Raw genomic sequence first — 122,801 nt, 5'->3', positions numbered from 1 at the left:
TGTATCATTTGCCTAAACCACTTAACTTAGTGAAGAAATAAGAGAGAATTAGTTGAATGTCAAGAAGAGACTTCCTCCTCATGACACATGCACAGTCCAGGTTAACAGTGACCCCTCTCAACATTGTAACTGTAACCCTGCATACATCTCTACTTTTGCCACAGATTGTGAAACGGTTTAGCTGACACAGCAGGGAGAAGCTCTCCTAGAATTCTCTATGTTTGACCTGTTCCTATCTTGATTATGGCGTAGGAAACCCTGTTGCTGTCTAAGCACACTTGCCTCACATGAAGGAGAAGGGACATCGCATTGAAGTAGTTTGTACTAAGGGATGAAAATGCTTCTATTTAGTACACCAGGTACTACGCCTTCCTGAAATCTCACTGTAACATACCTATAACCTAAAATTCAGTGTTGAGCACAAGCTTGCATAGTGCATTCTCTGCTGTCACCAGGCTAGAGCACCAGTGATGCCCTCTCCAGCTGCCTTTCTATGCATGCTGTAGTTCTGTGGCCTTTGATCCATTGCACTGAAGTCTGAGGTTTATGGAGGCATTTTGTGGTGGAAGACCAGGGTATATGTTCCTGTGATCCCTGCTTGATCCCTTTCTTCTTCACTGAAGAAATCTTCAAGGATTTGTTAAGCTAGTGTTGCTCACTGTGTCAGGCTAAGGATGCTGCAATCTTTTCTTCAATTGTAGCAAAGTATATTTAGGAACAGAGCTGGCAATTTGTAGATCGTGGTATTCTTCCTTCTGCCACTGGGATATGGACTCACCCCAGAGCTGGAGTTTGCCAGTCAATGGGCTTCATAACCAGCAAGGGATCTCACACCCCTCATAACCAATTCATACTTTTAGATTCCGTAACATCTTGTGTTAATGAGTTCCACAACTTGGTTATACGTACTTCTAAAGGACAACCGAATCACCGGCCTCCATCCAGGTCTTGTAGTGTGAGGCTGAAATAACGATCGTTACCTGTGCACCTTTGCACATCATTCATACGCGGTTTCGCAGGCTGCATTAGGGACAAGCGAAGAGCCCGGTTAAGCGGTCTGGTCCCCGAGCCGCAGCTGCGCACCGCTGGGTCGGAGCCGATCCGCCCAGCGCCCGCACCCGGGCGAAGAGGGAGCGTGCTGGGAGCCGCCCGCGGGCGGTGGCGTTACGGGAGGCCGCGCAGAGCCTCAGCGGAGAAGTTCCAGAGAGCCGGTGGCCGTGGTGCGCTCGGCTGTGCAGGCTCAGTTCCTGCCCGCTCGGCTCCTGGACCACCGGCGGGCTCCAGGCCTGGCGGGCTGCAGTGGGGGCTCAGCAGGCCGGGCGCGATCGCGGCGCGGCTGCAACCCCACCGCCGGCGGGAAGGGCCCCGGCGACCGCAGGTCCCGGGGGTGCACCCCAGGCCGACGGAGCCGGCACTCGCGTCCCGAGCGCACCCGGACCGGCCCTGCAGGCCCGGCCGCATGGGAGGCGGGCTCCCGGCGGGGCCTTCCGGAGCGCGGGGCCGCGCAAGGCTCCGCCGCCCGCCCTCGGGCCTCCGGCCCCGCGGCCGCTGCTCGGGTCGGGCCGGCCCGGCTCCGCTCGGCCGGGCTCGGCGGCGCCCCGCGCCGGGTGTACGCCGAGGGAGGGCCGCGCGGGTCAGCGGCGCGCGGGGGGCGGGGATAACCCCGCGGTGTCCGTCACGTGGAGCAGATGAAAGGGAAGCGGCTTGGCAGGGCGGAGAGGAGCCGCGGCGAGGGGCGGCGGGTGCGGGGCAGGCGGCGGCCAGGAGCGGGGCGCGGCGAGGCGGCGGCGCTGCTGCTGGTGCTGCCATGGGGCGCTGAACCGCCCGGGACCCCGGCCCCGGAGCTGGAGCCGCTCGGGAGCGATGTGCGGCGGCGGGGCGCCGCTCCCCCCGGCCGCGCGATGAGGGGCTGCGGGGCCGGCGCGGGCTTGGCCGTGCCGCCGCCGCTGCTGCTCGGGCTGCTGCTGGCCGCGGCGCCGGGCGCGGCGCTGGGAAAGGAGACGGCGTTTGTGGAAGTGGTGCTTTTCGAGTCCAGCCCCAGCGGCGACTACACCACCTACACCACGGGGCTGCAGGGCCGCTTCTCCCGCGCGGGGGCCACGCTGAGCGCCGAGGGCGAGATCGTGCAGGTGAGTGAGCAGCGCGGCCGGGGGGCGCCGCCGGCCCCAAGATGGCTTCGCGGGCCCTTCACCTGGCGGCACAAAGCCCACGTCGGGCCCCGCGCCCCACGTGCGCAGCGCGGCCTGGGGGCGCCCCGGCAGCGGTGACAGATGCACGGCCGCGCACAAAGGCCACGGGGCGCCCGGCCCTCACCTTGTGGGGCCGGAGCGGAGCCCCGCGGGCCCTGCGCTCGCCGCCTTTGACAGCCGGGCGCGGATCTGAGCCGTGGGGCTGCGCTCCGCACGCGCCCTCGCACCTCCGCCGGGCGCGGTGCCTGCGCGGCGGGGCGGGGCCAGGGCCCGCTGCGTGGGGCAGCGCCGGTGCCGCGGGTCCTCATCTCACCGCGCAGCCGCCGCAGTCGTGCGGGGTGCGGTGCGTGCCCGGAGCTGTCCTGGGGGCTCTTGCACAACGCGGAGGTTCTCGTAGCGCTGCTCTTGGCTTTCCCACCAGAGAAAGCTGTTGTACGTATCGGAACGCGGCGGTCCCGTCCCGTGCTGTGCTCGGTGCTCCCGCAGCACTTACCTGGAGCCTGCACAAGCGCTTGTAACTGTTGCCTTTATTTCCCCCCTTTTTGGCTAAGTAAACAAAAATGACTTAAATGGTGTCTTAATAAGTTTAACTGTTAAACAGTGGCCAATCGCAGTCCTTATTTCTCATTAACAGTTGTGTAGTTTGTTTGCTTGTGCTCCATGTATGTACATACATAAACATATATATATATAGGTTTAAAATAAAAAGTGATCTGGTGGCAAATAGGCTCTTAAAACATCTGGGAAAGTTCTACAAGTACAAATATGTTACTACCCAGATAACTTTTATTCTGTTGTTCCTTTCGAGTAAAGTATACTGCTGTTGAGTGCTTGTTTTAGTTCAAGAGAGTTTTGGCTGGGGGATTTCTTACAAAAGTTCTCTTGCAGTTGTGAGCACAAGCTGCTGATAGGAGGGGCTGTATTTCCCTTTCAGAGAAAAGGGGGATGCACCAATTAATTTGTATTTCTGACGTTTTTTACCTGGTGGTGCCGGTAGGGCCTGACACACTGTATGACCTCCTGGTGTGTCATCAGACAGTATGTGTAAGACCTGCTGTGTGTTGAGGGGACAGCAAGAAACTGAAGTTTCTTTTCCTGCCAGGTGTTAGTGTCAGAACAGGGGCCACTTCCTGAGGCCACACTTTCCCTGAGGTTGTAAGTGAAAGTGTAGAAAAAAACTGCTGATTTTTTAAGGCTCAGATTTGCAAAACTTGGGCCAAATGTATGCAAGGGGCTGCTGTAGGCCTCATCAGGCACAACATTGACTTGTCTGCTTCCTCTTGATGTTTGAATAGGCAGCCCCCTAAATGGGAAAGGCTATCCTGGAAACCAAATGATGTGGCAAATCTTGTAGTCACTTATCACTCAAAGGCCATTTTGCTCATTTATCTCTGGATACAATAGATAACATACACCATGAACAGGCTGCTGGTTCCCCCCCAAGCCATGATGTCTGTTAAGTCCTTTTCAGAGGAGAGAATATGGCAGATACTGTTCCAGCGCAGTAAGACTGAATGCTGTCAGTCATGTTTTCACTGCTGAGATTTTAGATTTCTTGTCAGTGCCATACTTCCCATGTCTCCTGAAAGTGAGTTTTTCACAGTGTTGTCTCCCCTCCCTATTTCAGCCAGGCTGTATATTTGTAAAACTGTCTAAATTTGCTGTTCTGGATCATCATTTAAAGCTTGGGGTGAGATTTAGAAGAGCAACATGAAGCTAAGGCAGCTAAGAACCTGCTCAGCAGTAGTTTAGTGGTATGTCAGTCGGGGATGTAAGCTCTACTTGGCCACAACCACTCAGTGCACACAGCTCTGCCAAGAGTAAGGTGTATTTTTCTTTAAAATGGAATATGAAAATTCTAGACAATCAGACATATTAAATAATCATATGTTAAAGAATGGATCAAAGGAATTGTGGTTTTGGGACTACACAAAGACTTTTGTTTATGTTAATAGCATCAATTACTCATTGGGGGATTGAAAGTCTGAACAAAAGTCTTGAAAGTCTGAACAAAAAAAAAACCCAACCAAACAACAACCCAAACGCCTTAAGAAACAGTGGGCTTTCAGCACTTTTTTGATAGGTCTCACATTCACTCCTGAACTGGTTATCAGTCAGATTCCTATCCAGTAGTGGTATATAGTGGTATATAGTAGTTGCTATTATGTTGTTTCTCATGTTAGTGTGAACAAGTCTTATTAGGGTCAGGTGTCTACAACTCTTCAGAGATGAAATGTTCATACATCTTTCATGTGGCCACAGTCTGTATTCAGCAAGCTCATCCTTGGGTTGCTGTGTCAGCTGGTCCTTAAAACGTTTGAAGGTCTAACCATCCCGGTGGTGTCTGGCACACTGGAAGATTACATGTTTCTTGGAGCAATATCCTGGCCTTTAATATGTTTGATATTGGAAATTGAAAATGTTTGATTAGAGAGTGATTGTGGAAACAAGACTGTTGAAACTTATAAAATTGTATTTTGTTTTAAAACAAATTATGAGCAACAAACTCATTATGGTTGAAATGTCTTGTAGCAGTCAGACCAAAAGCTCAGATTAGTTCCCTGTCAAAGCAGGTGCTACATGGCCACACACTTGCAGTGATAGGACAGTAAGCATCACTGATACGACTAGCAGTGGCTTTTTTTGCTCAGAGTGGGATTATGTATCTTAATTCTACTTGCAATTGGCAAAATTCCTTTCCAGTTGCCTGTTCTTCTTGATGGCTAAGGTGTGGAGTGTGAAGTGCTGTGATTTGTATGAAGTTGTGGTGGTGGTGGAACTGCTCAGGTGAGTTGCTGGAATACAGGATCAAATACGACATTTGATTAAAATTGCATCAAAACTTCAAATGACACACATCCATCATTGCCAGTCCTCTCTTTTAGACTTTCTTTTTGTTACTCCTGCCTTAGATACATTGCAAAACAGAGCAGCATGGGAGGGTTACCAATATGTACAGTTTTAAAGAGAAGCAGCACAGAGGAAAGATTTGGGAATATTATGCCTGGGTTTTCTTGTGTGATAAAAGTTTGGGTTTTGGTTGGTTTGTTTCTGCTTGGAAGCCTCGGCAAGGTAATAGTGACCTTTCTGTAGCATTGAGCTGGAGTGATGTGTAGGTCACGTAAGAATCTCTGGTTGCATCCATTTTTTGTGCTCAAAAGGTAACAGCTTGGGGAGAGCAAGCATAACTCATTGCTTTAAGCTCCAGGAAGAAAACAGTGGGACATTTCCCAGCTTCTGGCACTGCAGTTCCTTCTAGCAGTGTTATGCTCATCTTTTCTCTTGAAGAAGATGGGGAAGCTTAGATCTGGAGTGCAAGACCACATGCATGTGTGTTCATTCCTTCTGTCTCCCTCCCACCCTGTATTTACTTGAATAGCTTTGAACCTTCCCTCTGTTTTCTCAAAACGTGAAAGCTGATAAAGACTAAACATCTGTCAAGTGCTGCGTTCTGAAGTGTTGGAAGTGTTTTAGCGGCATTGAAAGCAGTGACTTGAAATAACTGTCCAGACATATAGATGTCTGGCAACAATCAGAGGCTGAGTCAAAGCAATGTTTGTGTCCCTTCAGAATGGAAACCAAAAATGTGTATTTTTGTGGTTGGGTTTTTTTCGGTGAGTTGTAAACAGGCAGGTTAAGTTTCTTCATGCTTGAGTTGAATGCCTGAAGGCCATTCACATTAAGGAAGTGGAATTATTTGTGGCTTTGAGTCACTGTCTTGCTGAATGTTTTCTTTGCTAGTTATCCTCTTAGAACATGAAGCCACCTGTGATTGGGTTTGTGTTAGTTTCCATACCTTAACTGTAAAGCTGTGGATTATGGTGGTGATCCTGAGGACAGCAGGGGTAATGCATTCTTCTGGAAAAACTGACTTCCTAGTACCAGTTCTTAGGGCTTTAGGTTTGCTTTGTCATCCTGTTCTTGGAGTTGATCTGCCATTGGAACATGACACTTCCATTCTGATGGAAAACAAAGATCTAATGCCCTGTGGATGCTGATAACAGGATGAGGAGAAGCGCTTTTCAGCATTTGCTGTTTCTCTGTTTTGGTACAAAGATGGGAGACCTGGAACACAATTGTTGTGCCTGGTGTAAGAAGTGGGTCTAGGTTATAGGTTCTGTCCTCTCTGATCTTCAGTCTTGGATGTTGTGAACAGATGCTCACAACTGACAAATGGTGTCCGGCAAGTGAGAATAATCATCTCTGAAATGTCCATCTTCAGCTGTTGAATCTAAGCACTGTCCTGCTCGACCCTCTCATCTGGACTTGTATCAGCCAGACCTGTGTCGCCCATCATCATTCTGAAGCCTGCTGGAAGTTAAGGAGTTTGTGTTAAATAAGTGACAAGGCTGAATCCTGAATGGCAAAGACGTAATTGCTGCTGTCTTAGGGAGAAAAAAGAACCAACCAATCAACCAGCCCAATCTGATTTTTCACAGTGCTTATTTCCTGGGTTAATATATTTATTTTAAAGTTATTTATTTCTTATGCTAACAGCAAGTCATTGAGAGCTTCCTTCCGGCTATAACTGCATCATCTACTGTTATGTAGTCAGAGCAGTGGGTAATTTCTGTTCTTTCTGTTTTGCTGCATTGTGGATAAGAAACCTTAATCTAAGCTTCAGTGTTTCTTTTATATATATATATATATATGTTGGCTATCATTGTATTGGCTTGACTATCCAGGTGGTGGGAACAAGACTCTTCTAAAACTGTAGCCTTGATATATGCATGGAATAGGAAAATGTTTTACAAGTTCTATTTGTGCATTTTCCAAGTTCTCAGTTCTTTAAAGCATGTGCAGGTTTTGAACCTGAACTGGAGGTTTTGGTTAGTTTGGGATTTGGCAGAGCTCGTGACCCCTCTGTACAGGAGAGAGGTGAAAAACAGATGAAAACCGCAGGTTTCGTCCTGTGGGCAGCAGGCTCCTCCTGTGTCGTTGCTGCCGTGCACCCTGCCTGGTGTCAACTGCTCCACTGCTTGTTCTGCAGTACTTCTTGAGAGAAGGCTGAAGATTGCCCATGCTGGGGGCAGCCCTGGCGGTGTCGGGGCAGGGGCTGAGGTCCCCTGTGCCGTTGGGCCTGTTGGGTTTGTGGTACTTTGGAATGCAGGTGTTTTTCATGGCAGGGCAGCAGGTGACTGCAGGTGTGCTGGAGAAGGCCGAGATGATAAAGGAGGCATAATCCACACTTAAGAGACTGTTGAGCCAAAGACTTGCACAGTTACTGTACCTGGGCAACCTTTGCGGAGTACATAATGCACAGGCAGCTTGTTTGCAGCAGAGGTATTGTCCTGGGTTTGATCTCAGATTAATCCAGCTGTTTCCCAGTTTTCATCCATCCCTCTGTTACTTTATATTAATTCTCCAATATTGCGATATCCGATACTGCAATATCCAAGGTGTCTCTTAGGACAGTGGTGAAAGGACTTGGTAACTCCAGTGGTAGCTACCGTCTGTTGTGCGATGTCTACTTGTGGCTGCTTTGAGAGTCCTGCACTAGTGCCACCCTGTTAAGGTGCACTGCAGCACTGTGAGAGAATTTAAGGGAGGTATGTGTCAGATTGTGGTGAAGAAGGAACACCTGGCTGCATAAGCCTTCTGCAAGAGCATCTGTCTCCTTTGGATGGACAGTTTCGTGTTGTCTTTCCTATCTTCTGGGGAACAAAAGCACCTTACGAAACTAGTTACTGTAAACCTGAAATTGTCATGGAATTTTATGGGGTAATAAATTGTATTTACGCAGTTAAAGCTTTAGACTGTTACGATACATTATAACGTATTAATGGAAAGTTAAGGGTGTCTGTGCAAACTGTTTCTAAATGAGTCTGAGGCAATAATAAATGTTTCTGGGCATCACTGCAAGGGAGAGGGCTGTTCAAAAGATAAGGTACCAAATTCAGTGGTGAGTTACTGGTTTTGGAGGAAGCTCCGATGTCTGGTGTTAGCACACAGTTGCAGCAATACCAGAATCCTTGTCAGCACACAAGACTGAAACAGTCCTACAAAGAGAAGGTTGGAGGCACAATATAAAAAATGAGGTTACAGATGTCAAATTATGGAGGAGAAGGTACAATGGAAAGAGAAAAAAATGCTAATATGACCTATTTAGAGGAATAAGAATAAAGTAGGTTAAGAAAGTAAATAGAAGCAGAAAGCCTACAGCACTGGGTCTTGTACTCAGGACAGTCGGTGCACTTTCTGTTCATTTCTGAGTAAAGGCAGGGAATCAAGTGAGGAAAAGATAGTTTGTGGGAGTTCAGGTAACTTTTCTGTGTAGTCCATAAGTTTAATCAAATCTTCACACAGATGTTTAAGGTCTGTACTCTTGAAAACCTTGCAATTGCTGGCAGGATACTGACCACTTCCTTTTCCATGTAGTCCTATTGCTTCTCTGTGAGGTGGAAGTAGGGAAAAATCCCAGAGAGGAGTGGCCCTCAAAAATTGTTAAACATGGAGCCATTTGGAGAACTTTTTCATTTATATATGTTGAGACTGGATCTATGCAACTATAATGCTTTTATACAATTACAGCCTGCTTCATAGTGTTAGCAGCACTTGTGGCCAGCCATGACCCATGGACAGAACTGGCACTTGGCTTTCCCTGAGCACTCCAGTGGTGGCTGTGGTTATGGGACAAGGTAACTTCACTTTAATTGCTTTGCCTATAAGGCCTTCTGAAATGACTCCAGGTGTGGAGGCCATGATTTGGTGTGCCATAACTTGGTGAGAAAGAAACACAGGCAGCTTTGCTGCAGGCAGATCTTATAGGAAAGTCTTGAGTAGTTGTATAAAACCATTGATTAGCATACATAGTAATTTTCTTCCAGTTTATACCATCTTGTGGTGGAGCATGTATTTAAAAATGCTCCTTTTTTATTTATTTTTTTTTATTACAGTCTTCTAGTCCTTGTTTTGGAATTTCAAAGTGAGGCCCTTCTGTACCAGAATAGCTTTCACAAACATAGTTTTTCAAAGTGAATGCATTCAAGGGGCCAGCATCTTACTGGTTAAGGAAAGGTAAGATCTGGAGGCAGTGATCTGCTCTGTGTTCTACCCAGTTGTATATGGTATATGTGTTTGCATTAATACACTTAGTATAGTAGAAGTGCTCAATTTAGGAAGTGTTAAATACTAACTTGTACATACTATCTCATATTCTGGGCATCTGCGCTTCAGTATTCAAATGTGGTCAGACCAGGGATTGTGGTGCCTATATATGAAAACAGAATGAATGGAAGTTGAATGGTTGGCCTTATTTCTCATGTTTCCTGGCTTGAAGGGAGAGCCCTTCACATTAAAAGAGATTGGCAAAGGAGGAGAGATTGTTTTTAAACGAAACAGTGTTTTGAAATTGTTACAACAGCACCTGAAGGTTCATGTAAAAAAAAATGATTTTTTTTCTGCATTTTTGTCACCGCTTGACACTTGGGCCAGAGGTGAACAGGAGAGTGTGATCTTGCACGGCACGCACCCCATCGGTGGAGCTGTGCTTGTGTTAGCACCGAGTAGAAGTGCTGAGGAGAGCAGGGTTCTGGTGGCTCAGAGTGTCCTCTTCACAGTGACAAATTGCTTTCATTCGGATTTTAGATTTCCTTTTCCTGCTGCTTTAAAAGACTTCTGTTGTCGCACTTGGCTTTAAGATTAAAAACCAGTTTACAAAGATTGATCAGGTGCCTGTTACGTTCCAGACACAAGTATACCCTTAAATATGTAGCTTAGTATATGCAGACTCTCTAGGCTTCCTAGACCCCTGTTACTGTATGCATTAATGTAAGGATTTCAGTTGTTTTCTGAAGCTGCTGGCCAGCTTAAGTTTTCTGTTGGTTTTCTTAAGCTGTTTTATTATTTTCATCATTTTCAGCAGTAAAGCAAGCTGAAGAGTCAGTGAGGAGGGTGACTAGCCTGACAAAGAAAAAAGGGGTATATTTTAGAGTTGCAGTCCTGATCTGAGTACAAGTGCTCAACTAGCTGTACAGGCGTGCACGTTGCAAGTACATGCCTCCTACTGTGAATTTATTGCATGTGCTTGGTAAGCAACTTTCAAATGCTTCTGATTTTAGTGTTTGAAAAATTGCTTTTAATTCGGGAAAGGGCCTAGTTTGTGCCAAGATCTGTTTTCCTACTTTGATGCTTTTGATGTTTGCCTGCTGTAAGAAATAAACCAACAAAACCAACAATAAAAAGTGTAGTAAGTGTGGGTGGGAAAAGTCCTTCTCATTTTTTGACTCTCTTTATCCAGTCTGGGCCCCTCACCAGCAGAAGAAACTAACCAAGCTTTCCATTGAGTTCACCTTTTGGAACTGAAAGTTTCCAGCCTTAAACAATCCACTTTGATTAAGGCAAGTGGTTTTGGAGGGCTGACTTGGAATTGTAGAAGGTATTCTGTTGATTTTTATAGATGGTCAGTTCTGAAACTCTGGAGTTCATGAGGAGGAGCCTTTTTAAAAGAAGCTGTGGTGGGTTTTTTTTGTGTGTGGTTTTTTTTTTTGTGTGTGTGTTAATTTTATTTATTTATTTATTTATTATTATTTCCACCACATGCAGATTCTGCCCTTGAAGACCCATAGACTATTTATTGTTTCAGCTTGGCTAAATGGTGGCACTTGCAGTTAAGCCTTGATAGGTTTTACCTTCATAACAACAGCAGTAATACCCATATCTTGTAGATAAAACACCAATATTGTATATATACACATATGTAGCATGCTAGACAGCACACTAATGCTGTCTGTTATTGTTGCACTAAAGTTTTACTTGTCCTTGCCGGCTTTGGAGAAAAGGACAGATGTTAAGCTGTGCAGTGCAGCAGTTGCTGTTCTTGGACACACTGGGATTCCTTCTAATGCAGGCTCTAAAGGATATGTATGCTATAACAGGAAAAAGTATTGGTTCCCACTCCAGTGTGTTTTACAAGGCTCCAGCAAACTCTCTCAAACCTATTCTGTATTTATTTAGAAGCCCTCTAGAGCCGATACTGTCTTGCATACTGTGAGGATAAAGGGGAGATGAGCATGTATGGCCTGAGTGCCAAGCTGGCAGATGTCCTGAATGATGTGCAGCAAGACATGAACCTGTGAAACAGAGCCAGAAGATGCTACCGAGTTGTGTATTTAATAGGAGCCAAAGGCTGGAGACCTCTTTTTGCTTAAAGGCAAGGTATCCCCAATCTGCTAGCTGGCAGGGTTTTACCTGTTTAAAAGATGTTATCTTTTGCATCCCAAAATTCTGTCTGAGGAAAAGACATTGTGGACCAGGGAATGCAAAAGAACTCCCAAGGTGTGATCCTACTTGGGTTTTTGCTATTTTGCTTGAGGAAACTGTGCTGCCAGAGTTCCTCCTCCACACCCACTTCTGTAACTGTCAGTGATAAACTTTGTAGGCTTTGATACAGGGAATTTATGGAGATTTTCCTATAGTGAAATAACAGGGTTGCAGATTGGGATCAGTTTCTCAACCATGTGTATTTTGTTTACATTAAATTGGCATCAGGAGGTGATGGCAAATATCCTCAAGTAACAGAAATCAGACAAGTGATCTGGTCTCCTTTGTCTACCCCTGTTGTTATCTTCAGGCAACTATGGGAAGATGAAGAAGATTTGATGTCTCTCAGGACAGCGTCAGTATTAAACGTAGATCCGTGATGTGGAATAGCCAAAATGTGTGTACACATGTATGTGTGTGATGCATGCAGTATGATTAAAGTTACACTAAGATGAAACCAACAAAATATTTTCTGTTCCTGAAGATTCTGTAAGCATTTGTTTCAGGGGCTTGGATAGGAACATTCCTGGAGCCTGGAGATATCCCAGCTGTGGAAAGAGTATGGGAAGAAACTGTCCCTGTCAGTAAAAGGGCTGAAGTGTCCTGAAAGAGTTAAGCTGTAATTAGCTCACTCCTAAGGTATTTAATATCCTCATTAAACCCAACTGCTGCTTTGCGTTTTGTTTTTTTGTTCTTATGGCAAATAAAATTTCTTCAAGAGTTGAGCCTCTGCCTCTTGGATCAGAGGCTCACATGTTGAAGCTGGCAGCGCCAGAGGCTAGTTCCTATCTGTGTGACAGCATTTTTAATTTAACAGGACCAGCTTTGATGTTCTTGAATATTTATGGGCAGCTTCAGATCACTCCAGTATGTATTCTTTTTAACTGGAGCAGCAGTTCCTCCTCGTACAACAAAATTTCTTTCCCTCTATTTATTCTTGGGTCCGTTTTGGATTTGCAGTCATCAGTGCAGTTTTATGTTACTGAAATAGAATCATAGAATCACAGAATAGTTAGGGTTGGAAAGGACCTTAAGATCATCTAGTTCTGACCCCTGTGCCATGGGCAGGGACACATCACACTAAACCATGCCACCCAAGGCTGTGTCCAACCTGGCCTTGAACACTGCCAGGGATGGAGCATTCACAACTCCCCCAGGCAACCCATTCCAGTGCCTCACCACCCTCACAGGGAAGAACTTCTTCCTTATATCCAATCTAAACTTCCCCTGTTTCAGTTTGAACCCGTTACCCCTTGTCCTATCACTGCAGTCCCTAATGAAAAGTCCCTCCACAGCATCCCTATAGGCCCCCTTCAGATACTGGAAGGCTGCTCTGAGGTCTCCATGCAGCCTTCTCTTCTCCAGGCTGAACAGCCCCAACTTCCTCAGCCTGTCTTCATACAGGAGGTGCTCCAGCCCCTGATCATCCTTGTGGCCTCCTCTGGACTTGTTCCAGCAGTTCCATGTCCTCTCTATGTTGAGGACACCAGAAGTGCACACAATGCTCCAGGTGAACACTGTGGGAGGCACCACTTAATTTTCTTTCCAGTTTCTGCAGCTGGGGGTAGTCCAGTTACTGCATCTTAGCTCCTTGTTTGAGCCTTGCTGCAGACACTTGCACCGTAGAAGAGACGGATGCAGTAGAATAGGGTTGAACAACATGCCCATGTGGTGCCTCGCCCCCACCTGTGGGAGCTCAGTGTGCCTGCAGTGGGTCCAGACTGAGGTCTGCTCTGCTTGGAGCTGATGTGGGCCCCCCCTCAGGAGGACATAGACATGTCTCCCTGGTACCATAGTGAAAGAGCAGGTTATAGTCACGATTTGTGGTGTAAAGAGGAACTGAAAACTTGAGGTCAGGCTCTCGGTGGGAGCTGATCATAAATGACAGAAACAAGTTTCAGTTGGAATTTGCCATTTTATGAAAATGAATTATTCCCATTGGGTGGTTTGACCTGCACAAAGCCGACCAAATTTGGGCAGGAATCTTAAAAAGAGATACCTGATAAGGGGAAGAATATACCTGATGGGTCAGCAGTCAGCCAAGTTATTAACCTCCTCTCAGCTTGCTCTGCCTCAGCAGCTTTGCCAGCTACCTTATTGTTGATGTTCTGTTTCAGACAGACATTCTCATGGCCAACTGGGAGATCAAAGCTGTGGGTTTTTTCCCAGAACTTTTCCATGTGGATGCTGATAGTTCAGGCAGATTTCTGTGTCCTTCTCTGCTGTGCTTAGTTTTTGTTGCAAAGTTCTGTATGCTTCATGTTACTGATGATCTTCTGGTTGGAATTACTTTCTCGTGGGCTTGTTTGGGACTCTGTTATCAATGTAGCATATTTTTTGTGTATTAATTGGAATGGTTTCACTTTGTAAAAAAAAAAAATTTGTCTTTCAGTAATGGTAATTTATTTTAATGCATGGCCTAAAGTGGTCTGTAGGTTTGGACATGCCTGCTATAGGTGCATTTCTTTGTTGGTACAGCCTTTTCTAGTTCAGCAAGTGAAATCGTGTCATGCCTACATGGCTAAATAGTGCTGGAAGGCAACCGCAGGAGGAAAGTGCTTGATTGTGTGTTTGATGTAAATAGTTTGCTCAAGGAGTAAGGGTTTTCTTGCTATGGAAATTCAGCAGCATAATTTACTAACATAGCAGTAAGGGTTTCTAAATACGCCAGTCAACAGAACTTTACCAACATAAAAAGGCAGGGAAAGATCCTGATAATGCTTGTTCCAGAAGAAAAATATAATCTGCTAGTGGCATCTAAACACCACTTTTTCCCGGTTAATTTTAATGGAAGACCTGTTTAGAAAGTGAAGCAACTAAGGGGTGTCTTCAGGAGTTCATTCATATGCATTTGGCTAATGCTGATGGGAAGTTGTGTCTGCTGAAGTTCCATTTCAGTGCTTGCATCTAGGGACAGGTGGATGTTGCTTGTGACTTCATTCTTCTCTAGTTCCCTCCTCCAAGTTGTTGTTAACAAAGGTAGTTTTCCATCTCCCTACATGCCCTGCAATATCCTGTGACATGGGAAAATGTATGAAGTATGGGAATACTCAATCGGTCTGTCTCTGGGAAGGATTATCCAACAGTCACAGTTTAGTTTTTGTTTGGTTTTGGTAGAAAGCTGGTCCTAATGATCTAAGGCAGTGCTTTACTAAATTTGCCTCTGCCCTGGGTACTACTGCTAGTCCAAAAGAGTTACAGAAGCTGTGAGGACAAAACCACAAGCAGTGTGTGGTACACACGTGAGATTTTTAACCAGCTCCGCAACCTCTTCCAGGTTGGGGGGGTTCCCCCAAGGGTTTGGGTTTTTTTCAGGCTTTATCGTTCATGTAGAAGTCACATCTTACTTTGAGTTCAGATGCAGTAATTTCTAGAAACATTTGGGGATTTTTGCATAACATAGATAGTGTATCAGCAAAGGCGCTTACTAAGATTAGAGAACCAGCTCTAAAGTTGTCACTTAGGAGTGAGCAGGAAGTAGTACCAAGGCTGTGGCTCAAACAGGGATGTCATCACAATCCAAAGTTTAACTTTCAAATATCTTAGTCAACAGAAAGTGTGTTGTAATTTGAAAGCTGGTGTACCTCTTCAAGACTGAGAGTAGAGCTTCCTTTGAAATCAGGTCCTTGAGAAGTTTTGAGGTATTCCCCTTCCCGTTCCAAATTACCCAGTACTGCAATTTGAGTTAGAAGCATAGTAGATGGAGAGGGTCATTTTGCTGGGTTTAGTGTGGAAGTTAGTAACAGTTGGTAGCCAACAGTAAGATGAAGCTGCAAGCCAAGTTAAAAACAGAAACAATGCAAAACACCCCAAAACTTACTGGCGTGGGTTGTTTGGGTTGTTTTGGTTTTGTTTGTTTTTTTTTTTCCTTTATAAAGCAAGGATTTCAATTTCTGTAACTTCTTCCCTGTTGCTGGGTTAAGATCAGTTTTCAGGCCTGTTCACTGCTCTTGACATGTCCCTGCACTTAACAGCTGCTCTGCTTTGCAGGCTTTTCTGCCTGGATAACCTGTTGCATTACAACCACCTGAAAATGAAAGAGCATGAGTTACTGTGCACTGGGTTGTCATCCATGAGCTGGGCAGTTAGCATGTCATGTGCTCATCTCTTCCTTTTCCCCACTTGCAAAGTAAAGTATCATCTTGAAGCCATCTTTTTTTTTTTTTTAATGTTTTTCTCCTAGTCTTTACCTGAGCTCACATCTTGGGAAAGGGCTTTGGGAGTGTAAAACGTGGGCTTGTGGCAGTAACTGATTGCACTGGCACCTCTTCTGCAAATGAGGGAGCAACATCATTGTTAATGGCTCCTCATCCCTGTTCAGTTGCATGCTGGTCCCTCCTTGTGCTGAGCAATCTTGCCTGGAGTCATCAGACCCAAGGGGAAAGTCACTTAAAGGGCCCAAATACTCTTGAGGGCTTCTGGCAGGCAATATCCCTGTGAAGGGATGGGTTTGTGTGTGTAGAAAGTCTGTTTTTCCTTGTTCCTTTCCTGTCTTTTTGAAAGTGTTTTGAAATAGTATCAATTATTTAAGGGTTGGATGGGCTTGAACAAACTTATGCGCTAACAGGATGCTCTGCAGAGGAGTGTTACAATTCTGCCCATATTGTCTCAAGGTGCAGCTTTCATAGTCCAGAGTTATGCTGGGGAAGAATAATTTCTGTGCTGGTAGGAGAAACCTTGGTCCCATCAGCATCCATACTTAGTTATTGGAACAAATGAAAACTTGGTGTTCTTGCCCATTACTTGTTCTTACAGTTTCCAAATCTGTTTCTCTAGCAAATATGTTTTTCAGTGACATTTAGTGGCCTGAAGTCATTGATAAATACATGTGCAAGTGGTAGCTGGAGCCGTTGTGGTTGAGTCTGTTGCTGTATAGTCTTGCTCTCAGATTACTCGCATGGCTGTATCCTGAAGGGAACTGAAAAGCGTGCACTGTGCCTGATGGATGTTGTTCTGCCTTATGCTTAATGGAAGAATGGACTTCAGACAGTTGTTCTACTTTGGAAGGGGTTACTTCCATTTGATGAAGGCTGTGGAGTATCTCCTGTGATTAGGGAAAAGATAGCTTGGAAAGCAGAATGTTTACATCTGTAAAGGATGGGTTTTGTTTGTTTGTTTTCTCCTGTGTTTTAAACTGAAGAATCTTTAAACTGTTTTAAGCTATGGTTGTATTGGGCTTTTGACTGCCATGATAGAATTGTATGTCTTCTGAGCCAGTGTACTTGGTCAGCTCTGCTTAGACTATATTCTTTTAATATTTAGTGTGATTTTTTTATTGTCACCTAACATTTCCTTCCACCTTTTATCTGCTGTGTCATTGTGCACAGGTCCAAAGGCTGTCAGCACTTGCTGCCTCTGGATTTTCTAACTTGTTATCGCAGATGAGAGACTTAAAACTTTCTTTTTTTCTTTTAGTTTACAGATTTTGTAACATTTTTCTCAATGAGGGTGTGGGCTCCAGTGTGTCAGTCTTAAGCTTATCTACAATAGGCCTCCTTTTATTAATTATTTTTTATATATCATTTTTAAGTAATCCACAAGCTGCAGGTTTATGCCTTCTCTTGAGGATGCTCTGTGCCATCCCTGTGAGGGGGACAACACCGATACCAATCCCAGAGTCTGGCTAGGATTTTAGAAATACTTATGCTAGCACTGATGTTGTCGTCACCCTGTGAGACCCCAAAACTGGAATATCTTGGGATATTGTGGGTCAGAACTGGTGGTGTAGATCCTACTATTCTCAAACGCTCCTAAAGCAGCCTGTGCAAACACTCTCTCATTCTGCTCTTGTGTTAAGAGGAAGTAGCAGACAGTAGCATACATCTGATTCAGTCCTATTGCAGAGGGGTTTTGCAGATCAAACACAAGTTATTTTCAGTCCTTAACTTGCAGTTGGTGTTTTTGAGTTGAAATTGCAGTTGGTGAGGTTAGGAAAGGATTTGCTCTCTTAAGTGATGCAACATACTGTTACTGATAAGGATATTGGTAGTAAATAACCTCCTAGGTAAAGATCTTTGCTGCGCTTTTTGGAAGCTGAATTATATCTTTTAGCAGTTGTGCTGTTCAAGTGCTGCTGAATCTTGGAATCTTGTCTTTGTAAGTGTATTGTGGATAAAATGGGCACTGCAGTCTTCAAAACAGAATCTATGAGCTCATGCAGTCTGTTCTGGAGATTAATGCCAAACATTTTCTTAAGGCAGCAGAATCCTGACCTATGTTAGGACTAGTTCAGTTAGGAAAGGCTGAGAAAAGTAGTAGGAGTCCTGAATATCTGTTAAGGGCAGGCTGTGGGGCAGAGCACTTCAGTCTTTTTATAGCATTCTTGCCAGGAAGAAAAAAAAAACCAACAAAACCACCCAACAAAAGATGCTTAAGAAAACAGAAGTTAAACAAGCCTTAGAAGAATGCGGCCCTAAAGCAGTTGCTGGTGTATAATAAGTGAAAATGGAACAGCTGGAGGATACCCTTTGGCACTTTTTCGGCCTTCAGCCCCGTGGTAGTTACGGCTGCCCTGCTTTAAGGAATGGTTCATGAGCTGAAAGATAGAGGAATTTAGTCTTTGTATCAGTACAATAATGTGGCGTATCCATGCCCAGCTATAGTGCTCTGTTTCTCAGTGCAGAATAGCATTTCTTAAGTCTGAAAGAGAATCTGCAAGTGAATTCACAGATTTTTATTGTTTGCATTATACGGAATTAACACCACTACCAGTGCCTCCAGGAGAAGTTGGTTTATTACCTTTTCAAACTGAGATTGCTGCTAGAAGAATATATATATATGTATTTAAGCTCTTTAGAAATAAACTAGCATTTAAAATATCATTATTTTTCAAACAATTGCAGGCATTTTCACTGCTTCTCCTTCAACTGCTTAAGAATACAGAGTACCTTTGTAAGCATACAGTCATTTTGAAAGCAATTAAGAATGTGCTGCTTGGCTGGGACTTATGGGTACCTGTGTCTTTGTTTTGTTTTGTTGTTTTTGCTGCCCATTTGGAAACCTGTCAGTGAAATGTCTTTGCAGATGCTGAGGGTTGACTGCTAACAGTGAACAAGGTGAGTTGTTGGAAGGATGAACACTATGGATTAGAACAAAACATATGCTCTTCTTTGCCAGAGGTGAGCATATACTGCCTATCTGAGGTGCTAGAAAGGATAGCTTTTAAATAATACATGTTTTTAAAATATATTTATAATGTATCTTCTGATGTTGGCCTGTTCCTGCCTCTCATTATCTGGTGGGGAACTGCATCTCTGAGGTTAAGACTAGGATCATATATCTACTGCTGAGGCAGGTAGTGGGTGAATAAACTTATTCACAGAAGTGTTACCTTAGCTAAAGATGTGGGGTAAGTACAAGAACTGTACCCCGAGATACCTTCATTCAGCCACAGTTCCTGTTACATGCGTGAGGTAAATATCCTAACAGGGGTGGGCCTTAAGGTAGTAAGTGTTCTGTGAGCCATTCATTCATGAGAGCAGCTTGAAAGGGAACTGGGGAAAATGTGAAATACTAGGAAACTGAAGGATGATGAAGAACAAACGGAAGGACTCTAGGGTTTGATGGCTGGGTAGCATGTGAAGAAAGATTCATCGAGCTTTTCTAAAGCTCCTCTGGCTTTAACCTGGGGAACTAATCTTGGAGATTTTGCACATGTGGGGAGACTATCAAGAGATTACAGCAGTGATGCGTTTGCTTGGAGAGGACTGGAGCACAGCGAAAAGCTAGAGAAAAGGTTGAGGCAAGCTTTGCTGGTGTTTTCTGGTATTTGCTGGTATTCAGAGCTGGTATGCTTTGAAGTATTTGTCAGGGAGTGCAGTGCCATGATTGTTGGATGAAACAAAAGTTTCTGAAGAGATGCTAAAGGCTGAGAAGGCAAATGGTGCTCTCTCCTGTGGAGTCCTAGAGCTGCAGGTGCCATTAAGAGATGATGGTAGACTTTAGGAGAAGCGATAGACATGGAGTAGGAAAGATGCACATAAAAGCTTGCTGTCTGTACTTCTGGTAGTGGAAAGGCCTGTAGTGAAAGTTAGCAGGGTGGTCTTGAAACAGGTGAGATTCAAAAGGACGTGGCAGAGTGTGGAATGAAGCAGTGAGTAGGTATGCAACACAAAGTGGACAACAGGTGAGAGGTTTGGAAAGGAAGGAAAACTGATTAAAACTGAAAATTGTACTGGCTACCAAGAAAAGGGAGATGGGAACCTTGTAACAATGATTCTTCTATGGTGAAGAAGTGAGAGTGGTGTGGTCTGCTGCACTAGAACTGTGCTGTGGTTTGTTCTGTGCCGTGCTTGGTTCTCTGAACATGCTCAGATAAGAGATGAGACTGTTGCCGCTCTTGAAAAACTGTCTAACTTTGCATGCACTGTTCATGAAGCAGCTTCTCCACAGGGCAGCAAACACTCAAACCTATCTGATAGTTCTCAAACCTATCTTAGTTTTTCCCTTTTTTAAGCGGTTGTTAGAGTGCTTCTAAGTGAAAACCAGCAAGCTTGGTATGACAGCAATATGCAGAACTAAATCCTGTCATATGAGTGAAGAAAACAGCTTCCTACGTGTGTTGTTTAGATTGTGGGAGTACTCTAACCTTAGGCTTTTTGTGATTGTGGCATGGTATGAAAATAAAGCTTGTATTAATAAATCGAAACAAACCCATTCCAATTGATTTGTCTTGCCATCTGTGCTGTTGTGGAATGCTGTGGAAGATTGGTGTTTTCAAGCAATTCACTTCTAAAATGGACTATACAAAGGAGAGTCCAAGTTGGAGGTCTCTCTTGAACAGGTCCATGGTGAAGGTCTTTGCCTGAGTTTAAAGAAAACTCCATGGTTTCAGTATCTGTCATGCAATAATGGTTACAAATTAAGTAGGTGCTGTGGTATGTAGGTGAATGTTCTTAAGGAATAGTCCAGTCCCCAACTTTCCAGAGCGTGAGTAAGTACTGGGTGTCTGCTGGTTTTCTTCCCTTGGAGCAATAGCACTGAAACAGTGCATCAAATTTTTGTGGAAGATCTGAGATAAGGTTACTTTCTGATGCAAGATGACAGTTTTTACATGTGAGAGACTAAGCAGGCAGCATAGATGTCTTGCTTCTTCAGCATTGACAACCTTCCATATACATGTGGTTATTTTTATATAGGAGGCTCTGTTTACTTGAAAGAAACTAAGCTATAAATCACTTAAGTTCTTGGTACAAAGATGTCTTAGAGCAGGTAATAGTTCTAGAACAAGAAAGAGTAGCAAGGAGTCAGATACCATATAATCTTCATTTAATTTTGTGGCTCTGTAGAACAGTATTTGCAGGTGTTTCCCTTGAACAGTGGAGTAGAAGACAGGGAAAAAATGATGATAACCTCTAAATAATCTAATTTTAGAAGGAAAAAAGAGGCTTATAAAAGGTGGAAGCAAGGACAGGTGGCCTGGGAAGAATACCGGAATGTTCTCCGGGAAGCTATGGACCAGGTTAGGAAAGCTAAGGCCCAGTGAGAATTAAACTTGGCTAGGGATGTTAAAGATAACAGGAAGGGATTCTATAGGTACATTGCAAATAAAAGACAGACTAGGGGCAACATAGGCCCCTTCCGGAAGCTCTCGGGAGAACCGCCTACCCTGCGTTTTGAGAAGGCTGAGGTTCTGAATGACTTCTTTGCCTCTGTCTTCACTGGCAAAGGCTCTGACCACACCACCCAAGTCCTGAAAGGCAGACGGAGGGACTGTGAGAATGAAGACCCTAGGCCCACTGTAGGAGAGGATCTGGTTCAAGACCATCTTAAGAACCTGAATGTACACAAGTCCATGGGACCTGATGAAATCCATCCGCGGGTCCTGAAGGAGCTGGCGAATGAAGTTGCTGAGCCACTGGCCATCATACTTGAAAAATCATGGCAGTCAGGTGAAGTTCCCGATGACAGGAAAAAGGGAAATATAACCCCCATTTTCAAGAAGGGGAAAATGGATGACCCGGGGAATTACAGACCAGTCAGTCTCACCTCTGTGCCTGGCAAAATCTTGGAGCAGATTCTCCTGGCAGGCATGCTAAGGCACATGAAAATCAACAAGGTGCTTGGTGACAGCCAGCATGACTTCACTGAGGGGAAATCCTGCCTGACCAATTTGGTGGCCTTCTATGATGGGGCTACAGAAGTGATGGGCAGGGGTAGATCAGTTGATATCATCTACCTGGACATGTGCAAAGCGTTCCAACACTTTCACACATGACATCCTTGGCTCTAAATTGGAGAGACATCAATTTGATGGATGGACCAATTGGTGGATAAAGAACTGGCTGGCTGGCCACACACAAAGAGTTGTGGTCAATGGCTCAATGTCCAGCTGGAGACCAGTAAGGAGTGGTGTCCCTCAGGGATTGGTGTTGGGACCGGTCTTGTTCAACATCTTCGTCGCTGACATGGACAGTGGGATTGAGTGCGCCCTCAGCAAGTTTGCTGATGACACCAAGCTGTGTGGTTCGGTTGATACCCTGGAGGGAAGGAATGCCATCCAGAGGGACCTTGACATGCTTGTGAGGTGGGCTGATGCCAACCTCATGAGGTTTAACCATGCCAAGTGCAAGGTCCTACACCTGGGTGGGAGCAATCCCAGGCACAGCTACAGGTTGGGCAGAGAAGAGATTCAGAGCAGCCCTGTGGAGAAGGACTTGGGGGTGTTGGTCCATGAGAAAATGAACATGAGCCGGCTTCAGTGTGCGCTCACAGCCCAGAAAGCAACCGTATCCTGGCCTGCATCAAAAGGAGCATGACCAGCAGGTCGAAGGAGGTGATCCTGCCCCTCTACTCTGCTCTTGTGAGACCTCACCTGGAGCATTGTGTGCAGTTCTGGTGTCCTCAACATAAAAAGGACATGGAATTGTTGGAACAAGTCCAGAAGAGGCCACAAGGATGATCAGGGGCTGGAGCACCTCCTGTATGAAGACAGGCTGAGAAAGTTGGGGCTGTTCAGCCTGGAGAAGAGAAGGCTGCATGGAGACCTCATAGCAGCCTTCCAGTATCTGAAGGGGGTCTATAGGGATGCTGTGGAGGGACTCTTCATTGGGGACTGTAGTGACAGAACAAGGGGTAACGGGTTAAAACTGAAACAGGGGAAGTTTAGATTGGATATAAGGAAGAAATTCTTTACTGTGAGGGTGGTGAGGCACTGGAATGGGTTGCCCAGGGAAGTTGTGAATGTTCCATCCCTGGCAGTGTTCAAGGCCAGGTTGGACACAGCCTTGGGTGGCATGGTTTAGTGTGAGGTGTCCCTGCCCATGGCAGGGGGGTTGGAACTTAAGGTCCTTTCCAGGCCTAACTATTCTATGATTCTATAAATACTCCCGAGTCAATCTTTACGTAGTTGAATTTCTCTTCCTGTTGTCTTTTTCAGGGTAGAGAAGGAAGCTTTGGTTTGTTTTGAAATGTGATGCTTTAATCCTATGCAGTTGGTGGTATCTGATAAAAGTTAGTTGCCTTTGCTGCATCTAGGCAGAGATGTGCAGTGAAGGAGAATTAAGAGAATTTCTTGTATGTGATGCTCCTTGAGTGGCATTTTTAGTATAATTCTTTGGCATGAGCCAGGTCTAAAAGGAGGTTGAAGGGAAATGCCAAGGTGTTGTAGAATGTTAACATTCTCAGCCTAGTCCAGCGGGGCTTGTTAGACTAATCACTGATGCCTGGGTTGTGGTTATCCTTCATATGACTTTACAGGTGGGACTGTTTCTGTTATGTTTTGATATTTCATGATGAAGTTACTTCCACATGGGTTGCAGGCAGAGCATCTAGGGTTAGTATTTCTCATATCAAGAGACCTTACTTTTGTGATTAAAGCTATTTGGTAGTGGTCTGGAAATCAGTTCTGTGACTTTCATCAAGTCAAAATTAGGGATTTGACAGCAGAAACTAAAGTTCAAGTGAAGCGGATCAAAAAGCTGGCTGCTGGGGCATGCATGTCTCAAAGTTACAGCAGTACTTACTTTTTTGCTCTCGTATTGCACAAAGGTGGGGTCTCTCTAACCCTTACCCATCCTCAGTTAAGAGAGATGAGTGCCTTTCTGTGGGTCCCTGTGTATTCATGAAAGGCTGGTTATAAGGGTTTGTATGCAACTGGCTGCGACCTTTCTTGGTCTGAAACAAACTTGAGAACCAAGGGAAGCCAAGAAGTGATGGGCATTGGTCCACAGATGTGCTCCAAGTTAGGGGAAATAACTGTAGAGCACAGAAACTTAAAATTCAGAAGGAACCCCATAACAAGTGACATCTTATTGGTCCCATTTTCCAGTAAGAAGAGCAGTATTTAGTGTCTTCCTCTACCTTTTTGGTTGCCTCCAGCATAAAGGCATCCTGGCCATTTCATTATTTTCTGCAATTATTTGAGGTCTCGGCTGTGAGGGAGCCTGTCCTCCAGCTTGCTACTGCCAGCAGAATGAGTTAGAGATGGGGGTGGTTATTTACTGGAGTTTGCAGCAAAATGCTGAATTTGTGGGATCCCATGGGCCTGCTTGAGAGTGTATTTAGGTATTTATAGCTGACTCTGTGTTATTGAGAGAAATGGGGTCTTCCAGCCACTTAAGCACAATCCTGATTTGTTATGGGAAGTATCTGTGTGACTCAAATTTGTTTCAGAAGTTGTAGTTTCTCTGTGCTCTTCCTCCCTTCCAAAAAAAAAAAAAAGAAAAGGATGGGAAATGGGAAGGTGACTCTTGATAGGCCGCTGTTCAGTTGAGTCACTAACACAGCAACCTGAATTTTTAAGGTGCTGTTGGATTTCTGTTTTGTTGCACACATCCCCTGCTGAGGACATAGGCATTGGGTACGTAGGGGTTAAATCATCTCTCTTTGGAAGCAGCTGGGCAGTTTACACTCCTTGCTGGGCTGTACAAAAATACTTTCCCTTTGAAGTACTGGGAGGAGCGGCTCAGGGTAAAACCTGGAATGGGGCTGCAGCTAGCAGTGTGTAGTGGCCGTAGCACGGAACAGGCAGCTGCCTGCAACTGCAGCGTGAGGCAGAGAAGGTCGGGGTTTCTTTTGGCTGTGCCTTCACTGGCTTGGTGTGAAGGCTTTTTTTTTTTAAAAAAATCTTCAAACGCTGTTTGTCCCAGTTTAAGAATTTTCCAAGAACTAAGTTGTGAGAAATATGGATTGAAAGTGTCCTTTCCCCTAAAGGCCTGACAAATATAGGGGTCCTATTGGCTGCTTCCAGTTTGATCTGGTGGTGATGACATGCTGCTGCTGTCTGGGATGAGCTTCACCTCCACTAAGTGATGAGAAGGAGATCGTAGAATCATAGAATAGGCAGGGTTGGAAACGACCTTAAGATCATCCAGTTCCAACCCCTGCCATCAGACTCTTTAGAACAAGGCATGTTCTGCACGGGGCTTTCAGAAGTCCTTTTTTCCCAGTTTGCTAAAGCCTGCAGAATCTCAGGCCTGATGCCGTGCCTCAGATGTGTGGAATGCTCAGTTCGGCAGTAAACCGTCTGATGAGCGGGTGGCAGCTCTGGCACTTGCCCCCGGGTGCCCGAAACCAAATGGGAAGACACTGTGTTTGTAAGAAAAGCCACTGGGTTTACAGTGCTGTGCAGCAGGAAGGCTCCTTCTCCAGTGCATGCAGCATGCCACTTAAGTATGAATGATACTGCCTGACATGGCTTCTTTTCATTTGCTTGACAACCAAATCTTTTAATGGACTAAATGTGGTGTAAGCTGGGCTCCAGTGCACTTGCTGTTTCCTGCCAGAGCAGCAGTGGCACCAGCCTAGCTGCAGTTGTTCCCTGGTTTTCCAGAGCAATACTTTGCCTCTTGGTAATAATTTTTTCACAGTATTCATGTGTGGGTTTAGGGAAGGTCTGAATCTGAGATACTTTCGTTTCCACTATATGAAACTGAGGAAAAGAAATCTTTTAGCAATCGGTGCCACTGAAGGGACAATCAAAAGCTGTTTACACATTACCAGCTAATGAGGGGTAATACTGAAATGACTGGCTATATTTGTTGCACAGATGATGATGATGATAGTGCTGTATGTCAGATCTCCAAATTTAAAGCTAAATTTATCTTAACTGCCCTTAACGAGCATGTCCTTTCATCTTTAGGCATTTAAGGATCCGGCACTTAACTGTTGATAGTATCTCCGGCTGTATTTTGCTGCTGCTCTGCCACTGTTTCACTTTCTACCTTTGCCTTTTTTCTGAACACAAAAAGTGTCAAGAATTTAGTTGCTAAAATAAACAGATTTTTCTCTAGAGTTTCTGCTGTTGTATAACTTTAACATAGAGGGTTCTGTCCTTGAAATGCTTGGTTATTAATACCTGAAAACCGTGCTTTCCCATTTAACTGTATAAATGCCAGGGAAAATATTTAGTAACGTAGGCCTAAGAATCTCAGAGAAGATCATCTGCTTTCCTCGCTGTGATCTTGCACCAGCGTGAGTTTTCTAGAGAGTGAGAGTTAGTGCCATGGCAGAAGAGAAAGCAAAAAGCCCCAGAACAGGATTTGGGGCATGCAGTGTTTTGTGTTTACTATTTCAGGAAGCTGCTACCTGCGTTAAATCATTGGTTGCAAAGGGAAGTTGCCTGGCTATATAGGTGTTGGCTGTGCAGGTCTTTCTGCATGGTTTTGCAAGTGCAGGAGTTAAAGAAAACCTCCAGTCCATAATTCGTGATAATTGACATGCTTTGGTTTGATGTTCCCCATCTCCGTGTTACAGGAGACATAAGCTGATGTGCCTTCATATCGTTATTAAATACTCCCAACAAGAGAGAGCCTTGGAGGGACCAGCGCGCGTGTGGCTGGCATACAGACACTGTGCTTTGCATAGCTGAAAGACTGAAAAAGTTCTCGCACACAGCTGCTTTTGAACAGGAGGAAAAACGTCGTGTGTCCAGACGTCCTTCTGGCAGCCTACCGCAAGGGCTGAGTTTTCCGCCTGCCTCTGTGGGGTCAGTGGCCGCACATGCGTTTTGGTGTGTGAACAAAGAGCTCTTGGACAGGAATGGGTGCCGCTGCCTTTCCCAAGCTGTGCAGGCAGAGCAGATACTATCAGCGCCGGCCCTGGGGCATAAAATGGAAAGATCAAAGCACATGGCAGCAGCGCACAGAGGCTCTTCAAAGCCTGAGTAAGGCAGGATTGATAGAGAAAAGGAGAAGCTCTTGCTGATGTAATCACAGCCTGTGAGACAGGTTGGTTTTTTTTTCCTTTTAAAAACAGTTTAGAGAGGTGAAGTGCGTGCCACAGAGACAGAGCAGGGATACCTGAGTGTGTAGAATGTTTTCATAAGCATCATGGAGCTTAAACACTTTGAAGTAACTAACTGCAAATTTGCAGTTTTCCTTATCTTACTTTGCACAGCTTACACGTGTGTTATTCTCTCACTTGTGGTGTCCATGTGGGATAAAGTAGGAAAATGGCAAAGGAAGGACTGCTTGTTTTCAGGCTGCCTGCCTTATTAAAATGGAAACTACTTTGTTTTCTGTTAAAAATTTCTGGGATTTACATGAAAAAAAGTAGAGCACAGGCAAGGTGGAGGCAGAGGAGAGGTGATAAGCCTTATCTGTTGTCAAGAAGCACAGGCTTGTTCAGGCATAAATTGAATGGGAATATAATAGTTGTTTTCCCCCTTTTGTGTGTGGAAAGGAGGAAGGAGAGGTGTGACTTTCCTGGAACAGATGTGCAGGGATAGAAGGAGTTTCCAATCTTCTTCTTTACAAACCTCACTCTCTTTATATACTGCAGCTGTGGAAGAGTGTTTCTGAATCTCCATTTTGATTATAAAGGTGAGGGACACAAAACAGCTTTTCAAAGGGAACCCTGTGGAATTGTGCGCCTAGGGCATGGCAGTGCAGCTTTTTCTCCCAGAGGTGTACAGTGTACGGCAAATGACCTGAGCTAGTACAGTCTGATACCTAAAAACTCGGTGACTTTGGGCATGACACAAAGCCTGAGTATTACCAGAGAGGCAACATGTATTAGTTAATGTGTTGCCCTGATTTTGTATGCTTGGAGCTCAGGCAGAACAAGCACTTCTCCTTGGATGGTGAGCCTTGCCTGCATGCTGGTGGTATGGACTCGGGGTACATCTGTGGGACAGGGCCACAGGGAGGGAAAAGCTGCACCCAGTGGTCTCTGGGACACTGTTGACTTGGAAACTGAATAACGCCTTCACCATTCTGCTTTGTTTCACTTGCTGACTGCTTCAGAAGAAAGATCTAATGGGATTATCTCAGTCCCAAAATGTATTCAGGATGCCAGAAACCACAGTGGTTACTTCCATCTGGCAGAATCTCCAGCTTTCATTTCTCCATAGGCATAAGACCATTTGCAGTGCAGTTCAGATTAGTACCCAAAACTGTGGCACTCTAAAGCCTGAAAATCTGGCATGGGGGAAAGGTGTCTGACTGCATAGATTACTAACTTCCATGCTTTATTCCTGGGTCAAAGCTACGTTTAGAGTCTGCTAAATCAGTTTATTACCTTAATAAGCTTCTGCTCAAAAAAAAAAAAAGTGCATGCTCTTTATTGTGGAGCATGTGGGATGGTGCTGGCATTCCTATGCTGTCTTGTGGAAATTTCTCCATTTTGCTGATTGGCATCAAAACTTCTCTCCACCCCCCTGAATCTCTCTTCTGCCATGCTCCTTCCACAGATGTGTCTGATTTGATACTTGACACTGGTAGAAAGAGCTTCAATACACTTGAAATACTCCAGTTTTTGGTTTCTAGTTACCAAACCTTCAGGCACCAGGAAATCTGCACATCTTGCAGAGCTCTGAGATGGGCTCTGACACGTACTTTTGTTAGTGCTGGAGGCAATTTCCCTTCATGATACAAGAGGCTAAAGAAAAATTCTAGGGTGGGAATCCTAGCAGTTACCATGACTTCCTGGGAATTTATGCATCTGCTTTAAAATTACTCCTTTTTAGTAATCCCACCCAAATACATGGGGGACAAGGCTACTGCAGTCTGTGGCAGTAGATAGCAGTTAATAAAGCAGAGGTTTCTCTACCCACAGGATATGGTGGATTGGAGGGTTCTGCCATCAGTTTAGTATCCTCATGCTTTTGCTTCTAGTGAGCAACAGAATGATAAAAGAGGTTTTAACTGATGTCCTGTATGCTCTACTGACCTTGTGTGGTCACTTTGTCTATAGTATCCACGGCCTTTTGATTCATGCAACCAAGTGAATTTAGTCCAACTGCCATCCCAAGTTAACAAAAAGAAATTCCTCTGCTGCAGTGACACCAGCAGCCACCAATAGCAGCTAGTTGTGAAGGGATGCAAGATTACAACAAGCACATGGTGGGAATTCTGCACTACATGCTTCAGGCTCTACCAGCTTGTGATGGCTTGGGACTTCCTATTAGCATCAACTAACATGTGAGAGCCCTTGATAGCTTTTTCTTCCATGTTTGTTTGTTTGTTTGTTTCCAGTCAGTTACTTTGGCTGTAGCTTTCTTCTTGGAATTTGAGAGAGCACAAGGAAGATCTGTTTTGGTTTTGAGGGCCTTGGGAGGGTTGCTGCATAATGTGACATTGCACTTACCCTGATACTTGGAGAGCGAAGGAACTGAGCTGGTGTGTGTAGTTCATGCAGGAGATCTAGAGCACCAGTCTGTTGGCATGTCTGGTGGGTACATAGTTGAATTGCTCACTAATGGGAATGGAGAGAAGACGACTAAATCCCCAGTTTGTCCCATTCTCTTACTGTTCAGCAGAAGTTCTCTAGAGGTTTTTTTTGAGCTGCAGGGGAAGAAACGTTGCCAGGAAGTAATTGTTCTTTCTGTCTCTTTCTAATTCTGTGCAGCAGCTGCCTTGTCTTTAGCTGCTATTAATGTTCAGAGCTCTTTGAACAAAAGAGTATTAGGCTGATGTAACTTCTTCCTCTGTCAGACATTCTCTCTGAAGCCATCTTTTGTCTCGATGGCCCTATTGTAACCATTCATATACTGATGAATGAACAGGAAGCTGATGATGATAGTGAGCAGATGAGTTTGATCTTGAACAGGTTTTACTCAGTCTCCAGCTTGAGGGAGTTTATAGGAACTGAGCTGTACCACTGTCAATTGCAATGTCTGATTTGTTTGTTCATTCAAATTTCCTTTTGTTTAAGGAAACTGGAAAAGATTATTCATATAGACAAAAAATGTGCTTTTTTTTTTTTAATTGAACAATAGTATCGCAGATACAAATCCAGGAATTCTGCCTGGCACCTCATCATGCAAAGGAACTTTGCTTGAATGGTTGCATCTTCATGTGAGTTCTGTAATATTTAATTAAAGGTCATGGTCTCTCATTTGTTGTCCTGTTTGACAAACCAGATTCAAATGCATCCTGAAGATGATGGGGAAGATAAATTCTGGTGCTTCAGGTGACAGTGATTGGTGGGGAGAAAGAGAAGGAGAACTTCTCCCCAGCTCTTCCTCCACACACATCTTCTAAAGCATGTTACTTTAGGCTGGTGACAAAATGTATCCTTAAAGCATAACATGAAGAACATTAGATGTGGAGGTCTTAGCCTTTTTCTCCTGAACTGGGGAAGGATAACAAGAGGAGCTTATCAGCTGAAGTACCCACAGACATGTGTCCACAGTGCACAGTATTAATTTCCAGCTTAGCAAACTAGTTCATGAAGTTAGTTACTGAAAGATGATCTGATCTTTCATGAAAAACTCTTGTTAAGCTGGGTGAGTGTATTAAACAGGGAGTTGAATGCTAGTATTGGTCTGATGTCCCTCCAAGAAGAATGGTGGTGTAAGAGACTGACTCCTTAGTCAAGAAAACTATTCACTTGAGGCTGCTGAGCCTGAAATTACTGGGTGTCATCCAAAAAGGGATTAGGCAAAATCACAGTATGTAGAGGCATCGTTTACTATGAGATACAATGTTCTGGGTGAAGTTTAAGCTCTGGAAGTCTTTCAATCACTAGCCTTAATTAAGTGGTTATATCAAAAGAAGGATCGTTCTGTATCTGTTCTGCTTTCCCTTTTCTCCAAACTTCTGCAGTCGGCCACTGCTGGAGATAGGGCACTGCTGGTTGGGTTTTCGGTCACACCCTGTATGGCTGATTTTATGACTTGCCCAACATTGCATAGGAACTCTGTGGCAGAGGAAGCAGTCAGTCTCTTGAGAAGCACTCCGCTGCTTTAACCACAATCGTACATTTTCTTTTCTCATAGTATCTTACCTCATTCACTGGTCCAGTTTTTCTAACATGAGGGAAATGTCCTGCAGACAGCACTCATTCACCCCAACTGCTGTATTCCTGGGGTACAGTTTACACCATTAATTTCCCAAACCATGAGGCATACCTTAGTGGCGAGATGTGCCAACAGCAGATGCTCAGGACTAAACCCAGGCAGATGAGCTCTGCTGCACTTTTTAGGATGGGCTGTATGCCAGTGCTACCAGAGTTGAGTTAAAAACAAAAAATGAGGAAAAAAGGGTGGGGTGAAAAAACAGAGGTGAAGGGGTAGTGTGGAAGAGATGAGGCAATAGCTCAGTGGCCATAGGAAGGGGAAGTCCAGAAAGAGATGGGGAAAGAAGGAGGGAAAACTCGTGTCCTGAAACACAGCACAAGGATCTAAAAATCAGGCTGAATGGGGTTACCTTAAATCTCAGGCTTGAATTATGAAACAGTTGCTACTTCAGCCTTAGATTCCTGTACAGTTAGATAAAAATGAGTGTGTAGACCAGCAGTGTCAGAAAATTATTTGTACAAAAAGCTTAGGTAAATTTTAAACTTCAGAAACTTCTGGTACCTTGTTTTTTCCTCCCATATATGGAGTGCTGTAGTGTGGTAAGCATGAGCATTAATACAGTATCAGAGAAGAAGCAGAGGAAAGCTGTTTTGGCTTACAGTTCTGTAAAACAGTTCAGTTCTGCAGTTCTGTATTCAAAGTGAAGTTCTATTTTGCTCCTAGGTCAGGGAATTAACCTCTTCATAATGAAAGAGGAGTGCATCAAGTCTCCAGAATTTCAGAAGCTTTCATTAGTATTAGTTTGACTTTGAAGAACATAAAATGAATCCTGCAGGCACCAAGTCCTTCTAAAATGCCTTTGAAACATTGGGAAGAATGAAGGAATGGGATTTCTTGGGTGCAGAATAGTCTCCTGGCTCAAGATACCAAAGCACAGACCATGAGCAGTGAGGGAAGCTGTGTGTGCATCAGCCTCGGATGCTGATGTGGTGTTTTGAAAAGGGTGCTGGATTGCATTGTGGAGGGAGGTTTGCATCTAAGTTGGCAATTTGCTGTGCAAAATAAAACTGAGGCTGAAAGAGGGGAAAAAGAATTGCATGGTATGTGGAATGGGAATATTTGCAGTGCCTATTTCAGCAATGTGCTACGTTAGAATTAAGAATAGCTTTTTATTTTGAAGTCATTCTCCCTACTACAGAACATTCTTCAGTGGTGACTCAGTGTATAGCAAATCTCGCTTAAAATGGTTGCCAGTTGCCACTTGGAACAATAGGACTGAAACCACAGGCTGCCATCAGGTGGCTGTTCTTCAGAAGGGCATTTTTTTTCCCCAGTGAATTTGAGTTATTTCTTCCCATCTGATAGCATAGAATGTCTCAATATTCACTGAATTCTTGTAACAGAAGACTTCTGACAGCAGTGCAGTTACTCCTTACTTTATCTGAAATGGAGAACCCAATGCACCAGATTTTTTTTTTTAATTATTATTTTTTTGTGGAAAAATAACCTCATTAAAGCTTAATCTGTTTTCAGGAACATCTCTTTGCAGCTGATTTTTATATGCCATAATACTGGCCAGGACTTTTTTTTTAAGTACTCAATTCCTCCATGGGCAGGGGCATCTTATCCCTATACTATGAATGGGGAAGTTTAGCAGAGGGAGAAAGGAATGATTTCCATACAGTCATAAAGGGAAATAAATGACTTTTCTGGAACAGGAATCCAGCCGCCTCCATCCTCTGCCAGGGTGAGATCCATGAAGCTGGCTGCTCTGTTCTCCCCACCATGGTGTAATGCAGCACTACAGCACAAGGAGTCTGCCTGTTTGTTCGTGGGTGCACCCAGGCTCAGGAGCCACCATGTGAAGAGACTGAGGCTGGCTGTAAGGCAGGGTGGCCGGTGTCTCCCTACGAGCTGTGTTGCTCACGCCAGAGACTTGGAAGTGGAGTGAGTGCCCTTAAGAGAATCTTGGACCTGTGGGGTAGGGAAGGGGTGAGAGGGTTGCACAAGGGGAATGCATCCAGAGACAAGCTGAAGTACGATAAGAAAGTCGCCTCGCTATCCAGTAAAGGAGATCACATTCCTCTGCATACTGCCTATTCTAGAGCCTCGTCTCGCGGAGTTGCAGCAGAGGCTTTAGCTTCTCTTGTATTTCCATTGTAAATAAGTTGATGAGGTTGTGTTGGTATCTGTTATGACATTGGACATGACAAAGTGTATGTAAAATTAGGCATGATGTTTGGGCTTTGCCCAGTGGATGCAAATGCAAAGCGGGGTAGAGCATGAAGGAGGCTGTGCAGGTAACTTCATGAGAACTTGATGTTGAAGGAAGAGGGGACAGTCTGGAAAGAAACAGGAGGCTGTACCTGTTTGGAGACCTGTGCTTTCAGAATCAGTTGGCTTCTCCCCTTCTAAAATTTCCTGAATGCCTTAAAATGTTTTCACATGGGCAGAAGTCATAAATTGGAAGCAGATCCACTGAAGTATAGGAGGCTGCCAAACTGAAAAAGAGGTCAAGGGGGAGGTCTTGGAGAGCAAAGTTAAGGAAAACTTGGAGCACAGAGTGGGGAAACTGGGATATAGGCAGATATATGGCAGCTGGAGTTTGAAACAGAACTTCTGTAGACTTTACCTGTTTGTGTATTGCTTCAGGATGGCTTATAAAATGCAAACACAAATCTGACTAAAAGGTTAACTTTGAAAAATTAGATTAAAATTAGAAAAATGAAATGGAACTCGATCTTCAGATTGTAAAAAAAAAAATAAAAAAATCCCAGGTATTTTGTTGGGTGTGTGCTGGTTGCTGTGATGTGAGCTCAGGTTCGTGTAGAGCAGGACAGCGTTTTGTACTCTCTGCAAGAGTATGACAGTTATCCTCAAGTCGCCTATTTATAAATCTAGAAAAAGGTTAAGCTTCAGAGAAATGCATGCCAAGGTCAGTAAAGGGAGGTGTCCAAACCAGTGTAACTCTGTAGCAGCATAATGAAGGAAAATGTATAGTTAGGAGCTGTAATGCCCATAGCTGATGTCAATATTTTTCTTCCTGCTGTGATAAAAGAGATGTGTAAAGGGATTTGAGGCAGACTGGGTCTGAACAAGGGGGTAGGGAATGATTTGTGTCAGAGGAGTGAGGAAAGACTGGACAGAGCATGCAGTGAAGGTACTTTCATATTAAGACAGAGGAGTAAATAAGATTCCTTAGAAATAATGGAACGTAGGGGGAGCAACTGAGAGAGAGAAGGCTAGGGGCTGGAAAGTCTGGGTGGTGAGAGGAGCCGTGGCACGAATCTGACTTCTGTTTTGATTGTGGGACAAATCTCCCAGGCTCCAAGTGTGAAAATGTATTTGTGTTTTCTGTGGGAATTAATGAAACTACAGCTGGTTGCGTGTTCTCTGCTGTGCCTCTTCCATGTCTGTCCTGAATGTAGTCACTGAGCCAAAGCTTTACTTTGGAACTGAGCAGAAAGTTGGTGCTGCCTACTGCTGCAGTGGTGCTACAGGATTTATCTTGAGGAGTTTAAGCAGTAGTGAAGTATCTGAAGTGCAAAAATGGGTGGAGAGAAGGACTGAAATACCAGACCCCTCCTCTGGCGCTTTCCCTGCTGCACAGTGCAGAGCGTGTCGCGCTGCCGGCTGGAGCGGCTCCAGCTCTCTCCTCCATCCCTGAATTTCCCTGCAGCCTCAGGGGAAGCTGCACCTCTGTGGCTCTCTCACAGCTGCTGGACTTTGATGGAGACATGCCTGCACTCTTTCCACTGGCCTCCCTTGGCAACCAGCCCTTTGAAGATGACCTCTTGCTGTTTGCCTGTTGTCTCCCTTGTGTTGGATTATAGATGAGAGGCTGGCATGAGGGGAGGGGGATGGGATGGAGTGTTGTGCGTTTTAAGCCTCATTTCTTTCTGCATTCTTGACTTTTTTTTTTTTCCTTCTCTCTGTGGCTTTTACCGCTCTCTGCGGATAAAATGTCTTGCACCTGGAAAATGGGTTCTAGCAGAAATGCACTGTTTCTGCTTGGCATTTGTATATAGAACAAAGGAAGTTTGATTAGTTTCATGGTGAGGCATTGTGTTCTTCCTGTAATAATCTGTTTGCATTAGTTCCCTTCCCCCATCCCTCTTTTTAAGGACAATATTGTTCTTAGTTGTAGGGCAGTTTTTCTCTGTGGGCGTGTTCTGTGTTCCTCTTCCCTCCCTCTAGCCCCAGTGAACGAACCCTTTCGGAGACAGCACAAAAATGTATCACCTTGATAGTGAAGGCTGTGGTGTGAAATTGAGAGGGATGCATTGGAGCCTTGTGGCTGGGTTGCATTTTGCACAGGCACTACTTTTGGAAATCTAACCAACCAGGCTCTGCCAAACACTGACAAAGTCCTTCAGGAGAGTCTTATAGTGAAACAGCAGCTGTAGGGTAAGCAGTAGGGGATCAAACAAAGTGTAGGAAGAGATGCCCAATTTTAACTACAGTGAAAGGTGAGCAGGTGAGGTGATGTAGTACAGAGCATCGTGATGAACAGTGTTTACACGCTCTTACAAACTTTACCATCTCATTTCTCACTTCTGTTTTTCTCAGTGATGAAATTACTTTAACCTACCTGAGTCAGCACTCAAATCTGCCTGAGGTTACTTCAGGCTTTATTAAGGTCTGGGTGTGGAGAGCAGAACAGTCATTGACATTGCTGCTGAATTTTGATGACTGAAGTGGGGAGTCGCACATGTTACAGGGTATTTTACAGAAAACATGAAGAAAATAACCTGGATGTGCTTATGTATGCAGCTGGAATGCCTCAGTGCAGCATAGGCTCATAGAATAGTTAAGAGTTGGAAAGGACCTTAAGATCACCTCATTTCAACTCCCTGTCATGGCAGGGACACCTCACACTAGACCATTTTGGCCAAGGCTCTGTTCAGCCTGGCCTTGAACACTGCCAAGGATGGGGCAGTCACAGCTTCTCTGGGCACCCTGTGCCAGTGCCTCAGCACCCTCACAGGGAAGAGCTTCTTTGTATTTAACCTGAACTGCCCCTGTTTCAGATTGAACTTGTCCCCCTTGTCCTGTCACTACAGTCCCTGATGAAGAGTCCCTCCACAGCATCCTTGTAGCTTCCTTCAGCACTGGAAGCTGCTCTGAGGTCCCATGCAGCTTCTCTTCTCCAGGCTGAACAGCCCCAATGTTCTCAGCCTGTCTTCATAAAGGAGGTGCTCCAGCCCCTGATTATCCTCGTGGCCTCCTCTGGACTTGCTCCAGGAGCATACCTCCTGAAATTAGATGAACAGGATGGTGGAGGTATCTGTGATCTCTGTATGTAACTATTTCATCCTTATTTGGAATATTGCTTTTTATTTGGATCTCCTAGTATTATCGTATTTTGGGAAAACAACCAGCAAACCCAGCCCCTTGCTCCTTTCACCCCAGCTAAAAACCGTAAACAAAGACATAAGCTAGTAAAAGTAATAGGTTATTCACTTGGAAATAGGAGACTTCATGGGAGAAGGAATGAGTTTGTGTTCCCTCTGCTATTTCTCAAAAGGAAATTAAGCATTGATGTGTCCTTTCAGTACCAGACTTCTTCATCTAATTTATTTATTCTTGCACAACCTGAGCAAAAGTAGGCCATGCAGATTATAACTCTTATTTTAGGCTCTACTAATGTGGGTGGTGTAGTCTAACCCATTTTGGCATTGCTATATACCTATGTTTTCTTCTGAAATAAAAGTATGATATTTACTGGACTTAATTTTGTAGCTTCCTTCAGCCCATGCAAGAACACGTCCCTGTCCCTCTTTCCATGGAAAAGCTGCATCTGGTGCATCAGGACTGATAATCACCTTTGTCTTTCTGTCAGAAAGGCACGCTTGGACCATGAGTAACAGACCCATGGTCTTGGTCTGTGAAGCACGTAGTAAGGGAGATTGTGATGCTTGCAAAGCCTTCCAAGTGTTTTGACTGGAACATAGGTTGCTGTGCAGGATCTTGCTTCTCAGCAGGCAGTTAGAATGTGCAGATGAGTAAATAACAGAGTTTAACTGACTTTTTTTCGAGTGAAGCAAGATGAAACTAACTGGCAGGCTTGCTGTAGAAAAGCCAGGACAAGCATGTCTAGCTTCAGCCTCTCTTGTCACATGGACAGGCTGGAAAAGGAGAGAGAAGGAAAAGAAGGATTGTGGAGACTGAAATGTGTATTGAGGTGCTTTGTGACATAAGCAGCCCTCTACATCCTCTTGTAGAGGAAGATGATGGCTATGTTGTGTCTTTGTAGACAGTACCATGATCAAAATGGAATTTCTGTAACAACTTTTCAGGTAGTGCATTTTCAGATATACATGGAGTATTTCTTGGAGCAGTCTCCTCACTGCTAAAAGCAGCTCTCCTTGTAGGACAACGCTTAGGTTGCTGCTGTAAATAAACTATTAACAACTAGTGAAACAGAACACCCTGTTGTTGCAGTTACCTTTCTAGTCTCCAGGTGAGCTGAAAACCTCTTCCAGATCAACCATCGCTTCTAAAGAAGTTTTTGGCATCTTAAATCAAATCATCATGTATATATTCCACAAGTCATTCCACAAGTTCTTTACATTTATGGCAATTAACCTGTCTTATTTCACATGTCTGGAGATGTAATTCTTGGTGCCGACTTCAGTATTTACCTCTATCAGCACATATCACAAGAAACAGAAGTCAGGGGAGAAAGGGTTGCCGGTTAATGCAAGACTTTACCATCAAACAGTGGAGATCGCAACTAGATAACAAAGTACAAAATATTTTTCTTGTAGGTTTTACCCCCTCCCCTACAAACTCCCTATTTCATCTTTCCATATCCCTACAGCTTGTCCAGGTCCCCCTGGATGGCATCCCTTCACTCACACCACTCAGCTTTGTGTCATCCAGAAACTGGCTGAAGATGCACTCAATCTCAGTGTCTGTGTCTCCGACAAAGATGTTATGTACCACTGCTCCCAGTACAGACCCCAGAGGGACACTACTTGTCGCTGGTCTCCACGCAGACATTGAGCTGTTGACCTGCAACTCTTTTGAGTGTGACCATCCAGCTAATTTCTTATCCACTGAGTGGTCCATCCATCAAATCCATGTGTCTCCATTTTAGAGACAAGGATGTTGTGGAGGACAATGTCAAATGCTTTGCATGGGTCCAGGTAGAGCAGTCACATGCAGTAGTTCTGCAAGTCATGTTGTATGCGTGTAGTTTTGATGCATTGGATCTATTGAGGTTTCTCAGTTTCTTTAAAACCTAAAGGATGCTTCAGAAATAATTTGTGTTATTTTCAACTCATCTTAGTCAGCATCTTCCTGTCTACCCTTCTCAATTCATCCAGCACAATTCTCCACAACTGAATGCAAGCAAACCAGCTATTTTTGTTAGCAGCTTGCTGCAAAATACACAAAATATCTTCTTTTGCGAGGAATCCTAGAGGACTCTGGAGAAGCAAGTCACCTCTTAAACTCCATGTAACATCAAGAACTTCCCAGAAAGCCAGGGTCCAGGTGAGATTATGTCAGAAAAATGAACTATACTGAGTATGGAAATCAGTCACAAGTCAGTTTATACATATAAGGTACAGTTACTACTGATCTGAAGACTTACAGTACTGTGACATTTTGGGTCAGCATGAAGTCTGTCAGTCTGCTTGCTAAACTTTCTTTCTAAAATACAATCTGGAAATGAGTAGCTCAGATTTTTCACAGAGCTATGTGCTTTTGTGAAATACAGCGCTACCTTTGCTGGTGCGTGCATGTGTGTTGTCTTCTAATTCCCTCCTACGCTCTTGGAATTTTCATCCCAACTAAATTCACTCCTTTCCTAAGCGTGCATCATATATGCCTTTGGCAAGGGAATTAAAATGGGAATTTCTTTTGGGGTTCCTTATAGGAACAATTTCAATCACCTGTAGGTTGGTTGTTTTTTTTTTTTTGCTGTTGAATAATTCCAGTCATTCTTTCAGGGCCCCAGACACTCCCTGGGGTTGAACAAAATAGACTCCATTATGTTGTACAATGTTTGTCAGGGTCTCTTCATACTTTCCACTCCACTTTCTGCTAGAAAACTTACTTGCAAAGTATATGTAACTCCATGTGACACCTTTAACTTGAGGAGATTGTGAGGCACTGACCTAATACCTGCAGTTTTAAGTCCCCACTTAAGTGCTATGGGACAAATGTAGTTGTTCATGAGACATAAGGTAATCCTATTTTTCCCAGCCAGTTATGAGTATGTCTAAAGTTCTGGTCATTAGTGCATTTTAGGGACCTGTCTTGTTCTGTATAGGGGCAGGACTCTTGTTTTGCTGTATAGCTACTGGCAGCTGCCTTCTGCCAAAGTGATCTCTGAAGGTATCATTTCACTCCTGCTTTTCCCTGCAGTTTCCCCTGTCCTTAGTGGCATCATGCCTGTATCTTTTGCCAGCCTCTTTCCACCCTTTTTAGAGGGGAAAAAACACAACTATAAATGTGACTGTTCCCCTTTGCCTTGTCAATACTGTGGTAGGAGAATTTGGTGTAATCAAAAGCACTTAAATTCTTGAGAGCAGAAAGCCCTCAAGTTATCTTGGGTATGCACATCTTTTAGAGACCCTTTGAAGGAAGGAGAGGTGAGTTCTCTGTTTGAATGGGCTGTGAGCTTCCTTTGCAAAGTGTTTGAATAATTAGTGTCCTGTTGCTTTGTTGCAGTAGGTTGCTCAGCTGCACTGTGTGGGCAGTACACTCGATCTCTGCCTGTGCAGTAAATCTGATGCAGATGTGCTGAATTTACAGCTTTGTATGTGTCTGTCACTGCACGAGGTGTGGGTTATCTGTAACACCTGCTTTGGGGCAGTCCTAGCAGGAGGATCTCTGGGAGCATGCTGCTGCTGCCAGGTACGTGTTTCAGGTTTTTTTCCTCTCCTGAAGGATTTGAAGCTGGGCTGTGGTACAGGTGAATTTCTCACAAGCATTTCACATACTCTCCGAGTCACAGGTTGGATATCCCTGAGTCAGGAGTAAAGGAATGATGCTGCTTCTTACTTTGCATGATGATGAGTGTGCTGATCAACTAGATCAGTGCCAAGGTCTGCTTTCCTAGTTAACAAAATCTACTCTGCTCTTAAAGTTTGCCACTCCTTTACACAGGACCTGATGGGCTGTGTGTAGTACCGGCCTGTCTGCATTGTAGAATTTTACTAGCCTTTTCTGCATGGTGGATGTGTTCAACTGCATATCTCTGTTTTTGCATTTAATTGCAGCAGAGAGTGGATTTCTCATCATCCCTTTTGGCATACTTCCTGGAGTAAAGTGGACTGTGAGAGGATTTCAGGAATGCTTGATGCTCTTGCTATAGAGAAAGTTCAGTGAAAGCCACTTGTGGGTTCAATGTTAACCGCTAGGTCAAACCACACGTCACAACTGATAGCCAAGAAAAGCACACTGCTGAAATGCTCAGGTTCTATAATGTTACATTTTGTGGTGATTTGGTTTTTGGCAGGATGCTCTCCTTCAAAACGAAACAAGTCTGAAAGCGAAAAGAAACTGTTTTAATGTGCTTGTGTTGGAGGCCAAATGTTCCTCTGCACAGCAAAGCTGCATGGTCTAGAGGAACCACAGGAAGGTGGGGAAATGCTTCCCTCTTTCACCCTTTTTTTAAAAGGCTGGCATGTTCCAGCTGCAGCCAGCATAAACCCCTCATGTTTTATGAGGCTGCTGAGAAAATGGCAACTATTTTATTTATTTGTTTATTAAAAAGTTTCCTCTTCTTGAAAGATTCTTGAAAGGTCACTCATCTGTCACGGCACATTCTACTGATGCCTTTTTCAAAAAGGACTGATAGAACCTACTGCCTGAGCTGCTTCTTTCTGGTGGGCTCTTAGTAATGCTGGGTTGGAATATTGCAGTCAAGAGCCTTAAAGCACCTTTTTTGGCAACAGGTTGCTTTGCAAATACAGAACAGTAAACAAGAAATGGAAAAGTTAAGTTCATCATTTCAATGTATTTGTAAGTAGTAGGAACAAATAAAGCTTTGTGGTGATGTAGTTGCATTATATTGAAGACCAAAATCACAGCAGTGGCAGCAGTCATTGGGAAATCTGTCAGCTGAGATAACTGACATCTGTCCTGGAGAATGAGTGCAAAGTAGTTTTTAATAGGTAAGAAGACAAAATTTTAGAGGAAATGCGAAAAATGAGTGTTGCTAACACTGACTCAACTGGTTTGCAGCCTCCTGGGTCACATATTGAATATTTATAAGCTCTATTGGAGTACTTTATACAGTTAGTCCAGTTGCTTTTGTCACTAGAGGGTGTTAGCCAGGTATCTTGCCTTTCCTCTAAAAAGACTTACTTTGTGTCCTGATGGAAACCTCTCTAGGTTACTACTTTTTTTCTTCTCTACCCAGTGCCACTTTTTTGCCCTGTGCTCAGTTCTTTGTCCTAATTGAATTCATACTTCAGTATTTTGGAAAGAGATGCTTTGGTACCCTGGCCTTTGTTTCATGAACTGGGAACTATATGTAATGATTCTCTACACATTAATCCTCTGCCACAGAAAGTATGAAAATCCTTTTGGCAGCGTTACCAACCAAAGTTCCAGGTCGATGCAGTGGGTTACTTAGGGCCCTGTGACATGTATTTAAGTCTTTACCTGGCTTTGTTGAGGTATATTTATTCATGGAATGCTGGATCACCAATAAGAATCAGTCACTGATTCTGTAGATGCACATTGTATGTGGGTAGGTAGGGCTGCCTTTTGTGCTGCGCTAAGTGGAACAATGAGAGTAAGCAGGAGGTGGAGGCATCTCGAGGCTTACAGAATCTGAGATGCTTTGTTTTCAAAGACAGAAATAGGGTCAACCTCAGATACAGGGGCAAAGCCCCAGCAGGGTGAAAGGTGTCTGTGGCATGTTTCTTCTCTTGTTGCTTGTCAGGAGAAAAACACCTGTTAGAGTTACAGGGGATTAAGCACAGAGGATGTCATGGGCAGCTCGAGTGGAGGAAGCCTAGAATTTAACCAAGAAAAGAATGGGAAGAGTAAATAGGTAATGTTAGTGGAGAGGTTCTTGTTTAATTTATTTGTTACTGCTCTCGCTGCTGTGACCAGAGCACACCTTCGAATCACTGCATGTGTCCTGCCGTGTTTCCACACTGCTGGCTCGCAGGAGGCCTCTTGGGAGGGAGCAGAGGTTGCACCGCTGAAACTCGTGGCTGCTTAGCGAAGGTACGCGTGCAGCATGGACCATCTTTCAGCTGCTTCTGCCCAAAGGGTGGGGAGAAAGAATGATGTTTTGTGGCTTGTGGGATTTGAAGAACTGAATTTTCAATATAGAATTCAAGCAGAAGAAAGTTGGGAAGGTAATGCTGGGTCTCAAAGGAATGTTTTTGAAGTTCTTCAGACTGGTCAGGTTGTGTTATCCAGACCTGGCTTGTATTTACCAGAACTCACGTTTTGACAGGAAAGGGAAAGAGTTAAGATCTTTTAGGGTCATGTTTTGTTTTCGGTAGAACTGAAATTGGGGAATCTGTTCATAGTGTTGACATGCTGTGTCTCTCTGCAAACTTCTGGAACTATGTATGACACAGAAATGCCGGCCTCGTTTTACCCAAGCTAGCATGGGCATCAAAGCAACATAATGGGATTGCTCTGTGTGCAGTCATTAACTGTCCTGCTTCCATACCCAAGCCAATAAATACTTGGTGGCATTATATACCATGTGGATTTAATGCTTGAAGGTTGAAGCTCACTTGTGATTTTCACATGGTGTGAATGTACCCTTTTTGGTTTTGTTTTGAGTTTAAGCCCTTTGGGATCCTTAATTGTAGTGTGAACTGAAAACAAAACAACAAAAAACCCTAAACGTCCAAAACCGAACAACCCTATGAATGGATCAACCCCCAGTGACCAGTGAAGCTGGCTTTCCTGTTAGCTAGCCATTGGAGTCTCAACATGAAGTATGAATGAAATGCTGTTGGCTGGGATGGGAAGCCAGAGAGAAATTTATTCAGAGAGGAAATTCCTGGGTGGAAATTTGCATGCTCAGAGTGATGCACCACGAACATGATTCTGATGGTGCTGGTCAGAAATGTTACTATAAGGCTTGGTGTGTTCAGGGGGAAGGAACTCCATGAAGACCCCAGAGGAAGAGGTGCTGGCGAGTGGGCACAGAGGTCATGTTTCCAAGTTCTGGTCATGATAAGATTAGTAAATTGGTAGATTTCACAATCTGTCATTGACTTAATAATGCCATTTTATTAAAAGAGCTGACACTGGGTACTTAAATATGAGCTGCCCTGATGTGTTGGTGGTTGCACAGAGCTGATGACTGATGTGTCTGATTTACCCCTTAGGTGAGTATTTATCTTGGTCCTGTAGATCTTCAGATCTACTGGAACAAATAGCCCAGGAACAGTTAGCCTTTGCAGTGCATGTGGTTTTAATTGAACAGTGCAATGTTTTTGTCAGTTGTCCCTTCCTGAAACAGGGAGATTTTGAGGGAGCACTAGTGGGATAATGCAATTCATTTCTATAATTACTCTGGTGAGATTCCAAAGTGATGCAACAAAATCCTCAGGAGTTTGTAGCCTGCAGATGTACCTAATAAGTTCTCTACATTTGCCAGCACAAAGCCTGCAGCACCCTATTAGCTTTGCATACTGCTTACACTGGGTTTTGTTTTGGGGTTTGAGGTTTCTCGTGTGCAAGATCATTTTGCCATTGTGTGGTGGTTTAATAAATTTCAGTCTTCTCTCTGCTTTAGTGTTCTGTGCACTGGTAGGAAACGTAAGATGGCATTCTGTGCCTGGCTCTTTGGCCTACAAAAGGGATCCACTTGCTGTGGTCACACTTGTCCTTGGACAGCAATGATAGTAGCCAGCATGGCCGTGTTGGAGGAGAAATCTTCTGAGACAGTTGTTTGGTTTTGTCTTCTAGCCAGAGAACAGCTTTCATCTAGTAACTAGCTCCTAGTACAACCTTGCTATAGTTTCTGAGTAAAAGTGTGTGTTCTAAGTGGGTTCAATTCATGGGTTTAGACAAGTATTTGAATACAGCTGTGAACAGCATGAGTCCTGTACTGAGGAAATGAGTTCCTACTTAATTTTTTCCCCTTTATTAACAAACGTGGCAGGGATGGTGGTTATTTTTTTTTTTTTTTTTTTTTTTTTTTTTTAAGGTTCTTGGACCAGGATGGAGTTCAGAAGCTTCCTCGGAAATGCAGCTCTTTAGACTAGGTTCAGGAAGCGGGGGCTGTTGGCATTTGGAAAAGGAGTTTCAAAAAGCTGTATAGTCATCAGTAACTCTGAGCAGAAGTTGCCTCTTACCAGAATAATAACCAGTGTTTCTCAGATCTCATACAGTTCTTCATTCTTATCTGCTCTCCAGCCCAGTTTCATATTCTGCATTTCCATTTGAAGTCTCATGCAGCTTTTCAAAGAGTTCATTTAGTTTCACAAATTGTTTTTTGTTTAAAGTTTGTATTCCAGAGTTGTCTCAAAATGTCAGACTTAGTGCCTGGTACTGACTGCATGATACATAAACCTCAGGTACTAGTAGTTAATATTGTCGTGTGTATTTTGTCTCAAAGGGAGCTGAAAGCACATGATGCTCTCTGAATCCTTCTTAGTGCATGTCATTTCTCAGTCTTACTTCTTGGCTAATCTGGTATAGTGAGATGAGAAGGTTTTCCTATTAACATTTTCCTCTCAAGAACATATACCTCTGCTGAAAGGGAGAATGTACTGGATATGCTCTCTGTACCTACGTTCTCCTGATTGGTAGATAGGAGATCTGCGAGGCTATGCTACAGGACTGATCATCTTTTATGATCTTTGAAGCTGCGTATCACTGTTTTCATACAATAGGAGACAGAGTCCTGCAGTTCTGTTGTGAGGAACCATGGAGACAATGAATTTGGTTAGCAGTTTGCCAGAGGGAGACAAGTGCCTTTTTAGGGGTCACATTATTCCATTTGGGTTGAAGCTAGAGTCAAAATGATCTGGTAATTTCAGCCTTGGCAGCTTCTGCTGAAGGCAGGAATCAATGATGTGTCAGTCTCTCTTGCAGCAAAACTCGGCTGTTGGTGTATGATGTGAACCTGGAATAAGACTCACAGAAATTGGACTGAAGTTTTCAGGCACGATGTGCCCCCAGTGAAGCCATGTTGGCTGTCGCCAGCCACCTCTGTTTCCATTCACGTTTTCCATTTGTCTCAGCAGAGTGTTGCAGAGGATCTGCTCCATGATCTTGCTGGGCATGGATTTTGGACTTACTGGCCTGTAGTTCCCTGGATCTTCCCTTTTTTTTCCTTTTTTAAAACAGGGGTTCTGTTTTCCCCATGTTATGTTTCTCCATCTTCTGCTCTTACTAGTTCTTATGTTTGTTTCTTCTGGTCGTGACTTATCACAGGAAAGAGATTTTTCTTTTTTCTGGACAGCTACTCCTACTGTGGGAGTCTAACCATATAGAGGTTTGTTTGCTGATAACTACTTTAGAGCGCTAAATCTTGTGCCTTGCACTCGCCTCTCCAAATGCATCAAGTTAATATTCATATCAGGATTGAAAATGGTTTGGGGTTTTTTGTTTGTTTGTTGGGGCTTTGTGTGGTTTTTGTTGTTTTACTGAAGTCTCAAATCACAAGGAATTGCTAGCTGTGGCACCCCAAAGGTCTAGCAAAGCTTTTTGTTTAAGTGATTTGCTAGTTCTTGATGGAAGTGTCAAGGTTATTTGAGTTTTGAGGGCTCTGCTGCTTCCAGACCTGTGATTTTTTTTTTTATTTTTTTTATTTTTTTTTTTTTCTACTAAGCTGTGCATAGGTCCTATTCCAGGCCAGGTTTTTGAAGAAGACAGGAGTGTTCAGAAATTCAGCTTTGGTTTTACTAAATGCCTGGTGCTTGGTGCCACACAGAGTACCCTATGTGCCCTGTGTATGAAGGTGAGATGCTTGAGTTAGGGTATGCCCATGCTTGACTGTTGCAAATTCCTGACTGTCTTGAAAACCCTTTTCAGAGGCCTTTAATGTTCTACACTGCAAATGTTTAACTACCTTTGGAGTTGTGTGCAATGTGCAGCTTGTTTGCCTCTAAACAGGAAGGCTGTCTTCTCAGGTGCTTGGGGCATTGCTGTTGGAGACAGGGTGTTGGGCAGTATTGTGAGAAAATCACCAGTTTCTTTTTAAAGGTAAGGAAACGCAGGCTTTGTAAAAGGAAGAGGTGTTTTCAGCTCTCTGCTTATCTTGGTTTCCAGGGATGGTAACTGCAGAATCTGCTTGCTAACTATGATCTAAAGGGCTGTTCACACTTGGGAACTGTTGGGGAATAACAGTATTCTGGAGCAAAGTGGCTGTGGAAAGAATCTTCTGTGCCTCTTGGTCTTCTTCCAAGATGTTTTCTGGAGTAAGGTGGGCAGAGAAGGTATTTTTTTTGTATGGTTGGGAAAAGACCGAGATTTTTATCTCGTGACAGAGCAGAGATCCTCAGCTGCTCACATGGTGGTTTGTAACATTGCAATGCCTTATGTGGGCAGGCAGGGAAAGAAAAACCAAACCAACAGACGAGTGGAAGTTTTCTTGTCATCATTAGGACTTTTTGAGGTGCTAGAGTTATAAAGTGAAATGTTCCTCCTTTGTTGGTTTACTGTTTGTCTGCTCTGCAACACAAACTCACTTAAAACTGGTGTAGCTCTTTCTGAAGTTAGTTTGACCCTCCCAGCAGTGTATTCAGATTTTGTAACCTTGGACAAAAGCACCCGAGTCGTGGTTTCAGCTTTGCCCTTTCAGGTGTGTGGAAAGCACCCCAGCACATTTCAAGGATTTTGAAGTAGAAACTTCTTAGATATTGGTTATGGTTTTGTCCTGGGTTCAGCAGTAGCAGTCATTTTTCTCCTTCTTGGTAGTTGGTGCAGTGCTATGTTTTGACTTTCGGCCTGGGAACAGAGCTGATAACAAGGATATTTTGGTTTGGCCAAGGACTTTGTGAGCCTCATGCTCTGCCAGGGAGGAGGGAAAGCCAGGAGGAAGCAGAGACAGGACACCTGACCCAAACTGACCAAAGAGGTATTCCATACCACAGCACGTCATGGCCAGGAGGTAACTGGGAGTGAGCCGGAAGGGCTGGGACTGCAAGGTTGGCAGAGGTATCGGTCGGGGCTTGGTTGGGCTGGGGGAGCGAGTTATCGGTCAGCCGGTGCTGAGATGTTGTATTCTCTTCCCTTGTTATTTCCTTTATTATTATTATTGGTGGTGGTAGCAGCAGTGATTTGTGTTATACCTTAGTTACTAAACTGTTCTTATCTCAACCCGGCGGAGTTGCGTTCTATTCGATTCTCCTCTCCGTCCCTCTGAGAGTAGGGGGAGGGCAAGAAGGGGGTGAAGTGAGTGAATGAGTTGTATGGCTGGGTTTAAACCACGACAGGTTTCAAAGCTCTGTTGATACAATGTGCATCAAGGGAATTATATCAAGGTGATGGTTCTCTGTTTCTTTAGATATTTAATACAGATTAAAGGTTTGTGTTTACTTATAAAGGATCCTATGGACTCCTTTTGGGGTTAATTATGTTGAAAATATGCCCTGGCAATTTTGGAGAGAACACTTTCTGCCTGCCTCTCTTCCTTGTTTTTATGTCTGTGCTGAATAGTTTAGCCATCAGATGCTGAGCTTCAGGAGTGGTTCATCTTCAGTGCTCATCCAAGCTTTTAAATGGAGGAAGTTGAGCTGCTCATCTCTGTGAGACTGTTGACAGCTGAGTACTGTGTCATAGTAACTAGTAACAAATAAAAGGAGAAATTATGAATTAAGAGTTGGGCAGAGGATTCTGCCCTGTCTGGTATTGCAGTGGCTTCCTCCCCAGCAAAATAAAAATACAGGAGAATTGGTGATGAATCTTGAAAAATAGTAAGTGATTGAGAGCTTTAAATGGTTTTTCATAAGCAAGATGAGAGTGAGCTCATACAACACTCCAAGTTTTTTTTTTTTTATTCATAGCATGCTTCAGAAATGTACTGAACTCCATATATCAGCCTTATGTTTCAGTTTTCCCAGTGTACCTTAATAAAAAAATTTGTATGTTATAAACTAAGGTATTCAAAAGAAATCTATGATATTTTGAATTCTGCTGATGGTCTAAAGGTTTCTTTCTGATTCTATTTCAGATGCATCCACTTGGACTGTGTAATAGCAATGATGAGGAAGACCTATATGAATATGGCTGGGTAGGAGTGGTGAAACTGGAACAGCCAGAGTTGGAGCCTAAGCCATGCCTCACTGTCTTGGGAAAGGTAAGAGGGTAGCTTGGGGTAAATACTGCATGTGACTGTTTCTTGGAAGGCAGAGTTCCTTCCTGAGAAGTATTGCTAAGAAATGAAATAGAGAAAACTCTATTTACTCCACAAAATATCCCCACTTTGCCTGTTTTCACACTAGATGCTTTGGAGAAAGATAATGTCATTACTGAGCTGACAGAGATGGTGATGGGGAGCTGAGTGCTAGCAGCCCCTTTCTGAGCTCTCCTGGAACCTAGCACAGAATTCTGGAAAAAAGGCTGTTTAACAGAAGCAGTGTTGGAATAGACACAGGGTGAGCTGCAAGTGTGATTCTAACTCACAGAAATGTTCTTATCAAAAGCAGTCAAATGAAAGCATCTTACTGGTTTGCATTAGGTACAATTTTATCAGAAGATTATTTTTTTTTTGTGCGGGGGGGAAGAGGAGTCTTCAACCCTAGAAAAGAGATTGATTTGCTTTAATTGAAGGATCGGTATCTCTAATAACAAGTGAATCTTACCGTATTGATAAAAAAAAAAATTCAGCTTGCTGGAATCAACCTGTGGAATACAGCCTCTGGAATCTAAATTCCTTGCCAAATGTTTCCCTATGTTTTATGGAGTGAAGTCAGTAAGATATCATCACTGCTGCCAGATACGTTAAAAAGGAAAGCAGAAAGCTGTTGTTTTTTGTTCTCAGGTTAGATTTTTTTGACTTGGGTCTTAGGGAATGCCATTTAAGGCAGGAATCTGTTCAGTCCAATCTGTTGGGCTCTTGAAAGTAGGAAATAGGTGTGCAAAATGGGTGAAGAAAGTGGAAACCATAATTATCCTGCACAAACAATGTTATAAATATTTTCTGACATAGTGACATTGCTTGCCTGACCCACAGCTATATATCCAGATCCTGCCATGTCCTCTATACTCCCTGTGTCCCTGAAGCCACAATGGTCTCTAGAATGAGTGCACCTCAGTATCTGCAGATCATAGGTAGCTTCCTGAGGCTTTTTCTGCTGAACAGCAGTCCCTGGCTTTCCTTCAGGAGCAGTGTAGCATCTACTTTGATGCCTAACGAGGGCGACTCCTGCATTCTGCATAGGGTGTTTCCAGAGTTTGGGCAGAACGTTGCCTGTGTGTCAGTTTATGTGCAATAATTTTAACAGGTGAAAAAAACACTGGCCAAGGCTCTAGGCAATATTTGCTTCACAGTAACTGTAATGCAGCTCCTTGTTCTGTATTTTCATGGTGCCATTTCTTCTGAAATGTATCTTCATGGTACCTTCTCTTCCTGAAATGTTTGTTCCCTATTTCATGCTTGCTGCTGTAGTTTGTCCTTTCCACCTCTTCTCTGCAACCCTTCTGCTCAGTCCTCAGTGTGCTCAAGTTATGTCCTGGTTTAGAAGGACTTCTCAGAATTCTTGAAATACAGTTGGGTGCAGATAGCAGCAGGAGCATCAGCCATGAGCTTCTTGCAGGTCTGTCAGTTAAGTCAGCTTGGTTATCTTGCCAGTGGGAATAAATTGCATTGTGATTATCTTGGTCTCTGAGAAGTTTAGCCTCCGTGCATTTTGGTACAAATGGCTACATGAGTATTCAGTTTGGACTGAAGACTGTTTTGCCTGGGTAGGTATTAAGCCTGCTGCATGCGTGCATGTGTCATCTTCTGGTTGTTTTTAGGGTTTGGCAGCTGTTTGACTTAAAACAGGAAAAGGAGGAGAGGGAGAGGAGGGCAAGGGAAGTGGGGAGAGAGGGAAGAAGCAAAAACTAATGAAAAAGGAAAAAGGAAAGGAAAGGAGAGGGGAAAGGAAAAGAGAAAGGAAAGGGAAAATAAAATGAGGGAGGGGTGGCCTTGAGCAGGGGAGTGAAATGGGTCTTCTTCCCTTTAGAAAAAAGGAGGAAGAAATCAAGTACAAGCCTACTGCGTTCCTCACCTAGTTTGAATTATCCTGCCCCCAAGGTGGCCTGTCCTGCGCTGTTTGATTTTCCAGACTAACAGTGTGTTTGCTTTTCCATAGAGTTGTGGTAGGCTCCTGCTTTACCAAAATCCTGTCAAGTTGGCCTGCCCAGCATCTCTTGTGGAGATGTCTTGTGGATGTCACAGGGTGTAGGGCTGTGAAACATGTCAGAAATGTACTGGCCTCTTGCATATATGAAGTGTTGCATTTCAGCTTTGCTGGTGTTGCTGAAATCCGAGTGTTACGCAAGTGAGATAAATGGGAAAGCAACCCTTGTTATGCACACATCTGCAGGAGTTACTTGGGTGGGTGACAGTAAGACTTCACTTAATGTGAATATCCTTGCCTCCTTAAAAGATGTAGTAGGGTGCGTAAAATTGAGTATATAGGACATTTGAACTTCTAGATCACAGGAATTCTGCTTTGTCTAGTGAAGTCAGACTGTGTGATCAATTATATTTCCTGCTGGAAGCAGAAATATCTCCCCTTTTCAGTTCCCACTTAGTTTCTAACGGTGGAATTGCATTTTAGATCTTAATTCCATTAGAAGCCATTCTGTGAAACGAAAGCCCAATCTTGTGTGTTGGAAAGCAATGTGGTTAGATCAATTTGACCTATCGATTTGACAGTAGGAATAAAGCTGGCGTCTGGGAGGTGAGAGAAGTTAAGCGCTTGCTTTCTTTTAAAACTGTCGTGGGCAGAATTGAAACTCTGCCTTAACAATTTAAGGTATAATAAAGACTCTGCAGGGCAGTTGCCTGTATGCACTTCCCTTCCCAGCATATGGCACATGCGGGCAATTCTCTTTCATTTTGACACTTTTCACTGATTTGGATGACAGTTTGGTTGCTGTCATCTTTGCTATGATTTAAGAGGATATATATGGAGAGTTATCCTGGTTAAGCTGACAGTTACCTTGTCCATCTTTCTGATGCACGTAAGGAATGGATAACCATGTCAACTTAAGCCCATCATAAAGGAATACATTTAAAAGCTCAAACTAACTCAAGCCATAAAAGAATTTGCAAGTTCTATTTTAAGGGAACCAATTTAAACTTGTTTCACTAAAACTGGTGAACATTTGTGTTTAGTAATATTGTAGTAGAAGCAGAAAGGTTATTGCTTGTGTGGGGGAATGCCTGTGTATTTGAAGGAATAAATTTTGAGGTTTAGTTTAAGAGGAAAAGAAAGAAAACAGATGATATCGTGGAAAGCTTGGAATATTGTGAAGTAGATTGTAAAGGCCACTTAAAGCTGTAGAACTAAATTCCATGTCACACAAATCTGGTACAAAGATGTATGGGTTTATTCTTATTGTTGGTTTTGGCTGTTGTGGTCTTTTTTTGATTTGGGGTGTTTTGGTTTGGGTTTTTTGTTGGTGGTTTTTTGTTTTGTGTTGGGGTTTTTTGTTTTTTTTTTTTGTTTTTAGTTACCCCCTGGTCTGTATTAAAAACCTCCCTCCACTTGTCTGACCCTGGGCTAAATGGGGTTGGTAGCTGTACAGAATTTAATGTGCCCATTTCCATACTGATTTTTTTTAAGTGCTCGTCCTTCTTAGTCAGTGTTACATGGTGCAAGGGAAATGAAAGAGTTTAAAAAAAATGTATCTGCTGTTGGAGTGCCTGTGGAAACTGGCCCCTGATTGGGAAGGGGGTGTGTGTGGCAGCAGTGATTTAACATTGCCTTTGATCACAGTGCAACCCTGTTTGAGGCAATGCTGCATGCAGGCAAAGCAAAGGCATGGGCTTTACTGATCTCATGAGCTCCTGAATAGGGCTAGAGGGGAATGACAGAGGAAGAAGAAAGCTTTGGAAATGAAAAGGAAACCCTGTGAACCCGACCAGCATTATTAGCTGGATTTGCCTACCAGGGAGCCGCTCAGTTTCTGCCAGGCTAATTCTGCTCCAGCTTCTCTCCCCCCACCCCCGAATCCCCCTCCCCCTCTCCTTCTTTCAGGCTGTTTTGTTCCTGCGGCATGGCGGTAGTGACTTGGTTCTCAGGCTGGGAACCCACTGAGCTGTTGCCATGGTCGCTGAGAAGTTCTTCGTGCCATGTGCTTCAAAGGGAACCTTTCCCCTCCTGGAATTCCCGCCTCCTCCGTACAGCACAATGAGGCTTCTTCTCCTTTTCCTGCCCGTGCATGTGCTCCAGCAGCTGCTTTGCTCCGGAGGAAGGGAAAAGCAGGGCTGCCTACAAACCTGCTGCGTGCCTGCATCCACGCTGTCGTGATGGCAGTACCTGCATATGTCCTGCTTGTTCCAGTATGCAGCCCCGTGTTATTCCCCTGCCCCAGTCATTTTGGAATCAAATGGCATCCATCAAGACAGTGAAATACAACCCAGCAATGCCATTGGGTTTCGTTTTGGTTTTTTATTGCAGTACGGGATAGATAGTGAGAAAATTGTGAAGATTAGCTGAAAAGTAGCACTTCTTCCCTTTCTGCAGGCTTGAAAGTCCACACGGAAGGATTTTGTTCTTCTTTCTCTTCAAGGGATTGCTGGAGGGACTCTTCTTCTGTATTAATAGGATGTGTGTATTTAAGGATAAGCATCTGAGTAGAGCCTAACAAAGAGAGGATGTCCCTACTACTACAGCTTCCTGTTTTCTTCAGATCAAAGGAATCTTGGAAATTCCTAACACTTCCTCCAGTATCCATTCACTTCTCTCTTTTAAAAGTTTATTGAAAAAAAACCCCAAACAAATACTAACTAGAAGAAACTCTCATTTTGCCACATCATCATTATTATTATACTAAGGTGGGGGCCAGAATCGTCATAATTTGAGTCTGCGTTAAACAGTCTAACTGTGATTCATAACCTTTTGTCTAACAACTTAGTTAAAATATAAAGATTCTTATAAGGTAGTCAAAAGAGAAATCATAGGGCTGTGTTGGTAGTTGCTGAATAAAGGGTGAGCTGTTCAAAGACTCGAGGAACAAGAGGGCCTATGGGGAGTCAGTTTTAATCCTTTTCAGATTACTGAAAGTCATAAAAAAAGAAAGGCAAATTAAGCAAAATCAGTTTACACCTTTATATTAATAGCCTAAATTGTGCACGCCATTATATGTACAATTTAAAACTGCACTGACTATATGAATATCACATTAATAGTTTTGTATACAGTTTGGATAATTTCCTGTAGAAATTGATTCAGTTCAGTTGTAGAAATGTATTTGAAATTTCAGCAAATGCTCTTCCATGTGAAACTTACTCAGAAATTAGGACTGAGCAATGCAGTAGGTAAAGATCTCAAACAAGAGACATGTCGGAAACTATTGATGGATATTTCCAAAACTTTGCTTGTTCAGATACTTTCAACTGGTGGTGACAGCTGCAGTAGCCCACCCTGTGGTGGGTCCTGTGCCACATGTGGTCGGAGGTACTGTCACATACCCGTTGAAGTAGCTGACATTCCATGTGTATCTGTTCCACTGTCTGGGGACCTTTGCTGCCTGTTGATTGCTGGCCCATGCTTCTTCCTTGTAAACAGCAACTGAAAAACATTTTGAACTCATTTTGAGGCAGTAATCTCAAAATTTATGGCAAAATCTAATTGGTCTGGCTGACAAGTAATAGTATGGGTGACTGAAGGGGGTGGGTGGGTTGGTTTGTTTCACCGTGTGGCTGCATGCAGGATTGTGTTGGCAGTGTGGCGTCCATCAGAGGCAGGAACGAGAGGAGGAGGGTGAAGGGACTGCTCTTCTGGTGGCAGAGCTGGCCTAAATACATGTCAAATTGCAGATGAAGAAATGGTCAGCAGCAGAAAATTAATATTGGATGTTTTGAACTCCCAGGCATTGTTTTAAGAAGGAAGTTGTTAAAGTTGTCATGAAGCAGAAGATCATTTTCTTGAATGAGACTAGACACCTTTGGCTGTGGACTAGTTGATAGACCTACACTGTACATGCCAAAACTGTTCAAAACACAAGCTATGTTGTTTGTCAATCCCATTACTTTGTAACAAAAGAAGGAGTATATGTTTTGGGGGGGGGGGGGATAGCATCCTGGCTGGTGTTAAAGACTCTGACCTTCTGAATCACGTTCTTTAAGAGTCTCTATTAACTTTGCATTTAAATTTTTTGTTTCCATGGTCTGTTGTCTTAGCACTGCCTAGAATTAGTGAATTGTGAAAAGCAGTAGCATACAGAATTGTAATCCCTGCCATGCATGTGGCTTTCTTACTGTATTTGTTCTAAATAATATATTGAGAAACAGAGAGAGGGAGTTACCATTTCCTGAAGCACCAAAAAACATGTTATAATATTATAGTAATTGTTTCTTGTTGGTCCCCACTTCACTGTAATTTATAATATCTAGGACACGTGAAATGTTAGCTTCCATTTTAAACAAGGGTAAAGCATGCTTAGAAATGGTATTTGAAGTTGTACTTGTGCAAATATTCTTGGTGTCATTTATCTTTTGACGTTCTCATTTCTTACTTCCCCGGTGCTAGCAGTGTGATCAGACCTCTACAGCATATAGACATAATGATTTCTGGAATTCTAACAAAATTGCATAGATAATGCCAGAAGGTGGGATAGTATATGGGTTTTCAGGAAGAAGCTGAATTTTGATAATGACAGAAATAGTCCTGATAATCTTCCTGATAGGGATAAGCATGTATTTTTGAACAGCAATAACAAAATGACATAAAGCAAAATACTTTTGCCAAAAATTTACTATATTTCTGCTTCCCATCTCGTTGCCTCTTCTTCCATCTCCCACAGACTGTACTCTAACACAGGTAAGAGAACTGACAAGCAAGCCACTCAAATTCTGGAGACAGAGGAAGGGTTTGCTTTGTTTATAGGTCATATGGTGAAAGATGTAAAAGGAAAGAAAAGAGCTGGGTTAAAGCCAAAGAGGGGAATGCTTGAAGGAGTGGATGAACAAGGCCTGAATCAGGTTATGTAGTTCAGAAGGAGTACGTCTGTCAGGTTTTAATTCATGGGTGGCTGTGGGCCCTTTCCACTGGCAGCTAGTGCTAGCAATCTGTTATTGTATTATTTTACTAACTTTCTTTTTGTGTTCACTGCTCCATTCTGAAAAGCAACAGCCATTCATGAAGAAAGGCTGTCTCTTACGTTTCTCCCTATGGACACTCCTTAGATTTGCTGTTGTTGGATTGGTTACTTTAAATAAATGTCCACTGTTAGAGTTGAGTCTTTAGCAGTACCCACCACCATCTTCACTCCTTTTCAACCGTGGAACACAGCTGCTTCTCCCTTAAGCTAAGGAAACAGCTGCTGTTGCACAACATGTGTTCCTGGAGTCTTTGCTCAGTCAGAACTCCCAGTGAAACTAATAGAAGAGAAAAGACAATTTTTTAAGATATGCCCCACATACAAATAATAAATAACTTACGTAGTAGTAGTAGTAGTAGTAGTAGTAGTAATATCATGTCTCTTAAGTGCATGGACCCTCATGATTTTGTATGCCTTGTGAGCCTCTTAAGCATTGCAAGAGTTTTTTTTATTTTACCTGCAGCATCTACCTACTTCTCTAACAGGGAAAGGCATACTGGCAGGCATGTTGGAAGAACTACAGCAGTGGAGTTTGAAGGACAAAAATGAATGGGGGGGTAAGTGCAGCTTATGTAGGAGTGCAGAAATGAGCAGAAGAGAAGGTTGGCAAGCAGAATCAGGTAAGTGGATCAGAAAGTGAAGAAAATTAAAAGCAGATATGGAGGCAGGAAACAGAATTATTTAGGACTTCATAGATGAGTGACACACCTAATTTTGGGGTGCTGAGAGACAGAAGGCTTTGAAAAGAAATCAGAGAACTGGAGAATGTAACCAGAGCTGCATCAGAGGGACTCCAGTATTCAGTGTAAAAGATGGGTAGATGCAGTCGGCAGTGGTAGAAAATAGGAGATCATAAGAAATTGCAGACATAAAGTGAGAATGTAACACAAATTGTGCTTCATAATCTACTCCTTTGAGATAATTGCCAGAAGCTCTGTTTTTCTGCTCTAAACATTTTCATCTTCATGATGGCCAGGTGGATATTATCTAGAGGTGCCTGTTTGGATGACATGATGTCCTGGGTTCAGCTTCAGTTCAGCTATAGCTGAATCCAGGATGCATGATGATTTAATGTTTGTACTAAGTTCAAGGAATCAACTCCAATTGATCTCAAATGATCATACTGTAGACTCAAAATGAGTATAAAGTGGGGGTTTTGGTCAGTGTAGCACTTGGAGCACTAACCAAGTAACTTGCAATTCTGTCAGGTTATTTCTTGAAGATTGGAGCTGGATGTATTTGTGGTATAAATTCTCTAGTCAGATCAGATATATATTATCAACATTTACATAGTTGTTGCCATAGAATTGCTCAGCATGGATATGGAACCCTCACCAAAACTATTAGAAATATCAAAAGCATGTTACGTATTCTAGTGCATTAACATCTCAGTTGTTGGCCCATTGGTGTTTTGTTCAATCGGTAAGCCAAGAGAATGCATGACAGGCATATTTAATTTTTCAAAATGCTTGAAGAGCTTTGTCAGCTTTGGACAGGGAAAAAAAGGTGAAACTTAGCCTCAAGGATGCAAATAGTGAGCTCTGGGGGGACAAGGAGGGGCATTTGCGAAGAGCACAGAATGCATGGACTCCAGTCTGTGAACAGTGTTGAAACTCCCAGAGGGTCCCTTCAGCTGACTGTAAAGGACTAATGAGCCAGCCTGGCTGTTTATGGGCTGTGGTTAACCTCTTGCAAGTTAGGGTTTCCTGTCGCCAGCAATGAGCTGTGACCGCCAGCACCACAGTGTTAATGATGAGGTAGGGGCTGATGAATGGCTGGACTCCAGACAGCAGCCTTCACTGGCAAAGAATCAAGTGGCTAGAGGGGGAAAAACATTGATGTCTACAAGAGAAATAATGCAAACTCCAGAACCTATAATTCCCATGTTTAAAAAAAGAAAGGGAGAAAGAAACTGGGGACAAATTCAAACCAAACAAAGCTTTTATCTTTGCATTCTGAATAGAAGATTGTTCTTCAGCAAAACTGGCTGCAAAAGCCAGGCCAGTTAAAACAATATGCAGGCTGCTTGCCTCCAAGTAACCAGAAATTGTTGGCTCAGAGTAGCCTGCTCTGAGGAGCCAACCTGCTGGGAGACGTTATCCAAGCAACGGCCTGAATGTAATTCCTCCTGCTGTGGAATGGCTCTTTGGCAAATGAAGACCCTAATTAGAGATGGAAGGGTTTCTATTTTGTTTTTCTTTAATCCTTACCCTGAGGCCTCTGCAATACAGCCATGTCTCTGCTTGTGTGGGGAGAAGTTTCCAGTTTCCCTTTGCAACAAAGAGCCTCCACCTTTTTTATTCCTTCCCTCCTCCCCCCTTTTTTTTTAATCAACAAACAAGGGCCTACCACAGGCTGGGACCTTGAAACTAATATAAGTCAAAGCCAAGGATCACTGTTTGAAAGAAAGTCCATGTCATCCTATGCTAGGCAGTCCATGGCAAGTTGCTAGATAAACTGGGATACTGGCCCACTATGCATCTTTTTACTACTGAACATACTACCCAAGATGATCTTTCTAGGGGAAGGAGAGGGAGAAGGAGGTTCTCACTGAATCGATAGTAGTCTACTGGATCTCGACAGAATTGTACACACCTTTGTCCAGATTCAACACTTTTGGACGTTCAGACTCAAAATCTGAATATTTCACCTTCCCTCAAGAGAGACTGAAGTCCTTGACTAAAGGTTACATGGATCTTCTGTAGCTGGACTCAGATGGTCATCCCTGGCAGAGAGGGCAGAACCTCCAGGGGAATGCATTACAGCTAATTTAAACTCTAATTAATGTGGAGAAGTGAAAATATATTTGCTGCTTGACAACTCACCTTAGTATATATATGATGTCTGTCTGAACATACTCTCAGAGACTCTTAATAACCCTGCAAAGACCACCACATTTTCTGTCACTACTGGGACTTGGATCTACATCATCACCTCAGATGATGATTGTGTTATCTCTAAAATGTGCTTGTTTACAGTAGATACCGACCGATGGATGAAGGCCAGCTACTTGAGGATGAGGCTAAGCAAGACAGATCATACTAAGCAGAAGACGCTGAATCAGTTTCTTATATTTGAAAATAGTTATAAACCCAAAGTTGGCTCAGATCACTAATTTCACTTTTTGTTACACTTGCTTTCAGTTCTTCTCAGCACTTTTGGTGGGCTGTGGTGATACTCATATCTTGTCTTGTCTTCCAGATAGAGGATAGCTGTGTGATATTAATGGGCACAAAGGTCTTTTTGAATAAATTTTGGTTAATTTAGCTGACTCGGTATATCTTGCTTGAATAGGCTACTGTAAATGCCTCAGACCTGTTCTATACTCTTTAAAAAAATTTCACAAGGCTGAATCTGTTTGAAATTTTTCCTCTTTCCTAAAGTATCTAAATATTTACCTAAAGCTATGGGTTGGGAAAACTGTTGTGTTGTTGAAAAGAACTTTTTTGCAATAAGGTGAAGCTTGTTTCCCAAGAGGATTGAACTTCCCCATTGAATTGACTGAGATTAGAAGGAATTCCTGCAGGATTTAAAATTTCTGAAAGTTTTGCCATCTTCCTCTCTAAATGCAAGATTCTTAAATCATAAGAATTATTACAATTCTTTGTTTTCCCTATTGATGTATATACCTACCAATGCATAATTTTAAGGCAGTATTCTATAAAGTACACGGTTGGTTTATGTGTCTGGATCAAGAACTTTGGTACGCTGTATTTCCACAGCGTGGGTGCTAAAGGGATAGCTTCTTACAGTACTCTAGGTTAATAGTTCCTTAAAGTTAGAATTCCTCTAACCCCTTCCCATGTCTCCATCTTTTAAAGACTTCTCTCTGCACCACAGCAGGCTTGTTGTTTTGATGTGGTCTAGACCCAGAGCTGATCACAATGTTTCTCCCTAGCCCCAGAAAAGAGTTTTGTTGTGTTTTTGTTTTTTTTTGTTTTTTTTACTTTTCTCATTTTAACCCTTTGAGAGCCTCTCAGGACCACACTGGTATGTATTGTTGATGTGATCGTATACTGCGTGAGGTGATGCTTTTCTTAACCTAGAAGCATGTATTTTTATGTTTGAATTTTTAGAGAAGTACATGGGGTTTAAGTATGATTATATTTTTAAATTTACAAATACCGCTTTGCATTTTCTGTTCCTACACTTTTTAATTGCTAAAGCAACTGTCATATATAGGCTACATGTATAAGAGATATCCCAAAGTGCTAGAGAAGTTGAGTGTTCCAGTCAGGAAGGGGTTTTATGATGCTGTGATACTCGGGGATTTCATGATCTTGTGATATTCTGTCTTTGCTTTTAGACAGAAATCTGACTGTTCCTTTTCTGTTGTCTCGAGAGGTTTCAAATGCCATTCTGCTTATGCTTGGTTTCATTTAGCTTCTGGAGTTACTGGGGAATTGTACATTAACAGGGCTGAGGCATCAGATGGTTAATTTGTAACTTCTGGTGTTTGTAAAGTAGATGATGTCCTTTTCTCCTTCCCCTCTGCCCTGCAGAACTGGCCTTTGGCCCAGCCTTCTAGCTCCAGTGATGGTTCAAGGGGCAAGGCGTTCTTGGTGACCAACTGAGCCTGAGAGCAGTGTAGGAGAGACAGAGGAAGCCTGTATTGTTCAGATCTTGTTGTCTGTATTCTCTGTAGCTCAGGGGAAAAGAGGTTTTGCAGTTTGACAACTGTAATGAAATGGTGTGTTTGACATAATGCTTAGAGTTTGCAAGATTCTCAATGATAAAGCAGAGTGCTGCAGACTGATTCACTGGACTGTCTTTGCGTGTGGCTGATACGCCATGCTCTTTCAAGTGCAGCTGTCAGTGTGTACTTGAAACGGGTAATTCTATTAATGAGATAACATTATATTATATTTTATTTTTCCTAACAATAGCTGCTGTTGATCTTGGTATGGATAAAACAGGTGCATATCGGTTGATTTATGGGCACTAAAAATTACTGGAACAGATTTTGCTGCTTTTAAGTCTACATCAAACGCTAAAGATACAAGTTCTCCTGAGCAGTGTTGTAGACGGAAATCTCAGTTGCTCTTTCTGAATTGCTCTATTCATCGCTTATTCTGGTGAAATACTGCAGATGGAAACTAAATCCCTTCAGCTGTATTCTCTAGCAGTCAAGGTTATTGAAATCCTTGGCCTGCCTTTCCAGAGCAATAAAGCAAGAAACTGGACCTTTTCATTGAAAATTGTGTTTCTTGGAGTCACAGAGTATGCAAGTTGCTTGCTACTGAGTGTTGCTTACATGTTACCGGTATGCTGTGTGGGAAGCTGACAGCTTATTTCAGAGGACCAAACAGAGCTATTAAAGAATTTGCTATTAAAAAGAATTAGCTATTAAAAGCTAATAGCTAATTAATTAGCTATTATATTAAAAAGAATTAGCTATTAAAAAGATGCTGCTTAGCTGCACCTGTATAATCTCACTCTTTTGGCAGATCTGTGGTCACTAACTCCACAATGTGGAGAATTCTGACATGGAATACTGCATCTGGTGGGCTGGGTCAAACAGAGAATATGGCTCAAGATTTTTAGTTCATAGAGAATTGATGGGGAAAACCTCAAAACCTGATGGAATGCAGGTTTGGTGAGGCTGGCTCAGTTCACAGCCAGGAGATGCGTATAAATAAGGATGTATTGTTCTACAATCTCTGCAGAAGAGTTAAAGCAACCCAGTTACCATATTTTCTGCCCCAAAACCCATGAGATTTATTGAAGGAGGAGAAAAAAAAAAAAGAGAAGGAAAGGGAGGATGAAAAAGCCATGGTTATATATGTTGGAGCTGTGATTTCCTCAGTTCTGATTGAAAGCAATGTTTTGCTTATGGGACCTGTAGGACTGTTTTCTGCATGCTTATATCCTTTCTTTTCTGCTTCTCCTGTTTTTATTTGGAGGACCAGATTATAGTACCTGCTGGCACCTGATGGAATAGAGTTGGGATAGTTTGCTAAAAGCACTATACTGGCATCTGTACTGGTTACCACCTACACCATTGCCCAGTCTCCCCCTCCCTGTCTTCTATCATTTTTTAACCCAGGGAATAAATTAACTTCCTCATGTACCACATACCATAGTTATAATTAATATTTGTTATTTACAGTGCACTAAGTTCCAAGAAGAGAATTCCTAGAGTTGGATGAATGATCCAACTAATCCAGGAGGCTAATCCAGGAAGACAGACACATACTTCTTAATGTAAAAGCATTTGTGAGAGCATAGTGTTAGAACACCAGGATGTATCTGTGGGTTTACACAGGCAGCCAATACTTTTAAACTATTTTTTCTCCGTTTAGTCTTTCAGTTTTATGTAGGATATTAATTAATAAAAATATATAAACAGTAATCTGGTTCTACCAATAGCCATTTTCAACAGAAGCTGTTGAGTTACTATCTGTAGTGTATTACTATGTTGATGTAAATGGCAGAGTTAAAAGTGATTAATGAATTTTGATTTCCCCGCCTATGGTTCCAAGCCTCTGTACCTCTTTCATCTGTAATTGATTCACTCTCTGCAACCCATTAGAGTAGTGCCATGTCCTCATATGTAGGTACAGCTGTATATTGGGAGAGAATTCTAACTCTGGCAAAGAAGTAAATATAATGAATAAAGGCTATGATTTTTCTCTGAAGCTGAGACCTTGTGAAGCAGCTTTTCTTATGTTGATTTCTTTGCTATTGGTAATCACTGACGTATTAACTGGAATGAGGCCCTACTAGAAAGGAGAGGAGATGCTTGCACTGTTTCTATCTGCAAACATGTAAGGTCCTTCTAAATGTCAGCGCGTGGCTGACCTTATTGTTCTGACTGTTGCTGTCCTACCTATCCAGATGATTGAGAGGAAGCAGTTCACCTGCTCAGTAAGTGTCTAGTCCCTTGGGTTATCTCATCAAGGAAATTGTTGCTTCCTTATTGTATTAGTCTCGCTCACAGGAAGGGAGTGCAGAGCTCTTCAAATCTTTCTGGTGTTCTTTGAGGTAATAACTGAATAAACATCTCCTTTGTCCTGGAGATGTGAGGATACATATTCCTCACACTTGCCATGTGTTACCTCTCATCCTTTCTGCATTACAGCGTCTAGTAAATTCTTCCACATTTTCATTTGAGATAGTAATTAATGTGCATCTTACTGGTAATGGTTATCAACAGTGAGTTCAACCAAGTAGGTGTCCAAAATACACTTCTACCTCTTCATCAGTCTTCTCCATGAGCTGTGATGACCTCTGTGCTAGAGGTCTACAGTGCAGAAACATGGATGTAGCAAATATGTATTTGAAAAAAAAAATCCTTTAAAAATGTGTAATTAACATGCTGTATCCTTCTGTATACATTTTTATTTGAGTACAAAGTAGACCAGATGTATTGTTTAGGAGAGGACTTCTGGTAAAGTCCTAGGCTGATGAAGTTTAAGGAATTGAGGAAGGACAAGTTCAAAGGTGGGGGTTGTAACCTTGATAATTTTAGTTACTTTAGAGATGCCTACATCCAACATTCAACTGAAGAAGATAGTCCAGTGTCTACCAGGTTTTTGAACAGAGTCTAGCGAATGGCTGAGCTTTTTTTAATGCTCATTTACAGAGGGAAACTTAGAGTGTCACAGAAAAGATTCCTAAAGTGGACAAAGCTCTTAACAATAATTATAGTCAAGGTGCATATTCTCTATAATTTATAGATAAGTACAAGTACTGTTTAATATCTTTTTCAACAATCTGGACGAGGGGATTGAGTGCCCCCTCAGTGAGTTTGCAAGTGACACCAAGCTGGGTGGGAGTGTTGATTTGCTTGACAGCAAGAAGGCTTTACAGTGGGATCTGGATAGGCTGGATCCATAGGCCTGAGGCCAGTTGTGAGATGTTCAACAAGGCTCAGTGCTGTGTCCTGCACTTGGGTCACAGCCACCTCACGCAATGCTCCAGGCTTGGGGAAGAGTGGCTGAAAAACTGACTGGTAGAAAAGGATCTGGGGCTGTTGGTCTACAGATGGCTGAATATGAGCAGCTTGTGCCCAGGTGGCCAAGGGCAATGGCATCCTGGTCTGTATCAGTAATAGTGTGGCAGCAGGACCATGGCAGTGATTGCTCCCCCGTGCTGGGCACTGGTGAGGCTGCACCTCGAATCCTGTGTTCAGCTCTGGGCTCTTCACTACAAGAGAGACATTGAGGTCCTGGAGCGGGGCCAGAGAAGGGCAATGGAGCTGGTGCAGGGCCTGGAGCACAAGTGTGATGGGGAAGGGCTGAGGGACCTGGGGGGGGTTCAGTCTGGAGAAGAGAAGACTCGGGGGGACCTGATCGCTCCCTACAAGTGCCTGACAGGAGGACGGAGCCAGGAGGTGCTGGGCTCTGCTCCCAAGGAACAAGGGATGGGACAAGAGGACACAGCCTCAAGCTGCACCAGGGCAGGTTTAGGTGGATATCAGGAACAGTTTCTTCCCCAGAGGGTGCTCAGGCATTGGAACAGGCTGCCCAGGGCAGGGCTGGAGTCACCGTCCCTGGAGGTATTTAAAAAGATGTGTAGATGTGGTGCTTGGGGATATGGTTTAGTGGTGGGCTTGGTGGTGCTGGGGCAATGGTTGGAGTTGATGAATCTTAAATGGCTTTTTCAACCTAAATGACTATAAATAAGATGCCAGGTACTTGTCCCTATCCTATAAAGACCTACTTACATCTAAGCTGTATTTCACGGTTTGGTATGTTTGCACTTAGGCCAACTTGAATTGCCCATAACAAGCTTGCTGAAGATTGTTGCCATTTCCAGCCTTGCTTCTAGGACTAAGGCATGATTAATTCTCTCTACATCAGTGTTTTTTGCACATTTGAGCTGGCATTAGCTGCTGATCTACACAGAACATGTATTAACTTCCCTGGAGCTCCAGCTGGGGTGTTGGAGCACTTTACAGAAGTGAAGGTTATGGTGGTGGCTCTTGCCTACAGCAGCCCTGTAGCGTGAGCAGGTCAAGCGCATGGCTCTGCCGTGCAAGGGGCTTTCAGATGTAGCACAGAGGAAAGTGGGGAGGTTCTCGTCACTATGAACGAGTGATCATTTGTATGAGTAAAGTGCAGTTGTCAGTTTTTGTTTGGTTTTATTCCTCCGGGGAAGGAAGAATGCCGCGCTGTAGTGATAGTCATTTATTTTAAACCACAGGAGACAATCTCACGCAGGGCTACAGCCTGGGCGCTCCACTGTTGGCAGCTGCACAGAACTGCCTGGAGGAAACGCCTGTTTGCTGCAGCGGGTAGGGGCAGTCCTTACACGCCGAGTAGCCCTAGATGAGAAAGTCACGTGCCGGGTGTGCACCGCCGTTATTTGAAGTGGGGTTTACATCGCGGTGTCAGCTCGAGCTCCTGCGGGCCGAGGGGCGGCGGGACCGGTCCCGGAGCGCAAGTCTGGGGGGGCGGGAGCGGGCCGCGGCTGCTGCCTTGGGCTGACGGGGGAAGGTGTCGGCGCTCGGGCCCGGCCTGCCGGCTCCCGCTCGCGCCTCGGCACGGGGCAGTGGTTCCCAAGCCATCGGGGGCCGTGCCGCGGCTGCCCTCTGCTCTCCCGCCAACAAGCCCTGAAGGCCGGCTGGCAGCAGGGCCCGAGCGGCTCCGCGGGCGGTACCGGCCGCAGCCGGGCGAACCCGCGCCGCGATCACGGCCCCGCAGCGCCCCGCGGCAGGACGTCACTTCCGGGACGGTGTCTGGCTGCGGAGGGGCGTTCCTTCGCCGCGGGCCGCTGAACGGTTCGGGAACGCGTTCGTGCACGGGCGCCTCCGGTGCGGGGCGAGCGCCCCGTGTCTGGGAGGCGGCCTGAGTGCGGCCTGGACGAGCGGCCGCCACGGGCCTGCAGTGCCGAACGTGCTGTAGATGCCTGCTGACTTTTCCTGCCGAGGCGCTGTTAGTGACAGCCCGGGTGTGCTGAGTTAGGAGGAGGCGAGTACGAGCTGGGCTCAGAAGGACCCTGCTCAGGGTTTGGTTTCCCTCATGCACTGCCTGATGGGCATGGTTGATTTAAAATTAAAACAAAACACAAGAACAGAGCAAAAAAGAGTGGCCTGTAGGTGTTCAAAGTTAACGTCTCCGTGCTGAGCCGCGATCTTGGAAAACGGTGATGTTCCGTAATTTACCACTTTTTTATGTTTCTCTTGTATCTCAATTTAAGTTCATCTCTATGAGGAGTCAGTGTCCGCTTGTTTAGTGCTGTGATGGTGATAGCTGTCATCACTTGGAGAAACAGTTACTTGCATTCTGCATCCAACAAACGCAGTGACAGCTTTAAAAGTCACTGAGAGCCTGTGGAGTCACGGAGCAGCATTTGAACAGAATGTACGGAGACACAGTGGCAGAAACTGGTAAAAATACCAGTTTAGCCTCGGTAGTTAAGATGCTGTTTTCTATATCCCAGTTGTTTTTTTTTTAATATATCGTAATTTATTCTCTGTGCTCTTGGTAACTCCAGGTTTGGGCTGCATGTTTGATGAAAAGCCATGGACTTAAAATAGGTCTGATCTTCTCTGGGTAAGAAGTGTTGTGTGCAGCAGTTCTGACCTCTAATGGTCAGGAAGAGCACTTTTTGCAAGGACTGTGGTATGCTGGAGTTTGTCGTTACTGAGAATTAAGTGGAAAAAGGGTGAACAACTTGGTCCACCTTTATTTTCTCCACTGAGTTTGTCTCTCCACCACAAGTCACAGGGAATATTGTTTTCAATGGCAGTTCCAAAGTAACATGGAGAAAAAGAATAACATTTTTTAAAAGGTCTTGTCTTTAAAGTCTTTGGAGCATTTAAATCATATTTGAATTCCTTTAAAAGCTTGTTTAAGGAGTTTGAGAAGAAAGGGGCAGAGAGACTGCAGAAGCTATAGTGAAGTTTAACTGCATTCCGTGCTGTTTCAGGAACTACTGTGTTTGTAATTATTTTGTCATTTGTTTTAACTGCACAGAAACACAGTTTGCTATCTGGAGGTGAGAAGGAGTCATTTTGGGGGTAAGAAGTCATCTTTTGTAGTGGGACTGAGGATGCTGTCTTTCTAATTTCAGGCAAAACGAGCAGTACAGCGAGGAGCCACAGCAGTCATCTTTGATGTTTCTGAAAACCCAGATGCCATTGATCAGGTATGAAGAAGAAAGCCTGGTTTTATTACAGCCTCTGCTGGGTTCTTTTAGGGTTGCTGAAGCACGACTTGAGAGCGCACAGGTTTCGGAGCAAAGCTGCCTAAAAATGTGCAGCTGCTGACCCTGGGTAGCTTTGGGGCTGTGGTTTTCCTGCTCATCTTCTGGCAGGCAAGAAGCAATGGAGGTATTGAGAATGTGTTAGAAAGAGAAAAATTTGGGGAGTTACGTTTTTTTTTTCTAGCCTCTGCTAGAGTCTAGAATCCAGGTCTGAGATTGAGGTTTTAAGATAGGATGGAGGCAGCTTTTTGTTTTGTGGACCATTATCTAGTCAAGGAGGTTTTCTTTGCCCAGCTGTGTGTACAAAATGCAGGGTGTTTGGCCCTACCCAGCCAGTGATTGATGCTATTGTTGAGCAGCTGCTATTTTTGAGGTTGCAAAATGATTTTCAAACCTGGTTCCAAACATGTTTCTTAAAAAATATAAACATTTCTTTCCTGTTCACAGCTGATGATTTCTGGCCTATGTATTTTGTGGACAGGCAGGGTTTTTTTTTTCTTTTTTTTCGGGGAGTCTCAGTACTATTTCCATCTCTTCATTTGAAGTGGATGAGGCCATACTCTGTGAAATGCTTTGACAAGATTCTCCCAGCCAATTCTGAGTTTTGAATAGAGAGAAGAAATATAACAAGCAGAAAAATAGTCTCCATTTGGTTTGGTTTGGTTTTGTCTTAGAACTGTTGTTTGTGCTACAGCAGAGACAAGTGAGAAGTGAGGCTGAATATATAAGTGTTGCTTGAACTTTTTTGGGGAAGAGAGAGGCAATGTATATTTTAAAAGGGCTGGCTTTAATTCTGAAATGAGCATCCTGGACAAGGGGATGCAGAGCCTGTGTGCAGTGGATGCTTTGAGAACTGTGCTCTGCATGTGCGTCAAGGCTACAGCCTTGATCTTCCAAACATTATCAGGGATAATTTTTCTGTGTATAAAAGGAGAAAAATTATCTGCACAAAGTTGTTATCTGTCTTTTTCAATTTTTCCTCTGTATTACAGCTTCCAGCTACTTCCAGCCACCCTGCTCTGACCTTGCAAAGCTGAGTTACTGCCTCTTGCTTTCTTCCCTCTACCAGCAACTGTTGTCCTTCCCTGATTCTTCATAATAAACTGGGTGCAACTGTCCCCAGTAGCTGGAAAACTAGTAGATGATTGAGTATTTTGGGTGTACCAATAGAATGGAAGGAGTTTACTGGCTTAGTGCAGTAGCTGACAAAGTAGGCTCCATTTGAGGACAGCAGTAGCCTGTGCAAATACAAACAGGAGAAGAGTGACTAGACCAGCTTTCATACTCCACACATAAGAGTTACTTGATTGGCTCTGTTCTCGTGCTGTTCTGGACACTTGTTTCATGCATTTTGACTCTCAGCCAAAGTCTTCGGAACCCTTGGCATCAGGGGTACTAATTAATTTTTCTTCAAAATAAATACCATCTTGGCCCTCACAGTGGAATTGTGGAGAACAATGGCAGATGGATAACAATAGAGGAAAACCCAACATTAGTTAATATGGAGTCTCTTTGGTTCAGATGAAGGTATCCTAAGACACTGAGGGGAACTGTTAAGGAAGCTTTCCCAGGTATGGTTGTTACCAAGCAATAGAACTGAGGGAGAGTGCTTTGAAAGGGAGGAGTGCAGTATTATGAAAAGCAGTCCCACCTGCCTGTCAGTGAACAGCAATAGGAAGGAGGCCTGACTAGGAGAATTGTCCTTGGACAATTTGTTAGTAGAATTGCTATGAAATGGAAGGTCTTTAAGTACAGATTCTGTGGGCTTTATTCTCATTGATCTCAGTGTCTTCTGCTGTAGATTAAGAATGAAGCTTTTATTTTTAGAAATGCTCTGTGAAGTCTGATTTGTTTCTTAGTTTTGCATAGTTTGAAGAAGAGCAACAGCATACAGAGCATCATGTTTGGCAAGAGTCTGGCAGCAGCAAAAGCTACTGAGGAATCAGGTGAATTGTTTCTTAGACAAGAAAGCTTGAGAGAGTATGTGTGTTTGGGAACATATAGACAGTGGTTGGATTTTACCATAGGCCAGTAAGCTTTCTAGACACATAGGATCCATGAGTTAGATTCAAGTTACTTGTTAGTTTTTAGTTCTTCGTAAGACATCTGTCTTAAAAATAGTTTGATCAGTGTTCTCAGAAGCCCAGTCACATACTAGGAAGAATCTGTTTTAAAGTCTCAAAGAAGTCTGTCACCAACATCTGTACAGATTAAGTAGAGTACTTTGTAAACAGCATGATGTAAACAGTCAGTTGGTAATTTCTACATATTTTAGCCAGAAATAGCAGGTAGATATGGTATCTCTGCCATGCGCTGCTCTTCTTCAATTTACTCACACTCCTGTCATTTCTTCTTTCCTTTGTATCATTTCCATTCACTTGTCAGTACCTTGCTTGTTTCTTATCAGCCCGCCACTATACTAGGATTTTTCTTGTGGGTCAGAATAAGCTATATGAATTTATCATGTTGGTGATGCTCTGTAACTGAACAGTTCTCTTGTTGTGTTATTTTCCTCTCTGATGTATCGTTCAGCAGATAGGGTGGGTTTTTTTATTTGTTGGCCAGAGAATTATGCAGTCTCCACATGTGAAGGTTTTCAATGTCTGATTAATTAAAGCCCTGAGCAGCCTGGTCTCCTGTCATAGTTTACCCAGCCTTGACCAGGAGTTTGGGGACTCTTGAGGTACCTTCCATCTGCATTGTTTTCTGATTCTTTGATTTGGCCTTTCAAAAAACTTAGCTGTACATGGAAGGACGTTCAAGGCTGAATTAAGCTCTCTACTCATGCTTTGGTCTTTGAGGCTCCTATTCTGTAATAAATGGCTCTACTGGTTGCTAGAGCCCAAAATACTGTTTGAATGAGTTTGCTGAGTTAAGTAGCAGAAATTATTGATCTTAAGAAATTGGCTAGGCACAAAGAGCCTGGAAGGCGAGACTCTGATATGAGATAGTTCAGAAAGCCAAAGAAGTTTGTACATGAATAATGTAACTGCAAAGTTGAAGTGACAAAGATTTAGAAAATGTAGCAAGGCCAATTTCTTCTTCTTTTTTTTTTTTATTTTTTTATTTTGAATGTGCACATTTTTTGTTCTTGATTCTGAGGTTTAACTTACTGAAATATTAATACATGTGCCAGTATACAGTGCAGTTAAGTTAAAGCTGCTGTTCAGAAATAATGTTTGCTTATCCTTAATCTGAGTTTTGGTCAGTAAAAATAAAGCAGCTTAAGTCAAAAGTTTCATTCAGGCTTATGTCTGTGGAATACTTAAGTGAAGGTCTATGCTAGAGAAGAACAGCTGGTGCTTGAACCAATTCCACATTCATATTCCTTTAGTTTTCTCTCCATTGTCCAAAGAAAGGTTGTTTTCCTGAAATGAGCCTCTTGAGTAGATGATTTTTTTTGTTGTAGCTGAACCAGGGCTCAGAGGACCCTCTGAAGAGACCAGTGGTGTATGTGAAGGGAGCTGATGCTGTCAAGCTGATGAACATCGTTAACAAGCAGAAAGTGGCACGAGCAAGGATTCAGCATCGCCCCCCACGGGTGAGACTTTCAGAAACTTTATCTAGGTGTTACCCTGCTGTTACTTCATGCAGTGCTTGTTAACAGCACTGAGTGCAATGACGTTTTGATGCTCCTCATGAGCATCATACGTAGGAAATTCTGTTGACGTGAATAAGTTGAGCAGCTGCACTATGGACAAGCAGCTACACTTCATGTAAGTATAGAATCTACAATATGGCTTCTGCTGTCTTTCATGAGGATTCTTCTGAATATATAAATAGCCAAAAATTTTATATAATAGAAGTTTTCCTTTTTCCTATTTAACTCAATTGTTGCACACTCCTGGTAGCTCAGACTTGTAAGGTAGCGTACCCTGTGTTAGTAATTCTGTGTGGTATTTTTAAACATAGATTAATTTATACCTGATACTTGCAATTGTAATACAAAATGGTTTTTCTGGACTTTCTTTCAGACATGTGGTTTACAGAAGAACAAAAAAGCTAGAGGTCATCCGTGTCCCAGTTGTCCCTTTGCTTTTGCAGTATTTTTATGGCATTCTTCTGTTAAGAAATGTATTTATGAAGTGGGCCATTCAATGAAAATTCTAATGTTTATTTTTCCCTCACTTAAGTACAGAAGCAAACCAGTAAATTGTGAAGACTTGTGAGGGTGTGATTCACTCAGTTAAAACTGGGCTTTGTGGGATTGGTTCAGAGACACTGTAAAGCTGCTGTCTAGTGACTGGCATACTGTGCAGTGACTTGAGACCCAGGTTTTGACTCCTAGAACCCCAGTTAATGAACAGAACAGTGTGTACTTTTGCCATTGTGACTGTGTACATTGGACAACGACCACTGGGAAAGTAGAGAAGGGAACAACAGGTAGGAAATTGAGCGAAAGAAAGGAAAAATATTATTTTTGTTTTATTTTTTAAGCAACCAACCGAGTACTTTGACATGGGAATTTTCCTGGCCTTCTTTGTGGTTGTGTCTCTTGTTTGCCTTATTCTTCTTGTCAAGATCAAACTAAAACAGCGACGTAGTCAGGTAAGAGCAGTAATGGGTTACTCACTGAATGCTGAAAGTTAGCTTTTCTTACCTTGTCCTAGAACTTGCTCGCTTCTTTTGGAAGTGCTGGCCACTTACTTGAAATAACTGTCTTTGTGAAAGGGCTTTTGTGCATGGATGTAGGCCTTTGGAAGAATTAAGAAATGCCTTTAAAGGAGATCTGCATTGACCTGTGATGTTCATTCAGTTAAATCCTGAAATGACAAGTACAGAAGCAGTCCATTTAATCATTGAGAAGGAATAAGATTTTTGGTTGTTCAGAGGTTGATTTAGTAGCCCTGGTGTACTTCTAGTTGAAGTCCAAGCTCTTGTTGCTATATTGTGGAGAGGATTTCAGAATTTAAAATAAATTGCAGCTCTTTTTAATAGAATAACATGTATTGATTCTTAATGGGAGAGGTTTGCAAGGTGAAAAGTTTAGTTAGGAGAAATTCTGGGTGAAATACTTTGAGGTTTGTCCTGTCAAACATGAAAAGGAAAGCAAATGGAAGCTAACAAACTCTGAGGTTTGTACTGGTAAAACTATCCAGTATATACATGTAGAAGGAGTGCAAAGTAGTGTAGATGCTTAGGACTCTCGCTTTGGACATACTGAGTGGGAATCAAAAAGATGTTGTGGGCCAACAGCAGTGTTAAAAAGCAGTGTTAAAAAGGGGGATGATAAATACTCCAGTAAAAGGAAAACAGCCCACTGCCTTCCTAAACTTCTATTGATTAAATTTAGGGGGAGGGGAAATTTAATTTAGTAACATTTCAATTTAATCCCTCTCTCGTGTACTGCTTCATCTAGTATGGTGGTTCCCAGCATAATGGGTATTACCATCAATATTGACAGTTAAAAAGGTTCCTGGCTAGAACTCATATGTTGCCTTAAGTAGTTGCTGCTTATTAGTGAAGCAGTTGCAGTGTATCCCAGATGTCAGCTCTTTCACCCTGTTTCAATTCAGAGTAACGTACCATTCTCACTACTGCATGTGGCATACTTTTTTTCTTCTTTTTTTTAAGAGGCTTCTGATATAAATTCTAATTAGCCTTCCCTCTGCTTAATTTATGAAATTAAACATTAGTCTGGACTGTGTATGATTTGGTAAGAAACATTAATATGATATGGTGGTGTTTCTGTGCTACTACACTATAGTCCCTTATGCAGCACCATTGCCTATTTGTTGGGATTTTTTGGGGTGTTTGTTTTATTGTTTTGGTGTATTTTTTTTCCTTTTTTCGTATTTCTTCCTTTCTTCTGTTGTAGAATTCCATGAACAGGCTTGCAGTGCAAGCACTGGAAAAAATGGAAACCCGGAAGTTTAAGTCCAAAAGTAAGGGACATCGGGAAGGTAGCTGTGGAGCACTGGACACACTCAGCAGCAGCTCCACCTCTGACTGTGCAATCTGCTTGGAGAAGTACATTGATGGGGAGGTAAAGGATAAGTGGTTTCTTCAACATGGGCTGAAACGAATCTGGTTTAATTTAGCACTGTGGTACGCAGCTGGCTGTTGGGTACATTCTGTGCTCTGGCTGTACCACTTGCCAGACTGATTACATTGAGTAGCCAGCTCAGCCTGCATTCTTGTAGCTCTCAAAGGAATCTCAAGGGCTTTTCTCCGTACTACAAGGCAAGAGGTGAGGGATTTAATTTGCAAGTTGCTGCCTCCATTAAGTTGCTTTTCTGGGTCCAGATTACCTCAGCATTTAGTTCTCTTCAGTACTTTTAACAAATGGTGTGCTAAGGTCATGGTGTGTGCCAGCTCCATTGGCATAAGGGATACATTTCATGTTTTGCTGCTTAAGCTCTGATGTAGCACCTTGTCTTTAAAATGTCAGGTATATAGCACTGCTGGGAAAAGAGAGGCGAGAGAAGGAAGAGACAGCAGAAGGCTCAGGAACCATCTTTTGACTCCTCAGTTTCCATCACTGCATTGATGTCAGTGCTTGCCTTCTGTGACACAGTTTTACCCAGAGGAAGCAATGAAAGGATGAAATAAGAAAGAGGCTCCATAGAATAGAAGCAGTCTATAATCACTGCTTTAAACTTCCATATAAACAATTGATGACACTTTATTTTGAAATGATTCATAAAAGATTAATCATTTATAAGGCAATAGAAAATACCAGCTGGAGTACTGGAGTGTTACAAGCTGCAGACAGATAATAAAGTTAGGTGATGGGAAATTATTCAGAGTAGCAAGGATGAAGGCAGACAAGAAGTTCAGAAGCACTGTACAAAACTGACTGGATAAGAAATTCATGCATGAACTTTAGAAGGAAGTGATATGCATAGGGAAGAGCTTCACATGTATTAATGATGGATTGTGAGGTGAGCATTACTGTTCAGGAACAAGATCTTGCAGCTGGTTTAGATAGCTTTCTGAAAGCAATCAGTGCATCGTGGAAGTCAAAAAGGCAAACTGGACATTAGAAATGAGACAGGGCAATCTAGAGAACTGAACAGGAAACCTAATTACACCACCATGTAAGTTCAGTCATCCTCTTATACTGAGTGGTGTGTGCACTTCTGATCTCATTTCACAAAAGATATACTGGAAATGAAGGTGCTTCAGAAACAGGCAGTCAAGAAGTGATCCAAGATTTGGAATGGTTTCTGTGCCAAAAAAAAAAAAAAAAGGCTTGAGTGGACTAGGACTGTTTAGTTCTACATTGACTGTGGGCAGAGGGAATACAAATTGTGAATGGAGGGCATGAACAGGAATCAGACATTCATTTTTTTCCCCAGTGCAATTAAATGAAACTGCTGGGATGCAAAGTGAATCAAAATGTGCTGTTTCTCTGTCAGTGGGTAGTAGCCCTGTGGAACTTCTTGCCAAAGCATGTTACAAATTCAAAACCACAGCTCATGGGGACATTTAAGATGCACTTGAAAGAAAGATCTGTTTCGGGTTTCTGAACTGTTACACATCCAGCAGGCTCAGGGAAATCCTGTGAACAGATAATAGCTGGAGGATGAGAGTGCTGCGCAGGGAAAGAGTATCAGATACGCTGTGTTGTTTCTGCTTTTCCCTGAGTGTTTTCCGTTGTTAATAGTTGTAGGTAAGATGCATTATTAAATGGACTCTATTGATAATTGGTTTTGAAGTTCATTTAATATTTTAAGGAAAACTTTAATGATGGGCTCCTTCAAAGTGTTAGGTCATAGGGACACACAGCAAAAAGTTCCTAAAGAAATGTGGTTTATCTGCATGGAATTCTAATGAAGAATAGACTGTTCTTTTAGTGAGAGCTGATCACTAGCTGCTGTGCTTTTGGCTGTGTTGAACAGATAGCGTTTTTTTCCTTATCACTCAAAGATGAGGAAATTATCAGTTTAGTAACTGAAAAAAAGTAGGAGTAAGTTGTGAAAAATTCACTCATTAGGAAGGAATACTTTTTCATTTTCCTTCGTCTTTTCCTGTAGGAACTGCGTGTTATTCCCTGCACTCACCGATTTCACAAGAAATGTGTGGATCCTTGGCTACTGCAGCATCACACCTGCCCTCACTGCCGCCATAACATCATAGGTAAGTGCTGCAGTAAAGATGCTCTCATCCACTCTGGGCTTAACAGTCTACATGATGAAACAGAAATTGTGCCTGAGCTCATAGTCTTTATTGTTGAACAACCCTAGAAATACAGTTAAGGTTAAATTCTTTCAAAATTACTGTGTGTCCTGGAGTAACAGGTCACATTTCTGGGGCTATGGGTTTGATGCCTTGCAGAGGGCAGTGTTGGTCAGCTGCTGAATGCAAAGAGAAACGGATAGATTAGATGGCTATGTTTTCTCTTTGTAATTATAAAGACAAGACAACATACTGTTTTTTTATTTCCCAGTGGTGGTGTAGCTTGGAAGGTAGTTTCCCTTACTTGCTCTCCCTTCCATTTCCTCTGTCTTGAAAAAGTTTTCTATTAATACACATTTATGTAAAATAAAGAGTAAAGCGAAAACTTGAGGAGTAGCTGCCAGCCTGGCTCTTAACCTGCAAGATCAGGAATATTGTGTAAGCAGAAGCTTTTGCATATGGAAACAGTATCTGTAATCACTTAACTTCTTTTCCATTTTATGAAAATCCAATTGAGTGTTTCAAAGGCTTCCAGGCAGATGCTCTTGACTGAGTTTATTTTGTTATTTTTCCTTCTGTGTAAAAAGTTGTTACTTTTTTTTTTTTTAAACTCTGTTGTGTAGTATAATGGAACAAAATATCCTTCTTTCTTGCACAAAGTGTATTCCTTTTTATTCCCTCCTACTTCTCCACTCTGATTTCTCTCATTCAGAACAGAAGAAGGGAAATGCAGGTCCAGTCTGTTTGGAATCCATCAACCCAGCACGCAGCCGGCAGCAGAGGGTGATTCTGCCTGTCCATTACCCAGGCCGAGTGCACAGAGCAAACCAGGTAACAGCATATCCTACTCGGACAAGCATGGACCCTCATGGAAACCCCATCACGGTGCTTACAGTTGAGCGACATGGTGATCAGAGCCTCTACCAAGCCCCGTCCCCAGCCTATATCCGAAGTTACCAGCCTATTCATTTGGACCATGGACCAAACATGCATCACTGTAGCCTGGAACATAGGGCTTACTCTCCAGCACACAACTTCCGAAGATCCAAGTTTGGGCGCAACTTTTCCAAAGCAGCATGCGTTTCCCAATATGAGACCATGTATCAGCACTACTACTTCCAAGGCCTTAGTTACCCTGAGCAAGATGGACAGCTTCCAGCTGGCATTTCCTCAAAGGGTCCTTCCCGTGCCTTTCAGCCTGGTAGCAGCATGCTTTTCCCTCCTGTGGTACATGTAGTGCCCTCATCCCGCTTGGAGAGTGGCAGTACCTCCAGCTTTAGCTGCTATCATGGGCATCGTTCAGTCTGCAGTGGATATCTGGCTGATTGCCCTGGGAGTGACAGCAGCAGCAGCAGTTCTGGTCACTGTCACTGCTCCTCTAGTGATTCCATGGTTGACTGCACAGAGGTCAGCAACCAGGGGGTTTATGGGAGCTGCTCCACCTTCCGCAGCTCTTTGAGCAGTGACTATGACCCATACGTTTACCGCAGTAAGAGCCCTTGCCGAGTAGGTGAGGTTGGTGGTGCAAACAGGGGTGCAATTGTTCTCTTGGAGGGCCCCCACCAGGATGAGCTCCCAGCTCATGGTCACAGTCTGGTGGGTGCTGACTGCCGGCCTGTGCCAGCTTCTTCCTCAGGGGACCAACTGTCTAATTGCAGCATGGATACGAACTATAGCAGTAATTCCTCGCTCGAGCACAGGGATGCAAATGGCACTACCTCAGAGAGAGGACATGAGGCCACTCCTGGTACTGCCTTGGATGTTAAAAGGAACTGGAAGAATCCAGAGATAGCAGGGCCACTTATGGAGCAAGCATGTGCATACTGCTTTGAATTCCAGCACTCTGCCCTGGAGCCTAGCAATGGGACAGCTGACTGTAATGCACTCTTCCTTAGCTCTCAACTGTGGGGGACGTGTGGCCCAGGAATAGAACCACAGTCAGGGAACATCCCGGGCTTGTACAGTATTAACTCAGACCACTTGCGTAGGACAGATGGAGTAAAATATGAGGGGTTGCCCTGCTGCTTCTATGAAGAGAAGCAGGTAGCCTATAGTAGCAACAGTGGCAGCGGAGGTGGTGGCTGCTATACAGAAGACTATGCAGTGAATGTGCAGTACACGCTTCCTGATGACACCTTGCCAAGCTGCTGTAAGAGTGTCTGTGATCTGGGTCAACGCATTCCCATAATTCCTGAAGACAGAGACTGTGAGCTGATCCTTCCTGCAGAGTGCCAAGGGACCCACACAGGAGGCTGTAGTTCCTGGGATGGAACACCTGAGCTAGATACTTACCTGCACTGCCAAGGTATAGGAGAGGTACAGGACGAGAGGGAGGTCTGCTATGAGACAACATCATTTCTGCAGCAGAACTACTCTCGGGAGGAAGAAGCTGGAATGCTCTTTCCCAGTCCCACTTTGAACTCCCAGAAGCTGATGATGACCACAAAGGCCACAGGTAACACATGTGCTTTTTTTGATTGCTTGCAACCTTTCTGTCCTAGTATATGGAGTGCTGCCAGCTTCCTGGGTACCTGCATCCATAAAAGTTACTGCCATCCTTTGCATGATAGTAGGTTATTGAGTAGTTCTTCAGCCAAAAGTGGGTTCTCTTGTTACCTGTATCCATTTGGTCATAGCTAGAGAAATAGAACATGACAGTCTACTATCTAACCCTGTAAGAGTGTTCATACACATCCTTTGTGGGGAGGAGAAAACATGACTGCTAGTACAAGTCCCTCATTAGAGCCCCCACAGCCAGGGACTCACTTCCATATGGTGAGCTGCATAAGCGGGCAAACCCACAGTGCTGGGAGGTGACAGTCAGGCTGTCCCTGTCTTAAAAAAAAATGAAAAGACTGAAAACCTTGTAATTGCTGTAGAATATGTGGGAAAGTCTCTGCTGTGGACATACACAAGGGGGAAAAAAGAAGTTCCTGCAGAATGTAGAGGGTATTCCTTACCTGCCTTGCCAGGGCTGTTTTGAAGGGTATTCATAGGAATCTTCCAGGTTGGAAGGGACCTCAGGCCGTCATCTCCTCCAGCCTCCTTGCACAAGGTAGGGCCAGCTCTGAGATCAGACCAAGTTATTCAGTTTGTGAGGCTAGACCAAGTTTATCGCGTCAGGCCATGAGAACCTCCAGGGATGCAGAATACACTCCCTCTTTGGGCCCTTGTTCCCATGCTTGACTGCCAGCATGGTGAAATGATTTTCCTTGTATCCAGTCTGAACATCTCGTGTTTCAACTTAAGCTCATTACTTCTTGTCCAAAACGCATCACTGTGAAGAGCCTGGCTCCACTGTTGTGACAACCTCCGTGCCGGCATTGCAAAGCTGCTAGGGAGTGCCCGGAGCCTCCTCTTCTGCAGGCCGAACAAACCCCAGTACCTCAGCCTCTTCCCACAGGGCAAGTGCTCCGGCCCTCTGAGCATGTTGGCTCTCTGCTGAATTTGCGTCAGACAATCAGTGCCTTGTTGTGGGACCCCCAAAACTGGATGCAGTATTCTAGATGCAGTGTTCCTGAGTTTTCTTTATCCTTCAGGTGCTGGATCTCATCCCTTGGAGAGAAGCCAAATCGGTGACTAGACCTGTCCAGATGATCCCAGATGGAGAAGTGGAGCTTATCAGAGACTTCAAATTCTCATGAAGCTGATTTTTTTTAAGCTTTGACAAACAGACAAAAGTGGTAATGTGGAGAAGTCCCCCCCCACTTCCTCTTCCTCTGTGTCCACATTGGCTTGGTTGTCTCCTTTGTCCCTCTTGCCTGAAGCTTTCAGGCCTCCATTTGTGAGCAAAGCCCATGAGGGACATGGTATGGAGCATTTCTGAGCTCTAGTGCCATTTCTATATTAATAACAAAGTGTTATTTATATTTTCTTTTTAGAAGTGACCGTGTCAGCTCTTGCTGAGAGGTAACACGGTGTGTTGAATAAGCCAGGCTATATGTAGATGCTGTTACCTCCTACATAAAGGAGTCCAGCCTTTGATAAGCTCAGGGCTACATCTGCCTTAGAAACCAGATAGCACCTTGAAATATAGTAGTCCAGAAGGATACAGCTTCTGTATGGATGCTCAGATACTGACTAATCCTAGTGGCAAATCTTAGTAGCCAGCAAGTTACATGAGCAATTTTAAGGAAGCTGAAGCATTGGACTGTCTCCTTTCTCCTCTTCCCTTCTCCCCTTTTCATGCTGCTCTGATGATTTAACTAGGAAGGGTCTCCTGCCATTATGATTAATTTTAACAGAGTGGGGGTAGGGAAACAGATAGCTCTGAATGTTTTCCTCCTCACTTCCTGCTAAACGATGGACCTCATTTATCTTCTGACTGGTGAAGAATGATGGGGACCCCTCCCTCATACAGATTCTACAAGGGAGTGTTTAGAAAGGGTAATACCTTTGTAGGTAATGAACCTTGCCTTCCATAGGAAGTTCTCCAGGCACCTGTAGCTCATGTTACGGCTGTGAGGAATGGTGGCATATGCAGGAAAACAAGAGCTTGCAGCTTGGCTGCCTCATTTTGGAAACAGGTCAGGTGTCTTGTTTTCTTAAAAGACTGCAAGCATGCCTAAGGGAAGGAGTGCTTGTTACCTTTTGTGTGTGTGTAAAACTGAGGGACTTGGTTTAATCAATGTTTTCTTTGCTGTGGTTGATGTAGCTTCCATAGATTGATCTGTTTTAAAGGTTTCTTGGGCCCAGCTAGTTGTGCTTAATTTTTTTGTTTTGTGTACAGAGTGCTCTCTGTACTGCATTAGCCTGGGCACATACTTTCGTTCTTGTTCTTGTACTAGTGGGGATGTTTGTTATCATGAGATAATACATATCGTCACTTCTGATAGCAGTCGTTTCCTGTGGAAACAGCAGCTTCTGACTAAGAGGCTATCATAGCATGGTTTAAGTTGCCTGTCATGCTGCATGTGCCTGAGGACACAGTGTCATCCTGTCTGGTGTATTCACAGCAGGAATTCTCCTAAAGGGAAACTAATTATTTAATGCCCACAGTGCTAGTCTTCTGCAAAGATCTGTCTAAAGTTCAGTTTGCTTTGGATATACTTAAAAGACGTGAAAAAAAAGATGTACCCTTCATGTTACATCTTTTTGCCAAAGTAATGTCCTTGACAGCACTGGGCTAATCGTAAGAACCAGCAAAGTTAACTTGTTTGCTTTGTAGTCCCAAATGAAATCTTTCAAAAGAAGTAAACATCTAAGAAACAACAAATAGATTAATCTGTTTACTTACTTTCTGTACTGAATAAGTTAGGAAAAAAATAATTCTATTTAAAGGCATTCACATTAAGTCTTTTTAAATGAACAAACACCAAAATCTAGCTGTTCAGAAAACTAATAGAAGGCAATAGCTGGGTATAAGGCTAAGAGAAAAATTCCAGTAAACACAGTTTCTGTGTATAAAGCTTATGGAAAAATGATTCATTCTCTGAATGACTGAAGTGGTATGTGTTGGGAGAATAAACTTGAAAGGTTTGAAGGTTTTGTTTGGTTGTTTTTCAAGTCTTACTTTTCTCCTTCCTCCACTCAAAAGGAATGCATTGTAGAAGCTATGGTGTATTACCTTGGTTATTCTGCTTCCTGTTTTGTGAGGCACAGCCAAAGGCCACCGAAGATGCACCGTACTGTGTAACTACACAGCGTGTTGTGTTAAAATGTGGTTATAAAAAGAAATTTGAATATTCGGGCTCATGGTGGTTTTGGATGTACTGGTCTCATTCACTTGCTGTAGAAATCTGCCAGTACAATGGTCTTGGCAGGCATTAGCGCAGAGGTACCCTATGCCTGGATACTGTGGTTAGTTTTATAGTCAACATTTAGTTAATTCCCTGCTACCTGTATGTCTGTACAGATGGTTTTGTAACAAAATGCCTTTCTACTACTTACGTGAACAGTTTTCATTGTGTTTGGCTCATGAGGCACTATTTAAAATGTTTTTAATTAAAGTTATAGCACTTAAAATTTTTGTATAAAATTTGCTGTAAAGATTTGTAATATGGTCAAAGGGCTCTTTCTCCTTCATTACCATTTTAAAAATGTTTTAAAAGCTAGGAAACATCTTGTATATATTCTGTGTATGTATAGCAGCACATTTCATTTATGGAAATATGTTCTCAGAATATTTATTTACTAATATATTTATCTTAAGCCATGTCTTATGTTGAGAGTGTGTGACAATATTGTAATAATCATTGAAAAATCACTAACATGAGGCCCTGTAAATACATGATAATTGCACACAAAGATTTTACAGTACTTGCTGACCAAAAATGATACAAGAAACATTGTAGTTACGTGAGTTTTGTAAGAAAGTGTACAAATGTCTGTATAAAAAGAAAAAAAAAAAAGGCAAAACTACACAAAAATACAGTTTTATTGCATATACATGTGGAAGTTGTACTTCTTGTTTTGAGGGAAAGGACATGGATAGCTGTGCTCTCCAAAGTAAAGTCCTACGTATACTGATACGAACTCTAATATAAACAGCTTTTTAAGTAATAGGTAAGTGAATCTGTATTTCCATGCACACAGATCCTAACATGATCACAATAAAAGATTCAGAAGTGGCTTTTTTCTGGAGGCAACCCGTAATGATCTGTCTCAGCACCATTCAGTTTTGGCAAATGCCACAGTTGAGTATCAACCAGAAGTGAGCGTTTTTGTTGCTAGGTATTGGTGCAGTGTCAGTCTAGTCCTTGACAGTTTCATCTGCCTTCCTAACACTGTCCCCAGGTAGTCTCACAAACACAGTGTTTGTGTTACATGAGGGCTGCCTGTTGCTTCAGCCCAGAGGGCTGATGTTGCTATTGAAGAGGGGGGAAGTTAGAGATACTCATTACAGGGAAACATCGATTATAGGAAGGAAGGCAAAGACAGCGTAGGGCACAGAAGGACAAGTTAGGAAAGCCGTGCACCAGAGTATGCTGTGGAAGAGCTCGTGTTCTTGACTAACAGGACAGCACTTGGGCCATTATACAGCGAGCTCCTTGGGAGCAAGCCCCGGAAGCCTCCAGGCACATGAGTGACATCTGCTGGAAAGCATCCTCCTTTGTGTTTGGAACTTGCCTGCTGCTTGTAGCAGGGATACTTAGTTCTGGTTTCAGGTAAAAATAATCCAACAGAATAATACTGTTTCCAGTCCTGAGCCAGCATTGTGGAGGTGGGTACAACTGGGTAAATCACGGCTTGAAGAATCAAACTAAATCCAAGTCCTTACCCTGGTCCTGCCGAAATGAAAATCAGTGCTGTGCTACTCTCGTTATGCCGACAGAGGGCATAATTTGACCAAATATGTTTGCGCAGACAGCAAAAAAGAGGGGCTTGGATGTGTGTGGCTACCAACCTGCATGTGTGTGTACATGTACGTATTTATGTAATGTGTGTATTTATGTAATGGGTGTTCATATGTTATTGTATAAACAGTTTTCCTCCATACAATTATTTCCCATGCAGTGATACACAAGAGAAAATCTTGTTTTCTCTTCCAGTTTCTCAAGATTTTTACCTGGTAATTCCTTTGACGTTCCCCTTCTTTCATCCATGTTCAAGTGCACTCAGAATTCAGCCAAGAAATGAGCCTTACTTCTCTCCAATCCTCTCCTTCATTTGTGAGAACTCCCATGTTTGGGATGACAGCCTGTTGAACTGAAGAGTATCATGTTGCATGGGACACTTTCTAGCATGAGCATCAATTATTCTCATCTTGGATAATATGGGAATGGGAAAGCCTGGTGGTCTGTATGAGAAGACAGGCACAATAATGGAAGAGCAACAGGCAGGAGGGAGTTAAGCAGCACCAGCAAGTGCTTCCTAATCAAAATACATGCCCTTTTTTTGCTTAATGAACAGAATGTTGGCAATTGCCAATAATTACAGATACGCATTTTATTTGCAAATTAGTTCATTAAACAGTTGTTCTTAAAAATCACATAAAACCTGCTATATGTGTTTGGCTGATAGGCTTGTGTTGACAGGTGACATCTGGGCCTCGTTCCTCTTCCTTCCCTGCACCCTTCCCAGTTTGCCATTGCTGACTAGTGTTTTGTTTTGTCAGTTCTTGTTCTGAAGAAAATCTTGAGGCTATAGTGCTTTTAACAACAGGATTTACCTCTATTGTACTGTCCCACACAATCATTGGTAAGCCCATACTTGGTCTCTTTGAGAAAGACAGCTATGGGCTGTTGGCTGAACTTGAATGTGGTGCTTAGTTTTGTTTGTGTGTGTTTGTGGTATCCTGTCTCTTATTTGTTGTGGTTTTTTTTTAAATGACTAAATGTAAACATACTTCTATCAAAAAATCAGTATTTTCATATTTGGCAGGGGGGTTCTTTTGAGTTCAATATTTAAGGAACAAATTCATGTACCATCTCCATATGGTAAAACATGAAGCAGCAGGAGCAAGCTATTGTTAATGAGATTGTACATTATGGTAACACTTGGTGGTTTTGTAACACTATCTCATTTTTGCTGTAGCAATATTGGGTCCATCTGTCCAATGCTGTGACAGCTGTCGGGTAACACTGTTACTTGAGTTCTATAAGAGAAGTGTCCTTAAAAGGATGACAGCTGCCTTCATACTGTGTGGAGCCTGTCCTAAGTGTTTGGCCAAGGAGAAAACAGCAAACCTGAAACCAGGTATTTCACCTTAACAGCAGAGGTGCCATGCTCCTGTGACTTGGAACAGATCACACAAAAGTGTCTCTTTCAAAACAAAGAATATATCTCCCTCATGGGGAATGAAACTGTTGCTTAGGAAACAACAGAGAAGGCAGCAGTCCCCAGAATAAGCAGCAGTGTAAGACGAGTCTCATAATCTGAATGGCAAGAAAGGAGTGCAGAATAACCTTCCCTGTAACAGTGGCGTTTCTACCAGAAAATGAGAGCTTGAGCCCTGACATGAGAAGCTGGAGACAGTTTTGATATCTGATGCTGGTGTTCAGATGTTTACATAAAATATAGCTGAAGATTTCTTCAACGAAGTGTAGCATTATTTTGGTCAGAAGGAGGAATTCATAAAAGAAAAATGTATCTTGCAAGAAACTCAAAAGACCATTACATGCTGCTGCAATCTGTAGAGAAAACACTGGAAGAATTAATATTCTAATAGTTTGGAAACATGTAAATTGAAAACTTCAATTTGACGCTACCTCAGAAATTGCTTCTCAGAACGGTGCTGTTATTTTCTGTATGGAACCATTTTCAGCAATCCCTTCCACCCTCTGCAGCAGACAATGCTGCTGTAATGTGCTGGTGAACTGCAGCAGTTTCTGCCTGTATTCGCTGCCGGCTGTGCTTCAGCAGCACAAGCTGAACCCTCCTGCAGAAATTCACTGGTTTTGTGTTTTGTTTTTTTTTTTAATTATATCATGACTGCTTACAGCCGTTTGCTGGACACAGGATGAGCATGTATAAATACAGAGTTCAGCAGTAAGCTGCTGCAAGTTGTATTCATTCTGTTTTCCTGTCAGTCTCATCTGGTTCATGTGACAACCTTTGGACTTACAGTAAATTGTCTTGAGACTGAAATTCAGAATGTCAAATTGTATCCCAAAGCACAGGTCCTCAGTGAAGTGGATAAAGTACCAGTTGTGTGAAATGTGTGTGTTGGAATGTGACAAATAAAATGGTATGGTCAGAAGACAAGTTATATTTTTCACTCTCACAATCTCCCACTAGCAGATTGATAAGGTTATTCATAAACATCTAGAATAATATTCAGTTGAAACTATCACTGGACTATATTTCATTGCAAGATTGTGAAATATCATTGGCATTAAGAACTAGTTGGACAAGTTTTTGTCAGGAGTTGTTTTTGTAGTTCACCCTTCCTTTAGGCAAAGTGGTGCACTAGAAAATTCTGCCAGCAGTCTTCCCGCTGCCTGAGAAGGCTTATTAAGCAGAAGATGAAACTGGAAAAGCTAGTCACACTCATGCTGTGGCAGCCAATTGTCTGCTGATGTGTTTGGCCTGTAGTGATATAGGCTGCAGATTCAGGACTGTTTCCAGAGCTATCAGTAAAAATATCCCATTTATACTACTGCCAAGGGAGCTTAGAATACAGTGACTATAATTCTGTGGTATCACTGGGTTGTCTGCATGAACAATCTGATAAACCTCCTCAACATTGCACTGGCTGTAGAAAGTCTGGCAGAAACAGGCCCTAAAAAAGACTCTGGTATTGCTCAATTGGAAAAGCAGATGACATGTTTGATGTTCAAATGGTCCTGAGAGTATACGCATGTGAATTTGCAGAACAATTACAAGTTAGAAATGAGATTCAAAGAAGGAAAGTGTGTTTTAAAGCAATTGTTTCATCAGCATCTATTCTGCCACAAAACTGTCTGGGTTACCCTCTTCTCAGTGTTCTTGTATCATATATACCAGTGAATTATGTTTGATGTTTTTTCTATGGTTACAGTGTATAGAAAATTTATTTTCCCACAGTGTAAACTAACATTTTCTCTTCCTATGTTAGCAAGATACAAGCATAACATGCTGTATTAAATAATGCATTTCCTATACATATATAAATATATATTACTATGATATCACACGTTTTTAAATAACATAGTCTCTATTTCCCCCCAACATAACAGTATTAAGACAAAAGTACACACAGAAATCAGCTAGTCAACAAAGTAGTTTCAAATGTAGATTTTAAATGGGGGACACCACTTGTCCAGCTGTCCCCTTCCACCTGAGGGCCACAGACACTGCAGACTATTGTAACTGAGATGCTGCATGAAGCAAGAAGGCAGGCCCACAAACTGCTGCGATGGCAGTGCTATCAAGAGTACTTACTGCTCTGCTTCTGGGGTAGACAACTGTCTTTTTCCTATGGCTTACTGTCCACTTAGCTGTGCTAGTTCACCTCGGTGCAACCACTCAGTAAAGCAGCTCAAGAGAACTCATCTCTGTTAAAAGGAACTTGGGGAAGAAAAAGCAATAGTAATTTTTAACCTGATCGGTTTACTGCACCACCACGCAGCCAGCTGAGTGAAGAAGGAATGCCTGTGTATGAAGAGGCAGCTCCTCATGATGGTTTTGTTGTCAAACCAGTTGCTTTTGAAATTGTGGCCAATGTCATGTTTGCAGCCTGTCTGGCCTGTGGAGGGAATTGCTAGGCAGGAGGTCAGAAGGCCATTCTGATACAATTCCACATCATTTCAGTTTGTGGAAGGTAACACGATGAACACAAACCACCCAAGGTGCCCATGCCCTCCAGCTGTCAGCACTCAGCTGCTAGTTCCACAGGACCATTCCTGAGTGCTGAATCCTGTGGGATTATAACAGCTGTGCATATCAGACTTTTCTTCTTTCCCTCCCCAAAGCCTTCTAGCAAACATCAAAAAGTGCTGTTAATGGCTGCCACAAACATTGGCCATTTACCACCATCCACTGAAGTGTTTGCACAAGGAGCACAAGCCACCATACCAAATCTTCTAAAAATCCACAGCAGAGACCCTACCTGCTCCTCGTGATCTCATGCCTGCAGAGGAAGAAGTGCTTTTTAAGGGACCCTGTATTAAAAGTATCTAGACTCAGACAATCTGAAAGATTGAGGGGGTGGGGGAGACATAACAATTTCCTCTATACTGTTATTAGTGTGTTTACCTGCACACTGTCCAATACCTTAAGCTTAGCCACGTTTGTTGTTGCCATGGCTAGTTAATCTACTGTAACTGCTGGTTTTATGGGTCTTTTGTACAGAAACTGGGTAAACATTCCCTAAGACAGGCCCATGAAATGCGATTTTATTATTTAAAAAATAGTTGAGGACTAAGGGACCAAAGCAAAATCTCAGTTTCTAAATTCTCTGATTTTGCCTTAGCAGCATTTGTCCTTTTTGTTGTTGTTTGTGATGGGCTTTCTCTAATTTTACAGGGAAATTACATTATTTACTGAAGACCAGTCTAAACAGTTCTGTATTTTTTTCATTCTGCAGTAGGCAGAAATCAGTCATGGGACACTGATTTTTTTTTTTCCCCCAGTTTATTAGCATTAGCTGCTTTAAGAATATCCATTTGACTGTTTGACTATTTAACTGCTCAAGAACATTTAATAGGGCAAGCAAAGAGCTTGATCACAGTGTACTCATAACTTCTCTCTTAGGGATCTAGCTTTACAGCATAACTCTTCTCCCAGTTTTCCATTACTGAACCATGTTAAGCATGCTTAGGAAGCAAACCAATTTGTTTTGCTAGGAATCTGTGAGGTGGACACCTTCCCTACACAGTATGATGCAAAACTTGACAGTTAAAAGAGCAATTCAGAATTTTCTGTTTGCTCTGAAAGAGGTAATGTTTTTTGGCCCAATCTGATGACACGAAAGAGGTAACAAGTGTATTTTACAACTTGTCTTGTCTTGATTTTAGGCAATACGGTAATTGTATTTTCCTACATTCTTTCCAGCAGCTCATGCAATAAAGTACTAGATGTTCCCATGATATTCCATGTTTTTTATATAAACAATTCCATAAATGCTGTCTCAGTAAGGTCTTGTTTTTATTAAGCATTTGTTGTGGTATTGTTCAGCTGTCTCTGGCACTCATCTGTGGTACGTAAATGGAGCTGGAATGAATTAAATTCAGGTAAAAGACTAGATCTACAATGGCAAGTAAGGCACAGTATTTCATTGTCTAGTCTTACGTGCCTGTTTTTTCAAAGAAATCTCTAGACCTCATGAAGAGTAGGCGTTTACATGTTAAAAACAGAAGGGCAGATACTACAAAGAATTTAAACTTGGTTACAAGTTTATTAGTTCTCTTTTGCAGATGCATTTAATAGTGTTTCTGTGACTGCAGGTCTGATATACACTGACTGTTGGTGTATATTTAAACTGATATCTATTCCATTTGTCCATTTGTATTTTAATGGCTCTCACTGAATTTCCTCTAACTTAGTTCACAGAGCTGTTCATTCAGTTTTCCAGGCAATTTATCTGATTTCTGCATTGTCAGCTTTTCCCAAATATCTTGCTGGTCTGACTGGCTGAGGCTGAAAGGTTGAAGATCACCACTGTTGATCCCCAGTGCTGGGATGAGAAGTTTGAGCATTGTGGGCAGACAGATATTCTACCATAGAGGAAAAAGAGTTAATGCTGTCTGTTGCAATCAATGAGAAATTTCACAGATCAGATCCCCACTGATGTATTAGTTCTTTGACAGTTAAGAGTATTAATCTTAAAAATGCAGCTCAGTTTTAATTTTGCAGGCACAGAGACACTTTTTCTTCTCACAAGTAAGTATCAAGGCAACTTGTATGTGTGTTCAGATGCGCAGCCTGGCATAGGTGAGTTGTTGATAGCAGGCTACAACTTTGTACATAGTTTAGGCTGCCAAGATCAGTATCTTTAACTTCAGAGTAAGAATTTGTCTTAGTCAGCCTCACTGTTTAAAAATTCAGTGGATTTACAATTTCTTTGGACAATCCTTTAAGAAGTCCCAGGCTTACATCCAGGACTTCAGTCTGGAGTATGATAGTGTTTTAAAAGATCACTGTGAATATGAACAAAATCATCATAATCATCAGTGAATGATGGGTCAAACATAGTCATTTAAAAGCCTCCATTGCTTGTGCAGATCCTGAGATCCTGACGTGGTAAGCATTTCTCCATCAAAACTCACATTTGCAGCTGAAATTCCATAGTGTGTTTGTCTCCTGAATTTGATTTTATTTGTACATCTCTGCTTCTAGAAACAGAAACCATAGAAACAGCAGAGCACTGGGCAACCAGGCTGATCTCAAAGTCTTCGACTCCCATTTTACTGTATAGAACCAGTTAGACACATTGATATCCAGGCTAGTGAATTCTGGTTGCTGTGGAAGCTCAACAGGTCATCAGTACCTATCTCAGTCTTCAGCCTTGAGATAAAAGGGACTAAAGTAACCTGACATGATACAGTTACACAGCAAAGCAGGACACAAGAAGTCCTCAACCTGCAGGTACTCCTTCAGTTACTTTTTGCAGGAGTACAGGGCGTTTCACAGGTTTTTACATAGATCTTAAGTGCACTGTTCTCAAGGCAGTAATTAACAGCACCACAGATTCAATGAACACCAGATAGTTCAAAACTGCTGCTGCAATTAATTGCTCCTGTTGCCTGTAGTGTACCCAAGAGAGCAGAAGACAGGCAAAGTCACTCAAAAGCCTTTGGAAAATGCACTTTTTGGAAAACAAGTATGAGATTCAGAGGAAAGAAAAAAAATTATTCCCAGGTCACCTGGATTTTAAGAAGGTTGATTCTTGTAACATAAGACACTTCAGTTTCCCACCAGTGGGTTGCAATCATCTTGTTGACTTCGAAGCTTTTTCTTGAAGATGGATATTGATGTGGATGGCTGGTAAAATATACTCCAGATCTCTCCAGCAGAGGTAACCTCATTGGAATCTTCTGTTCCAGTTGCAGATGGTATCTGATGGGATCTAAAAAATGTGTTAATTCACTGTGAGTGTTAAGGTGCTTGGGGTGCTGCTGGTTTTAGTCAGTTTCCACTAAATCTGTGACACCTTTTCTTTCTACCTGTGGCACAGTTGCATAGGGTTCTGGGGTTGTTTGTTGGTTGTTTCTTGACCAAATGAAAAGTTAGGCATTTTGTTGCTAGAATAGCTGCTACCCTAACAAAAGCAACAATATTAAGAAGCCTGTACGTATTCTATCACTAACTGCCATTAATATACATATATTTCCATGTATATTTAAGCCTGTTTGTGGTACGTAAATACAATATTCAACATTTATGATTCATTAATAACTCACCCATCATTTTATTCAATGAGTGTCCATCTAGAGGACACAAAAATTAGTTGGTGTAAGTGTAGAGAAATACAGTAATAATATTATGTTGTTTTTATTAATAGACAAAAAAAAAAACAAAAAACAAACCAACAAACTGGTTAAGTGTCACACCATAATAGAGATTTTGATTTCTGTGATTCTTTTTTGAACCATTTTCGATATTTCAGTAAAAGACAATATTAACTAGCCCTTATCTAACTCTTTTCCCCAGTTTCCTGTGCTGTGATGGGGTTTTAATTTTTTCCCCACAAAGTATTATCATAATTTGAACTCTTCCCCCCCCAATGCCAGATGACTGATTACATTTTCCTCCTTGCTCTATAACATCACTATGAGAAGCCTTTTTATTCCTTAAAATACAAATTTTGTGAAAACAAGACCAAAGTAAATATTCCAGCAGCAAATGCTATCCTAACAGACTGGAAAGTTCCAAAAATGTGCTTATTTAGTAGCTTTTATGAGGATACAAATATGTAATATATAACTTAGATTTGAATATGGCCAATCTGACAATATCATAAGGCAGAGAAATGAAGTGCTTCAGGTTTGGTACAGAGCTGAGATGTCAGTTCTCAAGGCCAGTTTTGCTCCAGACTCACCTCATGGTAATGTGGAGGAATATCTTTGCTATTATGGCTGTAATACTTAGGATGAGCAGTGCTGTGAGACTATATATTGTCCACTCTGTAAAAGAGGAGAGGGAGAGGAGAAGTTCTCAGTTCATTAATTTATTTACAGTTTTTAATGTAAGAATACTGCACAAAAGAAACCCAAAAGAAACCCATAGCTTTCTAATGCGTTACTCAAAACTGTAATTTCGATGTGTTTTATACCTGTAAGTATTTTCTGTAAAGGCTGGCAGAAACTGTGTAACTCTCAGTCAAAACTGTTTTTTCCCCATGCATGACTGATCCCTAAAATTTAAAGCTGGGAAAATCAAAGCATATACCAGTAAAATTATTTACTAGTCTCTAGGAAAGGAATCAAAACTCAGAGGAAAAATTAAAAGCAGACTAAAGAACATACTAGGATATATGCTACCAGTAGTGACTCTGTGTTTGCAAGGAGATGGCCTAGTTTTATAACAGCTATCAGAGAGTCCACAGTGTGATCATGGCCCAGCTTCAACAATATATAAACATAGATATACTCAGGGTAGTTGAAAGACAGGAGAGGCCAAAAGTGATATTCAGCAAGAATGCATTTCCACTCATTTCCACAGTTGTTTACCAGTCAATTTCCTGAATGGTGCCTTGAAAGTGAGCTCTAGACACGTAAGAGTTCTCAGTAGCATTTTCCCTACACCCATTAACTTGTTTCATCCTTGTAGAGCCCTCTTTGTATTACTGCTGTAGTTTTTGTGAATTGGTGTGACTGGGACACATTCTGCATTGAGGCTCTTCCAGACTACAAAAGCTTACTCTTTTTTCAGTGCCTTTTGCCACCTCTATGGTATGCACTGGTCACTGAAGCTGATTCTAGTAAGGAGATTGCTTTGATTCACATATTATTATGTGCTTTCATTCTCAAGGAGTCAGCATCTTCACAGTATTTCTAACTGATTTAGGCCAAGAAGTGAGTTTTGGAAAGTCATGAGAGCAGCACAGTTAGTGGTAATTAGACTAAATGAAAATTTATCTATTGGTAAAAGGCATAGTGGATCACATAATATGGTACAGGAGGCAAAGAAAATAGTGACTCTAGATTGTGCCTTGGCAACATGTTTTTCCTGCTTCCACATTTTCTTGTAATATTACCAGGCATGGAGCTACTGGGATGAGTTGGGCTGGTTGTGATGACATAAAGTATCTTTGATGACCGGGCTGCACTGATGCTGAGATTTGCTTGTTCATTTATCTTCTCTGAAAAGGTCTGATTCACTAGAATCTTGTTTTGATGCATGTTGTCCTTCACAGCTGGAAACACAAGAGTATGATTATTATAATTTCTTAAAAGGTATAGTTGGATTTTATTTTGTGCTTGTAAGCACCTCTCTGGTTTAATTATAGATCTCCAATAATCAAATTATGCTTGATGCCAGAAAAAGCCTGTACTTCAACAAGTTGGGGTTCTCCAAATTTTTCTGGAAGCTGCTGTTCATCATAACAGTAGGTACAACTGAAGGACTAAAATGTTTTCTTCTGAGTGTAACAGACTGTTGTGAAGAGCCAAGATTAACAAAGATGCAGGCAGACTACTGTCTTTTGTTTCAGCCTTGTCATTTTCCAATCTGATTTGACAGGTATGTATAAGATTTAATTTTTAAAAATTATATTTTGCTATTTTATGACATATCTGGCTGGAGTCTTCTGAACAGTGAAATGTTAGTGAAGCTTTTACCCACTGAGCAGTGGCAATAAGATAGAAGAAACACCCGTAGATGTGGGAGTTAAAAATATTTGCTCTTTTTTTGCCAATTCAGAAATCTTTTATGTTAATTAAATGCTTTAACAGCTCACTGAAAGGTAGAAACAGCAAAGTTGGTCTCTTACCTCTGTATCTGATAGCAAATCCCTGGGCTTGATTAATTTCATCTGAGAAAAAGTACAAAATGACAAAATCCAAAGAGATGTTAAATGTCTGGGGAGGCCGGTTCTTGCCATTAAAACGAGCTAGAACATGATACGTATAGCCATCCAGCAGTTCCACCATATCTGTAGCATCTTTGATTTCAAAAAGGGCAAAGCTGAAGTGGATTTGGGATGCTCCTGGAACTTGTATGGTCCAGTAGCAGACTTTGCCTGTGCCGTATGTGTCAGGAAAATCTGGGGAATAGATCACAGCTGTAGCAGAAGTGTAATTCCCTCCACAGGCACCAATAAGGGCTGTGAAAAGAAAAGGAGGAAGAGTGGTGTTAACTGGTTTATAGCAAGTTCTGTTTGGTTTAATAAAAAAGCCCAAGTTATTATAGATTGAGATTTTATTTGAGGCACCTCACTTGATCATGTATCTACCCTCTGGTAAGATCAGTTCTGAAGGAGTCTTTCTGTGACATACTGTTTGTGGTAGCTGAGTTAGTACCATTTGTAGGGAAGTAAGAGACAACCTCTACAGCATGAATTAGTTGCCTGAGCAGGCATAATTTCTTGGAAGAACGATTTCACATTATTAATGGATGTGAATTTTATGCCGAAATGGAAAGCAGCTTTCTTTTATACTGAATTTAGGTGTTTTGATGTTTTGTGTGCAACTGTTCTCACTGCATTTAAACCCTTTTCCCTAATTTGCTGAACATTTGAGGCCTCTCCTTTGGGAAAAACTGTGTCTGTTTCAATACTTACTGTCAAAAAGAATGACTCTGCCATCCCCACCGCAAGGCTGAGTATGGTCTCCAAAGCAAACACTGTTGCATTCCGTACTGGCTGCCTCCCCGTATCTCCAGTAGTCAGGATTATTTCCACAGAAACAAGCATAACCTGACTCCATGCCTGCAAACTTTGACAACAAAGAAGCATAAGGAAGGAAAGGATAATATTTAAAGGAGAGACAGCAGGAGGCTGTATGAGCAAGAAAGCTGGCGGCAGAGTATGTGTGTTTTGGAGAAGTATGATTAGTCAAAGGTCCCACCACAAACTGGTTTTGTTTGAGCTGTCAGGATGCTACTTGAGAAAGATCAAGCGGAGGGCAATTAGGGCACCCTATCACTCATAACTGCAGGAAGCAAGCATATTTTGTCCTGGTATCCTGGCATTATTCACTGGTCATTTGCCCAAACTGCTCTGGATGCAGAGAGAGGGCTAGGTCCCTGGAACAGAGGGAGACCTTAGACCTCCTAAAGGTTAAAAAAAAAAAAGTGGGGAGGGGGGCAGGGAAATATGATGAAGAGCTCTTGGCATATTGCTATCTTCTGTCTTTGAAAATATCTTGTAAATGTATTTCAAAGAAATCACCTTGAATTGTTGACTTCGACAGGAACTGATGCATGTTTGAATAGTAAGTTTATTGGAGGTCTCGCTGGTGCCAGTCAAAGGTGGTGGCTCTCCATGGTCCTTGTAACACCCTAGATTCCCTGGCACTGGCAAGGATAACAGACAACAGTCATTTTAAAGGTGTGCCTGGCAACACCCAAGACACAGACCACTTTATGCACTACCTGGCTCCTAGGCAGCTCTCTATATGTCCTTGTCTTCATTTTGCAGTATGGGAAATGTTACTCTATTCTAGATCCTTGTTATATTTTCCAAACATGTCCAGGGATAAATGACAGGTAGTGAAATAGCATCATATCTTCTTAGCAATACACCTGCAATACTCTGTAGTTGGTTTCTGTAAGCCACAGTAATACAGACAAGGTAAATACCTGTTTCATTTCTCTTGATAGAGACAATTACAAAAAAAAAACCGGCATTATTACATGGGTTCAGAGGTTTGGAGGTTTTAAAATACTACCACTCATATCCTAACAATGTAAAATCAATACTGTGATTTCAGTCTGATCTTCAAAACAATGACATTCTGGAAGTTTTCTAAACAGGATACTTGAGAGAAGAAACCTAAGCTCTTTTAGGATGGAGTTTATCAAGTTTTATGGGAGGGTCTATATACTTATGTAGGAGAATTTCTTAATATTTAAAATTCAAATTCTGGTATGAATTTAAAATATGTTTTTTGGTGTGTAAAAAGAGATTGAAAATGAGCAATATTACTTTTTTAAGAAACATGTAGTTATACTGTACGAATCAACACTTCAAGGCTTGCTGGTCAGTATGGCAGATCAGAAAGTTTTCACCCTTCAATGCATAATTTGTCCTCTGGTTTGGTTTTGTTTTGTTCTTGCAGTTTTCATCAAAGCACTGGAATTTAGACATGACTACTAGAGAGAGGATATAGGGTACAATATAGTGCTGTGCTAATGGCATAAAATTATCCCTTGCCTACTTGTCGTATCTGCTTACATACTTGGAATTAATCTGTTACCAGCTCATTGGTCAGATAGTTTTTATTTCTGTGCCAGATTGACAAGGATTATTTTTTGTTCACGTCCACTACTATGTATAACATGTGATGCGGTAAGAGACTGTGTAAGAGTTTGACTTTCTCAGTCATTTGTTATTCCAGTACCCAGTAAACTCTGAACTCTCACTACTGTCCCACAGCACTGATTCAGGTTTTTGACTTACCAACAGGGTTTTGGGTTGGTTTGGGGATTTTGGTTTGGTTTGGTTTGGTTTTTTGGGGGGTGAGGGGTAGGGGGAAGCAGCGTCCGATGCCTGTTAGCATGTGGTTCAGTTGCTTTGGGGCTCCTTTTGAGCTAGTCATCTCTTGTACAGGTGGTCCTTTTCTCTATCAGATAACCCATGTGTTAGTAAACTGCTTCTGTATTATTATACTATCACATAAATACCATAGGAATGCAATGATGCTTTTTGTACTGAGAAGTCTTTATAGTAGTCCTGAAAGTATCTCTTCACTGGATTCTGGAAGGCCCATTTCTGGGATTTCTGATTCATGTCCATGTGCAGCAGCTGCTGAAATAATGTTTTGAGTTCAGAATTTCTGTTTGTCTGATCTTAACAAAGATGGGTTTGTCCTTATTCTTTTGGAATATGATACGCTAAGCTCGTAAACTGATGACAGTTTACTGTTAAAATTGGAGTCATTCTGACATCTGGAACAGTTAACAGGTCTGAGTTCCTGCTCCCATACTTAGGCTATGTTGCCTATGGCGGCTTCCTCATTTTGAGGAAGAGGGTTAGCATATCTCTTAGTGACCAGCAAATATACTGGTGTGTATATGGTTATACTCTTAAGGAGCATGAGTATAGTGTTATAAAGAAGAATTAATGAAGTTGGGAAGAAAATTCATATTGTATATTTTCATAATGTAAATTGAATTTATATATTTTTTGAAGAATTAGATGTTGTTGCTTGAAATATTGTTCATAAAATAATTTTCTGAGAATGACACAATTTAAATTATAAATGCTTGCACAGAATTATGGCTTTGGTATGCCCTGCACCAACATGCATATGAGTACTGCGACTTCAAGTTACAGCCTGATTTAACATACCTTTGGAAATCCCCATTTGCAGCCCCACCCCAGCTGAGTGCAGCTGGGCAGATAACTCTGAGCGCTCAGTTTTTCTGTACAGTGCATGATTTCACGATCCTGAGAAAGCTTCATTCTCCTTGGAGACTTGGGATTTCTTAAAATTCTACTTTTTTTTTTTTTTTTTTTTAAGGTAACTTTATTGGTGAGACCCTTCAGCCTTTTCTCCAGAGGATTAGTACTTCAGTATGTTCCATGCTAAGCAACCAGACTGAGCAATTTAAAAGCTGCTTATATTGTGTAACTAAATCAAGCCTACTATCTGGGTACAGCTTAATTAGTCTCCCTGGTGTCCCAACAGCATTTTAACTTTCTCTTCTCTAGCAAACAAAATTAGTGTCCTGTGATTTGGAATAAACAAGAGAAGCATCAATCTAACCCAACAGTGAATAGTAAGTTCCATGTCACTGCCCAGCTCTTCAGATAACTTTGACATCAAATCAACAAATGACGTGAGCTGAAGGATATATGCTCATCTAAAAGAACTTCATAGTCCCACACCAAATATATAAATAAACAGTCCCCTGAACTGGGGCAACACATGTAAAAGTTTACTCTGTACATGCATATATGATTTTGATATGCCATCTCTTCCTATGGCTACTGACGGCTGGTCCTAAACCTGAGGCACCACTCAGAGGCTCTGGGCACTCCCTAGCAGCTTTGCAATGCCGGCACGGAGGTTGTCACAACAGTGGAGCCAGGCTCTTCACAGTGATGCGTTTTGGACAAGAAGTAATGAGCTTAAGTTGAAACATGAGATGTTCAGACTGGATACAAGGAAAATCATTTCACCATGCTGGCAGTCAAGCATGGGAACAAGGGCCCAAAGAGGGAGTGTATTCTGCATCCCTGGAGGTTCTCATGGCCTGACGCGATAAACTTGGTCTAGCCTCACAAACTGAATAACTTGGTCTGATCTCAGAGCTGGCCCTACCTTGTGCAAGGAGGCTGGAGGAGATGACGGCCTGAGGTCCCTTCCAACCTGGGGTATCCTACAACCCTATGTATATATGTGTGTGTAGGTATATATGTATATATACATATGCATGTACATATATACATATGTATTTATACATATATATGTATATATACATATATATGTAAGTATACATACGTAAAGCAATGAAGAATCAAAAGTGCTTCTAGATAGGTAATGACTGTTTAGTTACTCTGAGCTTTAAAAATTTTCAACATAATCTTTTGCCTTAATTTGTTCTAGCTACTAAGGAAACTTTGCAAAACTGAAATAGTCAATATTCTGCAATTACTGTTCATGCTGATCAGTGATGTCTCACCATTACACTGTCTTCACCCATTTGTTCTCTTGTGCTTAAAATGTCACCTCTTTTATGAAAGCACGCTATTTGTCTTTTAAGCAGCATATGGCATAATGAGGTCTTGGCAAACACCAGAGCTTCTGCATATTACACATTAAGGCACACATATTAAATCATGGAATTCATCCTTTTGAGCTCCAAACCGTATTCCAGCTAAGCTCGTCCATGTGTCTTTCAAAAACCTCGTAGCTTTTTGCAATGGTTGGTCTGGTCTGCACCAGGATACTGTCTCAAATTGTGCAAGCTACTCCCTTCATTCTTGTGTTAAAATCTGGACAAGTCAATCTTGGAGTGATCGATACAGCTCTGTATAACTTATCTGGCTCTGCTATTTAATACTTTATCAATATTTCAGTCAACTTTACTAGATGACATATATGCACACAGGAAATCTGTTTATGGCAAGAGACTCACGTGGGCCACAAACATGGAGATGCAATTAAGTAAGACTGCAAGCCTTTTACGTTTTGGTAGCCTAAGTTACTTCCTTTGAATTTCAACCTAACCTCATTAACAGAGATAAAAAAAAAAAAAGAAGTCAGGAATAGCTGCAACATTGCCAACAAACCATCTAAAGCATTTGGTTCTGAATTCTCCATGTGAGATGCACATGTTCTCTCAGGACTCAGTGCTGCCTTTTTGCCTTTTGTTTATGTCCATTCCAGGCTGCTTAGCAGACAAGCCATTAAGAGAAGGAGAGGAAGAAAAGGGAAGACTAAGCTCCTACTGAGGTAACTACCACTGTCTTCTGTAATTATGCCCATCCATCCTCATCTAACATTACTAAATTCTCTATAGCATGTTTACACATGCAGAATGCCAGAACACATTTCTGAATTAAGTGTTACATATAAGTATTAGTGCATGAGACACACGATATAATCATGTGAAATCATCATCATAATGAAAAATTCTTAACTGTAGATCCTTAATTATTGTAACAGTGAATCACTGCATGCAAATCTCTCTAGGCAATCAAGATGTTTCATGTTGTTGGCATTGTAGTGGTGTATGTGGTTATAGTTTATAAGTAAATTATGCTCCAGATACTTTTCTTTTCTAGTAGTAAATATAATTATGGAAAATAAGCTTATGTAAGACAATTTTTGCTTCTAAAAAATAGCATTTCTTTACACAATTGCTTTCTGTTCACAGAACTCAGTTTTGTATTATGCACTTCACAAGTTGGTTTTGATGGTCCTATGATTCAGCATCATGCTTACTGAAAACAGAAAATCTGGTAAAGAATAAAAGGTTTGTTTTGTTTTTTGGGGGGTTATTACTTTTTTTTTCCTTACACAGCTTCATACACCATGAGGTTTGTATTAAGACTTGGATGGGCTTGCAATGTACAGTTTGTTCTAAATTGCTGCAATTCCTTTTTCTAGTATCCAGTTTCAGTGCAATGCTTGAAGCAGCTGCTACTGGCCAAAGGGACATTTTTTAAATGTAAGTCTGGATTATCTGTGCAAGTAACTGTCCAACTTTAAATCCTCTGCTCCCCACCACAGAGAAAATGAGTGAGGCTGCTTTTAAAAGGATCCTTTGTGTAGAACAAATGGAGGGGAGAGAATTTGCCTTTCAGCTTTTTTACTGGTGCCATATCCAGAGAATTTGTTAACATCTGTGGTCTTTACAGAAAATGCAAATTCTTCCATTTTAGACCAAGATAAATCTCCCAATTAGGAGGGTCACGTTTCCTAAATAGGACCTGGTATATCAGAAAAATAAGAGTAAGATGTCCTCTGAACAATGAGAATTGGGGTGTTAAATGATTTTGTGTTATTTAAATTAGACTCCCTAATCTGTATTTAAGTCTGGGTAAGTCACCTGACTTAAGGTCACACATATGTATTTGTTTGCCTTGCTTGGAGAAGTGATTCACTCACATTCATAAAAAAAACCAAACTGTGAACAAAGTAAAAAAAATCTTTTTAGATCCATTTTTCTTTGTTTGGTTTTGTTTACTTCAAGTAAGAAATATACTTCTTCCAATTGAAAGTATCCCTACCTAAGGACAACTGATGATGATTAACAGCATACATGTTATCCATTAGAGAGTACTCACACAGAAGTTAGGAAAGCAACTAAAGGCATAAACTATTAGACTTAAAATGTGTATTTATGGTTGCTTGTTAACATGCAAATCTGGAATATATTTTTAATATTTAGGCATATTTTAAAGAATGTGATTCTTAAGAGTTTATCCTGGAGCATTCAGGAAATTTTGGAACATATTGTCACGAATCATAGGATCACAAAATGGCTTAGGTTGGAGAGACCCTAAAGCTCATGCAGTTCCAACCCCCTGCCACAGGCAAGGACACCTTCCACTAGAGCAGCTTGCTCCAAGCCCCTGTGTCCAACCTGGCCTTGAACACTGCCAGGCATGGGGCAGCCACAGCTTCTCTGGGCACCCTGTGCCAGCGCCTCAGCACCCCCACCCTGTGCCAGTGCCTCAGCACCCCCACAGGGAAGAGCTTCTGCCTAAGAGCTCATCTCAATCTCCCCTCTGGCAGGTTAAAGACATTCCCCCTTGTGCTGTCCTTACAGGCCCTTCTCCAAAGCCCTTCTCTAGGTTTCCTGTAGCCCCTTTAGGCACTGGAACCTGCTCAAAGGTCTCCCCAGACCCTTCTCTTCTCCAGGCTGAACAAGCCCAGCTCTCTCAGCCTGTCTCCATGAGAGAAGTTCACCAGCTCTCAGAGCAACATGACAAAACCTCCGCATTTTGGACAAGTAAATAATGTAATACATTAAAAATATTAAATACCAGGAGGAAGCTTCAGGTGAATAGCTTGTGAATGACCTGTTAAAATACCCAAGTCCAGTTTGTGGTTTCACATCAATGCTAAGTATATGCACTAGCAAGCAACAGAATTCTAGACCAGAGCTCCCATACACCAAACAAATAGCCATCTTTTCACTATGTCCTCTCACACTCTATTTATTTCTTCCAAGCAATTCTGTGTATGATGTGTTATACACATTAAACTAATGCCATCATTTTACAAGCTAACTGCAAATGATGGACACACGTAACTTGTAAAAAAATTAATTCATAATTTCCTATTAATTTCTGTCCTCTCGATTTCAATAAATGAATGACATATTTTTATGGATTAAAATACTAGCAGTACTTCAAGTTTTGAGTAATTTTCTGTCTGGTATTATTTGAAAATAATATAATCCAGTAATTCTGATATGAGATCAAAAGGATAGCAATGGAGGAACACTTCAGTAAGTTTACGTTTGTCCAGAGACCCATTTAAAATATTGCTTAGTCTGCAAATGAAAATAAGCTGACTGGCCTTATCCTAGTTTCTGTTCGAAAATCAGTACCCACTGTGGTGTAACTGCCAATATCCCTTAAACAGAGATGCAGGCCTAAAAAAATTTCATGGTGCTCTTACTTCGGCAGGATGGAATTTCACAGTATTTCCAATATATTCCATCCTCATGTTCTGCAATGTAGCACCATGGGCTCACATCTCCATCAGGGTTCCTGAAAGAGAAGAATAGTGTGTGAGTGAAAAGTCATCAAGTATTTTCAAAAAACCCACATAAAAATCAATTTTATTAAGCTTTGGTGTCATTATTATTCTTGTTCTAACAATTAATATTTAACTCGTTGGACTGACTTACCAAGAAAAATGCAAAAGTGGTCAGATCACTGTTTATTATAGTACACAACAAGCTAGTAGCGTCTAAAACTTAACTTATTTTTTCTTTAAGTATAAAAGGTGCAGAGCTATTTCTGGCCAGTACTGAGGAAGATCATGTGTCGAGGTTCTTTAGACTCCTAAACCTGATTTCTGCCTTGGTACAAAACAGTCCAGACTCCAACTTTCTGTATGTATGATAATAAAAATATTTATCCAATCAAGTCTTCTCGGAAAGCCTCAGGTCTTGTCTTTTCAGTAAAGCTGAGTAAATTCGTTCCAGTGATCTGATATATTGATGGATAATTCCTTATGCATCCATGATTATTCTGTGCTTATTTGATTATTTTGTGTAGCGTCATTTACAAGTGCATACCTAATTAGTCATTAGGTTATTTAAAGTTTCTTTGTATGTACAATTTGAAAAACTATTTGTATTAAAAAGATCCATTTAAGAAATTAACTTGTTATTTTGGACAGTCAGGTTGAAATAAGACCTCTTCTTGATAACTAGGGCCAACTACAATCTTTTTATCATGTACTTTGGCATGAATTCTATGAAGAGACCCCCCCTACACTGAAGTGTCAGTTCAGCTGCATCTTGTAATTTGGGCACATTAACAAGTCTTTGTGGGAGATCCAATTTTTGAACTGCTGGGAACAGTTTTTTGTCAAATAACAGAATGCTGAAGACAACTGGTAAGTTAACTTCAATTTAGCTGATTAAAATGCTGGTGTTAGGCTTTCAACAGACTAGTGGACGAGGAAGACTAGTGTGTTTGGAATTTAGGTGTAATGGCAGAGCTTCCAGTGGCTAAAGAAAGAAAACTAGTATCAAGGAAAGCTTGTACTCGGAAATAACACAATTTTCTTTGGTTTCACACTTACAGGAAATTTTGCATTTACACTTGCCTGACGGAAATCAGATGTCTGTAACTGAATCATGGTAATGGCACTCCACTTATAAATGCCTTAAAATGCAAGGAAATTGCAGAGAAATGTGATAAACATCTTTAGAAATCTTTGCCTTGAACCTCAAAAGTGCACACAAACAGAAAACAATCAAGTATCTTTCAAAATCTCCAAAAACTTCAGTCCACATAATTCTGTTATGGCTAAAATTAAGTTTAGCGGAACATTATGAGGAATTTCTGTCATAACAGGGTGTCTTGCAGTAAACAAAGTATTCCAAGTAGGCACCACCCATGCAGAGATAACCTGCTTCTGATTAGTGCTTTAAGTGTAAAATTACATTATTCAAATGTTGTCCTTAAAATTGAGCCTCAGAGGATCATAGTATGCCCTAAAAAAGCCTTGTGAGAAGGGAAGATCACCTTGTCCGTTGTCACAAAGCAAATGAGTGGCGAGAAACAGCTAAAACAGCAGTATCTTCACCCATGAAGCCCTGACAAGATTTGCATGCTAAAGATATGCTCTGACACTCTTAAAACAGTGACTTTGCAAGCTTTTTTTTTTCTTTTCCAACAGAATGTGAAGTCAAAAAGCATTTATTCATTAGGATCATCATTTCATACACCTGTGAGAATACTCTTGGGCCAAGTGATACAACAAAGAAGGAAATGGCTAACCTTCCAGTCAAACTTCACCTCAAAGGGGATAATCTAACACCCAGTAGATTGAGGCTAAAAAGCTGTATCTGGTAATTAAATTTCTCAGGCTTACATACCAATTTATAGGCTTCTTGCTCCTCATTTGCTGAGTAAAGTGAAACTCTAGTAAGGATAACTTGAATACCTGCATAAACATCTAGGATATTGCCATACAGCAACAATCAAAATTACCTTCTTGATTGTGCTGTTTGTATCAGTTAATTCAGTGGCCACTCGCCTTTCTATAGCTCCATATTATTATGTGCACTGAGAGACACATCTCTCTGCATGTCATGAAAATTATTATGCACTTTGTGGTGTTGGGCTGAGTGAAGCTGTGAAGTTGGTGTAAAATGTTTTTGAGGGGAACAGTCTTTTCAGTGCTCACATGCCAATCAGCTACTAGACTGCCTGATGGGTTTTCTCAAGAGAATGGCCAACTTCTATAGTGTTTCTTTAGTAGGTGGTGTAGTTTTTGCTCCTCCAAGATGCTGAACTGATTCAAAAAAATGCATCAATTCTGAAGTTGGCAATAATGCTTTCTCCTTCTATGGCTGAAAACAGAGTCCACTGGTGTAACACATTGAACAATGTTATTTTGAAGCACTGATGTAGCCACTGGAAAAGATCCCAAGTCTTTTTCTTCCCTGCCCTTCACCAATGTTCCCCAATCAGAAATACCCTGCTGAGGCACCAAATACTCTGGAAACACAACTGACTCCTTTCATCAGTGTGCTCATCCCTGTGCTGCATGTCACAAGACCCCTTCTTTGTGCTTTCTTAGTTATTCTCCATTAACTGTCTGGTTCTGTCTCTGTTATATTTTGTCTGTCTGTGATTAAATATGGTAAAGTTTGAAGGCGTCAACTGTATAGGCTCTACCCTGGAAAGCCTATAGCCTGCCAAGTAGAAGTATCTTCCAGAAGAATTGAGGTGTGGTTTGAACCTTCTCACGGAGGAAACATTGCTATGGCTCAGGTAACTCAGTTCTTAACTGCATGGGTTGAACATCTCTGTTCTCATTACACAGTGCGAGACACCACTCAATTTTATAAGTGTCCTAGATGAGCTGATGACTATCGCTGTTTAAGAAATATATCTATGAGGTTATTCCCTACCTATTTCCATAGGAAGTATAGACAGGTATAAAAACTTAGCTGGTCAGTCCTTGCAAAGATAAAACTGCGTGTAACTTCCTGATGCACAACATCAGGGAGTTAAATGCTGCAGGCTAAAAAGAGTCTGCAGAGCCTAAACATCTCTGAACTTATTCTTATTTGCCTCCTAAATTCTGGAGTTCTTATTTAAGTTTCACTCCAAGTTCTACCCACAGAACTTCTATCTCTCTTTAGAAGGCAAGGAAATGAAAGGGGATCTGCCATGGTTTAAGCTGGTGTTGTAACCACTGACAGTTGAGCTTCCAAATTCAAGCAACAGCTCTAAGTCACTGAAAAGCTTACGCTGAGAACTTAGCAAAAAACTCAGAAACGGAACAGAGAACAGAAATAGGCTTGTGGGTGAGGATAAAAACCATAATGTTGCAGTCTGCCACAGACATTCACTAGTGCTTCTATACTTGTGACCTGGATAATTTTTTTTATCTCCACCTTTTCATTTAAGTAACCTCTAGTCTTTCTCCATGATGCCAAATACAGGTTGGATATATGATCTGGACTTTGTGTGAGAGCTGGGTTGATAAAGTTATTCTACTAATGGTGCTTGAAGATTCAGGGTACTGATTACAGGATAAACCAAAACCTATTAGACATCCATGGTTCTGACATTCTTCACTGCGTGATAGGAAGTTTCCTAATTTTTTGTCAAGTGTTTAAAGTAATACTGGGTAATCAGGCAATGTTAGTAGCCGAGATACTTCTTACCTGCAGTAGTTATGCTCTCCAAGCCCTCCCTCCCCATTGGGATATTTCAAAGTATTATAAGGATGCTCAAAGGTTTCATTCCAAAAAAGACAAGGTTTCCCTGCATATTGGGAGGTCTGGTTCTGAGTGCCACGATAGTCAGCCCCATTTGCTGTATAACATTCTGGGAAGAAATGGAAATGGAGAAAGAGAATGAATGTATGTAGGTTTAGTCTTTGGTTGTTCTTCCCTCACCCTCCACCCCCATCCCAAAACATCATGTTTCCTTTCACTAACATACTTCCTGCATTGTTTAGGCAACTAAAGGTGCTGTCTGGGATGTAAGTTTTCTCTCAAACATCTATTGAAGAGATTATGATTTCATTAATTTACTAAACAATGTATAAGACAGGTCTGAAGAGTGGTTAATACAATTAACATGCACTTTCTGAATGCACTTTCACAATTAACAGGCACTTTACTAAACAACGTATAAGACAGGTCTGAAAAGTGGTTCATACAATTGACATGCACTTTCTGAATAAGCATACTGTATTTTTACTGTTTTCCATGCGTTTTATTCATCAGGTTGAATCTGTAACTTGTTAAATTTCCAGAAATGAAATTGGATGATGCTGTCGGTCTGCCACATATCAGCACACTATCCAAAATCCTGTGCCAGTGTAACTAAAGTTGAGAATATCTACAGCTTTATAAAGTGAAAAAAATCGTAGGCATGGATCTTGCAAACGTTTACATCCCAATTTAGAAAAATTCTAAGGTGTTTTTTCCTCCGGTCTGAATTTCTTTAGAAAAGGACCTCTTTCGGCAGAGTACAATCATGATACTGTCGTTTGCTACTAATGCATTTATGCTTTCAGATCAAATTTATAGGTCAGTATTCTTCTGCCTCGCCCATATTTTCTCCCATTTATGTTTTCCTAATACTCAGGAAGTTAGAAATCAAAGCGGAGAATGATTTCTCTAGTCATTAAATGTACCATCCCCTTCTCAATAGAACTATAAATCTCATGCTGCCTGGCTTTGCTATGTCTTATTATTGACGTCTTCTGATCAAATAAATAGTCATACACATGAACAATTTTACCTTTACTAAAAATGCAAAACATTTGTTATTAAATTGTGCACTGTGAGGGTAACAGAGCAGGGGAACAGTTTGCCCAGAAAGGCAAGTGTTGGAATCTCTATGTTCAAATGCCATCTGGACGTGGTCCTGGGTTGCCTGCTTTAAGTGACTGTGCTTGAGCAGAAGTCATCTAAATGATGAGCTCCAGAGATCACCTCCAACCTCAACTGTTCTGTGATCACCCTCCAGAAATAATTATTAAAATGTATCATAAATAGGTCTATCCTTGTTTATACTTAACACTTGGTAACATCTATCCTCAATGCATTTATTTAAAAGTAGTATAAAAAAAAAACAGTCCATGACAGAATTAAAACTGTTGCATGACACTGCTGTAAGCATTACAAGCAGTACAAAGAGTACTGAGCAGCATTACTGGGTAAAGTCACAAACACTTCCTCCTAACTGCAGAACCTTGCTTTACCTGATAGTATTCTCTGCAGAGACCATGCAACTACTGCAGAGATGTTCTACTGCCCCAGGGAAAGGGAGCGTGCTTTTTCTTAAGTGGAGGCTGCTGATCTCAGTGTCCCTTACAAGATACCTTACAAACAAGGCTAGAAAGACCTGTATGGCTGCAGTAGAAAGAGGTAAAAAAAAACCCACTCTCAGCTTAATCCTGATATTAGCAGTACACCTTTTTTGTATTTAGAAATACTGTGAGAGATGGGAAAACATATTATTAAAACAATGCCTTTGAAATAACTTTAGTCTGCCCCCACAAATATCAGAATGGTGCAATTATAATGATTATTTCACTGTTTTATTACACAGCAGATGAAAGCTGATGGTTTTGTGCTTTCACTGCACATTTTCATGCCTAGGCAAGTTAGGATTCTATTAGATGGAATTTTGTTGCTGAAGGCACAGAGGTGTCTGCACTGCCATTAATGTATACTGCTATCATCTATGGACAAAAAGCCGTCTAATTTAACAAAACCAAGTTTCAAGTCAATACTCTTCCCTACTGTAATTTACCTGACTGCCTTAGCCATGAAGGTGAGCTACATACATTTACCTGAAAATGCAAATCTGAGTTTCCAGTACTGAGGCCACCACAGATACTTGGATAAACATAGGAAAAAAACCCCACCCCACTTTAAAATCACCACAGTGCTGCAGCTTTCTTAAATACCTCTTTTTACTTTGCAGTTAATTAAGTTTTTCTATGTCAGCTGAAAAATACAAGTTGATGAATTTGGCATAGAAGAGAACATTATCAAACTGGATAAACAAAACAACATACATTACAAGGAAGCAATTACGAGAAGTGATAAGCATATCCATAAAAGACATCTACTTCAGTTTAGTGCTGTTGCTTTTTTTGCTTCTCATTTCTAATGAACAGCAATATGTGCTAACATCTACTTTGAAATGCAAGGAATGCTACAATACCTGAAGGTAATCTGGCACACACACTAAACTAAACTGAAGTTAACATCAGTCCATTTTAGGATCTGCTAAGACTGGCCCATGCTCTAACTTGCAGCAGCAACTGACTTTCATTTTCATGTCAGCTGATTTTTATTTTTTTTTGCCTTTTTTTAAAATAGATTTTCTTCAAACTTCGTTGCACTACACTAGGACTTTAAGGACACTGCACAAAAGAAAGAGAGCTCTTCATTCTTCTTAGCTGTAGGTTTTGTTTGCAAGGCAACAGGTAGCTGTAACAGTGCCTCCTGTACACTTTGTACTTTTGTACTACCAAGAGATTTGGGAACAATGTGCTATCTGAGCTGTAGTGGTTTTGTTAGCATCTAGATGTGGAAGGAAGAGGCAGTAAGATACAACGTAAAACCAATGATTATCCCAGAAAAACTGAAATGGAAACTTAGTTTTGGAATTTAGCAGCTGTTATCATATAAAATACATACCTTTCTGTGTTACAGGGAATTCACTAGGAAATTTTCATTTTGTTAATTATTATTAATAATTTTGCCATAGCATGGAAGTGCATTCTAAGTAGCTATTGGCATTTAAAAAATCAGGTCCTTTGTTCTACACTCTTTTACCTTAAACAGTCAGCTTTGAGATCTGCTGAGATATCCTTTGTACAGTTTTCTATAAAATTCCTAGCAATATGAAAACAGATCTCTCAGCATATTCAGTATCTTGGCAGTAAACATCTGAATACTATTTATTACACAGTGATTTTGCCATATTTTGTTGCACAACAGCCAAGACACTACCTTAGTGATCTCACTGTGAAATTAATATTCCCAGTGTGTTAAAGGTGCAAAATGAATGTTTTGTCTGCAGACAGACCACTGTCCTCTCCACTTCTAATCCACAGGCTGCACTTTGAAGACAGAAGTCCTACAAGATTTTGGAGCTCAGAACCTCCTCTTTCATCTTGCACCATTGGTGCAATAATCCTGTGGGGAAAAAAAGAGCTTAAAACAAAGGTCAGCTGGATTTGTCTGCAAAAAACTGATTCAGAAGAGTTCATCTAACTAAAACAGTCAGAAAAGAGTGGAGTGAACACTACTGGTAAAACTCAGGCTTGCTTACTCAAATTACCTGATTTCTCTTTGGTAGATTATGATCATGTAGAAAGGAGAGAAAAAAAACAATCAACCAACCATCCAACAACAATCCCATTTCCTTTACTGTTCTGGCACCCACTGGATCTGACTGCCTTACATTAGCTGATACTTCCATGTTACTTTAGGCTATAAAGCCCTTCGCTGGGAATCTAACTAACATCTGCACAGTGATTCAAGGAAATCAGTATCAGTTCTATGACTTTCTGTTTTGTAAGACTGTAGTACTATGACAGAGCTTGCACTATATCCAAGTCCTCTCCCAGTGGCAAAGACAGCAAGGGAAGAACAGGCACTTTGTGGAGGCCAAAACTGTCAGCTTTCTAGAAGGCACGAGAAAGCCGCTATGCTTGATAATTTGCCACATGGTTTCTGTTCATGTACCCAAAACTGAGTTTAAACTACCCTGTCAAGTGTAAACCCGGATTAAACCACCAGGGTTTTAGGCAGGACATAAAGCTGTGACCATTCAACTCATGAAGTGTTCAACCTCCTCGTATTTCAACATCTTAGTCAGCTGGGTTTCAAATATAGTCTGAAGTAGAGGCTTGTGTCAAATCCATTATTAAAATCAACGTCTGTGATGATTTTGTTGTATTAACTGTCTAATGACCCTGCTGCTTCTACTGTTTTGTTGGGATTATCTGCAAACAGGATTAGTCAGACTGAACCACTGCAGTGGTTCTAGTCATGAAAAGTTGGAGGGTTCCAACAGGTCCTGTTCTGAATAATGCCTATGAGCTTTAGTGAGAAAACGTGGACAGCAATGTGTTGCGGGGGCTGCTTCTGTTTTCAACATATCAGGTGCTATGGTTGACAGAAAAATAACTCTTTTAAAAGAAATACTGAGACTAGAAAAGTGTGTATTGAGTGGCAACTACTAGAAAGAAAAAGCAAAAATATGCCTGGGGATGGTTGTCCATTATGAGTGAATGTTCAGTGTGTGACACAGGTTCACAATTAGGTTTATTAGAGCCAGATCAACATTTGGAAGATCAAACAGCAGCTGTAGTAGAAATTTTTTCCATCTGTCTCAGTTCCTTCTTCAATGTAGGGATCTTACAATGAGCACTTACGCCTTTGTTACTCTGGGACTGTAGGGCTGCCTGCACTCCACATGTGCCACTTCAGGCACCACTTTAGGATCACTTGAAAAATTAAGGTAGTGCAGCATGTAACAGTCTGACTTTTTTACTGAATGAAGCGCTGATGATAAAACATTGACATTTCAGAGTCTCCAATGATTTTTTAAGATGTTTGCTTTAAGTTCTGGAAGCTACTCAGAGTGCTGACTAGTGGCCAGAAAGATTAAAGGTTGACAACAAGAAGCAGATAAATGAAAAGTAAATGAAAGTGGCTCTTTAAATCTTGGGTTTCATTACAGTGGTGTGATAGCCAGAACACTAAATGTTCTGTAAGGCAAGAAAGAAAGATTCCTTGGATTTACATGTTACAGCTGCCTACTAAACAAGTTCTTACTTGTTTTCCTTACAGCCTTTCAGAAGAGTAAGAAAAATGCTTAAGCAGAATGTAAGAACATGGAATCAAAGGTGCCAGGTCTGATAATGACTCCGTATCAGCTGCTCAATGCACACAAGGCATGGTAAGAAGACTTTTAAGTAATTTCCATTCTACCTAAATTTTTCTAGTTCATGCTAGAGCTTGCAATTTAAGTACTCCTCCTTAAATGAAAGCACTGTATGTAGGTGCAGATGGCAACAGTTACAGGCACTAACCAGATGCTGTAGTCTCTAATTTGATTGAAAGGCTATAATTAGACAGCAAAAACACTTCAATGAGAGAGTAAGCACAGAGGACAGAAACCACTTAACCGATGCCAAGATACCCCACCAGTACAGAGGCAGGGGCCCACGGATGGAGGGGCAGAACACCAAATTACCTTCTTCAGATGTGAACATTTTTGTTTCCCTATGGATGCAAATAGGGATTCTATTATCATAGGTTGCCACAGTTCTTCATGTGGGAACACTGATTAAAACCAGAAGAAGCTTCAGGAGATCAAAGAGACAAATACAGCTTCTGTGGTCATTATTAAAAATATTTTTAGCAGTGCAATGGTTTTCTTTGAAGATGCAGTTTTATCGATTGAACCAAAAGTTCATTTGCCTACTGTCATATGACTGGTCAAAAAAAAATTCATCTCATTCCGTACTGCGTTATGATGCAAAATAAATGCTTTTGTGAAACATAAGGCTGCTTTAGACTCATGCATGGGGAAAATTAGTGTAGTGTTTTTGCATTTCAATATTTTACTATTCTAATTAATATGAATATAACAAAAGCCCTTATTAAAACTATCAGGCCTATACTGTAGCAACACAACGCAACAATTGACACAAGCTCAAGAAAAAAAACTTCAGGAAAGAATGATCTTTGTTTAAAATTACAGTTTTCAAAATCACTAGAAAATAACTCCCCATTTGGTAAATCAGCCAGCTAAACTGATGTGCTGCTGTGACAGTGCTTGGTTAGCTGATCATTTATTCTTTGCAATGTAGGGGGTACTCTGTAAGTAGTTTAAAAATCATCTCCCTCTCATTTCTACGTATCCACACACAAACACACACAGAGACACACATACAATTTTTAAAGGCCTCAAACAGAATTGCTTTTGCTGGTCAGAATTAGCCGCTTACATAGCATTGGCCTGAACCAGGGAGTAGCCACAGTGAACACTCACCTGACGTTTGATCAAACCTTGACTAACACATCCGTCTGCCCTGTAAGAATATACATTCCTGGAAACATACAGACGTGATGCTCCACACTTGTGCTCCCTGGCAGTGTATGAGTTGTTATAGATGTGAATTTGCTATTCTTGTAAAACTTTGATTACTAACCTTCAATCCAACCACTTTTTCATCACTTCCCCTTTTTTGTTTGTTTTTGTGGCTTTGGGGTTTGATTTTTTCTTCCTCTTTATGGAATATGTTTGAAGCAGGTGAATTAGGATATATCATGAGAGGCAGTTACCCTTAATTCTAATGTTTAAAAGTATGCATTTTGTACATTTTTTTCTCTTTAGTTGTAGAATACAAATATGCTATATCAGCAACAGCTTTGCAGCTGCTGCCTAGTCCTCAGCCACAAGATGCAAACACACTTGTTTTGTGATTCTTTATCACTGGAAGTAAGAATGCATGATGTGGCCCCATAAGAATTTCTGTTCCTTAATATACTCATTTGTTTATTTTTCTCTGTGAAGTTTTAAAACTGTTGTTCCATTGTCAAGCATGGCAGACTGAATCCCTTTGGAAATTTTATCAGGATGGGCCATAGCCACTGTGCAGATGGAGAGAGTGGTCAACTCCACAATAATTATAGTGTGATATGACAAAGAATGCAAATTTTGCAGCTGGCAGCATGTAATCCCTGCCTCCCTCCTGCTTTTTTGGCTCCATCCTGCCTAAATCCATTCATGTAACTCTGGATTTTGAGTTATGCACTATGCATGTAGAAGCATGATATGCTGAAGTGTCTGACTATTTCATTTTCTATCTGTCTGGTTAGAAATGCTTTTTTGATTATTTCATGACAATTGCTTCCATCTCTTTGACTTTGTAATACAAAACTCACCAAATTTAGACAGTCTTTTCATGTTAGGCAATCTATTATCCCGTCTCTTATTTCTGATTCACTTGAGAAATGTGGTATGACTGAAGTTTGAATGCTGCAAATGTCAGAGTTTGGATCAATAGAAACTGTTAGACATCACACAGTGAAGCAGAAACATTCTGTGAAAAGCAGCACAGTACTATGTGCAAAAACGATTGTTAACTCACTCTAATTTCTGACAATTTGAGTAATTTTTCATAAGGCGATTCCAGAAGTTAAAGTTTCTCTCCTGTCTTAGTAAATGATGGTGTGACACAGCCTGCATTCTGACTGCATTTTACAATAATATTAAGATGTGCGTTTTATTAAACTGAGGAATAGGGATTAAAAATATACTATATGACAAACTGCCTTACAAAAGAAATATCCGTGTTTGTCATTTCAGAATTCTGCTAGCTGAAAGTACAACCTGACCCAGCTGATCCCAGTTTGGTCCTGTGGACTGACAAGAAGATGATCCTGGGGTATGGTTTGTGCATGTTAGCAGCCCTGCAGATTTGTACATGGCATATAAATTACAGGTCCTTGCTGAAGTGTAGATTTGCACTGTTTCAGGTTCTTTAGCACAAGACACAGAGGGGGCAGTGCTTGCTACATCCATTCTCCTTTACTACCCCTTCACTCAAAGGCAATATTCCTCTCAGTAGTTTTCCCACCTCCTCCTACAATAGCTGCTTGCGCTCAGGCATCTCTGTCCACTTTAGTGGCTGCCAGTGCATGCAGTTAGATGTTGGCTAGAGGGGGGAAGTGCAGGTGTGTAAATAGGTATGATCCTCTCAATAGCCTACGAACCCAACATTCACACTGGGATATATCCTCCACTTGCTGTCATGCAGCCTGCTGTGAGGGACATGGTCACAGATGGAGTGTTCTGTCCACAGTTCTGCTCAGAAACGTTGAAAGAAGTCATTCTTCAACTTAAGCAAGGGAAGAAGTACCTATTGTGTGCACCAAACATGTCCTAATGGTACTGGGAACAGACCATTCTAGGCATGCTTTAGATATGTCCCTACCTAGGCAGCTCTCTAGACTCTTATCTGAAAAGACAATCATGTTTTACTCACTTCAGGTAACTTCTGAGAAGTTGTAAATTTTACCTTCTGAGTTCCTTCCCTCTCTCCCTCCGCACCCTCAATAAAGTTTATGTAAGTGTTTTCCAAATCTAATTAAACGTCTACAAAACCTTGAGCAAGTACCTGTTCATGGTGAAAGTAGAGCAAATTCTACATTATAAAGAATAACGATTAGGATACACAAAATGTACCCAGGTATACCATGCATCTGATGGCCCTGACACTGTGATGAACTGAAACAGCCACTTCAAAACTCATCAAGCAGTTTATCAGAGTGGAACTGTGATACTTGAAATCATCACTAGCAACTGAGATGAGGACAAAAGGCTGCAGAGACATCTTAAGTGAAGAATCACACTAACAGGTAGCAAAGCTTAAGGCTTCCCAGATTCCTTGGCTGAACAAGAACCGCAACGGTCAGAGGAGTCCGTTCGTGACAGGCACTGGGGCAGCCACCCCAAGTTCTCGTTCCTCAGCGCCGGTTCTGCCCTGCTGCCACTGTTACTTCATGTCCCAGTGAGTGTACCCACGCCCCACAGTCCCTGCTCCTTGCAGATGCCTCCGTTCTGCAGATCTAGCTACGAAACCACTTTTACAGAGATAAGTGCTGCTCTTCTTCCTTTTACCTCACGCCTCCACAGTCTCCCGCGCTCCCAGCTCAGCGAGTACAGGGAGTTCCTCAGATACCCCACACGCTGCAAACCCCGCGCGAAAATCCCCCCTGCGCGTCTGTTCGAGCAGCTTCGAGCCGTGCCCCGCAGTGGCGAGCAGGAAGAGCCGTCGTCGCGACCTCGAAGAGGTACTGGTGGGCGGCAGAGCCCTATGCCGGAGGCTGCGCGCCAGTGCAGTCTGCGGGGTTCAGGGGGAGCCCGCCCCGCTCCACCGCCATCACCCCCGCGCGAGGGGATGGCGGAACGGCCCCACACGCTCCCCCCTCCCGGCTCCCCGCGACGCGTCACTCACCGGAGAGAACGGGCTCCCGGCAGCAGCTCAGCGTCAGACCTGACAAGGCCAGGACGGCGGCGAGAGCCGGGGGCTCCATGGGCAGCGGCCGCCGGGCCGCACCGCACTCACAGGAGGCAGCCCCCTTGCTCCGGGGCAGAGGTGGTCGCGGGCGGCCAGGAAGAACGCGAAGTGCGGGAAGCGGCGGCCCTACAGCATGTGTCCTGAAACTGCGCCCCGGCGAGGTGCCGAGTGGCAGATGAGGGATCCTATTACCAGCCATGTGACAGGAAAGGATAGAGACCAACATCCCAACCTGCTGTAGCGCGGAGCTGGAGAACCGCTGCTTCTGCGTTTGACACCGACGGATTTAGGCTGCCGGTGCTCGATCCACTGCCAGGCCATGGGGTCCGCAAAGCCCTCCGCTCAGGCAGGGCCGCCCCGCCGCCAGTGAGGAACTGCCCGGGGCCCCTTCTCCCCCACTCCGCCCCAGGAGCGACCCACGTCTCGCTCTCGTCACCCCGCTGTGCCCTCACACCGGCCACACGTCGCGGTCGAGGGAGAGGCCGAGCAGGAACCCGCCAGCCCCATAGCCCGGGCCCTGCCTGCGGCCCGCCCTTGTACCGGCCCCACGCTCGCCCTCCGGGCTGTGGGTCCCAGAGAGTTGTCTGCCAGCAGACGGGAGCGCGCAGATGCAGCCTATGTCATCCCTTGCAGCCAGGCCGTGGGGGAAACAAAAAGGACGCTGTGAACTCCGTACTGGTGCCGTGCAGCTCTCGCCGCTCACAGCCGCTCTGCGTGATCGCGGCTTGGCCAAAGGGCTGCACCCGAGCAGCGCCTGCCTGAGGGACGCGGCCGAGAGCGGCGTGGAGCTGCCAGGCACGCGGCGTTTTAGGGCGTCGTTCTACGACGGGAAAGGCCCCTCCCGCGCGGCGGGCACGGCCGGGCAGCGGAACACTGCCCCCGCCCGCGGGCAGCGCCGCAGGGACCCGCCCCACGGCGCGCGCTGCGTCCCGGCGCAGGGCGGAGCCGGCGTAAGCCCGTGGCGGGGTCTCGCGCTGGGGCGCGTAGGCGCGCGGAGCCAGGGACTTGGGCGTCCGCGGGCGCACGGGCACGAGACGTTCGCGCGCTGCGGCCTCGCGCCACACCTTCCTCAGAGACAGCACCGCGCGGGCGCGGCGGGAGCGGTGAGTGCGCGCGCGCGCGGCCGCAGCGAGGCGGCCCCTGTCCCTTTCCCTGTCCTCATTCACCGCCAAACCGCAGGACAGAGTGAGGAGGCGGAGCGCTTTAAAGCTGTTGCCGACACTTCCTTTTGGTACATGGTGTCTAATGGCATATGGGACATTACTATGTTGTGATTTAATGACCCACAAAATTCTCCTCTCAAAGGACTGGGACCCCACTGTGTTACCTGTTCACCTGATTTCTGCTTGTGGTTTGTGGTCTCTGTTTACAAACAGCAACAATGGCAACATCAATAGCAGCTAATAAGTAATAATTTTATAATTAATAATACATTGTGTGAGGCATTTCTTTCAATTTATCTTGTTTCCATTATAATGTAAAACCTGCACTGTTGCTTTACTCATTTAGTATTCCTGTATATTTGATGCATAGTTTATCTTTGTTTTTTGAAACCACCATGATTTTCGAGTAGTTTATTAATTAAAGACCTTAGAAAACCAGGCCAAATGCCCTGCAAAATTTAGCAATTCTTTCACCATTGAAGTGTTGCACAACACAGAACTGACTTCACAAATCCTTTGGGATGTAGGCAAAAGCAAATGGTGAATCCTTTGTTGTAAAAGGGTTCTGTACGAGGTAGTAGTGCAGAAATCATGTTTTAATGAAGATAATGAAACATAATAAAGCTGGAAATAACACACCCCCCTCCCCAAGAGTATGCATGTTGCAGTTATACAAGGGAAAGCATTGCAAGTTTTGCAAAATATTTCCAGTGCGGTTAGCAGATTTTTTTGTTTTGAAGGTTGACTCTGACTGGACAGTTGAATAAAGATGGATTAAAAAAAATAAACATTAAAGTTAACCTGAAAGGAAAGGTTTCATTGTCCAAGTACTTCCTCGCCCTTCCTCCCAAGTGTATCATTTTAAAATAAGGTCAGAACTGAAACACAGATGCCTCTTTGAGCCAGTATTCAGAGACTTGCCTAGATATAAGAATGCAATGTTTGAGTATCTTCAGTATCTCTCCCTTCTTACTAAAAATCACCCAACAACCTGCAAATTCAACCCAACTTGCCAGTAGTCATCTGACTGTGCATCCACTTTCACATCTATCTACATCAGCCTTACATAGCCCCAGGGAAGACAATTTTTTCTCAGTTAATAGCTAGCATACTAGCCTAGCTATTTTCCCAGCTTTCAACTAATAGAAGAAAAGTGCAGTGAAATCATGAATTCTTTTGATTTTTGTCAGGACTGTGTTTCTGTTGGCAGAAATGTGACAATTAGAAGGAACAAATGCCTGTAACTCTGTGACTGATGCTTCCAGAAGCATCATGTTTGCTCATGATTGACAGCAAGCTGAGCCTGCTGTGATACAGTCCCAGGAAGCTGGTTAGCATTTCACATATAACTAGTGTTGAATTGTATCAAAAGCAGAATTCAAATGATAGCATGCTGTATAAAAACATTGTTTGGAAAGTTTATGTTGCTGTGGACAGCTTAATCCCCTGCTGTGCTTTTTCTGTATTTCATTAAAACCCCTCTGGAGTTTCATTGTTCCTTGTTCAGATACGAGTGGAAACTCTGAAACAAGTTTCTGGTTGCATTTGTGTCTGTGGAAGAAAAGACAATTTTTTTTAAGAAAACCTGAAAGGCTAGAGAAGACTGTTAAAGTAGTTATTGTAATGCCATTGCTTAGATCAAAGTGAGAATATTTGGTTATGTGGAATAGCAATGTACCAGTTTTTAAAGTACCAGTTCTGTGTAATTCCAGTGCATACATCCCCCAAGGAACAATATTTACGTACCAAAAGTAGTGTCTGTAGGATATGTGCAGCACTCCCTTATTTGAGCAACATTTGATGAAATTAGAGAACACTGAAGGTTTGCTGTTATCCCTGTGCAACAGTCAATTTCTGTTTTCTAGTACAGTGGTCTAAATTACAGGAGCAAAAGGAGACACTGGGCAAATGTCACTTTTGAAAACACTAATAGGGTCTAAGTTGGGTTTTGAGTACAAGAAAGACAGGGGAAGTGGGGAATTTGGTGAATTCTGTACCCGACATTGGCTTCACCCCCCCCCCTTTTTCCTCTAAGAGAAACATATCACCAAAATATTAGTAGATGCATTCGTGACTATGTGGAACCATCACAACTAACTGAGAGGGAAAAGCATAAGTCAGTTTACTGAGCACCTTTATATTCTGATTTCCTGCAATTTGTTTTCTAAATACTGTGATTCTGCACACACACCCCACCCCCTCGAATTACTGTTGGAATCACGTGTTGGTCTGAGAAACTTATCTTTCACTTTGAGGATACAAATGTCACTAGAGAGAGCCTGAAAATACAGTCCCTACTTGGTTTTCTGTTTGTTAAAGTAGAAAGACATCTAAAAAGCATGTAGCATTCAATTACTAGGATTTCTGTATGTTTCTATTGGTCTTGCTGCTCTTTAAGATACTTCACTCTATTTTACTCTGCAAGTCTGGTCCTAGCTGTGAACACTGAGAACAGTTCCTTTTCTAGATGAATGTCAGAGTTGGATGCAGAGGCAGAAGTTTTCAAAGACCTACAGGATGTAGGACTACTTCTTCCCCTTCTTATATGAAGTCTTATCATAGTTATATTTACCCTGAGATCCAGAGGAGTACCCAGTAGATGACAGACGTTAATGGTTCAATAATTGTCTGATAAGCTTTCCCTAGTTAAAAATTATTCATTCAGAATATGTTACTGCTACACAAAGGACTGCATCTTCTATTGCTACCCAAATACAAAGCCCGCTGAGTACTATGGACTTTCATTAAACTCTCTCAATTATTTTAAATTTTTTTCATAAATTATAAGCTTTTTGTAGCATATGAAAAATACCTACAGATTTTCAAAATGTACAAGAGTTTAGAGGGGTTGATGGCTTTATTCTATTTTTCTAAATTATTTTTTAATGTACAATTCTGAGTTTAGAGCAGCAGGTCTGTAAGCTGCTCCCAAATGGGAGATATCTATGGTAGTGCTTTAACAAGTTGGGTTTTTATGTGGGAATCTGGGGTGTGTGGAATCTGGCAAATATAGGAGGTGTTCTTTGTGCATTTTTATGTATGCAGAAGCCATTAATTGCTGCAGTTATCTACCCTGTGTGGAGTGTCCATTTTGTTTTGTATGGGGGAGGAAGAAAAAGCTTTTGGAATATGAATGTTCTCTGTGAAGTGTAGGAAACAATGTTTATGTGATTTAAAGGGAAGGAGAAAAATTTAATAGTCTCTGGCTCTTTGACAGACAATTGATGATTGAACTCAGAATTAATGGGCTGTATTTTCAGTGATGGGCATAGTTCTCATACTGTGTTCTGGTTTAAGAGTCTCTGAAATGACAAGCCTGTTAGAAAGGCACAGGGCCAAAAACATAGCACTGGTTAACAGACTGAACTATATACATAATGTATGAAATCATAACAACTTTCTAAAACAAAGTACTAAAACCTCCAGGAAGTAATTTATTACCTAAGTAACATTTTGTAGAGATTTACTTTAAAATGTTAATAGTTTTTGTAGTGAGTTTATTTCTGTGTGGTAGAAAGGTTCCAAGAATGGGCAGCAAACTGATACAGTTTTAAAATTTTGTTCACCTCTTTGGCACAAGAGACATATAAGTATTCTCTAGGCAAATTCATGCATGCTTTAAAGTGGGAATATGTTCAAAGATACGTGGAAAGTTACATTATCGTGCAATGCATTCCTTGGATGATACATCAAATTTACCTATTGGTATCATAAGCACACCGGTTCTGAAATGGAACACTTTTAATGCTGAGCCTTATCACTCAGCAAATAAATTATTTTGACCAAAAAGTCATGTTCTTTCTCAGTCAATGAATCTCATGTTTGCATGTCCTGATAATACAGTTCCAACTTTGCTTCATAGTCTTCTAGCAGGTCATAGGAATTATCCAGAATTGTTGTTTTTCATAACAGATACTAGCAGGAAAATACCAGGATAGATTTCTTTGTCATTGAGAAAAGCTATTAAAAAGGTCATAACACTTGCTGTTTCTCTAGCAGGTTCGTCTGTTTTTTTCAGCTCAATTGAGGCCTACCTTTCCTTCCTACATAAGAAAGTCAGACGTATCAGAACTGCAAGACTGACTAGTCCACATACGCAGCCAAGCAGCATTACTTGTCTGATCTCTGAAAAACAGCAAAGAAAGGAAAAAAACCAAACAAACCTGAGGCAGAAACCCCACCTCAGGAACACGCCAGTGCATTTCTTCATATCTGTTTGAATGTAGTCACGTGACAATTTTTAAAATTGCACGTATGCTGTTAATTTTACTGTTCTTTGTATTTGTGGAACAAACTGGTAGAGTAGAAATACATAATTCCTACATTTGACAGTTACAGCAGGTGGCTGCAGAAGCTGTTCTAACACAAAGGAAGGATGGCTAGTGGTTAATTTGTATTCCATGTCGTGAATGTGGGCCTGCAGCTGGTGGTGTTCCCCAGGGGTCAGTACTGGGTCCAGTCTTGTTCAACTTATTCATCAACAACCCAGGTGAAGAGCCAGAGCGTACCCATGGCAAGTTTGCTGGTGACATCAAAGCTGGGAGGAGTAGCTGATAGTCCAGCCTGTGCTGCCATTCAGTGAGGCCTGGCCAGGCTGGAGAGTTGGGCAGAGAGGAACCCAGTGAAGTTCAACAAAGGCAAGTGCAAGATCCTGCACCTGGGGAGGAACAGCCCTGTGCACCGATGGGCTAGGGGCTGACCTGCTGGAAAGCAGCTCTGCAGAGAAGGACCTGGGAGTCCTGGTGGACAGCAGGATAACCGTGAGCCAGCAGGCGTGTGTCCTTGTGGTCAGGAAGGCAAATGGCATCCTAAGGTGCATCAGGAAGAGTGTGGCCAGCAGGTCAAGGGAGGCGATTCTCTCTCTCTACCCTTGTGAGGCTCCATCTGGAGCACTGTGGCTAGTTCTGGGCTCCCCAGCTCAAGAAAGACAAGGAACTACTGGAGAAGGTCCAGTGAAGGGTTATGATGATGATTAGGGGACTGGAGCTTTTCTATTATGAGGAAAGGCTGAGAGAGTTGGACCTGTTTAGCCTGCAGAGATTACTGAGAGGGGATCTTTTTTGGTCCTATCCCCATACAGTTCGATTGCTTTAAAAATGGCCAATATTCTGGAATTAAAATTTTGAAACTGCCTCTGCTGCTTAATGGTTTATGTAAAAGAGAGCAGAAGTGCCTGTTCTGATGTGGGTATGGTATGAACACACTGAAAAATGTCATTTTAATTCTGTGATTGCATAATGAGGACACATGAAAGAGAGAGAAACCAGATAGGAATCAAATTTTGAGTAACAGATCTCCTCTTGTCTTCTTATTCTACTAAAGACATAAACAATACCAGTTCTGTTACTGTCTTACTGATGTAGGATGGTGCTAGCAAGATGCTGTATGGCTGTGGTGAACAATGGAAGGTAAAGGGAGGCAAGTAAATTTTTCATGACACATGAGAGGATTGGTAAAAGTTGAGGAGGTGCAGCATCTGGAATGAACTGCTGGGAGAAACAATGCTTCCTGAATTCTGTATCCTTTAAGGAAATACCTGCTCTGGGGTAGCACCACTGAAGGATTTTAAGTCCTTGTGTGAGCCATCTTTGTCCCCAGCTCAGTGTCACAGAGTCAAACAGAAGTGTAGTTCCGCAGCTCTGAGACACTGTAGTATTCTATGGTCAAAGTAAAGTCATGGCTCTGCCCTTTTTCTGTGCCTAGTAATAGCACTATATGTATGTATCAGGGAGCATGCAGCCTAATCATGAATAGGCCAGCAGTGGTGCATCTGAGCTTTAATACATCTGGGCTGCATTTTTGCCAGTCCTTCCTTCTGTTGTTTTGTCATGCCTGCAGGAAGAACTGGCCAAAGGGTGGCCTGGCACACCGTGATGGCACGGCGATGAGACAGACACTTCTGTGATCCTAGAATAGATAATTTGGTCTCTAATTTGGTTTATACCATAGTTTAAGAAAAGAAGTGGGATACATAAACTGTTTCATAGGCTTTGGTACTTCATCCAGTAACTTCTGTACAAAGTTCAAAATCCTGTGTTTGGCTTACACACACCTTATATGCAGGTACCCTATCTCAGCTGAGTGATGGGAACCCACCACCGGCTGTGTAGTTTGTTCCAGTGGTGATTTGTTTCTATTATGAAATCCTTGTATTTGATTTATAATTGCAGGTTTTATCTCTTGATTTTAATACGTTCTGCAGCTAATCTCCTGGAAATGATAGACAGACAACTATACCATAATAAGAAGACTTAATGTTTTGTGGTATCCTCATCTGAAAAACAAGTGCAGAAAACTAATGAGATATTAGACAACTTTCAGAAAAGAACTATATTTACACAGAGCTTGAGCCTGGAAAAATAAAACCTAAAAATGACAGGAAAACAAACAAACAAACAAACCAACCAACCAAAAAAAAAACCAAAACCAAACTCCAACCCAAACAAATAAAAAAAACCCAAAACAAACAAACCACCAAAACAACACAATACAAAAGACAAAGCCAGATTGCACTTAATACCAAAATATTGTCTGTCACAAGCAAACTGTATGTATATATATTGATAAGATTTTATAATTTTTAGCTTCATTTTATTTCTGATTTTACTAGATTCTCTGTTTTGCTTTTGCTGGATGGTTTATTTTCTTTGGTATTTTTTGAAGGCAGGTTGCTGTGGTACTGGCAAGACTTGTAGTGGTATTGTAATTAGAAGCACAACAAAATAATTATTAGCAGAGGATTTCCATGGAAACTTTAATTCTACGAAGCAAAGCTCAGAAGCAACAATATGTAGGCCCAACAGCTAATTTGTATTTGAAATTTCAAATACAGAAATGGATTTTGCAAAACAAGTGCTGCTCCATTTTCTTATTTTTGTCTGTCTTCCTATCCAGTTTTCACAGTCCTCATACCTTTATTTTAATTTTTCTAGCTTTGGAAAAATACAACCTTATAGCAACTAAAAAACCTTAGTGATCTGCGATATAGAGGTTGAATTTGGTGTGCCACAAAACTGCAGCAGAAGTAATGGGCACTACAGAGATGTACCCCTGGAAGCTGAGAATCACAGACAGCTGAGCCCTGTGTTCTTGACCAGCATGAAAGAAATAATTTGAAAAAGTGTATTTTTATAGTTCATGCTGGAGTTAAAAATGGGACCACTAATCACAGTGTCTGGGTCTGTGGTCACCCATTTGGGCACCAAGAAATTTGGAAGAGCTGTCTATTAAGGTTGTCAGCATTTTCCTGGCCATCAAGAAGGCCTTCTGCCCAAGAGCTTGATAAAATGGATGTTGGTCGAAACTGCAGCATGTGCTGTGTAAAGAGGAAAAAAAATGAAGAAAACTGACCTCAGTCACAACAAATTTTGACAACATCCAGTCCTTTTCTGTACTTAACACTGCCATGCAAGGAAAACTGGCACAGGATTTCAACTGTGTCTAAGTCCAGAGGTGTAAATGTGTTTAGTGGAAAGCAGGTACTAGCTGTCCATGTTATAAAAATACTAGAGGTTTAGACATAAGTGAGAGTAACTTTGGACTGTTTTGCCTGTCTTCTCTGGAGAGACTTGGACCTGTAAATAAAACAAACTTCTCAGACATAGAGTGATATCCAGCAGAATGCAAAAGGAGGAACAAAGCTAGGTACGAATGCCATTATTAAGGCAGAGCAGTAAAAAAATTTAAGAACCTGCATATGCAATTTGTATTTTATATTGTGTCAATCAGTAGTCAGTATTATCAATATCCTGCAGCTGTGGACAGCGTTGCCATACTCCAGCTTCCTGAGGCGGATAAAAATCATCATTTTTGGCTCATATCACAAATGAATTACAACCTCAAATATCAAATAGTAAGGAAGGGCTTTGGTACAATCAGATCAATAAAATTCTTTCACACCTTGTTGTTCTTTGCCATTTTTCAGGAAACATGCTGGAAAACACTGTGGTTTTAGTTTGCTTGTCCATAAAGCTGTGGCATTTCTCCATCATTCTGAATTTAGTTAATCGTTGTGTATCTTCCCGTTCCTTCCCTCCAATCTCTCAGGGTTGGCTTTTTGCCCCCTTTCCCTAATGTAAGTGGCAGCATCCAGTTTGCTTCTTGAGACTGACTGGCTCCTATCCAGTATGTATGTGGCTGATAGCAGCAATGGAAAAATATTTCTTAGCTTTCAACATGGCAAAATGTTTTGTCACTGACTTTTAAAGATACTGCTTTACTTCTTAAAGATTTCATTCTTTTCTGACTTTTGTCAGACAATCTATTGTTACTGTGAACTATGAAGCATGCTAAATTATCTGCTAAATTTCTGAATCACTCGTATTTTCAACAGTTAACTAAAGTACTCCATATGTTCTGCCCTATCATATTAAACAGAAATGTTTTGAAATACCTCTAGCTTGTCTGTCCAAAATAGCACCGCTACTGAGATTGGCCCCTGTGAATACAATCAGCTGCATATTGATTACCTACAGTAGCTGGTCCAAGAAAACATGTCATAAACACTCATCTATTTAAAATTAAACAACATTCCCTGTTTAGTATGTGCAAGAACACAGTCTTTTTTTTTTTTTTTTTTTCTTTTTTTTCACTAAAACTCACTGTCTGCTGCCCACATTCACTGTGGTTCACAGTCTGCTGCCCGCATTCACAAATATCACCAAATGTGCAGAACTGCATTGGAAGTAAACGAGTGATTGATGCAGGCATGCAGAGGCTGATGAAATGTGTCTTCATTGCTGATGTATTGTGCACTTTCCACATTTCTTTGGAAGATGCTCAGAAT

General features: G+C 42.2%; 2 protein-coding genes across 6 annotated transcripts; one reads left to right on the top strand and one right to left on the bottom strand.

Annotated features, from left to right (window-relative positions):
* Nucleotides 1–1,826: 1,826 nt before the first annotated feature.
* Nucleotides 1,827–80,496, top strand: ZNRF3 (zinc and ring finger 3). Of its 3 annotated transcripts, none has more exons than XM_057406157.1 (9): nt 1,827–2,129; nt 47,750–47,875; nt 65,857–65,931; nt 69,398–69,529; nt 70,426–70,536; nt 71,807–71,974; nt 73,968–74,070; nt 74,822–76,564; nt 77,649–80,496. In XM_057406157.1, exons 1-9 carry the CDS (start codon nt 1,902–1,904, stop codon nt 77,690–77,692), a joined length of 2,730 nt encoding a protein of 909 aa, XP_057262140.1. In that variant the 5' UTR covers nt 1,827–1,901; the 3' UTR covers nt 77,693–80,496. The 3 variants fall into 3 exon arrangements, with proteins under 3 accessions (XP_057262140.1, XP_057262141.1, XP_057262142.1); XM_057406158.1 differs by lacking the exon at nt 1,827–2,129 and adding an exon at nt 41,750–41,960; XM_057406159.1 differs by lacking the exons at nt 1,827–2,129; nt 47,750–47,875; nt 65,857–65,931 and adding an exon at nt 68,585–68,671.
* Nucleotides 70,634–113,147, bottom strand: KREMEN1 (kringle containing transmembrane protein 1). Of its 3 annotated transcripts, none has more exons than XM_057406162.1 (10): nt 112,791–113,147; nt 103,450–103,612; nt 99,711–99,802; nt 92,801–92,925; nt 92,192–92,345; nt 91,403–91,735; nt 90,668–90,826; nt 89,510–89,594; nt 88,335–88,537; nt 70,634–70,751 (listed from the first exon to the last, which is right to left on the bottom strand). In XM_057406162.1, exons 1-9 carry the CDS (start codon nt 113,077–113,079, stop codon nt 88,375–88,377), a joined length of 1,563 nt encoding a protein of 520 aa, XP_057262145.1. In that variant the 5' UTR covers nt 113,080–113,147; the 3' UTR covers nt 70,634–70,751; nt 88,335–88,374. The 3 variants fall into 3 exon arrangements, with proteins under 3 accessions (XP_057262145.1, XP_057262143.1, XP_057262146.1); XM_057406160.1 differs by lacking the exon at nt 70,634–70,751 and adding an exon at nt 72,841–73,157; XM_057406163.1 differs by lacking the exon at nt 70,634–70,751 and adding an exon at nt 80,468–80,915.
* Nucleotides 113,148–122,801: the final 9,654 nt, after the last annotated feature.

This window comes from Pezoporus wallicus, unplaced genomic scaffold, assembly GCF_028554395.1.
Source record: "Pezoporus wallicus isolate ANWC-B61680 ecotype Strahan unplaced genomic scaffold, APGP_CSIRO_Pwel_v1 contig_8819, whole genome shotgun sequence".
NCBI classification, from domain to species: domain Eukaryota; kingdom Metazoa; phylum Chordata; class Aves; order Psittaciformes; family Psittacidae; genus Pezoporus; species Pezoporus wallicus.
Note: the sequence above shows the minus strand (reverse complement) of the source record. Positions and strands in the feature narration are given on the sequence as shown.

Excerpts from the sequence above, each read along its gene's own strand:
- ZNRF3 (XM_057406157.1), top strand. The coding sequence starts at position 1,902 with ATGAGGGGCTGCGGGGCCGGCGCGGGCTTGGCCGTGCCGCCGCCGCTG. Across the intron at positions 74,071-74,821 it reads CTGCCGCCATAACATCATAG|AACAGAAGAAGGGAAATGCA; the intron begins GTAAGTGCTGCA and ends TCTCTCATTCAG. Across the intron at positions 76,565-77,648 it reads GATGACCACAAAGGCCACAG|GTGCTGGATCTCATCCCTTG; the intron begins GTAACACATGTG and ends TTTATCCTTCAG.
- KREMEN1 (XM_057406162.1), bottom strand. The coding sequence starts at position 113,079 with ATGTTGGTCTCTATCCTTTCCTGTCACATGGCTGGTAATAGGATCCCT. Across the intron at positions 99,803-103,449 it reads GGAGAGCATAACTACTGCAG|GAACCCTGATGGAGATGTGA; the intron begins GTAAGAAGTATC and ends CTTCTCTTTCAG. Across the intron at positions 90,827-91,402 it reads ATTTGCTATCAGATACAGAG|CTGTGAAGGACAACATGCAT; the intron begins GTAAGAGACCAA and ends TTGTGTTTCCAG.